Below are 144,179 nucleotides of genomic sequence, written 5' to 3'. Positions count from 1 at the left end.
CCAGTGTCAGTCTAGAGACTCATATTCTCCACATGTGGAATATATCTCATGTAAGGATGTCTAAAAAAGAACATCCTTGAAGTACAAGATGTACTTGTGTGTGGAGGTAACTGCAAGCACCTCTACGATGAGAGTGAGAGGGACCCTCATTAGCCTTGCTCCACACTGGCTAAACTGAACTCCTTGAGTCCCTACACCATGTTGTATCCCATGTGACAACATGTGCCAAATAAACCCTACAAGTGGGCTATAACTGCATAATGCAAAAACTTATTTTGGACACAACAGCCCAAATTTCTTGGCTCCTCATACATGAACTTGTCATTTCTCTTAAGAGAAAAAATGGAGGATAACATAGTATGTATATCCTGCCTAAATTTCCTGCCTGCAAAGGCTTAGGAACACTAATTGAAAATTAGTAAAATGCGAGTAGTATTGCACCTGTAACCTTGGGTGTTGCCGTTGCAATCCAGACCCCGTGGTTAAAATCAACATTGTCAAACCCCTTGGTTAAAGTTTACAGTAAAACTGATCAACTAGCAGTCGACCCTTGGCCTATGTCCGTGACCCTCCTTGGGTTTTCCCGTGGCATTACATTACCCCTTGGCAATCGGTGGACTTCTTTCCTTGAAGATGCAAGTGTGAAGTTTCCAAGAATTGACCATCCACTCTTAGTGATTTAGTAATCACGAGCCGGGTCTTACCCCAAAATTGTACTCATGCAGGCACTCTTAGTGCTAAAAGAAGCTCCATTGAAGTTGGAGTCATATCCATAATCTGGGGGTTTTGTGAATAGTCGTGTGGTCTGAAATGTTGGCTTCATCCATACACCATGGTAGAGATAAGCCCTTACAAGTTTAAAATGTTCAAGAACTCAACTTGACATGCACAATTAAAGTGTGGAGTGTTAAAATAATGCCCCAAAAATCACTAATGGCAAGACTCTTGCTTGTCCATTATAATTGATGGGTACGCAACTGGATAGAATTATTTGATCTTGAAATCAATCACTGATCAACTACAAACTAATGGCTCTTAGCCATGCCAACACTCTTAGCCATACCAAAAATAGGTGATAAGAGATGGCTCGTAGCCCTTCTGGTTGGCTCGTAGCCCTTCGTGTTACTGTGTATGGACATAGTAAGATTGCAGTAAAATCATGCCTAGTTTCACCTTTCCCGCATAGAAGTTGGGAAGAGAGAGAGAGAGAGAGAGAATGATAGGCTGAGGAAAACCCCTTATGCAAATGTGGTGTATGCCCATTGCATATGATCCAGTGCAGACCATGCATGTGTTTTAGCTTATCCTATAAGCATAAAACAGTGTACTAGTACCACGCCCTCGTAGGGAGAGGTACCATAAGTCACATGACCCACTTATCGTGTATATGAGTGCGTCCTTGATAGAGTAGCTAGTGCTATAAAGAAAGCGTATGCAATGATGGTTGTCGTACATCCATCATACTAGTATGTCCTGCATACATTGCAAAAGAAATGGAATGATAAGCCCTTGGCTTCAATGACAGTCTCAACCATGTGAGCCTCTGGTATATGTGCCTTGCACGATTACACTGGCATGGATACATCACAATGAAGTGTTGAATAAATTGTAAGCGTATGCAATGATGGTTGTCGTACATCCATCATACTAGTATGTCCTGCATACATTGCAAAAGAAATGGAATGATAAGCCCTTGGCTTCAATGACAGTCTCAACCATGTGAACCTCTGGTATGTGTGCCTTGCACGATTACACTGGCATGGATACATCACAATGAAGTGTTGCATAAACTGTGAACTTATATCCATATAGTGCAAAAGATGTGTGCCATTATCATTGATCTAAAGGCAATCGATAAGATCTTTGCACATAAGAGAATCCATACTGCATATGAAGTCAAGCAAAGCAGCACGTTGTTTTGTACAGCGGCCTCTTAGGGAGCCTGTCCAAGCACTTTGCGTGGCACAGCAGAGAAATATTTTCCAAAAGGAAACATAAAACATATACAAAACAAACACAATTTGACATTTACTAAGCTTGTCGCCCACTGATGGCCAGGTTGTTGGTAATTCGCTCGAATCGGGCTCATAACCGTAACTACTCATGCACTGTAATGGTTCTTATAGCGAACACATACTCTTGCCAATTTAGAATGACATAACAAGAGAACGTCATCCTTGGCGAGCATTCAAAAAGAATCGACCTTGTCGAGTTGTACATGTGTCATATATGCTTGCTTGGATTACTTAGATGGAGCTGCGCTCCAATTGTCTTGTAAAACTCATCAGATCATGCGGGCCAAGAATGGGTGGATCATATCCATGTCTCAGTGCATCATGGGAAAACAACTTGCCTAGAAGCCAAGCTCTACAATGTGCTTCATAGCATCTTGGTATTGCATATAAGGGTCAACCTTGTCAAATACTTGTGTCGTCGCCTCATTAGCAAGACCTGCAACAGGCTGTGCCAACCGTCATGAGATTTTCAAGCATTGTCATGCCCTAACCTTTGCCATGCAAGAAGCCTAGCTTGTAAATAAGAGCAGTACTCACTCAAGACTTTCTTGATTTGGGATTGCAAACTAAGCATTGTTCCTTGCCAATTATATATGCAACAAAATTTTAATGCATATGATAACTATCACAAGCCATGCTTGTGCTTGGAGTGTCTAAAGTGTACTATCCTCTCATGCATGCTAGAGTGATGGAATAGAGGGGTTACTTTCTCCATCTCAAGAATATGCTTCATAAGCAATGCACAACCCTACTGTCACAAAACCAAGTCGTACTTGCGTATGGAGAAATGAGGCAACAATTGCGTATCAATGGATGCAAACATTACCCATTGGAAAACATCGTAACAATTTTAGACACAAGCCATGCTTGATTTTGGTCGTCAAACCAATCATTGGTATTTGGATAGTCAAATTTTGCTAAACATAAACCTTGGCAAGATCCAATCGTGCTAGGTGTTTACGCCTTGAACAAGCCATGCATGCATGCGTGTCTATAATAACAACATTGATGGCACAAGCCTTGCGTGTGCCTTGATGCAACATGTTCCTGAGGAAAGTACCAAGCAAAATTGAAATCTATTGCTTACCTCCTTAATGCCCTTGAGCAACTTGCTGTGTTGACCACATGGCATGTGCTTTTGCACATACATTCATGGACCTCAATTATTAGAAATATGTCATCACACACCGAGATGTTTCAATTCTCCCTCCACGATGCCTTTACTCATGGAGAGTGTGCTTCTATAGATTTTCATGGTATGCCGTGGTGGTCTTGCATGCCCTTGCATGCATGTTGGTTCGTAGTCTGGTTAGAATCTACATGTCGAGATCACCATGATGCTGCAAACATTGGAAACAGCAACTCAATCAGCAAAAAAAACTACTATTGAGAGTAAAGATGTTCCGTGAAGCTTGCCATATCTCCTCCGGTGATTGGAGGATTTCCCACCGAGCCATGCAATGAAGTCCGCTAAAGGAAACACCTCCTGGTATAATTATTTGGCCAACCCCGAAAGTGTAATACCCTTAATGGACGCCAAGTTTGAACTTCTTGAGCTCTGAGCAATGGAAAAATGGCGAGCAACAGATATGGCAACCAATTTGCTCACGGTGTTCGGTGAAGGCCGTAATTAAGCTTGCTGCAAAAAACAAGATGTGCTCCTCACACTGGGGCACTCTGATTTGACCCCACCCGCACTGTTTTTGGTGCAGATCACCCTATGGTGCTTGTCCATGTAAGGGTCACTTTTTACAGCCATACGCTACCTATCAAGGGCTCTTGCCCATGGTTCTCGACCACGACCTTCCCGCTTGTCAAGGGTTCTTCCCCACATGTCTTTTCATGGCATGCAAAAGTACAAAGAGACCTTGCGGCCCTCTTTCTTTTCCAAAAACGTTCAGGCTCTGATACCAATGTAAAGTCCCCTTGTGGGACTGCCTAGGAATGAACCTCCCAACCTTCCATTAAATAGCCCCTTGGGCCTCATTCCCTATCCTCGCTTGCATCCGGCCCCTTGGGCCTAGTCCTTGACCACTGAGCATTGCCCTTGGCATGACACTTTGAGATGCTCCCACCCCACTTCAACTCCATAAAGAAGAACCAATGTCACCAATGTGTCAAAAAGGTACTTCCTGAGAACCCAACACTTGATGTTTCCCGCATTACACATGTTCTCAAATGCATAGTATGCTCTCTTTCTTGATTCCAAATGATGCATAGCACATTCATGCCAGTTGTGATTGACCGGAACCTCAAGGCCAAGGTACTTAAATCTCTCAACAAATTCAAGTGTCTCATTGTTGTACACAATGCATGGCTTATCCTTATGGTTGGTTTTCACAAGCATAACCTTTGTTTTGGATTCATTCACAATCAGCCCACTATGCAAGCAAAAATTCTCAAGGACAACCATAAGCTTTTGTGCATCTTCTAAAGTGTGTGCTAGAAGCACTACATCATCCGCATACAACAAAAGCATGATTATCTCATTGCAAAATAGTGACCTCTTCAATGCCTTCTTCTTGCATACAGTCAATTACCATTTGTTGCAATTGATCGATGCATAGACCAAAGAGTGTTGGTGACAATGGACATCTTTGTTTAACCCCAATAGTACTTGCAAAAATATCTAAAATTCCTCTTCCCATGCGTAATTGACAGATCACCTTCTCATAGATTCAAGAAACCACGAGCATAAACACACTTGGCACTTGGAGTTCTTCCATCCTTCTCCACAAATTGTCACGTGGAATCATATCAAAGGCTTTCTTAAACTCCACAAAAAAACAATATAATCACTTTTCTTTCAACCAACTTTCCTCCATGAGAACACAAAGAGAGACAAGGTGATCAATGGTGCTATGGTGTCGACAAAACCCGCTTGTCCTTTTGAAGGCTTGTCATGTTAGGAAATAAGACGTAGCTAAATAGATAATTGAGTAGATTACTTAATGGAGAGAGACAAATTTATATACACAAGATTATAGAGTATAGAGAGAGAGAGAGAGTACACACGATATACGTGGTTCACCCAATGTGGGCTACGTCCACGGGAAAGCAGCCACTCAATGGCATTAGTACTTCAAAACAAGAAGTAGTTTACAAAGGGATTATACCCTTAATGGAGCTCCCACCTTGCTTCACCCTCACCACCTCACACTCACCTTGTTGCATCAACTTCACACTATGAAATGTGTGTAGAAATGGCCTTCTTTTATAGGCCAAAAGGACTGCCCTCTCTTATGAGAGGCAGCCATGTGTAGCCGCCCTCGTGTGAATAAGTCCAAATCGGACCCTCCAATCCGCCCATGTGTGGCCGCCCTTGAGAAGACAAGTCCGCTTTTGAATTCGGCCACCGGCCACCGGCCATTGACTTCCGACCACCGGCCATTGACTACCGGCCACCGGCCAACCGACGGTTGTTTTTCGACCACTTTTCGGCCGCCGGCCGGCCATAATATTCCGGCGAAAAGGAATATTCCGACGAGGGAAAAAAAGTCTCGCGGGCGGAACCTAAAGTTGCCCTTGGTTTTTTTACTATGAAAATTTTGGTTTCCAGTGAGTGATTTATCTTTACGCACGATGGCTTCTCCTCATAATGGGGGCCTTACAAATATGCGCTTTTACCACAGAAAATTACAAGGGTAAATCAGGCTCCATACTTAACATGTCATTCTCTTCAGCCCAATCACTCAACTTTATCTCCGCTATGTACCCAAACAAATTTTCCATTAGAGACCCAATCATTATAGTCCGGTAGTTTTTTACATTCTGCACATCCCCTCCTTTATGCAAAGGCTTGACCCAATTAGTACTCCAATCCTAAGGCATACCATGTTGAAGTACAAGGTTGAACATATCACACATCCATTCATGTGTAAAATCTCCCGTCCATTTAGTCAACTCCGGCTTGATACCTTGAAGATCTTCCACTTTGCGAGTGACCAACTTTTCAAGCCCACCGCATACATCATCAATAGTAAAAAAAGAGGGCATACATGGGAGTGAATCATAAAATGGTATTTTTTCAGCATTAGGTTGCTCATATAGTTGCCTACAATGTGTGTACATATCCCCATTATGTTTTCTACATGTAAATCCATTGGTTCCACTCCACAAAGATACACCATTGGAAATAAGCATACCCATGCTATTACACATGTGTAAAAGTAGCTTTCCATAGTGATCCGGCTCTTTCTCATCCATTGAAGTAGGATCATACAGCTGAACTTCCTCTAACTCTCTTGAAATGTATGGCATATCAAATTATTGAGTATCATGTTGCAATGTTCTTATGTGAGCATTCATATCTCCAAAGAAAACAACATCACCTTTGCCTTTGAAATAAGCAATGTCCTCTTCTAAATCAAAAAATGGCTGATCTCTATGCATGCAAACATAAAAGGGAGAATCATGATGAGGAATGTAGCAATAGGCTACAAAAATGGGTTCTCTTTTTAGTGTCATGATTTTCAGCCATACATAACGTTTGTACTTGTCATCTTTCACAATTGATATAAAATCCTCCAATCCTTTCTTAACCATACATGCTAACCCTCCTTGCCCTCTTCGTTGCTTGAGATTCTTTAACCACATTAATGAATGTAAATTGTAATCCTCCAAGTCATTAATCCTTTATATATCATGCTCCCAAGTTTCAACAAGAAGTTCCACATCAGCTTTACTTGTTAGTTCATCAATGCCAACCCCCGCATTCCGTGGATATCCATTGTAATTCCAAAATCATATTTTCAATTATAACTTAGCCTCATAGGTCGTGCACTCCTATTTTCTCGGGGGACTTGCCTCCTCCTTGGGCACATTTTCTTCGTGAGAGATTTCCCTGTTTTTCTTATTCCTCTCCTCATATGCCTTGCGATGCATATTTTATTGCTTAATAGTGCGATCTTCACAAACAAAACATTTTGTATCCCTCAAATAGGTCCAACTATTATCAAGGATAATCTTTTGTTTGGTCTCATCCGGCATGGTGCATACAATTGGCCGTTCTCTCGAGCAAGGAGCTCCTTACTTACCCACTCTATGTGCTTCATAGACCATAACTCTAGACATGCCAAAGTGGGCTTTGAAGACATTATTGATAACAATGGCAAGAGAAGGAGGCATCTCTAACTCCTCTTAGAGAATTCCACGAATAACAATGTTCTTGGAACGTTGCTCCCTTTCCTTCAACTCCTTCACATCCACATTCTCAACATTCTTTGTTTGAACCATAGCTTGCATGAGGGAGGAATTAGGACCACATTGCTACCACATATATTAGACCAAGATTTGTTTGTACATACATTTTTCATTTTGCATACATCCCGGCTCATGGTGTCAAATTTCTCCTCTTTCAACTTGCAAAATTAGAGCAAGATGAAATGCCTAACTAGATCAGTGGTTCCAGACTAAACAAATGCCATCAACCTCTCATCACGGAGATGTTGGAAATGATCCATGAAGCAAAGAAAAGGAACTAGAAAGCTCAAGCAATTAAAGAACAAGCAAAAGAGGAATCTAGGTTGCGGATTTTAAAGCGCAAAGAATGAGAGAATCCAGCTCCATTATGGCAAGTAGAAGCACCTTCTTCTCCTATTGAAGTAGTCCAAATCAAGCAGGGTTGTTTTGGAGGTATGGATGTACAGATCAATTTCCAACTCTCTAATTGAACAACAGAAAGAGCACTTATAGATACTGGAGAGTTTCTTAATGCCATCGGATATACATGGTCATGCTCTACTTTTCTCATGCGCTCCTTCAAAGCATTCAAGTCCACAAGAGAGCGTTTACATTCCTTGACTTCCTATTCAAGTTGCATAAAACGTGTTGTTTGCATCTCAAGTGTCCTCTTGAGATTCTCATTCTCAAGCACAAGAACCCTTAGCGTGCCATTCTCCATTGCAAGTGCCTCGTAAGTCTTCACCTTGTTTGTTTACGGTCTATTGCAATGGTACCAAGTATGCCGTGATCATGGTTTTTGATGCGTTGGTTGAGTGGTTGTGTTGCTATCTCAAAATTTAGGAGATTTAGGATCATTTTCTACAATGGTTGTGGACCTTGTTGAAGAAGAAGAACCCTTGCGAGTGCCGAAAGACATTGTATGTAAAATAAGATATGAGCATCAACTTTCTTGGACATGTTCACTTCAGAAATGCTACTACAGAAATGCCTTTCATAACTTTGAAATTTTTATTCTTTACATCAATGTGTAGAGGGCGTCGTGCTCTTTGATTGAGTCTATACTCAAATGAGAGTTCGGATAAAGAAGTTATGATCAAAAGAGTGAGTTGTTCTCTACCATGTCAAAAACGGCTACACTGGGGGGGGGGGGGAGGAGGAGGGGAGAGAGAGAGAGAGAGAGAGAGAGAGAGAGAGAGAGAGAGAGAGAGAGAGAGCAGTCGATACCCGGTTTGAATCGACTATCGAGCTTTTTAAAAAAAAAAAACAGGCTCAGTTTTATCCCACACATCCTAGTTATCCACAAACCAATATACTCGGCTTAAGTCAAGTATCCAATAACTGGGGTACAGTATCCAGCAAGGAACTAAATAGTGTACGATATGCTGCATATTAACAACACATTTTTTTGATTAATTCATACTTCCAATTTTGATTCAAAGTCAGAAAGTGAGTCTATAAAAGCCAGAAGACTCTAATATATAAACCAATCAAAGGTAGCAGTAAGGAGTAACTGTACAAGGGTAATATACATATCCGCATGTTTGCATATCAGGAGTGCTAAAAAAATGGCCTACAATCAAGACCTGGTTTTTTCCATAGCAAAAGCACACCTTTATCAATCAGGTGACTCTACACGAAGAACAACATTACTCCGTTATGAACTATATCTATTCCCACACTTAGGAACCTCTATTTCCCAGACTAAATGGTGGTCATACAAAGATCGAGTGACTCGTGTAACACTTTGGGGTCGTGAGCATTTTAGGAACAATATCAGATTGGCTATGGTTACAGAAGCTCTGGGCCTAGGGCCACAGTATTATTACGTAGAACATTCAATGAAGCCAGGTTTTTCAGAGCGGTTATACCTGCTAGCCCAATTCCTTCCATCTCAAAAGATCTATTTGTATCGAAGTTATGGTCATCAACTAAGAGGTTATTTTAACAGTACTCCACGCACACGGGAGTATGGGTTGGTCTTGGCAACTCGTATTTTGCCCTTAACAGAGCGCCCAAACACCTGCTATTACTGCGATAGCTGTTTGTGTGATCACGTAATGGGTGGTTTAATAGAGATGTAGATGAGGAACCACAAAAATACTTATCGGCCCTGCTTCTTTTTGTCCCTTGTGAGTCAGAAGAAAGAACTCAAGCTATTTTTGTGTGTGTGTGTGTGTGTGTGTGTGTGTGTGTGTGTGTGTGTGTGTCCTAATCATGAGCATTGAATTGGCCTTGATCTGGATCATAATGGTAGCACCACTCTTCACAAAAAAATCACTTTCCAATCAAGAAAATACAAGTTGTTGGCTTTCTCCCTGCCAAACCTTTGCCTTTGGTCTCACGGGTCATTTTGGCCTTTTGGAGAACATCTAATTTCATGAGTCATGTCATCATCTCTTTCTTATGTTGTGTACATAGACATGTTTTGACAAAAAAAGAGTTTGCCACCTCAGCTAGGCATGCCACACCCCTATATGCAAGCATTGTATGATCAATGGTCATATCATAATGGAGCCCCCCCACCCCCCCGGCCCACTTCATCATGTTCCCTTGAATGTGGAGACATTCAAAAAGGGGGATGCAAGGAGAGTTCATATGAGCCTTCCAAAAAGTGATGTGGAGCATTTTGCTTTTGCCTACAACCTATTGCACCAAGTCATCATCACTACATGAGTTCCCAACTATCACCAGCGTTCACCATCGATCAGTTTCATGTGTGCAAACACACGATTAGTGTGAGGAGGTTTTGTAATGCCACCAGACACACCATGCTCTCTCTCTCTCTCTCTCTCTCTCTCTCTCTCTCTCTCTCTCTCTCTCTCTCTCTCTCTCTCTCTCTCTCTCTCTCTCTCTCTCTCTCTCTCTCTCTCTCTCTCTCTCTCTCTCTCTCTCTCTCTCTCTCTCTCTCTCTCTCTCTCTCTCTCTCTCACATTGACACACACACATCTGCTCAAACTCAGCTTGAGCTAGGCAATCCAAACAACATCGATAGCATGGAGATGAGAATTTCGACTAGTTATGCATGTATAATTGTGCAAGGATTCTCAATGTAGTTGCTTCAAGACTATGCTATATTGTATGTGTATTGTGTTACCGTTGGTGCAGCCAAAGTTGGTCCGAGCTAGGAGATGGTCTGTGACAGGCAAAGGCAGCATGTGAGTGCAGTGCAAAAGGCTAGGGCAGGTACCAAAGCCCTAGGCAGCCCAAGGATAGCGGAGGTGTATGCTCGAAATGGTTTTTCAGGCCAAAGGTGTGATGCAAAGGGCCAAGCAGGTTGGTGGCCTACTGTGCCCGAGATGTGGGTTTTATGTGCAAGGATGTAGTGTTCACTGTGCTTTCGAAGCCGGTCCAGATGCCTTGTCAAACGGAGCCCCGGTGTTCAAGATATTACAGTTCAAAGTTGAAGTGTGTAGCAGATCCCCGACGGATAGGGCAGTTGGGGACAAGTGGCCCGGGCTGATGTCAGTGGATGTGCGTGTAGTGCTTGAGTTATGGAGCATACCTATCTTCTCGGATTGCAAATCGGAGCTCTGGATAGCAAGTTATGATCAGTTGAAGATTTTCCGGGGGCCGGGTCTGAGCCCACTTGGCCGCATTGGAAGATGTGCCATCTGGCATTTTTTGAGCCTTGTCAAGGTTCTCAGTGGAAGTATGAGTCATGTGGAGCTAGTCGGAATCGACGGCACGTCAATCGGATGCTTGGTTGGCCAGATATAGGGAGATGAAGTTGGGAGCTGGTGGTAGTAGAAGGTGTGTAGATAACTTTTCAGGTTTTTGGCGGCCTCGGGTAGCGGGCTCAAAGAAGTCAAAAACCGGCGGAAATTGTGCAGAACGGAGCCAGGGATATGGGCTTGGGGCATGGCTTTACAACCCTGGAATGGGATCTATCATCACAGAAAGGAAGTGGGTCCAAGTTGGCACCCCAAGAGGGGATCTTTCTCTCACAAAAGAGTTTTTTTTTTAAAGCCTTGGAAGGCCTTGACACAAGTGAGCACCACGTGGCAAGGCAGTGGTCCCACATGCGCAGGGCGGACACAGAGTGGCATGGTATATGGGCAGGGCCGTGATGCCCCTTAGGTGTGTAACAAGAGAGTTTGGAGCTCTTTGAGCGCGGGCTATGGAGGGCCCAAAGGGCGCTGTGCAGGCAGAATTTCGGGCCTGTTTTGGCGGCAACGGCCGGCGAGGAGTGGCGACGCGGTGGCGCACGCCAGGCACGGCGGCGGAGTCCGGAAGTTTGAAATGGTGACGTGGCGCCCCAGTGGGGGGTGGTCCCTCGGCCAAGATTTTGAAGGAGAGGAAGGGGAGCAATAGCGACATCGCTATTGCCCCCCCCCCCCCCCCCCTCATGTAAAAGTAAAGTCCCACAGCAGCGGGCAAGAGAGAGAATGAGAGAGAGAGAGAGAGATAAAAAATCTTGCCAGGTGTCGGAAAGAGGCCAAACATGCTAAAATGGGTGCTCCCCCTCTATAAAGGAGTCATTTTTATCATTTTTGGGGGGCTTTTTGTCGCCTCGGGAGGCTTGGGAGCCACAAGGAAAAGAGCCAAGGGTGATTTTTGTCTACAGAGGGCCGAGAGGGCACCTCCCCCTATGTATTTTGTGAAGCCGAATGCGGCTATAGTGTTTTTTTGAGCAAGGAGTGAGTTCCCCCATTGAAAACGGCGTTTCTTGTCATGCTACCTCCTTTCCCCCCCCTTCTCCTGCTCTGTTCTGTTGCATGTGATGCCGGGTGTGTGATGGCGTGTGCGCCCCCCCGATGAGTGTGTGTGCAAAGAGAGAGAGAGAGAGAGAGAGAGAGAGAGAGAGAGAGAGAGAGAGAGAGAGAGAGAGAGAGAGAGAGTGTGGTATGTGTGCAAGGGTAGGCGATGATTGCAGCCGTTTTGTGGGTGCGGGTTGATGGTGGTCTATTTGAGTGCGTGTGCGCTGGGTGCGTCAAGTTGTGTTTGATCGTGTGTGCGATAGTGTGAATTCTGTGAGTCGAAGGTGCTCACTAAGTGTATTGGGGTGCTGTGTGTGCCCTGAGCTATAGAGAGGCCCTTTTGTTTGTGTCGGGCATGTCCCCCCATTCCCCCTCTCCACCGTTAGTGGTAGGAACTGAAGTTGTAGTAGGTGAGAGTGAACAGAGGTAACTGCTTATTAGTAAGTAGGTCATGTCGTGCTCTCTCTCTCTCTCTCTCTCTCTCTCTCTCTCTCTCACTCATACATATATAAAGGAGAGTTGGTATGCAAGGAACCTTGAAAACACATGTCAAAGTGTTGATGAGGTGGTCATGTGCCAGCTCTAAAGGAGAGGATGACGATTAATGAGGTTTAGGTGGTGCTCCGCCGGCCAATGTGCAACAACATTGAAATCTTGGATTATAGCAAGGGAATTTCTTGATGGTGGAAGTGGCATGTAGCCAAGTGACAACTAGAGAAACCCAACACATTGAGTAGGTGTTCCATGGATAGCCAAAAATAAGGCTCATAGTGATGTGGAGACATCAACGGATAAGGCACATGGCACAATGGAGCCATTGACCAAAGGACAAGGTCCACATAGCCCAAGTAGAAGATTAGCTTCCTTGAATGCCACCTCCTCCTATAGAATGTGAAGCAAGTTTTCCCTTACCAACTTGCATTTAAAGTGCCATTTTATGCCTATCTATTGACCTCAATGGTGGTTGCCACATCTACAATTGGGTCTAACTTTGTGTATTTCGATTAGAAGATATTCATGCGTACATAATCTTTTTGCTACCGTGGGCAGCCACTTCGCTAGAGGAAGAGGGAGTCTCACTCATTATACATTTTAGCACAACAGAATTAACATGTAGTTGTAGGCACTCATTAAGACCTACACCTGATAACTCTTATCCCCCCTTAAATTTAGTAGGACTTTGTGATGCTCACCTTGTTTAATACTAAGAATAGTACATACACAGAGAGTAAATACCAGTGCCCATGCCTAAAGAGTAGGTGAGATCCATATTTCATTTCTAAATAGGTGACTGGTCATATTCATGAAAGTAAAACTCATAACCTTTACATGTTTGGATTGCAATATGGCTCTATAGTCTATGCTATGAGTTTTATATTGTGAAATTTAGCTATGTTTGTTGATTATGTAAGTACATGCCATTGTGCAATGATCTCTCTCTCTCTCTCTCTCTCTCTCTCTCTCTCTCTCTCTCTCTCTCTCTCTCTCTCTCTCTCTCTCTCTCTCTCTCTCTCTCACACACACACACACACACACACACACACACACACACGCAGGCACGCACGCACAATGAGCACATGAAGGCATAACGATCATCTATCCATGTGTCTATTGGATCATGTGTTGATATGACATCACCTTTTTGTGGCAACAATGTGGTCGACTACTCATTACAATTCAATCCTTGCCCAAGCTTGCTGGTAAGGATGCATTGATTGGTGTAAGGATCTTTCTTTCTGCCTCCCCTATTTCACATATGCACCAATTTTTTGCTCTTGTTCATGGTTGTCCACCTCCATGTGCTTAAGACCCAAGGTATTCAACCTATCAGCATCAGTTACTCTTCTCTTTCCTAATTAGAAGTGAGGCCTTCATGTACTAAGGCTAAGACAAGGCATAGGGATGATGAGATACCCCACCGTTTCTCTGTTTTATGCCTCCTACAAGTTTGAGATTCTATCCATACCCTACTTGAGTGCTCAACTGACATATTGTTTGTCAAATTTTCACGTCGAACTTCTCTCTCTCTCTCTCTCTCTCTCTCTCTCTCTCTCTCTCTCTCTCTCTCTCTCTCTCTCTCTCTCTCTCTCTCTCTCACACACACACACACACACACACACACATATGATGTGTAGCTCTATTATATCACTCCTGCTTTTTCCATGGGAGCATTAAATAGAGTAGACCCTTTCACTAACCAATAAAAATGAAAAATTTTGTAGGCCTTTCTCCCTTCTCCTCTAAGCATGCTTTAGCATACCAAAACTAAATTCCTACAATACATAGAGAGAGAGAGAGAGAGAAAAGAAAAAAGGAAATGTTAATGGACACTAAAGGAAAGATATCTAAAAGGCTATCATTTGACACCTATGCCTTATGCTATTTCTTGTGATTCCTTGGGGGTGGTTGGTTAATAGTTGTATGTAGAAAGGAAGGCTAAAAGCTATCAATATTCGAGGCTCAGCAGATTAGATGTCTTTTGCAAATGATACTAATGCCTTGGTCAAACATGATGTTCAATCTGTAGAATGTTTCTGGGAATGTCTAAATATATAATGCCTAGCCGATGGTTCTATGATTAACCATGCAAAAATAGGGTACAGTGTTTCAAATGGTCAATCTCCTATTGTGGTTACTCAAGTTGGATGTCAATCGATTGTTGATGGGCAACTGTTTAGGGAAACTGTTCAAACTGCTTGGAATTCCCATGGGCTTTCAAGTTGCTTTCAACCAAAGATGGAAGTGGGTATTGGACAAGTTCAAAAAGAATCTTTTCACCTGGAAAAATTATTAACCTAATATATCTTTCGAGGGTTTTTGTGCTTAATTTCTATCTTTTGTCTTCCCTCATCTTTTTATTTTGTTGGATGCCTTCTCTCAGTACCAATTACCAATTGAATAGACTTTTTAGTGTGTCTATGGATTTGTTTCATCTGAAGGATTACAAAGCCTTGAAAGATTTATGCTCATCTGACATCCCTATTTCTCATGCTAATGTTGTGCCAAAAGGTTTTGATGTGGTTTGTAGGTATTGGAAAGCTTGGTTTTCCACAAAAAGATATTGGTCTCCACCTAGAAATTTGCTTCTTTCTATGAGCTTTTGTTTTTAGGACTCCATATGGTTTGGTTACCATCTTAAAGGCAACCAAGGTCTTCTCACAAGAAGCGCACGTAGCTATTTTAAGGATGGGATCAAGGATTAGATTGTAGAAAGATGTGTTTAAAGATGGTAGATGGCTGACAAAGCCTGAACTCCTCCATTAGTACTAGATCTCAGAAGGTTGTACTGATTTTTTTAATGCCAAAATAGATCTCATGAAACCAAACTTGCAAAGGTGCATCAAGGGAGAGTCATTCTGTTTGGCCAAGGTGTGTAGGGACATCTACATTTCGAGAGATGCTCAAGTCAGATTTGAACCTGCTTATCTATCAAAACTTTTTTTTTTTTTTTGCAAAGCTCACAATGGTGAGTGGATTATATTACCATATCCAAAAATTACAGATTCTTGTCATGCTCATGACGAGCCATGACCACTTCACTGGATTCTAGATACATCGGCTGATGGGGGAGCCCCCTTGACAATGGATGATCTCACACATTCTCAACATCCCTGAGGGTCTTACTCCACTCTTTGAGTTCTTTTGCTTCCCAATGGCGATGATTGTTACCCTGCTTTCTTGAACTATCTCCACAAACTTAGCTACCTCCTGAGAGTTCGCAAAAATTCGATTGTTCCTTGACTTCCAAATGTGTTTAAAGTATCAATCCCTCACTATTTGTGTAGCAATGAGTAGAGTATGACTCTTGAACATCTTTCCTCCCAAGAAGAGATCGTTCTTGAAGAATCCTATTTTCCAGGTTTTTTGGATCCATTTGCAAATCTTGCCTGCAAGTCCACAGATTGACGGACACTCCCTGAACAAGTGGGAAAGATCTTCAGAAGCCGTTCTACATTGCGAGAATCTATCTAGACCAATTCCCCTAGCAAGGACCTTCACTCCATTTGGTAAGGCTCCCCATAGCACCTTCAATAAAGACACCTTCATCCTATCCGGTCATTGAGGGCACCAAATGTTCTTGACGGTTGTTTCCCACCTTGACTCTGGCCAATTCCTTCCCCACTATTTATTGAGCAGCGAGAACCAATCCTGTGATTTCATTAGAGTTAGATATACACTCTTTGTTTGGGGTTTCAGGAAATGTCTTTTCCCCGGCCATTTCCAAGCTTTCCACTCGAGCTCGGACTCACAGTCTGGCAGATACAGCAAAGTGAGTTGTTCGAGAACTCTGCTGATCAGCAATCTTTCTATCCTACTGAGGGTAAACTCAAAAGCCATTTGATCAACTCCTTTACAACAACCTCTACTATAGTCCCACAGTTGGATTATACGCCTAATACCTTTGTTATTAACTTTTCTGGCCACTTCCCTCCAAAAAGGGGTCAAAAGGAAACCTCCGGCCTTGGAGAGCCAAGGGGACCAATGAGATATAGATTTGTGGAAGTACCTTGATAACTCTCCCCATTCCAAAGACCCTGTTACTCTGTTGCATTTGCGGGTAAGCTCACCTGTCGTTCCCCTGAGTTTTAGGAAGACCCATTGCGGAGCCAACAGCTTGTTGTGAACATCGACCTCTTTCCATTGACCGCCTTGCGAGAAAATTTTGGAGTTGTCCATCATATCTTTAGCCATAATAGCCCAAGTCTGGTGTTCCTTAGCGAGGGATACTACAAACTTGGCACATTGAGCCTCCGCGTGGTTGTTGGGGTTAATAATCCCAAGGCCACCTTGCTCCACAGGTCTTGCAACCGTCTCCCAGTTTGCCCATCGCCAGGGTACTGTGCTTTTAGTGTTGTTCTTCCAAAGAAATCTCTTTATTAGTTTCAAGAACTCTTTCCAGTTGCATTTAGCCAGCTTAAGCAGCAGACCATTGAAGGCTATATAGGGTAACATGAAAGAGTTGATAACCTTTATTCTGCTCTGGAAGGGGAGAAGCACGAACTCCCACCTGCGCATCCTAAACTTGAACTTCTCCAAAACCCATAAGAATCTCTGCTTGTGAGTAACTCCCACCCCTAGCGGGGCTCCAAGGTGACAAAAAATCTTCCCTTTTGACATTATCTCCCCGGTCCACATAGATGGATCAAACGAGTCATTCTCGGAGCGAGAGATCAATCTTGATTTTTCCACACTACACTTTGATCTTGAGGCTAAGGCAAACGTTTGCACAATTTCCAAAGCTTTTCTAAGAACTTGAGGGAAAGCTTTAAGAAAGAGAAGGGAATCATCCGCAAAAAGCTTTGCCAGCAACAGGTCGTTATTGGGAAGTGTCAATCCTTGAATCTCTCCTTTAGCAGCACTATTTTCTAGTAAAGTAACCAGAGGGTGGGAACCAATGGTGAACATAAGAGGGGTAAGTGGGCATCCTTGTTTTATGGACCTTCTAACCTCAAAAGATCCCACAATCCTCTCATTGAACAGGAGATCCGATTGGCTTTCAGCACCCAAGGTGCTGACTAGGCGAAACATCCGTGGCCCAAAGCCTAATGACTTCATGACATCTTCAATGAATGACCATGTTATTCTATCATAGGCTTTATCCAGATCCAACTGCAACAAGATACACTCTTGCTTTGAGAAAGCGGCATATTCAATGCCGACCATTGCAGCCAAAATGTTGTCATAGATTAACCTTCCCTTGATGAATCCATGCTGGTGGGGAGTGAGAACTTTGTCGAGGAGGGGGGATAGCCTGAGGGCTACAGTTTTGGAAATAATTTTATAGGCAACTGACATCATCTTTATGGGGCGCCAATGCTTAAGTTGGGAGCAGCAGACTTGTTTGGGGATAGGCTTAACAAGGCCTCTTTTAATGCTTAAGTCCATGACCCCATCCCCGAAGACTTGATTCACCATTCTCGTGATGGGGGACTTTAGATCTTCCCAAAATTCCATGAAGAACTCAGAAGTCAACCCATCCCAACCAGGGGATCTTTCTTTACCTAGAGCATGCAGCGCAAGGGAGCATTCATCTTCAGTGAACGCCTTCTCCAAGAGAATGGCTTCAGAGAGGGAAATCACTCTTTTTACGCTCCCAAGAAGAGTTTTTCTGGCGGCATCTATTTCAGGAGAGCGATCCTCGGACTGGCCTATGATCTGTTGCAAGTGGTTGAGCATTAATGCAACCATTTCATCAGGATTTTCAATAATAATTCCATCCGTATCTGTGAGAGAGTGGACCAGGCCCCGATTTCTTTTAAGTTTGAGGGCCATAAAGAAGTGGATACGTAGCCTCCTCCTGCTGGAGGAAAGTTTCTTTGGATAGGATTCTGGCCTTCCTCACCTCCTCAAGCTCAAGATCGATTGTTTTGCTTTCACTTCTAGCCATCTTCTGTGCTCTGTCTCTGAAGGGAACCCTTCCTATTTTTTGGTAGTAAGGATTTCAAAATTTTCAATGAGCTGATTGAGTTGTTCCTCTTGTTTTTTCTTTCTTTTAGGACCTGCAGTTTTGATGGCTTTTTGGATACTCTTGGCGAAAATGTCCCAGGCCCTAGGGCTTCCTGAGTCCACATCTTTCCTAAGCTTGCTTATAGCTTTGAGAGCAAGGCTTCTAAAGAGAGGGTCCTTGAGTAGGTGAGTCCCTGTTGAAAGTAGCTTTTTAGAACCTTGAGGGAAATGATCCGCCCCTTTGTTTTTTTTCAATTTTATACTTACCGGAAGGTGATCTGATAAGCTCTGTGATGTTATCACCTTCATTTCCAAGCTTGAAGGTAGCCAATCAGCCTGACGAGAACAGTAGCAATGGTCCAGTAGGGAAGCTGTATTGGCATATTGCAGGCTAGTGTATGTGAACCCCAGCGTGCTGCTCCATGGGCCTAACTCTCACATGTCCACCAATGCCCACTTCTCACATAGGCTTAGCCATTTGGATTGTTCAGATCCAGCTAGCTGTTAGGCACACATTGCCATAACAAACAACCCATGCAGTTAACATACAGTACATATCAAATAGGAAGCAGGAAACTGCATATGTCAAACACCATACTGCAAAGAAGACAGGTATGTAACATCAGAGATAAAGAGAAGATAGTGTGCCATTGATCATCATCATTCAGTAATACAGAGCATAAACAGCAGTACGAGATCAGGAGAGAGAGAACTACATCGACAGGAATGCCCATAACTGCTTCTCATCCTGAGAATTCACGAGACACACAATAGCTTCCCCAAAAATATAAAATACCCATGTTCACTTATCCCTAAGGTTCAAAGATAAAGGTCTTTAGTTATAGTTCAAAAAGTAACAGCCTGACTGCCCTGAAAGCCCTGATAAATCAGGCACTAACACCTGGCACACCTAGTGGGCAATGTTTCTCAAACATTGTGAGAACCCACAATATCCCTTGATCAAAAACTTCATCCACCAGCTGATCCTTGAATTCAGTTTGTTGTGAAACTGTTGTTGTAGTTGGAGTTTCCTTGTCAAATTCTTCAACCTCTGCATCCACTTGAACTGTAACTACCTCCTTAGTACTTTCAGTGTCCTGACAGAGTATCTCATCCACAATCATTTGCACTGGATCATCTAAGTTGTGAATTCCTCCTGCAGCTTCTATGTCCTCCTCTGCAACATCTTTAGCCTGTCCTACAACTGCACTTGTCCCTGCTGCTTCAATCATATGCTCTTGAACTCCTATTAGCACATCAGTTCCTGCAAACACTTCAGAATTTTTTTTTAACAAACACCTGCTCAAATTGTTGACCTCCTTGTTGCTGCAGTTGTATCTTCAGGTCCTCAAACTGCTCTTTTAGGTCAGTATACTGCTGCTTCAGTTCAGTATTCTGCTTCTCCATAAACAAGTTTTCCTCCTTCATCTCCTCCTCTGCAAACATCTGATATGGTTTACTCACCACATCATACACCATGACTTTCATTTTCTCCCAAACTCCCTTCATGTAGTCCATCATTTCAGTCTTCATTTTCTCCACAACTGTTAAATTGAGATACCTTCTACAAAGTAGAAAACTCTCCTCTTCTTCAAGTGATTTCAGGTCTTTAGGCCCATTTTCATATTCAAATACATATCCAAATTCAGTAGGAAGTTCATGTGCAAGTTTAGGTTCAGGGTCAGGTTTCCCTTCAAGAAGAATGAAGAAAGATTCAAGGTAGGATGTAAACTTTGCAACCATTAGACACTGTCTCTTGAACACATCCAATATCTCTGCATGTAGATGCAACACTCGAAGACCTGATTTAGACTCCGCATGCCAAATCAATTGATTTCCTTGAAAATCTTGATTCAAGAAAAACCAAAATTGATCTGCTTCTTCATCAAACTGATCTACTTCAAGGCTTAAAAATAACAGATTGAACTCTCCTTTACACATAAAAAACACCACCAAGATGGCTTCCTCACATTTCTGCTTGAAAATAGAAAGAAATCCACTTTGTAGCTGCAAAACTGTCCAATCAATGATATCTCCCTGAAATTGAAAACTTTTGACTTCTGCTCCTTGAAAAACTTCCCTTATTTTATCAAGCATGAAGATATAAAACAATGAGATATAAGAATATCAACAACATCACATAGAAATGTAGAACAATCTCCAAGAAAATCCACTTCACCATCATCAAGAACTTCCAAAATACTTGCATAATCATCAGTCCAAACCATCTCCTCACCATCAACAAAACCATTGAGACAGGTATGTAACATCAGAGATAAAGAGAAGATAGTGTGCCATTGATCATCATCATTCAGTAATGCAGAGCATAAACAGCAGTACGAGATCAGGAAAGAGAGAACTGCATCGACAGGAATGCCCATAACTGCTTCTCGTCCTGAGAATTCACGAGACACACAATAACTTCCCCAAAAATATAAAATACCCATGTTCACTTATCCCTAAGGTTCAAAGATAAAGGTCTTTAGTTATAGTTCAAAAAGTAATAGCCTGACTGCCCTGAAAGCCCTGATAAATCAGGCACTAACACTAGCATGCTCGATATGCCAGTTTTGTCCCTTCTTTACTCCACCATATTAGAAGCACCTACCAAGAGCCATTCTCCTTCAATATGGATATCTTTCAGGTGATCCCACAGTTTGGCCCTATCCTTCACTACACAAGGCCCATACACGTTGATTACAGTGACAATTTGATCAGCCCATTTGATTTTGATTCCCAGAGAGATGATTGAAGACTACCTTAGGCTCAAGATCCCTGTCCACAATAGAGAGGACCCCACTGTATCCATCGGCTCCCTCTCATTAGAAGGCCAATTTCTTACCAAATGTTTGCTTTCTTTTGCTAGTGACATCTAGGTTATGCTCCTGGACAGCCCAAAAGTTGATTCCCTTACCTCTTTTGACTTCCTCCCAAAATAGTGCGCTCTTCTTTCGGGTCTTAATCCCCTTCACGTTCCAAGAATTGCATATCAGCTCTTCCATTTATTGAGATACTCCTCAACTTCCAGGCATTCATCTTAGGTGCCCTCTTTCCTGCTTCTCTCTTCTGTCAGCTCAATCCCATGCTCCTCAGTGATTTTGAAATTTTCGGGGTTATTATCCCAAAGAATCTCAAATATGTTATCATATAGGAAGGGGGGTTTGGGAGTGTCCGGTGGGGCTTCTTTCAGCTGCCCGACTGCCCGTGCGTGGGATTGAAACGCTTGCAAGAAATGTTGGACACTTGGTGCCAGACTTCTTCTTGCTTTCTAAATGTGGGAGACAGAACAATCTTCTGTACCGGTGGGGATGACGATTTTCTCTGTGCAGTGGACGTGAACCGGTAATTGGGGGTGGCCTTACTGTTGCCAGATTGGGCCTTGGTGGGTATCTCTTCATTCCCTTGGGCCGCTAGGTTAGCAGTCAACTACTTATTTCCACGTGTCTTTACTATACCTTCCTCTGCAGTCTTTTCTTCAGTTTCCATATGTCTCATAGCAGAATCAACTTTATCACTCATCCCATGGCCTCGGATCATTGTTGACGCAGCTGGACACGCCCTAGCAAAATGTTCGAATTTGTTACACTTGAAACAAGCCCCAAAGAAGGTGCCAAAGTTTAACGGAATGACCTTCAGACCAGCCCCCACATTTACTACGAGATTCTTAGGCTGAGCCTTTCTGAGATCCCACCATATACATACCTTATTGGTTGCAGTGCCCACTGCTCTAATCAATGGTACAAAGAGAGGGGTACCTAGGGTTGATGCAAGGTCTTTTAAATTATTTCTTAGCCACATTGGGAGGTTTACAAACTCTACCCATACTGGGCACATATCTTGAAATGCATCCGGGGACTCAAAAGATGGATCCCAAGGAAGCACGCATACCGGTGATCGATTGAGAAATAACGGGCTCTTGGTTAAGACCTTCGCTACGGCCGCTTCGTCACTAAATTGCACAGAGAAAAAACCTTTTGCCAAGTATTGAGCATTAAGAACAGAACCTCCTTGATTTAAGACATAGGGACTGTGGAGACAATTGATAAGTTCAGCTCAGACAGGCACCCTGCCCATGAAACCAAAGACCAATGTGGATTTAGCCAGCTCGGCAAGTTGTTTCTTAATAAGAGCAAGAGGAACGGTGATTTTGAGTTCGTCTTCCACTTCCACACTTTGTGGGAATGCTTTCCTTAAGGCTTGATAAGCTTTTTCCCCCTTGGAGGCATCCTGTGATTCTGTAGGTGCCCCTGCTTCTTCCATCGTCCTTTTGTTCAGAGAGAGCGCACTCAAAATCTTGGCTAGTTCTTTTTCAATCTGGGACTTTCGCCCTTTAAGTTCCTCTTTACTCAACCCCGAGATCCCGTTCGTGCTGTCCCCCGTGAATTTTGGGCTACTATCCCCCCCACTCGGGCCGCCTTCCGCTGTATTCGAACCTTTAGTTTTACAAGCCTCTGAGGAGACCTTATCTCGGCTTCCCATTACTACGTCCGCATAGGAGTCTTTATCCATGTTTCTATTTTTTTTATTTTCTCTTTTTTAACAAACTCAAAGAGCGCGCAATGGATCGCGATCCGTTGCTCACGACCCAACGAGTCCACTAAGCTACAAGGGTTAGAGGGACACTTCACCAGTGCCGCTTGCAACCTTAGATCTTCAGCTTTATGTAACTCGGTCGCGATCTGAAGTGAGATGGATCGCGATTGGATCGCGATCCACCAAGTAGAGTCGACCTTCTGCAAGCACTGGGAGAACGGGGGCCAGCTTCCTGTCACCAGGCACTACAAGAGGTTCTTCATATTAGCGACGCTCACACAGCGACGCTTATAGCGACGCTCATAGCGACGCTTATAGCGACGCTCATAGCGACGCCAGCTGGGGTAAAAAAAATAACCGAGCGCGCCCAAAAACTCAGATCTCAGATCTGAGTTTTTCGGCGCCCTCAAGCAAAGAGCAGGTAACGCTCTCCCTCACTCTCTCTCTTTCTCTCTCTTTTTCTTCTCCACACACACACACACACACACACACACGAGGAGAGGAAGGAGAGCCAGGTATGCTCCTTCCCTCTCCTCATTCTCATGTTCCCTTCCCCTCTTTCTCTCTCCCTCTCTTTCTCTCTCACACACACACATACACACACACACACAGTGTTTTGTGAGAGAGAGAGAGAGAGAGAGAGAGAGAGAGAGTACAAACAAAAACAAAAACGCACACACACATACATAAACAAAGAATGCACACACATTGAGAGAGAAAAAGAGAGAGAGAGCATGCATAAACAAAAAACGCACGCATTGAGAGAGGAAAAGAGAGAGAGAACATGCATAAACAAAAAACGCACACATTGAGAGAGGAAAAGAGAGAGAAAACATGCATACGATCCAAAAAAACGCACACACATTGAAAGAGAAAGAGAGAGAAACTAATTTAACGTCGTAGGAAACTAATTAAAATTAAAAGACCTAAAGATCTAACCGACGAGGAGTTGAACTGAAGACCTATTATTCAAGAGGGAAATGGCATAATCAATCTATCATACTTGGCATGGGTGATAGAAAGGTTATACCGTTTATCTCTTTTTATTGGCACACACATCCACACACGCGTACACACACAAGAAGAAGAGAACTATAACGTCGTAGGAAACTATCTTAAAAGACGTTAAAGATTAGGTTATATGTAGACTTACATTAAATTAGATTTAGGTTTATTTTTAACTAGATTTACGTTTATTTAAGCTAGATTTAGATTTACGTTATATTAGATTAGATTTAGGTCTCCATAGACTGCGATGCCTGCATGAAGCGGGTGAAGAAAGCCCTCAATGGAATATAGGGTATTGCTGTCTTCACTCATGGTGGGCTCCGTCGATCCAAAAGTACTGGTGAAATGTCTTCAGAAGATAGGGAAGAAGGTGGATCTTCAGGGCGGCAAGAGTCACTACATCCCCGACACAATGACCATCTAGACAACCTCTAGTCATTAGACTTACGTTAAATTAGATTTAGCTTTATTTTTAGTTAGATTTACGTTTATTTAGATTTACGCTTATTTACGTTAGATCGAGTCCACGCAAGAATTACTTACGGTTTAGGGTTTAGAGTTAGACGAACAGTGAAAAGATCTACTGTGAAAAGATGTTAAGATGAAGTGAAGTGCTACAGCTAGAGAAGAGGCAAAGGGATTTTGTCCACTACATGCAGTATCATGTAGACGTGGGTGTGTAGATTTCTTGTACCCACAAATATAGGTATTGACCAATAAAGACGAGATTATAACCCGGTGGTTCTGATCTCCGTGCACCTCTAGACCGAGGTGTGCGGGGATTGGACATGACTAGAGAATGTGAGATAAAGAGAGAGAGAGAGAGAGAGAGAGAGAGAGAGAGAGAGAGATAAGACGAAGAATGCCAATAGAATATTAAATTTGTTGTCCAGGTTATAAGTTTTTTATCCTCATTATGAGTAGCGACGAGGATGTGGGACCGTCCAATCGAAACACCTATCTCTCAACGAGGGTCTTATGTCCTTGTAATCAATGCAAGCATGCTGTGCGACGGACAAGACGTGTTTCTTTGGAGCACGTTCGCGAATTTGGCGAGTTCGATCCATCTATTATAGATCGAGTTGTTGCCAATTATAACTCGTCGGACTCTGACGCTGGCCAACAAGCAGCAATCTTGCAACCCAATAGACGTGTTCGCAGGCGCTTTGGTCAAGCAGCATATGTGAGGCCACAAGATGTAGCCTCTGACAGCTCGGGGGATGATCATGCAGAGCACATTCCCAACGAGGCAATGTCTGAGCCCGAGATTGATGAAATGATCGAGACGATCATGGATTCAGAAAGGCTTATCTATGATGATATGAAAAGTGAAGCCGATACGTCATTGTATAATGGAGCACGTATGTCTAGATTGAAAGCACTCCTGGTTCTTCTCAACATGCAGGCAAAGTTTGGATGGAGTGACACTAGCGTCACAGCGCTTTTCAGGTGATCTATTACAATTAGTTTACTTTAATAGAACTCTAAATGTATAATGATCTGATAGATTTTTACACGACTGTATCATATTTTTATGTTGTGTAGATTGCTGAAAGAGCACATACTACCAGCTGACAATGTGATGCCAGATTCCCGAGATGACGCAAGAAAGATTTTGCGAAACTTGGGGATGGATTACAATTCTATCCACGCTTTTCCTAATGACTGCATTCTTTTCAGAGGGGAATACACAGACATGGAGAAGTGTCCGAAATGTGATTCCGAAAGATATCGAGTAGATCTCCACGGGACAAAAATTCCACAAAAGGTTTTGCGACATTTTCCTTTGCTTCCTCGCATCAAGCATTTCTTCGAATGTAAGTCCATGGCCGCCCTAGCATCATGGCATGAGGAGAATAAATCTTCGGATGGTGTGCTACGAATTCCTGCAGATTGCGCAGCCTGGAAACATATAGATGGAACATGGTCGGATTTTGCCAGGGAAGCTCGAAATTTGCGCTTAGGCCTGGCTATGGATGGCGTAAATCCATTTGGTCAAAGATCAACATCTTACAGTGTATGGCCCGTTGTCATCGTCAACTACAACATTCCCCCGTGGTTGACTACGAAGAAGGGGCACCTATGGCTAAGCTTTATTGTGCCAGGGCGATATAAAGTGGGGAATATGGATGTGTATCTTCATCCACTATTGGAAGAGCTACAACAATTGTGGATTGGCATAGAGGTGGTGGATATGAGCCGACACACAGGACGACGGAATGCTTTGATCAGAGGTATTCTAATGTGGACCATGCATGACTATCCGGGGCTAACAGAATGCTCAGGTGATCTATTGACACTCCTCACTCAGACACTGTAAATCTTGTTTTTTCCCATAGTAAATCTTGTTTTTTCCCATAGTTGATCTATTATCATGTGTATACATGCAGGGCTTCAAACAAGCGGATACAGAGCATGTGTCACATGTGGACCTAGACTGAATGCACGTAGGGCACCCTCACTGAAGAAGCAAATCTACGAAGGTCATCAAGCGTATCTTCCAGAGAATCATGTGTTACGCGACGGCTTTTTGGGAAGAGAGCCACCAAGGATGTCTGCACAAGCATGGTTAGAGTAGAAGGAGATGTGCGATGACGGATTGCCTCCAGGGATGAAGAGACTATCTCTATGGTATGAGTTACCATACTGGCCCCGACTCGTGATCAATCACTTGCTCGATCCAATGCACATATTCAAGAATGTGGGTAATCTACTATGGGACCATTTGACCGGCAAGAAAGATACTTTGGGAGCCAGAGTTGACCTTAGAAATGTGGATCGTATGGAGCAATATTGGCCGCAAACAGCGTCTGATGGATCGATAAAACTCCCTAAAGCACCATGGATTTTCACAGGAGCCCAAGAACGCAAAGTAAAAGAGGCCATTCGATCTTTGCGGACCCCCACTGGCGTAATGCACTCGCTCCGAACGTGTTTTACTAAAGAAGGAAAGCTTACCAGTTTGAAGTCACACAATTGGCATAAAATGTGTCAGGTACGTTCATAGTGGACTTTAATATCATTGCATAAAATGTGGACTTTAATATCATTGCTACACATACTTTACAGTTTATCTTACCGGTTGCCATTGAGGGATGTTTGTCTCTCGACATCCGTAACACAATCTACAAACTTGCAAAGCTGGTGCAATGGATCTCACAAAAGGAGATCGACGTAGACTCCATACCATTCACCAAACTAAATGCTGCGGAGCTTGTGTGCATGTTTGAGAAACATTTTCCTACTACAATGCTAACCATTCAGGTGCATCTTCTTGTTCACATAGTTGATGAGGTGGAAATAGCTGGCACAGCTTATTCCAGATGGATGTTCTTCTTAGAGCGTTTCATGAAAACGCTTAAGGGATATGTGCATCAAAAGGCACGTCCGGAGGGTAGCATGGCAGAAGGTTGGTTGGTATCAGAGTCCCTAGTGTACATTGGAGAGTGGCTAGACGGATTTGATAAATCCCGGGACACGCTATGGCGAACCATAGATGATGAGCGCATATCTGGGATTGTCATGTGCAATCTCGGTGTTGAGAAGAAGATGACGGAAGATCTAGAGGCTAAAATCAACCGATTTTGCATGCTTCACAATCCAGTGATGCAAAAGTGGATTTCACAATATGAGGATGCAAAGCAAGAGCGACAAAGGGCACGAATCGAGTGGAGACGGAAAAGACGACCACCGATGCACTATCCAGCGGTTCTGGAGAGCCTACCAACCTTCATGAGCTTAAGATGGTTGCACAACCAATTGAAAAGCGCACAACAATGCGGTGACGAAGTGACTGAAGAAGAGTGGGAGTACTCTCGGGGTTGCGCGACCAAGGTAAGTTTGCAATGTACGACTAGCAAATGACTTTATTTATAAACGTTTGAACGGCCACTCATAATCTTTGTTCGTTGTAGTATAAGTCATACACAGCAGCATGGTGTAAAGGTCGACATTTTAGGGTGGAACGAATCGACAAAAAGCGTTTTACTCAAGATTGTGGAATCATGGCAAAATTTGAACAGTTTAGTCGACGACGTTCCTCTGATGCAGATCCTGTGGTGGCGGAACTCACTTACTTCGGCACGCTGCAAGAGATTTTGAGGATCGATTACAGAGGATTTTTTGTCGACTTATTCGACGTGCAATGGTTCAAGATAATCATGGAGGGTCGCAACGCTACTGTGCGTAGAGGAGAGTCTGGTTTTCTTGAGGTGGATTCTACTAAGAAATGGACTGACCTAAGAGACACTTTCGTACTACCCGAGCATTGTGAACAAGTAAGTATATAAATAGTTAACATCCCCCTTTCACAAGTTATGTGCTTGAAAGCTCTCATGTAAGTTATGTGGCTCTGGCAGGTAGTATTTCATCCTACAAAGTCTACATCAAATTGGTGGTATGTCATAGAGGTAGCCCCTCGTAGTGCAAGGACGTATGAAGGCTACCATGTGCCAATCACAACGACATCAATGGAGGAGATTAGAGAAGATGCTCAATCAGAAGCCGCTGCGGTGGTGCCAGACGAGCATCAAGATGCTACTACTCTATATGGGGTGCATGCAGAGGAGCTACAAAATGAAACAGAGGATATGTGTTTAAACGGAGAGCTCTATATAGATATAGGAAGTTATGCTGAGTTATGCGAGGATGAGAGAGAGATCTCTTAAAGCCACAAATATTGTATTTGAACAATTTTGCTCCGTGCTGTAAAAGCTCTGGCTCTCTAAGTACCTTCCATGGTGTATAACGCTCTTTTAGACTCGCGCTCACATCTTTTGATTGAAAATTCTGAGTTTTCGACTTGCCTCTTCTATCACTCGATTCATTGCGTCATTGTATTTATATGCGTCATTACGTCATTGTATTTAATGGTCTTTGCGTCATTGTCTACTCTATTCATTCAATATTAAGTTTAAATATTCGTGTGTTTAATGCAGGTATGGATGATGAGGAGTTTCTTTCTTCTTTGTCACTGCAGCAGAGACAGTGGTACGTGGAGCGTCATCGCTCTGGCGCATCATCGCGCGTTCCTACACCATTCGCATCTCCCTCTCTTTCGGAGCATTCGGCGCGCTCCGAAGCTTCGGCGTCGACGAGACGAGCGTCACACTCGTCTAGACACCGGCGCTCTAGTGGTGGCGGTGGCGGTTGTTGTGGGGATTCCGCCACCGATGCCTCCACACCGCCTCGTGTTCGATGAGGCTCTTTACCCTCCCCTTCTTTGCCCGCCCCCACACCAGCCACAGCATCGCCGTCTACGCCAGGTTTTGCACGGCTGACTGTTCCTAGAAGCTACACACCTCTACCTACTCCGCCAGGAGCCACCCCACTCGACACTCCTCGCTTCGGGGCCCAGACGCCGGTGGAGACACCTGACGTCCGTACCCCCATCGACACGCCGCTAGAGACCCCTGCCGGGACACCCAGGTTCACGCATCACCGGCCAGAGGGCTTGCCTTACTCCGTCAACATCAGCGGCGGCATCATCATGGATGATGACGGCAAGAAGGTGATCTCGCGCATGCGTGGTCTTTGCTCTCAGCTGTTTAGACACTATATACTAAACAAATGGAGTGAAGTACCAAGTGATTTAAAAAACAGAGTCATCAGCATACTTCATGATGAGTTTCCCGTTCCAACATGGGATCAGCGCTTCAATGAAGACCTGATGAAGATTCGAATGCGCGAATACTGCAAACACAAGCGTTCCGAAGTGCAAAAAGCAATCAAGAATGGGTGGAACAGGCCAAATTGGCTGGCCAAAGAAGATTGGAAGAATGCGAAGAAAGCAGCGCGCGAGAATCCCGACAAGTGGAAGCAACAAAAGGATGCAGCCAGAGCGCGAGTAGAGGCAGGGAGCTCGCACCACTTGGGGAGCGGTGGATGGGCATCATTTGAGGCTGATTTTGTAAGTCTTTTCACATTGCTCTTTATGCATGTTCGATAGTTTAGGGTTTATGAGTTTTTTAGTTCTAACATAATGAAATCTTTGTATGTTTTGACAGTGGTCGATGACAGGACGTGATCCCACACCGTACGAGCGCGAGTACGCAGGCAGGAAGGGCTTAAACGCCCTGATGGACATTCTCAGTTCTCGCGGCGGCATGGTAAGTATTAGGGTTTACTCTTTTTTATTTTTTGTATTGTTTTATAAATGTCGTTATATGTTTATATTTACTGAAAACTGTCTTATTGTCTTTTTTTACAGAATCCGACAGATACGCCGCTTGGACGCGATGAGACGTCTGACTAGACGACGTCAGTTTAGCCGTAGCTAGATAGCATTAGTTTAGGGTTTCTCATAGCTTATGTATCATGAGACGGATTTTATACGTCTTTTTGAACCATGTATATTATTACATTTGTCACCGCAGTTCCTTTTGCCAATAAATTCTTTATGCCCATGATGTTGTACAATTGTCATTATTACATTTGCCAATCAATTCATTTTGCCTATGATGTGTACAATTGTCAATTTTGCAAACAATGCGTCTTGTGGGTGACTATTTTGGGTCTCTTATCTACCTTTGCACTTTTTTTAAAAAGTGAATCAAGTACAATATGGTTGATGGGTGGCAGGGCATTGAATGCCCTGCCACCAAAAAAATATTCTCTCGGGCGTCGCTATAAGCGTCGCTATTTATGGCTCTGTAGCGTCGCTATGAGCGTCGCTATAGTCTTCTGTGAGAGCGTCGCTATAGGCGTCGCTATATGCGTCGCTATATAGCGACGCTGATAGCGACGCATATAGCGACGCCTATAGCGACGCTCTCGTAGCGACGGTTTTAGCGACGCCGGGGGTTATAAAAAACCAATGTATTTCCGTCGCTAACAGCGTCACAAGAGCACACAACCTCTTGTAGTGAGGGGCGCGTGTTGCATGCAACAAAACACCACCACCAAAGAGTTGCAATGGATCGCGATCGGTCCTGCAAGTGGATCGCGATCAGTGCTTTATACCAAGTAGCTTGTTGTATCGACCAGTGCTAACACCCCGTGCTAACACCCCACAAGCTGCCTTGATCCCTGTAGATGCTCAGCAGACCAAGGTAGCTCTTGCGAGCGTGCACACCACCTCGATGCTACAGTGTTTGGAGTTGAAACCACAGTGATGGCAACAGAGGAGACGGCCTTGCTTGAGCATGAAAGTAACGAAGAAATCCCAAGCTGTGCAAACAGCTCCCACCAAAACGCAGCTCAGGAACCCTCTCTCTTCGCTTGCAGAAAATCCTACCTCACATGCATGTTCACGTACACCATCACTACATTTCTGAATGACAATACTTATCTATCAAAACTTAACTCATATCATGAAATGCCCAACAATGGGCTTACAAATTTGAATGTTTGAATGACTGAATTCCAACTCTCTTAATCCCTAGAAAATAATGGATATTAAGGGTACTACTAGCATTACAAAGCTAGAAGTTGTTCTTCTAATGCTCCTAAATGCAAAATATTCTTGTGTGACTGTTTTAAAAGAATTCTCTTAATTTCACACTAATACCACTACTCTGGAGCGAGATCTGCCTCTAAGAGAACCATCTTACTATATACTAAAGGACGTTGAACACCCTAAAAGTAGGGAGCTTTATATGTTTGACACATGGCAGAAGCTTTTCACTTCTAGAGCCTCACTAAACACAGTGCACACAACCACACACACACACACACACACACACACAGAGAGAGAGTGAGAGAGTGTTTCTGTGTTGTCAAAAAGATGTCTTCTGAGGCCCTTTTCCGTCCGTAGGATGGGTGTTTCACTCGTTTATATAATATGTGTAATGCAAAAGGGTTTTTGAGCATTGGGTGCCACATGTTGACTTCTCTCTCTCTCTCTCTCTCTCTCTCTCTCTCTCTCTCTCTCCACAACCTTTCATGTGTAATGGTTGCATGAGTAGAGAGAGATGAAGTAGCTTTGATTGACTAATGATGACCCTTGGTTGCGATCATTCATCAATAATATCAATAATCATTACATGATTGGTTGATTAATCAGTTGATCATGGGTAATTGCCATTGATTGGTTGAACTTTTAATCATACAGAACCATTGGCCATGAGGTTTTTATAGGGGTAATTGTATTATTGACCTATTGTGGAGCATAAGAATGAAGGTTGAATGATCATGCATCTCTACCGAAGGGAAAAAAGTTTATGTTTAATGTAAGCGAATATACTCTCTAACTACTCGTCCTACTGGGGAGGAAGGAAATAAAATTCATTAGTGACTAAGATTCCCTCTACCCCCCTTCGCATGCCCCTCCTCCCCCCTCCTCTCGACGGTGCGCCTCCTCCCCCCTTCCTTACGACCTACAATTTGCGATCTACTTTCGCCTTTGCCCCATCCCTCTCCTTGCTATTGCTCATGACCTCTGTCTTCTACCATGGTTGCGATCCCTCCTCTTGCATGTGCCCCATCCCTCCTGCCTGCGGCATCTCTCTCTTTTTCTCGCCTCGAGCACCTCTACTTATGCGCTCTCTCTGTCTCTCTCTCTCTCTCTCTCTCTCTCTCTCTCTCTCTCTCCGGACGTTTGGTATTACAGGCCTCTCTCTCTCTCATGTAGGTCTCGAGAAGCATTGCAGATCGGTGGTCCGAGGCTGGCACGGGAGGGGAGGAATTCTGAGAGGAGGGATGACAAAGATGTGAGCCTGAGAGAGAGAGAGAGAGAGAGAGAGAGAGAGAGAGGAAGATGAAAAGGGGAGGTGTTCTTTTCTATTTGTGACTAATGCCATGATTTTTTTATTTTCTATCAGGTGGTACCTACTACCCCCTACTCTCTACTCGCTCTACTCTTGTTTTATTCATTTCTTTACAAGATGCCTCGGAATCCCACCATTCTCCCCTTCCAAATGTACCTTGGCCATCCTTGCTACCATTCAAAAATGATGGCTTCAGATTCGACCTTGACACCTCCTGTTCAGACGCGGCTCTCATAACCACTCACGTAGGCGTAGTCCTTAGCATTAAAAAAAACAACCCTCGGACAACTCATCTCCAAGGCACACCCCTGCTACTCCATGTGCACAACCATGTTCAGCACCTGTAGCCCCACACGCAAGTAGGCCAACAGCTCGCCCCGCGCTGTTGGGCCTCATCCCACCCCTCCAATCCGCTCGGCGTTGGCATTGTTCCCGCTTTTCGCCTTCATTTTTTTTTTTTTCAAAATTCGTAGCGAGCATCTACCTGGATTCGCCTCTTCTTTTCTTTTTCGAAGATATGATCACCTACTTGCTCAACATGTATTGAAAACTTTTCTAACACGCAATATGGGGGTGTACATATAGATAAGTAGTACGGCCGGCCTCTCTCTCTCCCCCTCTCTCCCTCTTTATCGCGTGCAACTGGGCTTTTTTTCTTTTTGGATTTTAGCCTTCAGGTCACAGATTGCAACACATGTAAAGGGTAGCCCTTAGATTGCAACACATGTAAAGGGTAGCCCTTCCGCCATATTATGTTAGTAGATGAGCCAAAAAGCCAAGGGCTATATACAGTATGGTTGGGTGGTGGTGGTCGCTAGGTTCTCACATCGGTATCAAAGCTCAAGGGAGGACATGTGCATGGATGCTCTCTCTCTCTCTCTCTCTCTCTCTCTCTCTCTCACACACACACACACGCAGGGTATGGCAGTTCTGACAGGGCGTAGGAAACGGCTCTTGCAAGCAAGAAACCAGGGATGACCATTGCCAGAAAGAAGCGCCAAGGGCGACCTGCACCAAAACCCATGTGGGTTAGCTCCGTAGACCCGCGCTGCCAAGAGCAGAAGGTTTCAACACTGGCAGTCTGGCACGAATGCCATGGAGCTGCAGACTCCCCTTCTTCCTCGGGTTCATTGCACTGCCGACAGTAAGCCGCCATGTCTTTTCTTCGATTGGGTTCACATGACAATATCTTTGGGGGCCTTTTGGGGATGTTTTTTGTGGCCACCCTTTTAAGAGGGGGCCTTTTCCACTCGAAGGTGAAGGCATGCAAGGTGCTTAACCTTGGAAAGCACGGTGCAGCAAGCAGGAACGGCCATTCAAAGACCTTTATAGGCTCATAACTTCGGAAATCAAGGTGTAACAAGTTGGAACGGCCATGCAAAAGCCTTGGTAGGGGGCCATGGCTGCTGCATATGCGGACTTTGAGTCCAACAATTGAACTGTTGAAAGCTACACTCTTTCGACTACCACAAGCAAAGATCGTGTTGTTGCCATGCAAAAGGCAATGGCAAATTTCCAACATTGCAAGGCACGCCATTAAAGCTTAAAAACGGTTAAGTTTTATGCATGACTGTACAGTTTTCGGCGATCGTAATATCGGCATGCAAGGTGCAGCAAGGGAAGCAAAGCTATGGAACATGCAAGGCATTAAGCAAAGTACATCAATAGTGGAGTGGAAAATAAGCTTTGACCTTTCGTGATTTCATGGTTTTTTCTTACTCCCAGTGTGAGTTATGTTGCAAAAGATTATGAAGAGATTTTTGAAAGTCAATTTCCGATGCAAACATTACTCAAAAGCATAATAATGTCTTGACCTCAGACATGGTGCCTTGGTTTATGAGCACACACGGCCTTGGTTTATGAGCACACACGGCCTGAGCTTAAATGGATCACTGTCTTCCTCCGGTCAAACTATATGGAGAGTTTTTTCATTGCAATCAAGCATTCTCTTTTCTTGTCCTTTTAAAGAAACGTACAGGGACAAGGTTGGCAAAGGACTTAGTAACCTAGCTATATTGCATTTTCTGTGTTTTCTTTGCACTTCTAGGGTTTGTTGACAAAGATTATCGCATGCAAAGGTTTCCAAACCTTTGAAGATTGTGCTTGGGTTAGTACCAAAAGCAAGGCATGTTCACTACATTATGGTTATTAAGAGCTCTAAGTCTATGTTGATAGCGTATCTCAAACTTGGGAAGCCATTATGCTAGGTACATAAAACTAAATCCTTGCTTCACACAATGATAATTCACTTATGAACTTAGTAACAGTTCACTAATGAACCTGGATTGGAGTGTTGTGATACTGCTGCAGACACCCACATGCCATGCATGATAAAAATTGCAAGGGTTAAGCCATGACGAGTGTGTATGAATGGCCTTTCCCTGGTCATTGGCATGAACAAAGCCAAGGGGCTTATACCATACATCTGATCACTTTATCAAAATCCATGGCTATGAGTCGGATTCCAACAAGATTGCAAAATTACGCTTAAAATCCCTCTCAAACGAGCATTTCTTTTTGGACTTTGAGACACCTAGCCACAAATGGGCGAGAAAGTTAGACAATTATCAAGTTTTTCTTGTGTTTTTAATCCCTAATTTGGAAAGATCTCCTGTTTTGCAAAGCAAAGTGCTTTGAAGACCAGAACAAGTAAAAATCATTCTACCCCATGCCAACGTACTGCTTTGACTTAGATCAAGGGCAATGGCAAACACGTTTGGGGCATTGGTAATATTCGGATATAAGCTCACATTTTACGTATGGCAATGTCAAATTGTGATATATCCATGCTAGGATTTCCGTACAAGGCACTTACGATATTGGCTCAAACTATTGAATCGCTTCATAAGTGTTGATGTTGTTACCATACATATGTGGTAGTGATGTGTATGAACACATTCAGGACCGCCGAGGCATTTTTTTCCTCATTAGGAGGTTTTGTCTCCCGTGCATTGTATATACGCCCATCATTCTAGGGCTAACTTATATTTCCATTGTGCACTAAGCAATACTACTCTCTATTGTGTGCCTTGAGCTTCTTTGTCTTCTCCAAGATGCATGTGTTTCGCTGCAATCCTATTTCCTGAAGTGCGCGAGCGAGAGCGTGTGTGTGTGTGTGTGTGTGTGTGTGTGTGTGTGTGTGTGTGTGTGTGTGTGCAACGATGGAGAAGAGAGGAGAAGAGGAGACCTTGTGTTTGCAGGGGCTGAAACTCACTCTCTACATGTGAGCCCCTTTATTCTATTATGTACATAATGAATAAGTATAGTGGGCGGGCACCTGGCCTAACCGGTCACATGGGGATTTACCCCAACAACCTCACACGTAAAAGGCTATTTCAAATGCAAAACTTTGGCACGCACGTTTTGGGCATATGAATTTTTCCAATTTTCTACATTTGCAGAAATCTGATATGGTTGCTACTTTGCCGCCTCTTGAAGCACCTATTAAGCATGTTTGTGAAGGTTGTATTTTGGGTAAGATGCAGCGTTCAAAGTTTCCAAAGGATGGTTCAGTAAGAGCCACATGTAGGTTGCAGCTTGTGCATAGTGATGTTTGTGGGTCCATGCCAACTCCGTCCATGGGAAATTACCTTTACTTTGTAACTTTAATTGATGATTACTCCAGGCTTGCATGGGTATATCCGCTTAAAGCTAAGTCCAAAGTGTTTATGTGCTTCAAACAATATCTGGCTATGACTCAAAATGTCTCAAAATGTACTATGGACACCCTCCATTCAAATAAGGGGGGGGGGGCGGGGGTATATGTCTCATGAGTTTAATGCATTTCTCGTTAGTCGTGGGATAAAACACCAATGTACAATGTAGTATACACCTCAGCAAAATGGTGTTGTTGAAAGGAAAAATTGTTTGTCTATGGAGATGGCATGATGTATGGTCAAGAGTCAAGCTTTGCCACATTCAGTTTGGCTTGAGACCATCATATGTGCTACTTATGTAATTAATAGATGTGAAGGAGTACGAGCGGAAGTGCGACGCGAGAGAGAGTGCGAGAAGAAGAGCACGACGATATGGTGAACTCGCTCTACTGTAATGTGTAGAGCATAGTGAGTTCTTATTAGGTTTTAACAAAAGAATATGTGTACATACCTGGCGGCCCGCCCACTTACCTGGGCGACCACATTGGGCTTTATACCCCAACAACCTCCCACTTAAAGTCCAATGTGGTACTTTAAGTGTGAGAGAAGCTACTATACAAGCTAATATACAAGAGATGTAGAGAAGTGATGTACTACCCTACACCTAACTGCTTGCGAAAATGTGCAAAGCTCTCTGAGGGAAGTCCTTTTGTAAGTAGATCAGCAGGATTTTCTGTGGTGTGAACTTTGACAAGCTGAAGTTGCTTATCCTCGAGCATTTCCCTGATGAAATGATACTTCGCATCCACATGCTTTGTCTTTGAGTGATAAATTGGATTGCGAGCCAATTGTATAGCACTTTGACTATCACAATATAACACAGGCATCTCTTCTTTGATTCCCAAATCTGTTACTAGTCGATTAAGCCAAATTGATTCTTTGCATGCCTCTGATGCTGCAACATATTCAGCCTCTGTAGTGGACTGAGTAACACAATCTTGTAATCTAGAACGCCATGATATTGCTCCACCAGCCAATGTAAAGACATACCCTGACGTAGACCTTCGGTTGTCTAAGTCACCTGCATAATCTGAGTCTGTAAAACCCTTTACACTTAGCTCCTGACTCCCATAGCATATACGCATACTCTTTGTAGCTTTCAGGTATCTCAATATTCCTTTCACTGCCTCCCAATGTTTCTTGCCTGGGTTTGACATGTATCGACTTACTACTCCCACTGCAAATGCAATGTCTAAGCGAGTAGCAATCATTGCATACATCAAACTACCCACTGCAGACGCATATGGAATCTTATCCATTTCAGCCTGTTCTTCCTCAGACACAGGACAATCTTGTTTGCTAAGTTTCACATATGGTGGCAATGGAACACTCAATGCCTTTCCCTTCTCCATATTGAAACGTTGCAAAACCTTGTCAATATACTCTATTTGAGATAACCAAATCAACTTCTTTGATCTGTCTTTCTCAATGCGCATACCAAGTATATGACTTGCCTCACCCATGTCTTTCATGTCAAACGATTTTGCCATCTTTGACTTCAAAGCTGAAATTTCTTCCAAGTGCTTGCCAGCAATCAACATGTCATCCACATACAAAATAAGGATCAGCCAACTGCCATCCTTAGCCTTCTTTGTATATAGACAGTGATCGAACTCACTACGTTTGTAGCCTTGAGAAAGCATACACTTGTGGAATTTATAGTACCATGCCCTTGGTGATTGTTTTAAGCCATAAAGACTCTTTTACAATTGGCATACCCAATCTTCCTTGCCTTTCTCAACAAACCCTTCTGGCTGCTGCATGTAAATTTCCACATCTAAATCACCATGCAAGAACGTTGTCTTGACATCCATTTGGTGCAACACCAAATCTAATATGGCAACCAATGCAAGAAAGCATCTCAATGTAGTCATCTTGACCACCGGAGAGAAGACTTCATCAAAGTCAATGCCTTGTTCTTGCTTAAAGCCCTTGGCAACAAGCCTTGCTTTGTACTTTGGCTGACTATCATGAGCGGTGATCTTATACCTGTAAACCCATTTACAAGGTAGAGCCTTTTTGCCCTGTGGTAATTTAACTAGCTTCCATGTCTTGTTTTTATGCAGAGATGTCATCTCTGACTGCATGGCCAATTGCCAATTCCTGGAGTCCTTCATTTGCACTGCTTCCTTGTAACATGAAGGCTCATTGCAATCAGTCAACATGCAATAATTCATAGATGGAACAAACCTATCAGGAGGTCACGTGACACGTCCAGATCTACGCACAATAGGTGGCTCAGGCTCAGGCACAACCTGTGGTTCCACTCTATCCTGTCCTTGCTCCTCTTGAGCCCTGACATTTTGTCTTGCACGTGCAGGTCCATCTTCTTAGAAGACAACTCTTCTAATCTCCTCAACCCTCTCTGGTTTAGAATGATATTTGGATTCATTAAAGTGAACATCATTGCTACGGACAACCTTTCTGGATTCGGGATCCCAAAGTCTGTACCCCATCTCACCAGAATTACCATAGCCTAGAAAGATGCACTTTCTACTCTTTGGCTCAAGTTTGTTCCTAAATTCCTTTGGAACGTGAGTATATGCCTCACAGCCAAAGACTCTGAGATGCTTGTATGAGGGCATTTTGCCTGACCATACCATCTCTGGCACTGAATCCTTCTGCAAAACCTTGCTAGGAGATCTATTTACAAGATGAACAGTTGTTGATACAGCTTCAGCCCAAAACCCATTTGGCAGCTGTGCATTAGACAACATACTTCTGACCTTCTCTTGTATGGTCCTATTCATCCTCTCAGCAACACCATTTTGAGGAGGATTGTAAGGAGCAGTAAGTTCACGTTTTATACCTTTTGACACACAAAAGTCCTTAAAGGCCTTTGAAACATACTCTCCACCATTGTCAGTGCGTAAGCATTTAAGCTTCTTGCCACTCTGATTCTCCACAAGTGTCACAAACGTTTTGAATACACTAAACGCTTCATCCTTGTGCTTGAGAAAGTAAACCCATACTTTCCTCGAGTAATCATCTATAAATTTCATAAAGTAAGAAGCTCCCCCTAGAGATAGGTTAGGCATAGGTCCACACAAATCACTATGAACAAGTGCCAACTGTGTATCTCTTCTATTGCTTCTATGCTTATGTGGCTGCTGTGTTTGCTTACCATACAGACAATGTTCACAGAATTCAAAATCATTAAATGAAAAGCCAGGCGAATAACCAGAACGAGACAAGATTTCCATTCCCTTCTTGGACATATTTCCTAACCGGCTATGCCACAAAGAAACGTTCGGCTGCTCGGTTACATTGATTACATTTTTAGAGACATTTGATACATAAATCATGTAAAGTTGTTAACCCTCACGGCACACGGACACCCTATGATCTATAAACGTTGTATTGTTTAGAGTCAGGTACCGGGCTTGTCGGACCAATAGGAACAAGGTAAGGGTGATCGCCGATGACAGGCGCACTCTAACTAGAATATTCAAGGAGTTAGTTGGCTAAGTATGGGCGCCCAAGTGTGAATGGGGTGAGCTCATATAAAAGCCACTAAACCTAATTTTTACTCATTCTCTCATTGTGCAATAGAAGCCGCTCTTGCTCCATCTCCACCTTCTCCTTCACCATCTCCTTGTGTGTGTGTGTGTGTACGTGTGAGAGAGAGTGTGAGAGTGTGTGTGTGATCGAGCGTTTCGGCGGCACGACAACGAGGAGGCGGTTGAGCGCGGCGTAGCAGCGTCTCCCTCTTCTTTGCGGCGCGGGAATCCTTCATTCGCAACTATGCAGGAAGGTGAGTGACACACCAGTCTTCCTTGTGAGCTTGTCTGTTGTATGACTGTGTGCTAGGAGCCTTTGTGGCTCGCACACGGCGCGTAGCAAGTCCCTAGCTGTGACATTTTTGGCACCGCTGCCAGGGAGCTGCTAAGCGTGAAGCTCCAATGGCGACCTGTAAATTGTATTGAAGCTATTTTTTATGTAGGGAAAGGCGCGGCTTAAGTTTGATTATTGTTGTTATGCAAAAACAGTAGAGAAAGACACAATGTTGTTGACTGCATTCAAGTTTTCTGTGTTCTGTTAAGCTCTGTTTTGCTAGTTCTATTAAGCTCAGATTTCAGCTTACATAGTTAGCATTTCTTGCGTTTCTGCGTTTTCTGCATTTTCTGGTTTGCACTGCACAGTTCTGTCAAGTTTCAATTTTCTGCATTTTCTGGTTTGTGCACAGTTAGGCGCGCAGTTAGTTAATTAAGTAGGTTAGTAATTAGGTGAACCACTGATTAGCAGGTCAGTAGGTAGGCGGGACAATAAATAGTTAGGTGAGGTCAACGCGCACCAAAACGCGTACCCAAAAAAAAAAATATATATATATATATATATATATATATATATATATATATATAATAATAATAATAAAAAAATCGAAAAATAAAAACGTGAGCGAGGGGGAGGTTATAAAAACGGACGGGGAAAAATCAAAAATATTTAAGCGTGAGTGACTGGGGGGATCACTAAAATTTTGATCGGGATCATTTCCCCAAGCCCAAGCCCAGGCCCAAGCCCAGGCCCAGGCCCAGGCCCAGGCATCAGACCTCAGTCTTATGATATATACTAGACACACTCTTATATATATACCCTACCCCCTCAAGAGGGAATGAGAGCATGTGGGGCAAGTCCTCCACTCTCCTCCCTTCTCTTCTCACTTGCACCCTTAGACTTGCTATTTGGAGCCTAGTTCCCCAGCTAGGAAAAGACTGTTTCGGGCTTTTCTGGAGCAAAATAGAACCAAACGATGGGCTGTAAAGCACAGCGCGTCCCTCCTAGAGATACGCTCATTTCGAGCTATCAAATGGCCCATTCCACGACACGCTCTAAAAAATCTAGCAAAAAAACAAACAAAAAACATGCAAAAAACTAGTCACAAGGCCTCCTAGAGCTGCTTTTTGACACCTGAGGGTATCAAAAGCACATGCACTTACGCTCTAGGCGGGTGCTAGAACACGAGCATATTGAGGGTGCCTCTGTTCATACGGACACCCATTACCCATCCACGATAGGCTCTAGACCCTCAGCGGGGACACAAGGTAGCACCACCCAAGACCATAAAATAGCCGCTAGTGATTCCTCCTCCCACTCAGAAATCATGGAAGCATACCCTACCCAAAACACTGAGAGAGAAGGCCATGCACCTCCCGAAGCTCCACAGCCTAGTACTAGTATGTTTAGCCGTTTCATGGAAACATTAGGTAGAGCTACTCGCTCGGAACCTGATGCAAATGAAGCACACGAAGGGGGTGGGGAAGTGGACTCTCCTTTCACATCGCACGTGGACCCCACACCCCCAAAGAGTGTCCATGTGGATATCCTGCCAACTTCTTACCAAGAAGGCCCTGTTGAACTGCCTCCTTCAGAAGTTCCCTCTAGAGTACCGTTGGTGACAAGTAAAACCACGGGGAGCAACATTGCTTCTACCTCACAAGAAACCGTTAACACGTCGACTCTAGAAGGATTGTTCATTAATGATCATTAGACATACGACCTCCACACTGAGGTGTTGACGGATCTACACTCTGGCCACGCCTACCATGTAGGATGGATAGAGATTGTACAATCCACCTCTAGTGCCACGAGCATCGAAGATCAACAGAAAATGATCTGTAATGTTATCCATGGCATTATTCAATCAGAAAGGCAAAACCGAGGGGTAAATGTACTCTCAACTGGCCCCATGAGATTTCTGGATACGAGCAAGGCTCAACAGCCTACTCTATCACAAATGGAGACTTCTCTAATGAGTCCCATGGACCCATCTTACGTCATTTCACCTGGGGTCTCTATGCAATATGAGCCTCCGAGCGACAACTTTAGCTTCCCTAACTTGGCTCAACCCTCTATTAAGGAAAACACAGTGCTCACTCCAGGGATAGGCCTGACAGAGAATGTACCGATGACATCTACGGTTAGCGCAGTGCCACTACCTAGTGTCGTAGTACCTAATATGGGGCCTCGACCGTATGTGCCTCTAGCCCCTTATGCACACATGGCCCCCACACCTCCAATTGTACCACTTGTTTATGCTCCTCGACTGCCGCTCCCTAGCCCTTATCCGAGTGGACCTATGCCAGGTGGACGAGAAAACAATCTACCCTACCCTTCGAAGGTTGTTTCTAAAGGAGTACATACGAGAAGGTGTGCTTTGGGGTGTAGCATCTCAGCTACAGAAGGTCGAACGTAAGGAAGGAGAGTCAGTAAGGGACTTCATTAGTCGTCCAGAGCACTTAAACTCTCACTGCCCTGTAAATGAGCGCTTCAACAATAACCAACTGCTTGATCGATTCATTCGAGGGTTGAGGAATGAAGGAATCTATAATGGACTAGTGATTAGAGGTATCACAACCTGGGAAGATGTCACTGCCAATGCAATCCAATTAGAGGACAACTTGATGATAGCAAGCATGAGGGTATCTACTGACACGAGATCCACTAGCTCACAAGCCATTGAGTATGAACCCATGACTGCAAAGCCCATTGCCAATGAGCCAAAGGTATTTGAGACATTCTTGACAGACCTCACCAAGGCAATCCAAGAGTCTCTTAAGGATAATCGACCCACTCAAAATAGTCACATGTATCCAAGAAGGGAGCAACAATGGTGTTCCATTTGCTTAGGTCCACATAACACTAGTGAGTGCCCTACTTTAGAGTAAAATTTAATGGAACTTGCAACGCATGTGGTAGGTATGGTCACCAAGCTAAGGATTGTTTAATGATCAAACGTATGATGGCAAATAGACCACCTGTAGCCTGGACGGATGCACCTCGAGCTCCTGTATTGATGCCTGCTCACCTGTTGAGCAACTACCGCAACACATGGTCCCTAGATCTCAAAATGTTGTACAAGCTACACCGCTACCACCTCCTGTGCTAGGACCGCAGCCTCCACATCCAAGAGTCGCCCCTATGAACCAAGTGGGTTGCGAGCCATCTAATGCTTTTGTAGATGGCTGTGAGGAGGAAATAGACACTAGTATTGCCTACGGACTTGATACATTGGAAGAGTGTCCTATATACTACATGGAAGATTGTTGGGGGCAAGTCAAGCCGGTTTATCAAGCTGCTGCTCTCGCATCCAGAGGTCAAAATATCAACACCCAGGCTAGGAGGCCACCTCTTCAATGCTACGAGTGTGGTGGACCACATCGGGCAGCTGAGTGCCCTATTAGGCTGCAAAAGAATGCTGCACAGATGCAAATGAATCAAGGGAGCACGTCTGCAATGCCAATACTCACATGTAATCGTTGTGGCATAGATCACTTGATTGCCCAATGCCCCTATAACCCAAATGCGCCTAAAATCACACCCCTAAATTTGATCGAAATTGCTAGTGTGACATCGCCAATACCACCCGTGGCACCCGCTTATGCGATTACACGGTCCATGCTTCAAGGGCCAGGCCATATCCTCGAAGAGAGAGATACCGCGTCAGTTATCCAAGCAAAGAAAAAGAAGACACGAAGGAAGAGGTCGCAGAATACGGGAAATTCAAAGCCAAGTTCCAAAACAAACATAGGAACAAGAGATGACCCCGTGTATATGAATGACCTCGAGGATGATTCAGATTCAATCGAGACAATGGAGACTAGAACCAATACCACAAAGGGAAAGACCGACAAAGAAAACCGTAACATGGAACCAAATGAAAACCGAATAAGAGAAAACCATAAAGAGCCTCTGAAAACACCACAAGTGTTTCCAAATCCAATCCAAGACCCCCAAGATAAACCGCAGGGGCAAAAAGGGAAGAATCGTAAAAAGAAGATTGGGACGTACCCAAACCCAGTAGACGAGATTGAGCAGGTGAAACATCTAAGAGGTTTAGTGGAGGAGACTCAAAGGAAACTAGAACCAGAACCCATGCATGTCAAAATTCATGACACAATGTTTCCCACGCAAGTTCATCCACCCCACATGAACCATAGACCGTTAGCCATATCTAGTATCATCCAAGAAGGGAGTGAGGACGGGACATCAGAAAGTGAGCATACACCTTTCTTGTTGGAAAGGATGTTTAACGAAGGAATACCTGATCCCATTGAGGAATATGAGATTCCATCCTCACTAGTTCCTAGTCAAGGACCTACACCCTGCAAAATGCCAATGAATGTTGCCAAACTAGTGGACTTCATGTCTTCTGACGTCCGAACCACGATCATAGCAAAGCTGTATGGAGATCCTGAGTTATTCCTTGCACTTCGAGCATTCCTTAACGGAGAGCTACGAACGGGATTACAGCAGTTTGCACAACCAAATAGGCCTGACTCGATTATGATTGATGAGGAAAATCATGTGCAATCACTTGACTTAGATGGACACGAGTCTGTGATCGAGGTACCCATTAACGAATTAGGGCAGTATTTTGAAGGCGACGAGTCTAATGCGACCCTACCCATCACTACCAAGGGATTAACTATAAAGGGAATTCTTGATGGTGGTGCGGGAGTTAGCATCGTTACAAAAGATTGTTGGGAATCCATGGGAAAACCCCGCCTCAGTGTTACTAACATTGTGGTAAAGATGGCAAATGGTACCATAGCCAAACCTATGGGGATGCTCAAGGATCTTAAGATCAAAGTTCTAGGACACAAGGTACGACATACGTTCATTGTAATGGATTTCTCTAAACACCTTATGTCATATGAAATGATTTTAGGACGACCATTCATGAGGGAAGCACAAATGGTTCATGATTGGTCTAAAAATCATGTCTATTTGCAATTCCAAGACTCTGTCCTTAGAGTGGATTTGGTGACTGGTAAGGTACACCCCTTGGGGAGTAAAACCATTATTGATCATCGCTCTGTCACCACAGTTCACTCGGCCCCACTACAATATTGTTACACTTGTAAGAAGGATACAGACATTGGCCAAGATTCTCCTTACATGGATGTGTTACCGGGTATGACGGAATCAGACAACGTAGACTGGGTACACCTAGCTGCAACCATAGATACCTGGGGAAATAGAGGAACCACTTGGGTCACACCAGAGGGGGAAGAGGTACCACAAATTGCACCTCTGAACATGATAAGTGCCATACATGCATCTTCTAAGGGCAAGGCAATTGTAGACCAATCTGACAGTGACACCGATAGCTCAATAGAAGACTTTGACCAACACGACTCAGACACGGACTCCCAGAGTGAAACGGATTCTGAATCTCATGAATTAGAGAGTGGAGCAAGTTCAGAGTCAAAACATTCGGAAGGACCGAGCACATCAACCGATGATAGCTCCTCCGAGAGTGAAGAGGACACCAACGAGGACTCCTTTAGTGAGCCAGATCTAAATGCAAATCAAAAGCACGTCTCAAATAAGAAAAAGAAAAACTTTAAGAGGTGTCGATATCGAGCCAATGTACGTGCTAGGATAAAAAAGAAGAGATCCTCAGCAAAATGGCTCAGTTATATAGGAGCATGTGATGCTCATCGTAAATTGGTAGACGATTGGGGTGAATATCTCCAAAATGTTATGTGGTGTAGACCACGACCCCATGACATAGCCCAATTAGAGATCATAGACAAGCCAAAGTTGAGCCGCACTGCAAGGAGGCGTCAAAACCAAGAGTTAGCTCGACAACACAAGAAAGCAGAAATGGAAGCACATACCAAAGCACAACCAGAATCCACAGACTTGCATCCTGCACCAGAACATTTCAAATCTTACACCACAGGGGAAGCAAAGGTTGTCTACACAAAAGCCCAAAGAATACCTATCGATGGGGATAATGGAATCTATGATGGTCCGGCAATAGTTAAAGAAATAGAATTAGCAGACCCCGGTGAAGAATCAAAACCTGTTTTTATTGCCCAAGACCTCACAAAAGTTGAAGAGGCGGTCCTCAAAGAGCTTCTCAAGGAATTCAAGGACATATTCGCTTGGACATACCATGATATGAAAGGTGTTCCACCTTCTGTGGTCCAACATACAATCCCTATGATTAGCACTGCGAAGCCCGTACAACAAAGACCCTACACGATGAATCCTAAGTACGCAAAGATCATTCAAGAAGAACTAGAAAAGCTTATCAAATGTGGGTTCATATATCCTATTGAACACTCTGAATGGGTGTCTCCAATAGCTATCGTGCCAAAAAAGAATGGGAAACTCAGGGTGTGCGTGGACCTCAAAAAAGTTAATGCAGCTACTAGAAGAGACCATTACCCCCTACCATATTCCGAACATGTACTCGAAAGAGTTGCAGGCAGGGAAGCTTATAGCTTTCTAGATGGGTATTCAGGCTACAACCAAATCACGATAGCGCTAGAGGACCAAGCTAAAACTGCCTTCATCACAGAATTTGGCGTGTTTGCATTTCGTGTGATGGCTTTTGGCTTAACAAATGCCCCTGCTACATTCCAACGATTAATAAACACTGCTTTTAAAGAATATTTGAGAGAGTTTTGTGAAGCTTTCTTAGACGACCTTTGTGTTTACTCTTCTTGGAAAGAACATCTATCATGTTTGCGGAAGGTGTTTGAAAAGTGTAGGTTATATCGTATCTCATTGAACCCGTTCAAATGCCAATTTTGGGTCAAGCATGGAGTTATTTTAGGGCATATAGTATCTAAGAATGGTATCTCAACCGATGAGAGCAAAATTAAAGTGATTCTAGAGTTACCACCACCAACCAATTACAAGGGAGTTCAAAGGTTCATGGGACACGTGGGTTATTATCGACGGTTTATTTTATTTTTCGCTGAGATAGCACGTCCTTTGTACGAGCTTCTCATTGAATTTAAATGGACTGAAGAGTGTGACCAGGCCTATGAACAATTGAAGAAAACACTAGCAAGTGCTCCGATTTTAAGGACACCTAACTGGGATGTCATTTTCCATGTGCATATTGATGCATCAAACTTTGCTATTGGGTGTGTTCTCACTCAACCAGGAGAACATAAATTGGACTATCCCATTAGCTTTGCAAGCCGTCAATTGAACGATGTTGAAAGGAACTACACCAATACAGAGCGAGAAGGTTTAGCAATGGTTTATGCAATAAAGAAACTTCGCTACTACCTTCTGGCAAACAAGTTTGTATTTTATGTGGATCATCAAGCGTTGATGTATCTGGTAACAAGCCATGCTCCACAGGAAGAATCACACGATGGTTGTTAATTCTTCTGGAGTTTGATTTCACGATTGTAGTGAGACCCGGTAAAAGGCACGTCATGGCTGATCATTTGTCTCGCATACCCAATGGTGAAGCCCCTACAGGAGTTGATGATGAATTACCCGATACTTCCCTATTCATAGTTGAGACTATGCCTGAATGGAGTGAGAACATTGTTAACTTTTTAGTTAATGGTTTTCCACCCAAGGAACTTCGTAAGGATATCGCTCGAAGGCTAGTAAAAGAATGTGAACCCTATTGTTTGATTGCTGGAACTCTGTATAGATTAGGCAAGGACGATATTCTTAGGCGTTGTGCCCGCAAGGATGAATATTTGTATATCTTGCAAGAAGCACATATGGGCATAGCAGGAGGACATTTTTCAGGAGACCTGACTGCTAGAAAGGTGCTGCAATCAGGCTATTGGTGGCCAACTTTATTTAAGGATGCATCACTTTTTACAAAAGGGTGTGATGAGTGCCAACGTTACAAGACCACACAGCGCAAAGACAGAATGCCCTTACATCCTATTAAAGTAACCCAACCATTTGAAAAATGGGGCTTAGACTTTGTAGGTCCAATTAGTCCCGCAGCTCGCAACACTCAATCTCGATATATTCTAGTTGCTACGGACTATGTAACAAAGTGGGCTGAAGCTAAGGCTTCACAAAAAGATGACGCGAGGACAACAGCTAAGTTTCTTTTTGAGAACATTATTGTTAAGTATGGAGCCTGATTTACCCTTGTAATTTTCTGTGGTAAAAGCGCACATTTGTAAGGCCCCCATTATGAGGAGAAGCCATCGTGCGTGAAGGAAAATCACTCACCGGAAACCAAAATTTTCACGGACAAGAATCAAGGGCAACTTTAAAGGCCTCGGGGGCGGAGGCCCCCGAGACTTTTTTTCGCCAGAATATTATGGCCGGACGGCGGTCGGAAATCAATGGCCGGTGGCTGGTGGTCGGAAGTCAATGGCCGGTGGCCGAATTCAAAAGCGGATTTGTCTTCTCAAGGGCGGCCACACATGGGCGGATTGGAGGGTCCGATTTGGACTTATTCGCACAAGGGCCGCTACACATGGCTGTCTCTCATGAGAGAGGGCAGCCCTTTTGGCCTATAAAAGGAGGCCATTTCTACACACATTTCATAGTGTGAAGTTGATGCAACAAGGTGAGTGTGAGGTGGTGAGAGTGAAGCAAGGCGGGAGCTCCATTAAGGGTATAATCCCTTTGTAAACTACTTCTTGTTTTGAAGTACTAAAGCCATTGAGTGGCTGCTTTCCCGTGGACGTAGCCCACATTGGGTGAACCACGTATATTGTGTGTACTCTCTCTCTCTCTCTCTCTCTCTCTCTCTCTCTCTCTCTCTCTCTCTCTCTCTCTCTCTCTCTACTCTATAATCTCGTGTATATAAATCTGTCTCTCTCCATTAAGTAATCTACTCAATTATCTATTTAGCTACGTCTTATTTCCTAACAATTATCACAAGATTTGGTTGCCCTTTTGAAATTGTTAGTGATAATGGTACCCATTTTTATAAATGAGGTAATAAGAGAGCTTACCACGACCTTTATGATATCCCACCATAAGTCTACACCTTATTACCCGCAAGCTAATGGACAATCCGAGAGCACCAACAAGACTCTAATCTCTATTTTAACCAAGACGGTAGAAGCTCATCGCACTGATTGGGATTTGAAGTTGACATCTGCTCTATGGGCTTATCGTACTGCTTATAAAGTGGCTATTAATTGTACGCCATTCAAAATGATATACGGCCAAGAAGCGGTTATGCCTTGGGAGTTTGTCATTCCTAGTCTTAGGGTAGCTTCGCAAGAAGGATGGAATGGTAACCCCTTAATCGAGCGTTTGTATATCTTAGAAAAACTAGACGAAGAGAGACAGTTGGCTGTGCAAAATGCTCTTGTGGAAAAGGATAGGAGAAAGAAGTGATTTGATCGCCATGTGAAGGACAAGGACATCAAAGTTGGTGATAAAGTCCTTATGTATGGAGTACGTAAAGAGAAGAAAAAGTTGAAATATGCTGGTAAAGGACCATATAGAGTAGGTGAAATTACCCTACAAGGTACCCTTCGTGTGGAAACTCTTGATGGAGTTGAAACCATTGGATTCCTCAATGGGAGTAAATTCAAAAGATATTATGATCCTTTAAGCCAAGAAGAACTACGGGCCATTCATCAAAAGAAGGCCGCCAAAGCACAAACCGAGTTAAACAAGATACAAGCTCAAGCTGAGGCTAAGGAGCGACAACAACGTATAAGACAAAAACGAGAGGCTAACCTTGGAGTCACAAATGCATTCCACGTGGAAATCGAAGAGGATTGGTTGGACTCTGACACACCTCTACGATACCCTATTGAGTTAAATAGTGCCTATGGAAAAGTGCTATATAACGCCTTATTGGACACGGGTGCTAAATATAATCTGCTATCCTATGGGGTGTGGTGTCAGTTAGGGAAGCCACCTCTATCTGAGAGTATTATCCAAGTCAATGGTGTCAACAAGAAAAAAACTACGGTTTTTGGAATCTGGCACACTTCTGTCAGTTATGACAATGGAATTATAGCTCAAGACTTTTTGGTCATGCCTACTGGAACTATGGAGGGTAATATAAACCTAGGACGCACGTGGATGATATCCACCAAATGCACTATTGATTGGGGGACTGGGGGTGTCACAACGCAAAAACCAACTCTTATCCCTAACACTCAAGCCATAGTCCCTGAGATATTGCCTAAGGAAATAAAACCCAAGACATTGCATGTCCAGGAAGTTGAACCATACGTCCCCATAGCCCAACTCTCTAGATCTTCAACTGATGTAGTTGAAAGAAAGCTTGAGACACACAAGAACCATCCTAATATAACAAAGAAAGCATACAAGTGGGTCCCTAAAGCTTCTTTAGTAACCATGGCTGATGCTAAAAAACGGAAGCCTCGTAAGAAACGTCCCACTCGCTCCAAGAAATGTAAGAAAACGTGGCGCTGGATTCCTAAACGACTATTAAAAGCCCAAGGATACTATGATGGAAATGAGAAAATTTGGGTACCTAAACGTAAAATGTGTCCTTCCCTATCGACAACAAACCCATATGAGTCAAACAGTGTAACGCTAAAGCCAATGGCAGACCGTGGGAAGGGAAAGATCACAGAATGCTACACACCTAGTCCAGAGCTAGTTTGGGCTCCAAGGCAAACCCAATTTATTCCACCTAGCTCAGGAAGGGGGGAGTTCCATGAAGCTTCTAGCTCCTCATGTAATACATCCATAGAGGTAAAAGCTTCTACACATCCTCCATCTATAGTAATGGACCTCAATGAAGCTACAAAAGAATCCACACCTCCCAGTGTTCAAGAATCACCTGATAAACCACTTCAAGTTTGATCCTGGGAGAGTACCTTACCACCCTTGCAACTTGACGAGGCACCTAGGGTAATAGAAAACTACTGGCAAAAATCCTCACCTATTACCAACTGGAACAATTGGTTTCAAAGGGTGACAAGCTCATTTCAAACGGTATGATCTACCCAAGGAAGGGGGGAGTGTTTGTGGACATCCATCATTCACTTGCTTCCCTCTCAACCTTTCTCCCTGACCTCTTAATCTCCGATCTTAGGGAATGTATATATAAAGCCTTATACTCACAAAAACAAGATAAAAAAGTAAAAGAGCAAGAGCCATCACACAAATCATAAAAACAAATTATACACAAGAACACGACCCTTGTAATATTTACACTCTAACCATCATCTATTTGCGTGTACAGATATGGCTAGTACGCTAGAGTCATCCACTCCTGCCTTGGGTGAGAGGTACCCTCGTTACTTTTCACAAATATTTCACATGGTATTTCCAGTGCTTGCATGTGAATGGGATTTGATAGGTACGCTAGCATGTGAGAGGAATTTTGAGGAGTTAGAATGGTTGATACGTCTCTTGACCACGTCTGATCCATACTTAGTAGAGAGCGTTTCTCCCATTGCACAAGCCTACCCTTTTGACCAAGATGACTATAGGCGTCTAGTGACCTTCTTAGTAAACATGGGCACCTATGATGAAGAAGAAAATTTACATGACTACACGGATGGCACATATGGTCTCATGGATGATGACTTTGTTTATCTCGACGACGAGGATAGGGGTTTAGCCTTAGGGTTTCCCCCCAACCTCTACAATATCCTATTCCCTTGACTCTTTAGGGGGAGTGCAAATAATTAGGTTAGGGTTCCTTATGTTTTTTGTTGTGTTCAATAAGTGTTGGTACCTTTTCCCACTAATGTGCCTCCTGGAGGTATTCCTTTTGTTCCCTAGTGTGTACAGGAGTGTGTTGATGTTGATAGGATTTGGACCTTCATGGAACCTTTCTCTCGTTCACACTTCAAATCAAGCGTGACCATCAACACAAACAGGTGTTTTATGTCTATTAACATTGCCCTTATCTTTTTGCATCCATGTTTGTCTGCTTTGATTGTGATTGGTAGCATAATATTCAACGCATTTGCTTAGTATCAAACATTTAATTCAATGTAATGTTTTGTCATAATCACTTGTCTAGGTTTAAAAATCAAGCAGTCTGACTAAGCTAGTTTGACCAAGCTAGGTATTAGAAATCTTCTCTTAATACCATGGGGAATGCCTTCCTAATACGCAATGGTTACTTAGGTTCTTAATCCGATTTAGGCAGCATTGTGTGAAATGTACTAGGGCTTTCTAGTGGGATTAACCCTATTAACCTTTAGCTTAAGTATTATAAAGGGAGTTTACTAATGTGATGAGCCTGGGGAGGGTAACAGTGTTATATGACCCCCCAAAGTTACAAAATTAAAATGTTGAGAATGAACAAACAAAAAATCAAAGTGCCACAATGTAAAATTTTAAGCTGGAAGAGAAATCCCTGCTTAAATTGATACTTCACTCACATGTATCGCCTATGGTACTAGAGCCCTAGAGGTTCCCAGTGTGGGCGCTTTTCCTTGAAAAGCAAAAAACCCAAGGCATACAAAATAAGCACACACATCAAAATTGAATCAATGTGAAAAGACTTTGGGGGGTCAAAGAAAAGGTAATCAGTCAGGCGATGATTTCATGAGGAATTCCTTTTATCGTAGCTTAACTACAAGGTCTTCTAGGTATAGCCTCTAGTCAGCCCTCGAACATCAAATACTTGGCTCTCGCGATTAAACAACTTAATTGACCAGAAAAAATTGAGAAGTTACCCATGGTATTAATAGTCGAGCTCTAGTGCCTTTTGACCGTTAAATTAGTGACCCCGGACTTGTTTAATTTTTTACCTTTACATCTGTTTATGCATTTGATTATATTGCAATTTAATGTTTATTGCTGACAAATTGTCTAAAATTCTGTTACCAATCAATTTGTCTGTCTAAAATTGCATATGATTTTTAATTGTATATGAGAATGCAATTACTGTGGCACTATTGTTTGATTTTGCAGTGATTGAAGAAGGCTATGCACATCCATGTCGACTACTCTCCCATCTCGACGAACGAGCTTCAACTGGATAGCTTCCGAGGACGGAATCTACATCAGGAAGGGAGGCATGTTAACCCTCACGGCACACGGACACCCTATGATCTATAAACGTTGTATTGTTTAGAGTCAGGTACCGGGCTTGTCTGACCAATAGGAACAGGGTAAGGGTGATCACCGATGACAGGCGCACTCTAACTGGAATATTCAAGGAGTTAGTTGGCTAAGTATGGGCGCCCAAGTGTAAATGGGGTGAGCTCATATAAAAGCCACTAAACCTAATTTTTACTCATTCTCTCATTGTGCAATAGAAGCCGCTCTTGCTCCATCTCCACCTTCTCCTTCACCATCTCCTTGTGTGTGTGTGTGTACGTGTGAGAGAGAGTGTGAGAGTGTGTGTGTGATCGAGCGTTGCGGCGGCACGACGGAGGCGAGGCGGTTGAGCGGGGCGTAGCGGCGTCTCCCTCTTCTTCGCGACGCGGGAATCTTTCATTCGCAACTACGCAAGAAGGTGAGTGACACACCATTCTTCCTTGTGAGCTTGTCTGTTGTATGACTGTGTGCTAGGAGCCTTTGTCGCTCGCACACAGCGCGTAGCAAGTCCCTAGCCGTGACAAAAGTCCTCCAGACTTTACTCCATGTGCTACTGTCATAGAACCCTTGGATATCTTCCACATGTTCTGTCCAAAAGTAGTGATGTAGCCAGCATCATCAAGTAAACTTGTGCTGGTCAAGCTCTTTGTAATTGCGGGAACATGTCTCACATTCTTCAGCGTGAAAGAAGAGACATTTTGAAACTTCAATTGAACATCTCCAACACCTAAGATCTCACATTTTTGCCCATTGCCTAGCCGAACATGATCTTTAGTAGTCACATAAGAGGTAAACCACTCCTTGTTTGGACACACATGAAGTGATGCCCCTGAGTCTATAATCTAGTCACTCATTGCATTTCCATCAGATGTTGTAAGACGAGCTGAGTCCATTGTATTCTTCAAGAAGTAGATGTCTCCTGACACTAGACTGTCATCCTCTGCAACAGTGTTTGTCACATTTATTTCTTGAATCTTCACTGAGGACTTGTTCTTCTCACCATATTCTTCAGCTTTCTCTTTGCCTTTTTCTGCTTTCCATTCTCTGCAGTCTCTTTTCATGTGACCCTTCTTGCCACAATGGTAGCGTTCTATGTCACTCTTGCCTTTAGCACTGCGGGACTTGCTACGAGACTGATTCCTCTTTCCACCTTTGTACATTTCTTTGGTCCTTCCCCTGACAACTAAGGTTGTTCCTTTGCCTTTGTCCATTGTCTTTCTATTGGTTTCTTCAGTAAGCAGACTTCCTTCTACACCTGCTATGTTCAAATCTGTTACCATATACATGTGGTAGTGATGTGTGTGAACACACTAGGACCGCCGGGGCATTTTTTCCCTCTTTAGGAGGTTTTTTCCCCCGTGCATTGTATATACGCCCATCACTCTAGGGCTAACTATCTTTCCATTGCACACTAAGTAACACACTCTCTATTGTGTGCCTTGAGCTTCCTTCGTCTTCTCCAAGCTGTGTGTGTTTCTCTGCAACCCTAATTCCAACAATTGGTATCAGAGCAGGTCACGTCCTCCCGGGCTTAGTCGTCAGCTGCTCCAGCACACGCCTGCTCACTTTCTCCGATTTCAGTGAGCTTTGGCGAGCGTTCGCAGGTCGACAAATATTTCGGGAGAGCTCGAAGAGCGTGGTCTGCTCAGAATTTTGATTTGGGCTCATTTCGGCCTCCGTTTCCACTGCAGGCAGTACTGCACAGGCTATTTCGTCATTTTGTGCAGATTTTCTGTCAGTGCCGTTTTCTACATAACAGGTGCCTTATAGTCTTCTACGGTTTGTGCTATATAGCACAAGTTGTTCCCGCTCCATTTCTCCTATTTTCGGGCAGTCTTCACATCAGGTGCAGCATTTACCATGGCTGACAACAACAACACAGATGTGTTCAAGATGTTTGCTGCTGAGGACAGGTTGGATGGGGACAACTACCCTATGTGGGCTTATATGATCCAACATGTTCTTGTGTCAAAAGGTGTCTGGAACATTGTGCAGGGCATTGATGTACGTCCTAGTTATGAAGATGTAGGCGATATTGAGGATGTTGCAGGTCTTGCTGCAAGGATTGCAGCTGTTAGAGTTGTTTTGCCTACGGCAGAACAAGCTCGTTGGGATGTTAAGGATGCGCACGCTCATGCATTGATTGCGTTGTCTGTGAAGCGCACCATTATTCCTCACATCCGTTCAGCAAAATCTACAAAACAGGCTTGGGATATTCTAGCAGGTCTTTATGCAAGCCGCAATGAGGCTAAAATTGCTTTGCTGCGTAAAGAGCTAGAGTCGAAGATTATGCATGAGGAAGATGATATGGACACTTTCCTTGCTAGTGTCAAGGATATCAATGAGCATAACTCATTTCTGCAGGTGAAGTCATTTCGGACAGTTCCCTTGTGCAGACTGTTCTTGATGCCTTACCAGATTCCTACCAGACTTTTGCTAGTACTTGGAGACTGATGACCCAAGGAAATCCTGAAGTTGTCAAGTTTGATGCATTATGCACATTGCTGTTGCAAGAGTCTCTTTCTAGAAAAAACAGGACTAGGCAGCGTGCAGTTGAACAGGCTTTTATTGCTTCTCAAAGAAAGGGTGGTAACAGTAATGCAGCCACTTCTTATGGTTCTGTTGTGAGTGGCAAAAATTCTGTTCCTAATGCTTCTGGTGGCAGCACTTCGTCTGGCAATTCTGGTGATAAGGGCAAAAAGAAGATGCGTTGCCATTATTGTAAAGCCAATGATCACTTGATCAAGTCGTGTCCTAAGTTGAAGGCCAAAGAGGCTAAGAAGAAAGAGGGTGGTTCCACTGCAAATGCTGGTTCCACTACAAATGCAGCCATTGTTGAGTCTTCTGTGAAAGGAGATTGTGATGCTGATGTTGATGCAGAATGGGCTTTTAGCGCAGAGTGCACTTACAATCCTGCTGTCCATGATGCATGCTTGTCAGTTGCTGCAGATTCACATGTGTGGTATTTCGATAGTGGTGCTACAAAGCACATTACCTCACATCGTGAATTGTTTACCTCTCTCGAGTCTGTCCCTCATGGGAATTCAGTCACTTGTGCCAACAACGCCTCTTATCCAGTTCAGGGAGTTGGAAAGATTGTGCTCACTGTTGCTAATGGCAGTTCCTTCACACTTGTTGATGCACTTTATGTACCTGGGATCAAGAAGAATCTCTTGTCTGTATCCGCACTTGCTAGACTTGGACTTGTGGTCAAATTTGTGGATGACAGATGTATAGTTCATGATCTCAGTTTTGGTGATGAAATTGTTGCATCTGGGCTTTTGTGCCGTGGGCTGTATAAGCTCACTTTGCATGACAAGTGTGGTTAAAATTTTGCAAACGCTGTTGTAGATTCAAGGGCTATTTCAGATGCAAAACTTTGGCATGCACGTTTTGGTCATCTGAATTTTGCCAGTTTGCTGCGTTTGCAGAAATCTGATATGGTTGCTGCTTTGCCGCCTCTTGAAGCACCTGTCAAACATGTTTGTGAAGGATGTATTCTGGGTAAAATGCAGCGTTCTAAGTTTCGAAAGGATGGTTCAGTTAGGGCCACATGCAGGTTGCAGCTTCTGCATAGTGATGTTTGTGGGCCCATGCAAACTCCGTCCTTGGGCAATTACCTGTACTTCGTGACTTTCATTGATGATTACTCCAGGCATGCATGGGTATTTCCGCTTAAAGCGAAGTCCAAAGTTTTTATGTGCTTCAAACAATTTTTGGCTATGGCTGAAAATGTCTCAAAATGTACTATGGGCACCCTCCATTCCGATCGAGGGGGGGAAGTATATGTCTTATGAACTTAATGCATTTCTGGCTAGTCGTGGGATAAAACACCAATGTACAGTGCCTTATACACCTCAGCAAAATGGTGTTGCTGAGAGGAAAAACAGGTCACTAACGGAAATGGCACGATGTATGGTCAAAAGTCAAGCTTTGCCGCATTCTTTTTGGCTTGAGGCCATCATGTGTGCCACTTATGTACTTAACAGGTATCCTACGAAAGCTTTGCAATCTATTACTCCTAATGAAGCATGGCATGATAGAAAACCTTCTATTGAGCACATGCGTGTTTTTGGCTGTTTGGCATATGCTTTGGTGCCACAAGTGCAGCGCAGAAAATTGGATGATAAGGCTGTCAAATGTATTTTTGTTGGTTATAGTGCTGAAAGCAAAGGTTACAGGTTGTATCATCCGCAAACAAAACGTATTCTGGTTTCACGGGATGTAGTGTTTGTGGAAGACTCTGTTCAGCCCTTGCTGTCATGTACTAGAGACAGTAATGTAAGCTCACAGGACATTTATGACACTTTGTTGCCTCTTTTCAGTGGTGGAAATACGAATGTAAGTTCCAATGAGGCAAATGTACAGCCTATGGGGGTTTCTGAAAATGTTTTAGAACAGCCTATTACTGATGCAGATGTACATGATGTACTTGATGAGGAAAGGGCTGAAAATGAGCAAGCTAGAGGTATGCCAAAATGGCTGGTGCACACTTTGCGTGACAGTAAATTGGATGCACCTTTATCTAGTCGTACTCGTTCAGGCTTTAGCCATGCATCTTATGCATCAGATTGTTATGCTTTGGCTGTGTCTAGTTTACATGATGTTGAGGAGCCTCTGTCTTTTGATGAAGCACATGATGTTGAGGAGCCTCTGTCTTTTGATGAAGCACAGAGGTATGCCAAAATGGCTGGTGCACACTTTGCGTGACAGTAAATTGGATGCACCTTTATCTAGACGTACTTGTTCAGGCTCTCGCCATGCATCTTATGCATCAGATTGTTATGCTTTGGCTGTGTCTAGTTTACATGATGTTGAGGAGCCTCTGTCTTTTGATCAAGCCGGATGGTGAGATCAATCGCCACAAGGCTCGACTTGTTGCAAAGGGTTATGCACAAAGAAAAGGCATAGATTATGAAGAGACTTTTGCTCCCACTTGTCGTATGACTACTATGCGTTTTCTATGTGCATTGGCAGCTCATTTTGGTTGGGATGTACATCAATCAGACATTGTTACTGCTTTCTTGAATGGTGACATATTTGAGGAAGTTTATGTAACGCAACCTCGCGGTTTTGTCATAAAAGGACAAGAGGACAAAGTGTGCAAATGTAAGAAGGCTTTGTATGGGTTGAAGCAATCTCCTCGTGCTTGGTATGAGAAAGCTGACACTCATTTGGTTAAACAAGGCTTTCGTAACAATCCAACAGAAAGCACATTGTATGTAAAGCGTGAGGATGATGTATTTCTCATTGTGGTTCTTTATGTTGATGATTTGCTGATCACTGGACCAAATGAGAGACATATTGCTGAATTTAAGGCTGATTTGAATGCTACTTTCAAGATGAAAGATTTGGCGCTGTTGCATCATTACTTGGGTATACAGTTTAAGCAGTGTGATGGTGGTATTGCCTTGTGTCAGAAAAGTTACATAGAGACCTTGCTATGTAAGTTTGGACTTGAGGATTGCAAACCTATTGCCACTCCCATGGAAACAGGTTTGAAGTTGAGTCTACATGATGCTGGCGATCCTGCTGATGTCACTCTTTACCAAACTGCTGTTGGCTGCCTCATTTATGTAGGCAACACGAGGCCAGATATTCATTTTGCAGTCTCGCAGGTCAGCAGATTTATGCATAGCCCAGGGTATAAGCATTGGCAGGCTGTCAAGAGGATTTTCTGCTACCTTAGTGGCACTTTACATCTTGGCTTGTTTTATCCCAAGGGGGGATCATTGCCGCCAGACTTACATGCTTTTTCGGACTCAGATTGGGCTGGTTGTTTTGACACGCGAGTGTCCACAAGTGGTTTTTGTTTCATGCTTGGCAGTTCATGTATATCATGGTTGAGCAAGAAGCAACCTACTGTGGCCACTTCGAGTTGTGAGACTGAGTACAGGGCAGTCTTCACAGCTACGGTTGAGTGTGTATGGCTCAGACGCCTTATGGCTGACTTGGGTGTTGGACAGGACACTGCCAACACTATCTACACTGACAGTCAGAGCGCATTGGCAGTTGCGAGGAACCCAGTTTTTCATGCTCGCACAAAGCACATTGAGGTGCATTACCACTATGTCAGGGAGAGGCTCTCAGCAGGAGAGATCAGCTTGGCTTATGTGCCAACACAGGACAACCTTGCAGATCTTTTCACAAAGGCATTGTCTCGTGAGAAGCTTGAAGCTTTCCGCAAAGCTTTGGGCTTACTCCCCTTTGTGGACTGATCCTGTCCTCAGGGCATGGCACTTCCCTTTACTCATGTGCCAGCTCTCGTTCACCGCATCACTCCAGGGGGGATTTGTTACCATATACATGTGGTAGTGATGTGTGTGAACACACTAGGACCGCCGGGGCAATTTTTTCCCTCTTTAGGAGGTTTTTTCCCCCGTGCATTGTATATACGCCCATCACTCTAGGGCTAACTATCTTTCCATTGCACACTAAGTAACACACTCTCTATTGTGTGCCTTGAGCTTCCTTCGTCTTCTCCAAGCTGTGTGTGTTTCTCTGCAACCCTAATTCCAACAAAATCATCTGGAGGTGGAGAATTACTCAAAGCTGTACGAAAAGTGTCCCAACTTTCTGGCAATGTGATCAACAGGAACATAGCTCTAACAGGTTCATCAAACTTGACACCTTGAGCTGACAAGTGACTATAGATTGTGTTGAATTCATTCAGATGATTGGACATAGGTGTCCCTTCTTTCATCTTCAAGTCAACAAGCTTCTTAAGCCAGTATACCTGTGAAGCTGCACTCTGCTTCTCATAAAGATCACTCAGCTTTAACCATGCTTGATAAGCCGACATCTCGTCTGATATAGTGAAGTAAACGCTTTCTGCCAAAGTCAGCATAATGGTGGAAAGTGCCAATTCATCGATTTTGCTCCATTCATCTTCGTCCATATCTTCTGGTTTTATCCCCTTGAGCTTTATAGGTTTTATCTGCTTCTTTTGTACCAACACGTGCCAAATCTTCTTCTTCCACAATGGGAAATTGGTTCCATCCAGCTTCTTGATATTGTAAAGAGCAGTGTCCTGTGATCCAGCCATAGCTACGCTTCACAGTAGTTTACTTTTCTGGGAAAAATTCGGTAGAGTTTCCCCTGTAAACTGACCTCTGAACCAACATCAACCTGTCAAATGAACCAAGAAAGCTTCAGATTCTGCATAAATTTTGGCAGAGTCTCCTTTGTAAAATGGCTCTGGTGTACTCAAAAAACAGACCAAAAAACAGCTCAAAAAACACTGTCTCTCTGACACTGTAAGCTGCGGGTAAACCTGTCCTGCACCTGTACTGTCTCTCACTGTCCTGTCACTGTCCTGTAAGCATAGACTGTGACAATGCCTTAACGGCAGTAAAGCAAAGATGCAATCCCAACTGTCTAACTCACAGTCAATACATCCTAGCTGCCTATCTAAGGGTGCTCGAGGGATCGCTCCAAGACCTGTATCACCGAAAGGATCTCAACATTCGAGAACCCCCCAGCTCAATAAAACCTCACTCGGCCCTCAACAAAGGCTGCAGTAAATCTGATAGTACATAGACTTCCCACAAAGTCATACATCCACAAATTTCCCACTGTATGTTGTAACCGCTGCGGCAGTTGTTTACTGCGTGACTCACAGCCAGCAAACCCTCAACAGACATACATCATCTCTGACAATACATCCCATGTGGAAGTACCTGCAATGTCAGGATGAAATCTGGAATATCAAGCAGCAAACACAAGCTACCTGATGAAATAGTGGATGTCGCCTACAGTCTGTGTGTAGATGCGCCCGTGTCGTACGTGACACGCCTCCAAGAACTGTGAGCCGTCCTTCGATGTGTAGACAGCCACAAATCAACACTCTGGGAGTGTCGATATCCTCACCACCTGCAGTCGTAGGCCGAAAATCCCAAATTTGCAGAGTCGGATCTGCACCCACCGAGACCACGTAGTCGAAAATGGCCTGCGCAGACCTTTGTCGAAGCCGAACGGTGGCCGAGATGACCTCAGAATGAAATTCTAAGAACACCAAGACAGGATTTGGGGCCGTGTCTTCGTCTGTCGAATTTCACTCCAATCTGAGCTGGTGACTATAGCCTCCTGCAGTGCTGCCCCGAGCCTCGATCTGAGCTCTGATACCAGTTGAAGGAGTACGAGCGGAAGTGCGACACGAGAGAGAGTGCAAGAAGAAGAGCACGACGATATGGTGAACTCGCTCTACTGTAATGTGTAGAGCATAGTGAGTTCTTATTAGGTTTTAACAAAAGAATATGTGTACATACCTGGCGGCCCGCCCACTTCCTTGGGCGACCACATTGGGCTTTATACCCCAACAAGATGTCCTACGAAAGCTTTGCAGTCTATGACTCCTTATGAAGCATGGCATGATAAGAAGCAGTCTATTGATCACATGCGCATTTTTCGGTTGTTTGGCTTATGCTTTGGTGCCACAAATGCAGTGCAGAATCCTTGGGTGTCTTTCCTTTATGAGATAGATCCTTAAGCTTTTCTCTTCAACCTTTTATGATAGTTTGTTACCTCTTTTCAACGGTGGAAACTTGAATGTAAATTCCAATGAGGCAAACGTATAGCCTATGGGGGATTTTTAAATTACTATGGATCAGTCCATTGCTAATGCAGATGTACATGATGTACTTGATGTGGAAAGGGCTGAGAATGATTAGGCTAGAGGTATGCCAAAATGGATGGTGTATACTTTGTGTGACATTAAATTGGATGAACCTATGTCTAGGCATACTTGTTAAGGTCCTCGCCATGCATCTTATGCATCATATTGTTACACTTTGGTTGTTTCTAGCGTATGTGATGTAGAGGAACCTCTGTCTTTTGATGAACCACAGAATTTTAAAAATTGGATGGTTGCCATGCAATTAGAATATGATGCACTTATAGAAAATGTTACATGGACTTTATGTGATTTGCCTCTTGGCAAAAAGGCCATTGTTACGAAGTGGGTTTACAAGTTGAAATGCAAGATTGATCACTATAAGGCTCGACTTGTTGCAAAAGGCTATGCACAGCGGAAGGCATAGATTATGAAGAGACTTTTGCTCCCACTTATCGTATGACTATTGTGCATTTTCTATGTGAATTGGGAACTCATTTTGGATGGGATGTACATCAATTTGACATTGTTGCTGCTTTTTTTAATGGTGATATATATGAGAAAGTTTATGTAACGCAGCCTTGCGATTTTGTCAAGAAAGGACAAGAGGATAAAGTGTGTAAATGTAAGAAAGCTTTGTATGGCTTGAAGCAATCTCCTTGTGCTTGGTATAAGAAAGCTGACACTCATTCGGTTAAACGAGACTTTTGTAACAATCCAAAAAAAAATACTTCGTATGTACTTCTCATTGTTGTTCTATATGTGGATGATTTGCTAATCACTGTCCGAATGAGACACATATTGTTGAGTGAAGGATGATTTGAATGCTACTTTCAAGATGAAAGATTTGGGGATGTTGCATCATTACTTGAGCATACACTTTAATCAGTGTGATGGTGGTATTGCCTTGTCTCAAACAGGCTACATGGATACATTGCTATGTAAGTTTGGACTTGAGGACAGTAAACCTATTGCCACTCCCATGGGAACAGGTTTGACATTAAGTCTTCATGATGCTAGTGATCCTGTTGATGTCACTATTTACCAAACTGCTACTGGATGCTTTATTTATGTATGCAATACAAGGCCAAATATTTAGTTTGTAGTCTCATGCCCAGGGTCTAAGCATTGGCAGGCTGTCAAGAAGATTTTTTGCTACTTAAGTGGCAGTTTGCATCTTGGGTCGTTTTATCCCAAGGGGGATCATTGCCGCCAGATTTGCATGCTTTTTTGGAATCAGATTGGGTTCGTTCTTTTGACACGTGAGTGTCCACAAGTGGTTTTTGTTTCATTCTCAGCAATTCATGCATATCATGGCTAAGCAAGAAACAACCCTTGAGTTGTGAGGCTGAGTATAGGGCAATCTTCACAGCTATGATTGTGTGTGTATGGCTCAGACACGTTATGGCTAATTTGGGCATTGGACATGACATTGCCAACATCATCTACATTGACAATCAGAGCGCACTGGCAGTTGCGAGGAATCCAATTTTCCTTGCTTGCACAAAGCACATTGAGGTGCATTACCACTATGTTAAACTCTCAACAAGAGAGATTGCCTTGCTTATGTGCCAACACAGGACAACCTTGCAAATCTTTTCGCAAAGGCATTGTTTTGTGAGAAGTTCAAAGCTTTCGGCAAATCTTTGGGCTTACTCCTCTTTGTGGATTGATCATGTCCTCGTGGCATGGCACCTCCCTATACTCTATGTGCCAACTCTTGTTCACCGCATCACTCCCAGGGGGGATTTATTACCATACATATGTGGTAGTGATGTGTGTGAACACACTTAGGACCGCCATTGCGGTTTTTCCCTTAGTATGAGGTTTTTTTCCCCCGTGCATTGTATATACGCCCATTATTCTAGGGCTAACTTATCTTTCCATTGTGCACTAAGCAATACTACTCTCTGTTGTGTGCCTTGAGCTTCTTCATCTTCTCCAAGATGTGTGTGCTTCCTTGCAACATTATTTCCAACAGATGGTCACCGATTGGCCTCTTCGCACTTGTACTCTCATGGAAAAAAGTTCTCAATTGCCAAGGGGTAGTAGCTAAGTCCACTTTACCCAGTTGATTTTAATCACAAATGGTAGCATGATAGCCTATGCTAATCTCAACGAACTGATAGTTTAAGAATTTTCTTTGCAAAATCTAACCAAGGGGTTCAAATTGCCAAGGCTTTTAACACATGCGGTTATCGATTAAATATCTGTTTATCTTCACTAAACTCTACTTTTAATGTTTAACGGGTCAAAGGAATATTGGGCCTTTTGAGACTGGAATTTTGGTAATGTACCTTTAAGGGTTTTAAATTTTCCTTGACCTTCGGGTAAGTATACGCCTTTACATAAACACCAATTATATTGCATGTTAAGCAAATCTTCATCGTAATGCCACATACTATTACAAGAGGCATTGTGTCGAACCTTATTTCCCAAAGGGCCACTATCAAGTGGCTAGCATTATTTCCCTTTTACTTAGTGATCTTCATGTTTAAAAAAGAATGATATTGATAAGCCTTGTAAAAAATGATGAACCAGCAAGCTAAGTGTAAGTAACCAAAAATTCAACTGGAATAAAATAGGAGTCAAGTACTAAAACAAACAGAAGAGGGAATGTAGGAAGAGAATATGAGAACCAGCAAAAGAGGAAAAAAATCAAAGAGACAATAAAGGTCAGAGTAGATAGTTTTTAGTAAGTAATAATGATGATGTTCAAAAAGAACTTTCTACCTTTTTTGACATCATTGGCTTAGACTAGCATGGTATTACAAAGTATTGATGAGGTAAGCATGAATATTTTCAAAACGAGAAATCTTCCACTAAATTTTATTGATCTCAAACCTTAGGGACAACAAGTTTACCATTCCCAAATGTGAATCTAGTATTACTAGCTTGTAAATGTGCAGAACGTTATAGATGAGCACCATCTCAAGCAAATTCCAATAAAAACTCATTACTCTTCAACCATCCAATGAGACAAACAATGAGAAAAGTAATCTAGATTAGCATCCAAATTATATTGTAGTGTTTCTTGCCCACCTAGATTTACCATCCCGATGGGCATAAGTGCATCAAGTTGAAGATCAAGAACATGTGTGTCAAGCACGCATACTAAATTTATTTTTATCAAAAGTTTGAAATCACTCACGTAAAGCAAGGCAACCTTTGAAAGGAAAAAGCACAATCTATATTTTCCATATGAAGTATATTATAAACATTCTTCTGAGCCATAAATGAAGTATCAAACGGATTCTCATTAATTTAGATTCAACACGTTGGACCAACCAAAGTTAATGACCTACAATATCGAGACGTCAACTTTTACATACACTTTAGTGTCTTTCGGTCCCCCCCCCCCCCGCCCCAAGTGCCATTCCACCTTGTACCTACCAAAGCCCTCAACATCCAGCTCCTCCCTAGCTTGTTGAGCTTTGATTATTGCAGGGATACTAGTGTGGTGGAATACCAAATTCAACACATTGAAATCTTCACTATCAACCTCAAAAGCACCCAACCACCAAATGTTCTTTTCTAACTGCAAAGTAAAATTTTTATGGTTTTTTTTCCTTTGTGGTGTGAAGAGCTCTATTCATGAGGGTTATTGATACTCTCTCAAGCTTTCTACCCTTCACAATTTCACTCTCATCTAATTTGATGACAAAAATGACTTGCCCATTCACCTCACTATGTTGAAAATCATAGAATTTTATCATTGCCCTCTACAAAGCTCTCGAGTCAAAGAACAGAATGTTGAAAGAGTTAAACTTGAGGTCTTTCTTCTTACCTGGATATATGTCATTGATGTGGAAAGGCTCTCCAAGCATCTCCATGACCTTGGAATTAATTCTGAGCTTGGATTGTTGAATAACAGATTGCTTTAGAAGCAAGGACCCCTTCACTCTTGATTGCTTCAGGTTTCTATTGATGAGCTTGGATAGCTTTCGGTCTTCTGATTCCAACTTTGTTCAAAGTGCCTTGGAACTTCATCTGTGTCCAAAGTAGAACTTTGCATAAATCCATTCATGCATTTATGCCTAGCAACCCTAAATCTTCTTTCATTCGATAGGTTGCCAACTGTTGGGTATGCAAGCCCGAGTTCAGTGGTGTCTAAGCATGGAAAGTATTCTTCTATATATGTAGCCTTGTAATCAATAAAAGAATATAGCGTGTCAACTTCTCTCTTTCTCTTGCTCTGCAAATTCTTCTCTGCACTCGCCATGTTTGTAAGCCATCACCCATCCTAGCTCCGGCCCCTATCATCTGGTATCAGAGCACGTACCCGGCCTCGGCTTGAGTTGAGATGGCGTGAGAACAGTCGCTTGCAGAAGAGGAAGCAACCATGTTGATATGCGAACACCGAGCACAGACACTAGCAACACAAACGTCCCGGTCTGAGAGCAGTTTTTCGACACTGGAAGCTTTGCTAATTTTGCCTCTACATCCCGCTCAGAGCAAAACGTTGCAAGCTCTGTCGTTCTACGCCATTTCAACAGTACTGAGAGCTCGTTATTTTTTGTTTTCATACTGCCTATTTAAATATTGACCACTTGTTTAACCCTTCAAGTGCCTATTCCCACAAAAGGCTTCAGACCACATGAGAGCATCTCAAAAGGGCTCCGCTATTCCAACCTCTCAAAACACTACAAGGCAAAGCATCAACGCCCGTTTTTTATTCTTTGGGGACATATTACTTGCTTCGGAACTGCCAAAATTGACTGGCTTTGAATTCTGCTACAAGCCGAATTGCCAAACCTTTCAGCTTCTAAAGACTTCAACATGGCATCAAAAATCAATAAATTTAATGGATCGGGCTTCCACACCTGGCAAATCAAAGTGAAGGGATATTTGATGCAAAAAATATGTGGAACGTTGTCAAGCCTTATCAACTGACGAAGCTAGCACATCGACTGCAATTGTCGCGAGAACGACAAAGTGCAATTGTGGCAATACATGTTTATTGAGTACTCCTCACTCCTTAAATGTATGTAGTGATGGCATGATCCAAGTTGTCCACCCCTTCTATTAGACTTATGTATTTGCAGTCCCACCATTGATAGCCCTCAAATGTTCTTTACAAAATTAATGTGAACCAAACTACAAATCAAGGCTACAAACTTTCAAGCTAGGTGAGTGCGGTTGCTTACAAAAGAGAAACTCAAACTATATTGTTCTATTATTTGACTTACGAATGCTCTTTTTTGGTCGATAAACATAAGCCAACAACTAATTGGCTTGCATAAGTGCTCACACCATGCAAGGGTTAGCACTTTTTGCAAACAAATTATTTTTCTAGTGGTCAAATACCCAAGCTCTTACACTTTCTTTAGGCCAACCATGTCAACTACATTGATACTTTCAAACTCATATTAATGTCCATAAAGACAACACCCTTGATAAAGACTTAACACTATACTTGGAATGAGCCACAAAAATAACTCAAACCACGATAATATTAAATGAGACATAGCTTCTATATATGACATCAAAACCTCATGAAACTTCTTACATATGGACTTAGGATATGAAACAAATTTTCAAAAACATACTTTACATGTAAACCTCAATAAACTAAAAATTTACTTTTCTAGAATTAATAAAGTATATGTAAAACTATACAACATAGAGGAGTAAAAATATCGGCCGTCTTTGAATCTAAGTTTAAAAAGTTTGGTACATCTTCCACAAACCTATTGAGGGATTTCCAAAAAAGTTTGAGCTTGCTTGACGATGATTTGATTTACTTTCAAAAGAGAATAGAAAAAAATTGTATGTCTACACAAATTAGTTGTTGAAGATGACCATCAAAAGACACTTTTAGACCTTCATTTAGCTTCATACTAATTGTTATCAACTCATAGAGTGTTGGGTATAATTCTCTGATGGCTATTTTTCACAAGACTAGTGTTAAGTCCAACAAGGTAGGAGGTCTATAGGATGGGCCCTTCGTAGTAAAGTTTCAGAATAAAATACCCTTGGTTACTCCTATTATGAAGAGCTGCATGGGACAAACTCAGCTTGGGTTCACTTTCCTATTGATTGGAATGTTGTTTTGATAACTCTAGGGTAAATGTCCCAAGTTGAGGACCGCGCCATGGAATGGAAATCCCTCCAGTGGTGTTGGAGGATTCATCTGTTCGTTGAGGACAAGCACTCTGGTAAATGTAGGCATTTTTGCATTTGGTTCGCAATATTTGAACCACATCCGGCCAATCAAGCATTGCCAATTCATGTAGGCCATCCCACCAATCAACACGTTGTCCTTTCAAGGGGGCATAATGTCTCTTATCTATGTCCATAAACAAAGATTTCTCCTTTTTTCTGGACATTTCCCTACCATCAATCCACCACTAAGAATTCGAATTGAAACGATGCGGACTAGGAGTACAAATCAAACCCCTCTCCCATGGGGTAGGACCGTACGCTGCCAATTGAAACAAATCAAAAATGTTACAGGTGCTTTTCTGAAAAGTTCGAACTACACTGAAAAACGACAATTTCCAGAGTACTTTTATTTCACAGCTAAAAACCAGCAACTGTCTACAGGCGGGCCCTCTGGCCAACTGAGGTTCAATCACCACTCTTCAAAACCCAAATAAACTCATAAACCTCTCAAGAAATCAGAATACAGAAGAGTTTCAACGCTTGTATCCCACCCACCAAAAAACACGACAAAAAACAAAAAAAAGGAAAACAAATGCTAATTTCATAAAAGAGCCCAAAGAACATTACAAAATTACCGTGTAGCATATATTGCTGGTGCTGGTGGTTTTGTGGATGACTACCATGAGTATGTAGAATTTTGCAAATCTCTCATAGGTGTGTTTGGGCTTTTCTTGGATAGGCATAATTGAGATTGTTAGCTCAAAGAGTACTCTGGCAAGTTTTCATTTTAAGAGACAACAATGTTTTATCACCTTGTCCTACAAAATCAATCTCTAAAGCGTTGGGACAGATGGCTGAACCTTTCCGCGATACTGACAAAATATCTGCCACAAAACAGTTGCTTAACATCATTATACTGAGAATTTGCATCACTTTCATCAGTAGTTGCAACTTTGCTCTGCTTCTCATTCAAGAGTGTGATCACATAATTTGGTTGCTCCGGCAGGTTATAGAGACAAAAATGTTGCACAACAAAAATGCCATCGTATACAAGAACAACCTGGACCACAACAGAAACAGGCCCTATGTAAGCTGATAATCAATGGCTACCCAAAACAAAAACTTTCCACGAAATGGTCATTTTACCGCACAGAACAGTAATTTCCCCATGTTCCCGATAAAGTTGACATAAGAACCTGGCAGTCACATTCAACAATAATCCTTATAAAATCTCTCTCTCTCTCTCTCTCTCTCTCTCTCTCTCTCTCTCTCTCTCTCTTCCTTCCCCACACCTCCTCGTGGTTGTCGAGGCAGAAATTTTGGGTGACATTTTCAGAAACTTCAGAAACTCAAAAATTCAGCTGCAAAAATCATGGGAAATTTCAGAAATTCAGGATTTTCTGCAAGCGGCAGAAAATTTCGGAAACGGTTCTCAGAAGTGTAGAGAATGTAGATAGGTGTGGAATGCACATGTATGCATGATGTGGAGATTGTAAACAAATGTGGAATGAGCATGTATGCATAATGTGGAAAGACCTATTCACATATTGTGGATTTCTCTCTCTCAAGAACTTTCTCCCTCTCCCTCTCCTATTGCGGTTCTCAAAGATGAAGAAGCGAAATGGTAAGGACGACCCACTAGAGGAGGCCATTCAAAAATGCAAAGAAGAAATGTGTGAGATCATTAACAAGATTAATCGCAACCTCCTAGTGTTGCTAAATGGACTATTTCTTATTTTTTTGAGTAATTTCTGTTTAATGAAATTAGGATATTTAAATGTGTGCACTTGACCATAAGGTTAGGAACTGTAGATCCACTCGAATTATTAAAAGCCATCAGGAATGGAATGGACAACACTGATGTGTCATATGATGGGTGACATTAAGCATCGTGAAGGGGTTGTAACGCTAGTTCAGTAGGAGAGACCAGGAAAAGGATATTCCAAATGCGTCACGTGATGGGTAACGGGAGCATCGGAAAGGAAATATTCCTTTGATCTGGCAGGGAACCCGAACTGGAAAAAGAAATAGGGGTAAAGACGCAAGCACAAAATAAAGAGTGATTCTGAGAAGCTTTTCCTAAAAAGCGGAATATTTTTAAGTGTTCTTTGGGAAAAATAGATGCTTTCCCGCGAGGAATCTGTGTTTGCATTGCATCTGTGCCTAAGAACTACATCCGGGGACACCTAGAATGTGACTATATAGCATCGATTTTCAGCTCACTCAATTTTATTGAGTTTTGTCCAAGTTCACATTGTTTTTTAAAAGTGACCGGCTGTCCACTTAAAAGAAAATAAACCATGCTTAAATAAAAAACCAACAATGGTTGTCTTGGCTCAAATTAAGGCAGCAATCTTCCCCTCTCTGCACTCGCTAATTCACCCGCCAGCCCTTGTCACGTGACACATCCCAACCCTATGTGTCCGTGGACAAGCTACACCACAACAGGGTTCAGTCGGTCCAGTCAGTTTAGATTAGCAGTGATCTAGCACTTTTGTGAGTCTATTCGTAGACCGTGCATACCCAGTCACTTAGCATAGATGCATATCCTCCCGTTGCACACAGCATGATCATCGGAATTCCCATCAGAATCCATTAGCATCGGTTAGGGGAATTCTCCAGTGCATTTAGCCTATTTTCCTATTTATTGGTTATTTTCACTTATTATTTTTAAGTGACTTTCCAACAAAAGTAGACTAAGTTAATAATATATAAGCAAACCCAAGTTAGCACTTTCTGGCGGAAGAGGCAACAAGAGCTTCCCGCTCAACAGGCAACTTCTCAGCAGTACCCCCCCCCCCCCCCCCCCCCCCCCCCCTTCATTTTTGGGATCGCCTAGCTCTTCCAGACCCTGGCGTTTCCATCTACATCAGCCCTCGCCATCACACAACAGTTCCTAGCATTTCCCCCGCGACAACCACCCTCAGCTTGTAGCATTTTTGGGATCGCTAGCCTTTGCAAAGCATCAGCAGAATCAGCGTTTTGACATCAGCAATTTCAGCCAAGAGCAGCCATTTACTAACGCTAGCAGAAGCTTGTCCTTCAGCGTTTTTCAGCAGGGAAACCTCTGCCACAATCAGTGTTTTTTCAGCCTTCAGCAATAGCAGAAAACGCAGCCAAACAAGTACAGATCTTCAGCGTTTTTATCCTCAGCATGACCCCGAATAAACCAGTCATTTTCAGCCATGAAAACAGCAAGAAAACAGTCATTTTCAGCCACCAAGACAACCCCGAATTCAGCGATCAGAAGATCACAGATTTCAGCCATCAAGTCGTCGTCGTCATCGGCATAGTCCCATTGCATCAGTCCATTGCATACGCATTGTACACTTTTGTGCAATCAAGTTAGACCACTCTCGCCGACGAGAGTGGGGCCTTCGGAGGAGGGTTTTACAACCTCTCGGGTGTCGTATCTCTTCTCTCTCCTTCTCTCAGTCTCATTCACTTGCACGCACAATATCCACTCACTTTGTTCGTGATCATAGCACTCTCCATAAGTCGGAAGGCTCTCTCCTTCCCTAAGAACTAAAAGGAACCTTGAGCAATAAAGATCACTAATCTTGAGAAAATACAACATTCATTCCGTTGCACCTTACATTGGTATCAAAGCTTTGGAAGTGTTCTGCATTACTCAAGGAAAGAACCACAAGAACCACAAGAATGTTTTTGCTCGTTGCGGTCGCACGAACCCAAGTTTACTTGGGCGTGGCGATTCCAAATCGTGTTTTGTTGAAGAGTGACAAGAATCCCAAGAAAGAAGGGCTTGTCCAGCCTCCCCTTGTGTTTCTTTTCACTCATTGAGAGCGGACCGTGCACTTAGCGGCCGGCCAATCAACGTGAGGTGGGAAAAAGCAACCTTGATGTGAGCGCAAGGCCGCCAAGGGGTGCGCTCGAAGAAAGGAGTAAAACTCGGGTGAAGAGAAGATCCTTCTCGAACACGATTTGCAAGCGAAAGAAAACCTCAAGAACCCAAGAACCTCAAGAACCCAAGATTCTCACGAATCAAGGACCTCAAGAACCTCAAGACCCTCAAGAACCCAAGTTCCTCGCGAGCTTAAGACCCCAAGATTATAGTGCATGGTCGTCACCCGAAGCGGAATGGATACTTCACATACAGGTGATGAGCATGAGAGAGGCGACGAAGACTCGTCCCCACCCGGAGATGATTTCTTCAACCCTCCCCCTTCGCCATCTACGCCATCAAGTACACCAAACCCTCTAGAGGCAATGGTCGAGCAGATGATGGCCATGATGGATAGACAAGAAGCAAATCGCCTTGCTCAAGACCGTGAGCGCCTTGCTCAGGAACGTGAGCGCCTTGCTCTTGCCGCAAAACAAGAAGAAAATCGACTTGCTTTCGAATGCGAGCGCGATGAACGTGAAGCTCAAAGAGAGATTCGCAATCAAGAATTTATTTCCCACATGCTAGCCTCGAAGACCGAACCACCCAAAGATCGTGGGAGTTCCTCTAGTGGTGCAAGCCATGATGCGGATTCCAACAACCCAGTCACCGAAAAGTTGACTTTCAATAAGTATGATGGTAAGATGGATGCTACGGTGATTCATTCTTGGTTACATCAATTTAATGCTTATTTTGCGACAACTAAGAAAACAGGAAATAGCAAAGTTTTGACGGCAGGTATGTACCTTGCCCGTGATGCCATCAATTGGTACCATGCATGGCAAGAGGCACAGCTAGCCGCGCACCTAGAGGCAGCCGACGATTTCACACCCCTCTCTTTTAGTTGGACTGATTTCCAAGACAAGCTCAAGGCGCGGTTTATGCCACCTCAGTACCTCGCACGATTGAAAGAGAATTGGCGTAATATCAAACAACATGGTATACCAGTTATGTCTTTTTCTAATCGTGTTTAATGCTTGGTTACATCAATTTAATGCTTATTTTGCGACAACTAAGAAAACAGGAAATAGCAAAGTTTTGACAGCAGCTATGTACCTTGCCGGTGATGCCATCAATTGGTACCATGCATGGCAAGAGGCACAGCTAGCCGCGCACCTAGAGGCAGCCGACGATTTCACGCCCCTCTCTTTTAGTTGGACTGATTTCCAAGACAAGCTCAAGACGCGGTTTATGCCACCTCAGTACCTTGCACGATTGAAAGAGAATTGACGTAATATCAAACATGGTATGCCAGTTAAGTCTTTTTCTAATCATGTTTTGCAGCTAGGCACTCAATTACGAAAATCAGATGATGAGCGCAAAGAGGCTTTTCTCTTTGGATTGGAGGAGTATATCAAGTACGATGTCGAGGTACTCGATCCAATCGATCTCAACAAGGCGGTAGCGATTGCTCTCGCACAAGAGATGAAGCACAACAAGGGAAAGCCTAAGGAGAACAAGACTTCCACAAGTACCTCGCAGACGTCTCAGAACCCGCAGTATGGTAAGAACAGTAAGAATGGTAAGAATGATAACTCTTCTAACCAATCTTCCAACAATCTCTCATCAAAGAATTCTTTCAATGAATCTAAGGGTAAGGCTAACACAACTGCTAAACCTAAGCTTACTCCAGATGAAAAGGTAGCACAAGGAATTGTAGGAGGATACGTCACTTCGGAAGAATAAAGCACTTATTCTAAGGAAGGTCGTTGTTTTCATTGTCACATTAAGGGTCACATAAAAAGAACATGTCCTAAGCTTGAATCGAATGAATCTAAAGAACCCACAGCACCCACTACATCTGTCAATGCAATGAATAATAACACGATTGTGCCGAAAGTTTCTCGGGACCCTTCCATTGATGATTCGCTCATTAAATATTATGGTCGTACGTCGGGGCACCGTTTTGTCATATTGTTTCACCCAGGTAGTATGCATGATGTGATCAATTCCTCTCTTGTTGAGAGAGCCCGCCTTGAAGTTAGTCCGAGATCTCCTATCGAGGTCTCTGGCTTTCCTCTTGGCATGGACGCTCTCATCACGGAGGAGTGCCTTGATGTGTTGTTTGCAATTCAACAGACTGCCTTCACTAGAAGATTTGTTGTTTCTCCTCTCTCAGGATGTGATATGATTTTGGGCATTCGATGGTTTCGTGAGAGTAACGCTCTCATTGATTTTGAGGCTAACACTTTAACTCTCAATGCCAAAAGATGAAGTGGACATTGCTCCTTCTCCATCTCTCATTGCTAATATGCAAGACAAGGTTGAAAGGATTCGGGATAAGGAGATTCTCTCCATGTCTTTTTCTCCACAGCATGATACACAAGATTTGCATGATTATGAGAAGCACAATGATTTGAAGGATAATGATTTGCATTATGATTTGGATGATAAAGACAAGCATGATGAATTGCATGACGATAATGTGATAGTTCACAAGGATAATGTGTTAGTGGATGGCTTTTCTAGCACAACTAACCTCGTTGCAAATTCGATCAATCACGAAGAACCGATCTTGGCTTTCGAGTCGAGGTCCAAAGAACCCCCACAGGACAATTCGATCATTCACAACGAATCAATCTTGGCTCTCGAGCCTTGGTCCAAAGAACCCTCACAAGAAGTATTATGTGTTCGCATGATTGATACGTACGCATTGTTCGAGTGTTTCATTCGTGACGGTTTCCTGTATTTTAGTCAACATCGTTATGTGATCCCTTTTCCTAGGCATGACATATTGTATGTTGAGCACGTTTCTCTCATGGATGTGCACGAATGTATGCGGGATTTTCATGAAAAGCTGAAAAGTATGCAATCACGAAAGTCACATTCTCTGTCTCTTCCTTGGCATGACACAGTTGTAGAAAGAGCACATGATAGTATGAGCACCAAGCATGTGCATTTCCATTGTGATTTGCCACAGTTGATTGATTTCGATCAAACAAAAAAGATTCGATCTCATTGTTTCCATGTGTTTGATGAACAGGGTTGTCACTCCGTCTCTATGTTCATCTACATTGCATACGGAGTCTTTAGAGAAGACGATTTTTTCCTTCACTTTACATAGAATGGGTATGTTCATGGTTTTGTGTTGGAGATGGTTTCAGGAATTTTCAGCCATGGAGATTCTTGAAGACGAAAGAAGCAAGACTCTAAACGAAGTTGAACCATCGAAGGAGCCACAGAAGACTTTGTGTCGCTTTCGGCGCGGCCCAAAGAAGCAAGCGTTGCAAACCTTTATGAAGTTCAAGTACCGCACGACCCACACATCAGAGTGGGCCGACGAAGAGTCCCTTCCAGGATTCCGGATGCTGCGATCTCCCTCGACGCCATACAGTTCGGTACCAGTACCTCACTTTGAAAAGGAGGGGATGTCACGTGACACATCCCAACCCTATGTACTCTTCCTCTACCTTTGCCTTTCATGAAAATGTTGTTTCAAGTTCACTATCAAAATCATAATCTTTTCCATGAATCATTGGTTCACTCAGCGAATGCAGACTCTTTTGTAGACTCGGCTACCTGGCCGCGGAGCTTAGCTTCGAGTGCTTGGACAAAACCCTATTGGTACAGCTGTAGATTTTGTTTCGCATTGGGTCGGGGAAGACCCAACCTCTCAGGAATTAAAGAAGACAGTGTTTATTTATTTCATCCCTATAGGGATGTTTCAGATAATTATGGTGAGATTCAGAAAATACCACAACATTGTCCGTGGACAAGCTAACTGCAGCATGGTTGAGCCAGTCCAGCCAGTTTAGATTAGCAGTGATCTGGCACTTTTGTGAGTCTATTCGTAGACCGTGCATGCCAAGTCACTTAGCATAGATGCATATCCTCCCGTTGCACACAGCATGATCATCGGAATTCCCATCAAAATCCATTAGCATCAGTTATGGAAATTTTCCAGTGCATTTAGCCTATTTTCCTATTTATTGGTTATTTTCACTTATTATTTTTAAGTGACTTTACAACAAAAGTAGGTAGGGCAATTTTGCTAAGTTAATATATAAGCAAACCAAAGTTAGCACTTTCTGGCGGAAGAGGCAACAAGAGCTTCCCGCTCAACAGGCAACTTCTCAGCAGTACCCCCCCCCCCCCCCCCCCCCCCCCCCCCCCTTCATTTTTGGGATCGCCTAGCTCTTCCAGACCCTGGCGTTTCCATCTACATCAGCCCTCGCCATCACACAACAGTTCCTAGCATTTCCCCCGCGACAACCACCCTCAGCTTGTAGCATTTTTGGGATCGCTAGCCTTTGCAAAGCATCAGCAGAATCAGCGTTTTGACATCAGCAATTTCAGCCAAGAGCAGCCATTTACTAACGCTAGCAGAAGCTTGTCCTTCAGCGTTTTTCAGCAGGGAAACCTCTGCCACAATCAGTGTTTTTTCAGCCTTCAGCAATAGCAGAAAACGCAGCCAAACAAGTACAGATCTTCAGCGTTTTTATCCTCAGCATGACCCCGAATAAACCAGTCATTTTCAGCCATGAAAACAGCAAGAAAACAGTCATTTTCAGCCACCAAGACAACCCCGAATTCAGCGATCAGAAGATCACAGATTTCAGCCATCAAGTCGTCATCGTCATCGGCATCGTCCCATTGCATCAGTCCATTGCATACGCATTGTACACTTTTGTGCAATCAAGTTAGACCACTCTCGCCGACGAGAGTGGGGCCTTCGGAGGAGGGTTTTACAACCTCTCGGGTGTCGTATCTCTTCTCTCTCCTTCTCTCAGTCTCATTCACTTGCACGCACAATATCCACTCACTTTGTTCGTGATCATAGCACTCTCCATAAGTCGGAAGGCTCTCTCCTTCCCTAAGAACTAAAAGGAACCTTGAGCAATAAAGATCACTAATCTTGAGAAAATACAACATTCATTCCGTTGCACCTTACATTGGTATCAAAGCTTTGGAAGTGTTCTGCATTACTCAAGGAAAGAACCACAAGAACCACAAGAATTTTTTTGCTTGTTGCGGTCGCACGAACCCAAGTTTACTTGGGCGTGGCGATTCCAAATCGTGTTTTGTTGAAGAGTGACAAGAATCCCAAGAAAGAAGGGCTTGTCCAGCCTCCCATTGTGTTTCTTTTCACTCATTGAGAGCGGACCGTGCACTTAGCGGCCGGCTAATCGACGTGAGGTGGGAAAAAGCAACCTTGGTGTGAGCGCAAGGCCCCAAAGGGGTGCGCCCGCAGAAAGGAGTAAAACTCGGGTGAAGAGAAGATCCTTCTCGAACGCGATTTGCAAGCGAAAGAAAACCTCAAGAACCCCAAGAACCCAAGACCCTCAAGACTCAAGAACCTCAAGAACCCAAGATTCTCACGAATCAAGGACCTCAAGAACATCAAGACCTTCAAGAACCCAAGTTCCTCGCGAGCTTAAGACCCCAAGATTATGGTGCATAGTCGTCACCAGAAGCGGAATGGATACTTCGCATACAGGTGATGAGCATGAGAGAGGCTTCGGAGATGCTAAAACTAGAACTTAAGTTGGTTATGTAGGCTTCGGAGATGAATTGCTTCATTATTTTTAGACATAATTTTCTTTTTTGAGGTAATTTGTGACAAATTACATGCTAAGCACTCAAAAACGGATCCCAATTGTCAAAAAGGAATGAGGATTAGAAAATCTTAAAGAATCCAACCAAAATAGAGAACATTCGGATAGTCTAAAAACCAGGTCACCACCTAAATTATCTCCTGGATATTGTGGGACATGGATATATGGCTTACAAACTCTCTTTACCTCCACACTCTAGTACTCATCTGGGTTTTCATGTAAGTCGTTTAAGTTAACGCTTGCATAGGGATGACAATGTCATTGACCATTGAATTTCGGTCCATTTCATTGAACCTCCAACCTGTCGCACGAACACGAGCTTATTTTATAGACTATCATGATTTACGTACTCGTCAACATGTGCGTTGTGGAGTGTCAGTGGCAAGACTAACGTGCCAAAGTTGCCTCTTCGAAAAACATTAGTATTCTTATGAAGAATAACCCACTTTTGTTTTCCAGGACGAAAACACTTCTCCAAGGGCAAGTAATATGAGACCAAGCGCCAATGTAAAGCGGCTCGAGGGTTGCCTATAAAGGCATATGGCTGGGTGAAGAGCCAAGCTTCACTACCCTAGCCCTCAAAACTTCCATAGGCTATGGCCTATAGCATATCTATCATCCATGTACTTTGTGCATCCTAAGAGGAAGGGATCCTTTAGCCTGGTCCTCATCATCAACTTCTACGTGTGTGATCCAACAAATGGTCTACTTCGACTTCTCTGTCCTCATCATTGTTCAAGAACTCGTCTTGACATTGACGTCTTCTTCATACTAACTTCAACCACAACCTCCACTTCCTCATACTCCACTTTTTGCTCATTGTGATTGATCTCTCCAAGATTCTTCATTGTTGGTAAAAGAAATTGTCCAATCTCGATTGGACTACCTATAGAAGAGCAATTAAATGTGCTATGATACCACTCTAACCGATTAATATACTGGCCAGGCCGTAATGGACAGCAAAAACAAAATTTCCAGCTTACTAAAAGTGGACGAATCTAATAGAGATTTAGCATATAGTAGCATACAGAATGATAGAGAATGAGAGAGAGAGAGAGAGAGAGGGATATTGAAACAAACACGCATGGAGGATCTCCCACCTACACGAACCTCCTACACACGTCAGACGAACCACCCGAACATAGCCACCATCAGGTAGCACCCCGGTGGTAAGGCCAACCTAGCCTCACGAGTTAACCACTGGCACTCTACCAATGGGGGTCGATAACTATAAATGAGGCCTTGGCCTCCCTTTTATAACAAGTTTTTTACTTTTTACTTTTTTGGGCTAGAGCCGGCAAGCCAGCAAGGAACTGCCTTTGCTTCGCGTGCACGCAAACGAGTCAAAGACAAATTACCTTGCGGACTTGCCGACAAAGGGAAAAGCGCTTCCATGCTGTATCGTGGCATGTCAACGGGGAATGGAAGCAAGTTTCCCCCTCGGGGGAGTAAAAAGTCTTTTCATGCCATGTTAGTCAGTCCATGTTCCCTTGTTAGTCACGCCACCCGAGGGTAACGTCGGGAAATCACCAAACGAATTCAGTGATGCATTTAAGGACCAAGGCTGAGAGAGAGGGACAAACCCTTGTAACTCACAAACCGTACTGAATCTTGCCCAGGTACTCCAGGATTTTCGCCTGGTAGAAAAAGGCCCCCGTCCAGCGGATGTCCGATAGGACTGCCATACCCAAGGTGGGCGTCGGCTCAAAGGAGGCATCCCGATCCGGCCAACCATGGTCACCAAGGCCCGCTCGGAAAGCCCCAGGACCATGTTAGGCGGGACCGCACCGTACGCAATAACTACAAGCCCTACGAGCTTTCGACACCCTCACGGGCCAGAGCATTGTAGTATCGCGGTACGGCCCCGCAGAGGAATGCTGCAACGTTATCCGCATAGGCACTCCTCAGCTGCGGTCCACGACGACCATTATGGGCCCCACGGGGGACAACCCATCCTGGCAATCGCTTTCCGCTAATCTCCCCTCCCAGGAGTAACACTTCGGTATCTTCACCGCTCGGATTGTTTAACAGCCGTCTAGCATGTTCCAAACAGGGTCGTATTGAGCTTCTGAGATTGTCCAGTTCAGGGCACTGTACCAACAAGTGCGTAAGTGACCTTGAACCTTCTTCCATTCCGAATAACGGGCAAGTCCTCGACTGTGCCCGTTCAATCTTATCCTTAAGCCTTAAGCCATCCACTCTTGCTAGTAACAAGACTTTCTCCTCCATCCCACCGGGGTTCTTCCCAATGCTCTGCCTATAGAGGTATCCACGCGTGTCCTCATACTTCCTCTCGATATAAGGATCAAGGGAGACACATTGATGTGAGTGTTCCCAGAGCTTCCAGCTCTCCTGTCTTGCGGTTTCAACAGAAGCGCCGTTGATATACCTCTGCCCCCAAAACTTTGTCCTTTTACACCAGGTCCACTTCTTGAATTGGTTCCATTCTCGTATATTATTAACCAAATCTGCAATCCAAGTCTTTAGACCTGCGTACTTGGTAAAAGCTCGTACCCTCTGTCCTGCACAGTAAGCTGGTACGAGGGGGAGCCCTAACTCCCGGTGAAGAGTTGCTGCTGCCACAGAACTCGACTTCGCGGCCTTACCGACTACCCACCTCATTCCAGTTGCTATAAGCGTCTCTAATGGGTTCTACTTCCTCATGTCATGTGAGCCCATAATCTCCGCTCCATAAGTCGCCACTGGGAAGACGCACGCCTTGAGAAAGGCCAACCTTGACCACATCGGAATTTTCTTAGAGCATAGAAGATGTTTATGGGCATATAAAGACTTACGTGCGCTCTCAATCCTATCCTTAAGGATAGTATCGATCGAGACTTCGCTGTCTATTAAGATACCCAAGTATCTATATTCCGAAGCTACCTGAATCTCCTCAGGTCCGATGTGGGGTTTGAAGGCAATAAGTTCCTCAAGGTCCCCGTTGAACACGGTCGCCTGGCATTTCTTTATGCCGAACTTCATCCCCCACTTCTCCGCCCAACTATGCAATCTATCTAAACTAGCCTGCAACTCCTCCTTAGACTCCGCAAATAAAACTAAATCATCTGCAAAAAGCAGGCCCTGGATCTTCAGGAGTAGGCCTGGAATAGCCACCCCAAGGTCAGTCGCACTCTCATCCAAGATGTCATTAATGAATATATTAAAGAGAGTAGGCGACGCGGGACACCCTTGACGCACGCCACGGGCGATTTGGACCTCCTCACTCAACTTCGCTCCCACCCGCACTCTGACCTTGGAAGATTGGTACAAGGCTCGAAAGAAATTCAAGCAGCGACCTCCAATCCCTATGGCTTCCATCTTTAAAAAGAGTGCCTCGTGTGGAACCGTATCGTACGCCTTTTCAAAGTCAATGTATGCCGCAAACGTCGGTTTCTTAACAACCTTTCGTCTGAGCACAATCTCTTTCAAGGCAATCACTTGTGCCACACACTCTTCCTGAGTCCGAAATCCGGCTTGACCACGCAAGAAGAAGTTTCTTTCCTCAAGTTTCACTGAGATCCTATTGATCACGAGTGAGGTCAAGAGCTTCAGAGAGATTGGAATCAGAGAAATCCCTCTGTAGTTGTCCGGATTAGAAAGATCACCCTTCTTCGGGATATACACCACTACCGAGGTAGATGATGCCTCCGGCAACTTCCCTGAATCAAACCAAGTACATAGCAGTTTGAAGACTGCTCTTCCCATGTTTGTATTTGGTTTAAATCGATCCGATCTAGTTCCCTTGTCTTGCATAAGGATCTTGAAAAATTCAGGGGGAATGCCATCTATCCCAGCTGCTTTATGTCGCTTGATCTTGCGGCATACCTCTCGAACTTCAGTCCATTTAATAGAGTCATTGATGTCCTCTATTCTAGGCCAAAGTCGCACAGCATGGTTTTGCCAGTGTTCTGGGTCCTTGCTGTGTCCGGAGGGATCGGCGAAGACGCGAGAAGCATGATCCTTCCAAATGTCTCGGATCTTCTCTTCGTCCGCCTGCAGCTCGCCGTTCTGGTCTCTTAGGGGTTGAGCGGGCCCTCCTTTTCTGCTCCCCCCTAGAACGGCTTTCATATGCTTCCACCAAGCATACCATTCCTTGCGTCTTGCCAATTCGACGCTCTTGAGCATGAATCGTTTGAGAGCCTCTCTCTCGCTTCTCTTCGTTTCAGCTCGTGCCTCTTTTCGGCATTCAACAAACTTCCTCCACGCCCTATCTTCACTAGAGGAATCACTCTCTGCATCCCGCAGAGACTTCCACGCTTCCCGTCTTCGGTTGATGGATCTCCGGGCTCTCGGGTCTAGCCTAAAGCCTCTATTAGGCCTCTTGGGGGGCCTTACGGAGAACGCACCAACATCTCGAGAGACTCTTTCAGCTGCCTCCTCAAAGCTCTTCGACTGACAGTTCACCGCCGCCTGCGTGATTTCCCCCTCCTCCGTTGCTTCTGGTAGGGAATCCCAGAAGTTGTGGTGTAAAAAGAGTTGAGCCGCAGGCTCAATTCTAGTCGCATCAATGGGGGGGGGGGGGGGTGGGGGAGGCTCCGCACACACCGCATCACACACCAACTTCACCTTAACAGGCCAGTGGTCCGAAACATCCACCGATCTCTGGACACTGGCATGGCCGAGGAATTGAAGGGCCAGATCATTGGCCAAAAAGAAGTCAATGTCTGATCGTCCTTTACCACGGGAAGAGTGATACGAGAGTCCAGAGCCTCTCGTTTGGACAATCTTAAAATCAAGGTCTTCATTCCCCAGCCATCTCTTCATCGGGCGCCGTCTAAGATTCCAATCCCCTCCGATCAGGAGAGGAAGGCCCTTTCTGCCCAACCTACGAAGCTTCGAAGCTAACGCACTTAAGACGTCTGCTCGCTCATCCACTAACTGCCTCTGCGGGACATAAACATTTCCATAAATCCAACCATCCTTCATATTTAAAGGGAAGAGTTGAACAAACAAGGAGTTTACGTCCGACATTCCCAACTCAAAGGATCTGAGCTCCTGGGAGACCAAGGTCACAAGTCCCCTGGCCCCTGGTTTATCAGACCCTGGCACTTGGAATGTCGAATACCCCGCCATTCTAAGGGGCCATGCACCCTGAAATAGTCGAGTCTCTTGGAGACCCACCACATTCCAAGTCTTTCGTAACATTATGTACTCCAACTCCCCCCGCTTCGACCGGAGTCCATTAATGTTAAGCGTGGCAAAGATCGGCGATTTCAACACTTCCATCGCCGGCCTCAAACGGTTCCTATCTCTCCTAGCGAAAGGAAGCGAGATCTTAGCAAACCACCTAAGCCTACTCTCCGATTGGATGACCTGGAGGACATCTAGGGCTGCTTGTTTACTAGAAGTGAAAACATCAAAGCGGGTGCTCCCCGTCCGATTGTTAAGGAATCGATCCAAAAGCTCAATACTTGCAAACAGGGAGGTTGATCTCAGTGCGCGCCTCAAGGCCTTGCTGAATGACACTTCGGTGTGTTCATTAGCGCCCCAAATGCACAGCTTGCCAACCGTCCCTTCTGAAACACCCCTCCCAAGCCTGCCTCTCATCATTACCCGTTCCTCTCTAGCCGGCCTGCTTGGGGCGGTGACCGGGTCAATCTCGGGTACCGACAAGGATCTTAGCCTGTTGGTTTGAAGTTGATCGGCATTCATGACCTCAATGTACCGTACTTCCCTTGTTGAGTTCGTTCCATCTTGGTCTATGCCCCCGCCCCTCAGCTCCTCGGATGGTTGCCCTTCCGAGTTAACTGTGAGGCGTCCAGTCTCAGCCATAGCTAGTGAGTTTTGCTGCCCCGCTACGCACTGGTTCATCCCGTCCTTCCCGGTTTCTGTGAGTTCGGGTTCACCGTAGCAGCGACCAGCGGGGCCCCGCTCCCCACTTTCTGGGGTGCTGTCGATCGCAGTACTCGGGGAAGCTCCCAACGCCCGCCTCCCCGAGGGTACCTGGTAGCAGCCCTCTTCCACGTCAGCCCAGGTACCCTTAACTGGTGCTCTTGGATCGTTTATATAATATGGTTGTGAATTCATAGAAAATGCACGACTATACTTAATGAACAGGTTGTTCACCTTAAATTTGGAGGGGTCCGGGTTAGGTACCCACATTCCGGACTATGGTTATCCTGCATGTAAGATTTCATGGTCACAACTGCCAACGTGTTGACGAATCAACTCCATCCTCTAAATTCGTGGATTCACATGAGGTATCGGTACAATCCGCACAACGTTTTGCTTCTCAATCGGTGGGCGAGACCGAGGGACAAGCGGGTCCTTGATCTGGGTGTGGTCCATAACGGTCCCGTGTTTAGCAAGACTTTAGAATCCACACCCTACTGTAACTCATCACGTAGTTGGTACACTTGCGGGTGGATCACCAAGCCCGAGGGTCCATGATTTTGGCTCGAAGTAGAGGGTGTTCCATGAAATGGGATGGGTCAGGGGAACTCGGCGCCTCACCTCACCCGTCTCCCGTTTCATGGTGCACCCACCCTTCCGCAAGCGTTGACTGTTCCGTGGAGGGTGACATTGGCACCGCCCCGAGGGAGGGTGGATCGTGAAATGGAGTGGGTCAGGGGAACTCGTCGCCTCACCTCACCCGTCCCCCGTTTCACAACCCACCAGTCCGTCTCAGGACGTCACCGCCACCCCTTTAGTTTGGAGTTTACTCTCTCCGTGAGTCAAGGGAGGGACCAGCGGAAAGGTTACACAAGGAGCGCTTTCAACCCACCAACCTCAGCTGTATGAAACACCCATCCGCTGGTGGGTCGTGAAATGAAGTGGGTCAGGGGAACTCGTCGCCTCACCTCACCCGTCCCTCGTTTCACAGTCCACCAGTCTAGGTTCTGGTCTCAGGCCGTCACCGTCCCCCCTTCCACTGGGTAAGTGTTTCACACTACTGGTGCGGCATTACGGCCAAAAGCCTCTCCCCCCAAGCGGTCCTCCAGGGATTGTGTCCCTCTTGGCTGCCACCGGTTGTGTCATGAGGTACATTCCTTCTCCCCTTGCATTCAAATATGAGAAGCCGAGCCTTTACACCTAGGGGGGTTGGTTGTAAACCGACGGAAAGTATCTGGGCGTTCAGGGTGTTCCCCCCTCGAGTCCGCTCGACATCCTTGTATGATTTTTACAGAACTTTCCCTGAATGGATCTGTTCGACATTCTCGGATGATTTTTACAGGGCTTTCCCTAGGTCCGACCATCCTTCTTGCCTTCCATATTCTCCCAGTCTCAACCCCACCCCGATCTAGCTTTGCAGCTCATACTCGTCTTTAAGGCATTATGATCACTAATGTACTCCCCCCTCCCCTTTGGGATTTTACTCCTACACACGAAGAGGGTTTTTCAACCGTACGTGGTCCCCCCATTGAGGTTTTGGGAAGCACTTAGTCGACGTCCAGTCCCGCCACGTGTTATAACAAGGCCGACCACACTGGCCAAGTTCACACTACGTCCACTCGGACATAGGACGCCCATCCTGATGGCATCTAGGCTAGATCCCCTCTCCTGTAAGCGAGATATAACATACGAACCATTGAAGTCCTCATCAATGAAGTGGGGATACTGAGCTTTCAAAGCTCTAACTGATTCCCAAGTAGCGAACCTTTCAGATTGACCTTTCCATTTAATTAATTACTCGTCATAAGTTTTTTGGCGCGAATGATGGTACGATTATCTGAAACGGTCTCTGGTTCTTGAGAAATATATCTATTTTGCATATACATTTTCCTCAATAGGCACAACAATGTCGGCTTCGCCTAATTTTTCTTTAAGGCGGGTGACATGAAATACTCGATGTACCACTAACATCCGAAGCAAGAGCCAGTTTATAGGAAACTTGGCCAATTTCCTTTGTGATCAAGAATAGACCACAATATCTAGCTGAGAGCTCATAATTCTTTCGAGTTCGCATAGTCTTGCAATCCTTGGGTATCTTCAGATAGACCCATTGTCCACCTTTAGAATCCTTGGAGATCTCTTTTGATTAGCATAAGTGGTAACTCGGTCATGAACTATCCTTATACTACCTTAGCCAATTCGAGCATTTCCTACATATCATACAAGAAATCTCGAACCTGGCGATCCTTGACTTTCTCTAAGCCAACAACAATAGGGGATTTAGGCTGAAATCCATACATCAGCATGAATGGACTAAACCCAGTAGCAGAATGCTTGCTACTATTATAGACAAACTCTAATTGTGGTAGATACCTTTCCCAATCAAGCTGTCTGTGAGAGACGTAAGCCCTCAACATTTCCTCTAATGTCTGATTCATCTTCTCAGTTTGTCGATCGCACTCGTGATGATTAGAAGACGACATACTCAACTTCGTCCGAAGGTGAGCAAACACATCTTGCCAAAATCACCCAAGAACTTAGTATCTCGATCACTGACAATATCCTCTGATAGACCGTACAGCTTGTAAAGTTGATCGACAAACAAACCGCCAACTCGTGGCTTTTTACTGTCCACTTCCTTGATATAAACTTCGCCATTTTTGTGAGTCTATCGACTACAACCCAAATGGCGTCATTGCCCCCAACTAATATTTGGCAAACCAACGATGAACGTAAGGATTCTAGGTACTAATCCTTGATTAAGTACTTGAACTCACGATTAAGACTTAAGAAACTTGAATTGAACTCAGAAACTTAAGGATTTAAGTACTTAAATCCATGATTAAGTACATAAACTCATGATTAAGACTTAAGAAACTTGAACTGAACTCAAAAACAAGACTCAGAAGACTCTGTGTATGATTGATTGAATGGTTGCTTGAAACTAAGTATAATAGGCTCCTTATATAGGAGACAAAGAGACACGAATGAAAAAAGACGTCTCCTGGTGAAGAGACGTGACTTTAGACGTAACGACACATCCTTTCGACGAAGAGTTGCAACCATTGGGCGAAGAGTCGCACCCGTAGAGCGAAGGGGTGTGACCAGTCGTCGAAGGAGTGTGGCTTTTGGCAAAGAGACATGTCTTTTGGGCAAGAGGTGTGACCATCCAAGCGTAGGGGTCCTCCTTGGCATGGCACTTCGCGTATCTGCAACTAGGAGTGTATGTAATACTGCAACATAGTCACAATCGTGACATTCCCTCCCTCTTTGAATTAAAACCAAGGTAGTTTTAGAAACTCCGGGAGAAGGAAATGTATTGTTGTTGTGCTTCTGCATCTAAAAAGCTCTTTCTGTTAAGTCCCATGTCATGGCACTGTTATTGACCATAACTATTTTTCCAAACTGAAAACTGATCATGTCTGCAACTTGTCTCATCTTTGTCAAAAGTTGAGTATCACATCTACAACTTGATAAGTTTCTTTGTCAAAGTCATTTGTAACTTCGAGCTTTGTCCAATAAAAGATTGAACCTGTATTTATTTCGAGTGAAATTACTGGTAAACTGACTTGAGTTTTCTGTTGAGTGATGACCACTGGTTGGAAATCTGTAAAGTATTCCATGGGTTTGTCTGGAACAGTAAAATCCTCCTGAAGGGATATTGTAGATTGAGACAGAGTAGTGTTTGAAGGTAGATCCATCTGTAAAGGTTTATCACTCGAACAAGTTGTGTCCAAAGTTTCAATTGCAACGTTTGAAGTCATGCTGCAACAGTCTGCATCTGACTTATCCTTTGCACCGCTGAAGGTAAGGACTGGAGTCTTCAAGTTTGAAAAATTATCACACCACTGCATTTGGTGTCTGTTTAGAGACAAAGACTGTATTCTGCAAGGGCGGTGATGAGGTGACTTTTTCTACCTGGATCACGGCCATACAAGGGGTCCTGTGCTTATCCGTTGTCACACAAGAATCTTCTGAATCTTCAGCTATTTCAGCAAGTATTAAAGCTTCCAATTGAGAAGGGGGAGGTCGAGGGAGTTATTGTCTCTTAAACCTCTGAATGATCCTCTTGCAAAAGGAAAGGATCAATGAAGTACAAAGATCCAAACTTGGCAATATGTGACCTCAACTTCACTGCTTGTCCAAACAGGAAGAATAAGATTATCACCTTTATCATGCATAGCTTGGACAATAGCTATGACATCCCTACGCATGTCGTCAGGGCCAAGAGTAGGTGCAGGTTTGTATAGAGGTCGTTCATGCTTTGAACGTATTCTACAAAAACAACGAGCTGAGTTTTTATCACCCTCCGGAGGTGATGGGCATACTCAGCCATGATAAAGGCTAGCATTTGTCAAGCTAGAGTAAAAATACTAGAAGCAATAGAGATCAAAACAACAAAATAGTGTGTTACTAAGTCAAACAATAAGTGGGCTTTTAAAGTCCTCGCTTTTATTGAATTTATTGTTGATTATCTTTAACATTCCAAAGGAAGAAACATTAAAAATAAACTTACTAAGATGCAAATATGAACGAACATTTTTCATGATTCTTTTGAATGAGTTTTTTTTTTCAACGAGTAAAGAAATAAGATGACACGATTGAACAACAAAAGCAGATTTACTAGAACAAAGACGAGAAAATCTAAATAGTTGAGAGCAAAAGACACCGTACTTAGCTAAAAGAGAAATGTTCAAGAAAATATGAGACATATCTATTTATTTAGCAATAGAAAAATTGATACATTTCAAGTTCTAGGCAAAAAAAAAGAATATATATTGTGTATTGTCCATTGGGTAGCTCAAGAGCTAGCATGGAGTCTCAAATCTATTGAGGTTTGTGCAAAACTACAAGGCCTAAAGACCACAAAACAGAATAAATGTGATTGAATGAAGCTATACTAAATTTAACAATCTACCAATCACGTTTAATACTATTTTGGTAGATGGAAATAGATTTAGTAATCCTAGGATTGATAACTTTGTTTATCCACCATCAACAAAATTTAAATTCTTTTCTAGAATTTTAGTGAAGCCAAAAAGCCAAGGCAAACACTGGCCATGTCCTTATGGTAGGCCGAGAAAGTGAAAAGGACTAGTATGAAGCTCTTAAATGAAAGGACCCGGTTACAAACTGAAATACTAAAGAAAATTTCAATCATTCGATGCCTCACATGCAAGAGTCAAATGTATGCCTAACTCTCTTCTTCACTAAGCCTTGTTTTAGAAAGCCATAATGGAAAAGATATGTTTACAAAGTTCTATTCTTCAAAAGGGAGGGTGAGGATTTTAATAGTATACCTAGCTTTTACCTTGACCAGCTCTTGCCTAATGTTTGGCTTACTTATTAGAGAGTTATTGAAGTAGAATTCCTTTTGTGCTGATTTATCTGATACTCTTTCCCTCATTTCTGTATGCTAGCCATCTCATAGCCTTGTCACACACGACAAGTAGAGGAGGGCACAATGGGAGAGGGGGGAAGCTCGGAGTCTCAACCCAACCACACAAGGTTTACACCCTGCTTTATTTTTCTGGCCACTTAACCCGCACACACTGTTTTTCTAACAAGCGAACGATAGCTCATGTCAAACCAAGAGACATTCATATTGCAATATGGGACACAACTTCGTGTTGCAGAAAAATAAATTTGCGCAAATATACAAATAGACAGCCACTGTAAAACATTGAGAGAGACCATCGTCATGTAAGCATGACGATGGTGATAAACTAGAGAAAGCTCCGCCAAAACAATCAGAAACGGCCATACCTTGATCAAATGACTGCACTCCCATTTGCACGAGATTGGTAGAGCTTCCAAACAAGTCAAGGATGATATTTTCAATGCTGTACCCATCTGTACTCTTCCTTTTATGATTCATCCATGCCTACATGACTTGCCACAGAAACAGAGTTAAAAGCACCTTTCCCTTTTGCATCCTCATTCACAATTTACCTCAGTCCTGCATTTTTTTGGGTCTCATTGTTTACATGCGGCTCCATAGTAGTATTTTGGAGTAGAACCACTAACCTGTGGGATGTATTTGATAAAGGTGATAGCCGACTGAATGGTACTGTACACAAAGATAAGAGTTCATTTAGCTCAAATCACCAAGTTCCAAAGGAATCCAAACTAAAGGTAAATCATGTGATATGCACCCTTCATCTGAGATGAAGCAAAAAAAAAAAAGGTAAACATCACAAACTGTATTCCATCTTAGCGTAAATTTAGACCGATATCATACAGCTAGCTGCTGCTACTACCCCCCCCCTCTCCCCGGACACCTGCACCAATGGCCCCTCCCAGCTCACTATTCAACCCAAGTCATCTGCCCCCTCTTCCTCACCCGTTGCTTTCTCTCCCTGCCCCCCCACCCCTTAAAAAACCCCTCGAGGCCCTCTCACTCGTTCTTGCCCACCCGCTTGCTTTACTTTGCTTCCGTTTATAACACTTCTCGCTGACCATGCAGCAGTAGATACGGATGGTGTAACGGGCACCACATGCCAACAGAAATGAGCAAACTTTAAACACTTCAAAGCAACTGAAAAGAGAGAGAGAGAGAGAGAGAGAGAGAGAGAGAGAGAGAGAGAGAGAGTGGTGGAGTTCCACTCCCAAACTACACTTGCCCCAAAACCTTGGCGCCCATTTCGGTATTTCTTTGAATTGCTTCAACTGGTTACAGAATCTAGGGCGCTGCTCTGCTTCTCCGCAAGGTAGAATGCTAGAGAGAAACCCCTTGTGCACATATTTAAAGGCCCTAGGCCCCCAAAAGCATCTGCTATGAAAAGCAGTCGCATCCAAAGGCTCAAAAGCCAAAAATGTGGCGCCTAAATTGGCTAGCGCAAACCACGGAATTCCATACAACAGTCAGCGCAAAAAGCCGGCCTGTCCATACAGCAGCTTTGACACATCAGAAGTTTACGTAAATTTGGGGTCTTCATCTCTTTTAGGGTTTAGGCCCCTCGGCTAAGTTCTGCGAGTTGGTCAGGGTTAAGAATCGGTAACCCAGCTCAGTCAGAATCCTAGGTAACCCCAGTTGTCAATCCATTTGTGCATACTTTCTTTATGCATATTGTTTTCAATAGCCACACAAGTCTTAGGGGCACAGACTAATATGAAGCAAGGCTTCATACTTTATGCCTCTAGCATCGTCGCTTCCAAATATTGTGATATGCTGTCAGCATACACACTTGGGGGGCAAGTATTTATGACCGGTTATCCCAGAAGTATTGATAGGTACCCGGCCAAGAAACTTATATTGATACATAGACCGGGCTCTAGGTACATCATAATCCACGACTATCAGCCAATTTACAAGTAAAATCTTGTGGTGAATATTATTTACAAAAACATAGTCACTTGTTGACTATTCAAACCAATCCTGTCAGCTTTGGCGAGCGGTCGGAAGTACACAGGGAGTCTTCGCTATAAAGACAAGGATTCCCATCTACACATTAGTATAAGTAATATGTCATATTTACTACCCTGTACTTTCTTATTTAGTTTACAGGTTGCGAAAAGGGGAGGATCGATAGAAGCAAGGCTTACGGGTAATGCACCTTTACCTTCTTTGTTCCCACAAGCCCTTCCATCGAGGTTAGCAGTTTTTATTGCTTCATTTAAGCTGTCTCAATGGGATGCATATTTTTCAATGCTTTCATTCCCTTAGCTCGTTATATCCATGACCAAGTCATGTTTCTCTCATTTGCCAACACAATTTTGAGTATCTTGAATTCTATCGACTCGGATACATTTTTGTCACCTAACACCCTAGGCGTACAGACCCTAGTGTTTGCCAAAGGCTTGTCCGAGGTCACAGGGTCATTCATTGGCACAGATTGTGTACAAAATAGATGAAGGGGTTCGGGTTGCCAAGGCAATACCAAGGGTTCTGGACCAAAGAAAACCAGGAGGCTTTTGTAGTTGTGTAACACTTGTCCAAATGGTTTTGATGCAAGTGACATGGTCAGGCATCGCTACATGGTAGCAGTTATGGGAAAGGTTAGAGGTTAGCGTACTTGTTACTTTTCTTTATCATGGAAATGAGGGTCCACTCTAGGTATTTTACACTCTTTCGTGGTCACCTCTTTTACGACGGTCATAGGCCTACAAGGTGCGATCGTTTGTTGGCACATGTTGTCAGTCACAAGGTGTACAACGTGGTCTAAGAACTCATGGACTTCGGTTTTAGCCAGTGTGGAGCAAGGGTTATGAGGGTCCCTCTCACTCCCGTCCTTGAGTGTTTCCAGTTATCTCCACACGTAGGTACTTCTTGTACTAACTATCGTGAGAAGTGTTTAGATCTTTCCAAAAATCTATTTACACATCTATTCTAACATTTTTCATGTGTGCTATGAGCATAACCTTTGCTATAAGCATTGGCAAGTACAAGTCATTCAAATGGTAGAAAGGCATGATTGTATAAGTCGTTGCTAATGCATGCGCACTAGGTGTTATGGGCCCTAGTGTTTAGCAATGGCATATCTGTAGCAGCATGCCAATTCATGAAGATGATAGCTTGAGAAGCTTTTGCACCACAAGTGTAGTACCTATACGGGAATTATTGTGGCTCGATATGGGTGCTTGTAGATAAGTTGTCTAAACTTTGTAAGGTTTATTCACTCCACTATACAATCTTTAAAGTTAACCAAGTTGGTTGTTGCCAATCTGGATAGATTATCTAGCTGGCCCACCAATATTGTGAGTCACTATGGACCCACGTCTCATAGTCATTTCTAGAGGACTATCAGTAAACAGTTGGAACACAACTCAATATCAATAATGAGCAGCTCGTAAGTGTTAACCACGTGCTAGAGGATATGCTAAGAGCCTAGGTTAGCAAGAAGCAATCCAATTGGGAAGATTACTTCTCCAATTTGAGTTTGATTATCATGATGCAAGGCATGTTACGACTAAGTTTAGTCTCTTCATGCTTATGAATGGTTTTTCAAACCCTATCACCAGTTCTGGTGGAGTCGGCTAATGATGAGGCATGTCACTAAGTCAAGGACTCCGTCCATGCTCATATAGATATGTTGACCGTTACTTGTCGAGAAGATAAAATACAAAGACTACGCTGATGAAAAACATTGGCAAGTAACCTTCATGGAAGGAGACGATGTTTTTTTTTAAAGAAAAATTACTAAAATGCCCCTCTAATTTGTAGAAATTCCCAAAATACCCCTCAAATTTCAAAAATTCCCAAAGTATCCCCAACATTTTGTCATAAATTACCAAAACCCCTTCAAAATCTTCCAAAATTCCCAGAATACCTCTGGTTGTGAGAGTAAATTTCTCCAAAAATAAAAAATTATGTAGCATTTCATAAGAAGATGATTGTCTATCATACAAGATGCTAAAACTAGAACTTAAGTTGGTTATGTAGGCTTCGGAGATGAATTGCTTCATTATTATTAGACATAATTTCCTTTTTTGCGAGGTAATTTGTGACAGCATGTACAAATTACATGCTAAGCACTCAAAAACAGATCTCAATTGTCAAAAAGGAATGAGGATTAGAAAATCTTAAAGAATCCAACCAAAATAGAGAACATTCGGATAGTCTAAAAACCAGGTCACCACCTAAATTATCTCCTGGATATTGTCGGACATGAATATATGGCTTACAAACTCTCTTTACCTCCACACTCTAGTACTCATATGGGTTTTCATGTAAGTCGTTGAAGTTAATGCTTACATAGGGATGACAATGTCATTGACCATTGAATTTCGGTCCATTTCATTGAACTTCCAACCTATCGCACGAACCCGAGCTTATTTTATAGACTATCATGATTTACGTACCGGTCATCATGTGCGTCGTGGAGTATCAGTGGCAAGATTAACGTGCCAAAGTTGCCTCTTCGAAAAACATTAGTATTCTTATCAAGAAATAACCCACTTTTGTTTTTCAAGACGAAAACACTTCTCCAAGGGCAAGTAATGTGACGCAAAGCGCCAATGTAAAGCGGCTTGAGGGTTGCCTATAAAAGCATATGGCTGGGTGAAGAGCCACGCTTCACTACCCTTGCCCTCAAAACTTCCATAGGCTATGGCCTATAGCATATCTATCATCCATGTACTTTGTGGATCCTAAGAGGAAGGGATCCTTTAGCCTGGTCTTCATCATCTACCTCTACGTGTGTGATCCAACAAATGGTCTACTTCGACTTCTCTCTCCTCATCGTTGTTCAAGAACTCGTCTTGACATTGACGTCTTCTTCATACTAACTTCAACCACAACCTCCAATTCCTTATACTCCGCTTTTTGCTCATTGTGATTGATCTCTCCAAGATTCTCCATTGTTGGTAAAAGAAATTGTCCAACCTCGATTGGACTACCTATAGAAGAGCAATTAAATGTGCTATGATACCACTCTAACCGATTAATATACTGGCCAAGCCGTAATGGACAGCAAAAACAAAATTTCCAGCTTACTAAAAGTGGACGAATCTAATAGAGATTTAGCATATAGTAGCATACAGAATGATAGAGAATGAGAGAGAGAGAGAGAGGGATGTTGAAACGAACACATGGAGGATCTCCCACCTACACGAACCTCCTACACACGTCAGACGAACCACCCGACCATAGCCACCATCCGATAGCACCCCCGTGCTAGGGCCAACCTAGCCTCACGAGCTAACCACTGGCACTCTGCCAGTGGGGGTCGATAACTATAAATGAGGCCTTGGCCTCCCTTTTATAACAATGGCCGACCACACTAGCCGGGTTCACACTACGTCCACTCGGACATAGGACGCCCATCCCGATGGCATCTAGGCTAGATCCCATCTCCTCTAAGCGAGATATAACATACGAACCATTGACGTCCTCATCAATGAAATGGGGATACTGAGCTTTCAAAGCTCTAACTGATTCCCAAGTAGTGAACCTTTCAGATTGACCTTTCTATTTAATTAATTAATCGTTATAAGCTTTTTTGGCGCGAATGATGGTACGATTATCTAAAACAATCTCTGGTTCTTGAGGAATACATCTATTTTGCATATCTTGCCATACATTTTACTCAATAGGCACCACAATGTCCGCTTCGCCTAATTTTTCTTTAAGGCGGGTGACATGAAATACTCAATGTACCACTAACATCCGAAGCAAGAGCCAGTTTATAGGAAACTTGGCCAATTTCCTTTGTGATCAAGAATAGACCACAATATCTAGCTGAGAGCTCATAATTCTTTCGAGTTCGCATAGTCTTGGAATCCTTGGGTATCTTCAGATAGACCCATTGTCCACCTTTAGAATCCTTGGAGATCTCTTTTGATTAGCATAAGTGGTAACTCGGTCACGAGCTATCCTTATACTACCTTAGCCAATTCGAGCATTTCCTACATATCATACAAGAAATCTCGAGCCTGGCGATCCTTGACTTTCTCTAAGCCAACAACAATAGGGGATTTAGGCTGAAATCCATACATCAGCATGAATGGACTAAACCCAGTAGCAGAATGCTTGCTACTATTATAGACAAACTCTAATTGTGGTAGATACCTTTCCCAATCAAGCTGTCTGTGAGAGACGTAAGCCCTCAACATTTCCTCTAATGTCTGATTCATCTTCTCAGTTTGTCGATCGCACTCATGATGATCAGAAGACGACATACTCAACTTCGTCCGAAGGTGAGCAAACACATCTTGCCAAAATCACCCAAGAACTTAGTATCTCGATCACTGACAATATCCTCTGATAGACCGTACAGCTTGTAAAGTTGATCGACAAACAAACCGCCAACTCGTGGCTTTTTACTGTCCACTTCCTTGATATAAACTTCGCCATTTTTGTGAGTCTATCGACTACAACCCCAATGGCGTTATTGCCCCCAACTAATATTTGGCAAACCAACGATGAACGTAAGGATTCTAGGTACTAATCCTTAATTAAGTACTTAAACTCAGATTAAGACTTAAGAAACTTGAACTGAACTCAGAAACAAGACTCAGAAGACTCTGTGTATGATTGATTGAATGGTTGCTTGAAACTAAGTATAATAGGCTCCTTATATAGGAGACAAAGAGACACGAATGAAAAGAGACGTCTCCTGGTGAAGAGACGTGACTTTAGACGTAACGACACATCGTTTCGACGAAGAGTTGCAACCATTGGGCGAAGAGTCGCACCCGTAGAGCGAAGGGGTGTGACCAGTCGTCGAAGGAGTGTGGCTTTTGGCAAAGAGACATGTCTTTTGGGCAAGGGGTGTGACCATCCAAGCGTAGGGGTCCTCCTTGGCATGGCACTTCGCGTATCTGCAACTAGGAGTGTATGTAATACTGCAACATAGTCACAATCGTGACATTCCCTCCCTCTTTGAATCAAAACCAAGGTAGTTTTAGAAACTCCGGAAGAAGGAAATGTATTGTTGTTGTGCTTCTGCATCTAAAAAGCTCTTTCTGTTAAGTCCCATGTCATGACACTGTTATTGACCATAACTATTTTTCCAAACTGAAAACTGATCATGTCTGCAACTTGTCTCATCTTTGTCAAAAGTTGAGTATCACATCTACAACTTGATAAGTTTCTTTGTCAAAGTCATTTGTAACTTCGAGCTTTGTCCAATAAAAGATTGAACCTGTATTTATTTCGAGTGAAATTATTGGTAAACTGACTTGAGTTTTCTGTTGAGTGATGACCACTGGTTGGAAATCTGTAAAGTATTCCATGGGTTTGTCTGGAACAGTAAAATCCTCCTGAAGGGATATTGTAGATTGAGACAGAGTAGTGTTTGAAGGTAGATCCATCTGTAAAGGTTTATCACTCGAACAAGTTGTGTCCAAAGTTTCAATTGCAACGTTTGAAGTCATGCTGCAACAGTCTGCATCTGACTTATCCTTTGCACCGCTGAAGGTAAGGACTGGAGTCTTCAAGTTTGAAAAATTATCACACCACTGCATTTGGTGTCTGTTTAGAGACAAAGACTGTATTCTGCAAGGGCGGTGATGAGGTGACTTTTTCTACCTGGATCACGGCCATACAAGGGGTCCTGTGCTTATCCGTTGTCACACAAGAATCTTCTGAATCTTCAGCTGTTTCAGCAGGTATTAAAGCTTCCAATTGAGAAGGGGGAGGTCGAGGGAGTTATTGCCTCTTAAACCTCTGAATGATCCTCTTGCAAAAGGAAAGGATCAATAAATCTTCAACTTTACCACCATCAGATAAGAAAGACTTAAATGTAGGGCATGGCTCGCAAGGGAGAACCTGTCCAACGTCGCGTCGTTCACAACCGAGTACTCGACTATGGTCGGATATATGTGCCACTAAGTAAGCCCATCTTGATATCACTGGTGATCCTTTGGAAGCTTCATATTGCTGCTTTTGTTGCTGATGATTCGAATAAGAAGTTGGTTGCTTAGAACTGTAGCATTTCCAAGAAGATTCATACTGAGACTTTTGTTGCTCGCACGAAGGTACTTTGTGTCTAGTTGTCTCTGAGAAACCATGCTTTGGGTTAGAAAATTTGAGTTTCGAAGGCTTTTGTTTGAGTGGTTCTTCATGGTCGACCACTGAAGCGTCGGAAGATGATGCCTGTATTGTCCGAGAAGCTGTTGGGTGACTCCAAGAAGAGGTTTGCGTATGCATCTGATCCAAGCGAGTATGAAACGATACGAGGCTTGTTGAAATTGCTACCATTTGCTTTTTGAAAATTGCTATCGGGTCCTTGAGTGGAATAGAGTCGTTGCGATCTTGTGATTCAGTCATACTTACTGCTGAAAGAAAGTAATTGATAACTTGGAATAAGCTCACGAACTGATACTTCGACAGCGAGAACTATTTTTGGAGCGGCATGACGATGGGTTATATCGACCAAGTAATCCTGGAAGCTGGGAACTGGAACCTGTGTGGGAGTAGGTGTTGCTGCAGGAACAGGTTCTGGAACGGATCTCCAAGAAGAGGAACGCTATCTCGAACGGGTTCCGGCTCCGGGGTATCGGGAATAATCTCGAGTGCCGAGAGAGGATATGCCGGCAATTCTATGTCGGGAACCTCGTCTATGTACGAGACGAAGGGGAAAGTTGCCCACCGGTTCACGTCGGCCATAGCAAGGGAGTGCACTGCGCGAGGAAACTGAGAAGCAAGAGGCCATGACTGCCAGCGCTTGCTGTGTGTGAGAGAGGGACAAGCAGAATTTTCCAACGCTGGAGAAAAGGCATCGTTACGTATCGCTTGTTGGTTTATTTAAGGGGTGCTTTCATATGGGCCCTTTAGTTATTGGGTTGGCCAGCCACGTTGGGCATCCACATGGAGTTTAAAAAAAATCGTGCGCTGCTGATTTGGGCTGAAATACACCAGCGAAGCGCTAAGTTAATCGAAAGGGCAGCCAGCGTTTCATGAATGGGCACGCGAAGCGGCGAGTCCGCGAACGTCAAGAGGTACCACCATGCGAGGGCCATGTCCTTTCATAGGAAAGGATGAGAGCACACAAGCACGAAGAGGTGTAATCTGACGAAGGGGTGCAAGCTTTTCGGGTACGCCGCGCACACACACACAGCTCTTTTGTCTTTTATTTTATGTAATTGGAACATATAAATTCATGTTACCTCATACCATCAACGAAGAAGTTGAATTCCATCTTTCTTCTGCTTCCATGCAACTCCGAGAAGGGGGGAAGGGGGAGCGGCGAGGGTGAGGTTCACAACCTTCGGGTCCCCGGAAAAAAATTTACTCTGATACCACTGTAAGGATTCTAGGTACTAATCCTTAATTAAGTACTTAAACTCATGATTAAGACTTAAGAAACTTGAACTGAACTCAGAAACAAGACTCAAAAGACTCTGTGTTTGATTGATTGAATGATTGCTTGAAATTGAGTACAATAGGCTCCTTATATAGGAGACGAAGAGACACGAATGAAAAGACACGTCTCATGGTGATGAGACATGACTTTAGACGTAAAGACACATCCTTTCGGCGAAGAGTCGCACCCGTAGAGCGAAGGGGTGTGACCAGTCGTCGGAGGAGTGTGGCTTTTGGCGAAGAGACGTCTTTTGGACGAAGGGCTGTGACCATCCAAGTGTAGGGGTCCTCCTTGGTATGGCACTTCGCGTATCTGCAACTAGGAGTGTATGTAATACTGCAACATAGTCACAATCGTGACAATGAAGTCCATGGAAATACTCTGTCAGTTGGCATCTAGGATTTCCAATGGATGTAGCAGGCCAGCTTTCCTTAAGCACTCTGCTTTACTGACCTGACACTGAGTGCAACTCTTCACATAGAATCCTTGGCCAATAGAAATATCGCTTGACCAATGCCAATTTTCTCTGGATGCTTGGGTGCCCAGCACTAGGAACATCGTGGCATTCGAACGAAATCCTTTGTCGAACCTCATTGATTTCGGCACGCCGACTTTACAATTTCTAAACAATAGTCCACCTCTAATGGAATATTGTCGATGTCTCGTCTCTTTAGCACGACTCACTTGGGTCTCCATACCACCCAAGCATGTACACGAGTCATGCCCCGCTTTGACCTCGTTCCATGTCTTGCCAAAATAGCTATTGGAATTTGGAGCAACATAGCCCTCAGAGAGAGATAGAAATCCGTCGAGATTTCAACCATAGACAAGGCATTAACTTCTAGAATCCGACTGAGTCCGTTGGCAACTCGATTGTTGGATCCTTTTCTGTAACGGATCTCAAGGTCAAATTCTTGCATAAGTTCAACCCATCTAGCCTTCTAGCCTCTGAGATCAACTTGACCACAGACATAGTGCAAAGAATGATGGTCTGTCCATGCAACAAACGTAGAGCCATACAAGTAGTGCCGCCACTTTTTCAAGGCATGGACTACGGTGTGAAACTCTTTTTCATATGTTGCATAACACATCTCAACGTCAGAAAGTTTCTTACTTTCAAACGCAACAGGACGTCCATCCTGATACAACGCCGCACCAATCATAATCAATAGCATCCGTTTCAACTACAAAAGGCTTGCTAGGGTCCACAATATGCAACATTGGCACAGTAGTCACCAAGTGTTTGCTTTAATGTCCAAAAGCTCTTGTCGAGAATCTCATTCCCGACAATAGGGGGATTACCTTTACGATGAGGACCCGAAGTCATCCGCCCTTTCACCCCTCCTTTTACAAGTTGCGTAAGTGGAGCACCAACTTTAGAATTATCCTTGATAAATTTGCGAAAGAATCCTGTAAAGCCTAAAAAGGACTTTACTTAGCGCACATTCTTCAAAACGAGCCCATTTCACACTTTATCTAATTTTTCACGATCGACGCGAATTCCATTCGCGATTAATGATGTGACCCAAATACAGAAGCTCTTTCTTAAAGAATTCGCACTTAGAAGCCTTGGCGTAAAGCTTCTCGGTTCTCAATACCTCGAGAATAGCACATATATACACAAATGCTCAAACAAACTTTGGTTGTAAATCAAGATGTCATCTAGAAATACAACAATGAAGTTGCCTAGAAACGGCTTCACCCAATATTCATCGTCTGCTGAAATGTAGTTGAAGCGCTAGTCAAACCAAAAAATAAGACCAAAAATTCATAATGACCATAACATATATGGAAACCTGTTTAAGGAACATCTTCCAATTTTATTTGTATCTGATGATAGCCTAGTCGTAGGTATATCTTCGTAAAATACAACGCTCCATGGAGTCGATCTATCAAATCGTCCATACGCAGGAGCGTGTACTTATTCTTGACATGAGCTTATTCAACCCCTTGTGATCCACGCAAAAGTGCATAGGGTTATCCTTCTTTCGAGAAAGTAGCACACGTGCTCCCCACAAGGATTTACTTGGCCAAACAAAACCCCTGTCGAGATAATCTTTCAACTATCGTTGATTCTCATCCTCCTCAGTTTTACTAAACCGATAGGGTTGTTTTGAGAAAGGCTGACCACCAACCACCAACTCAATGACATGATCTACTCCTCTCGAAAAGACGGCAAGCCAAGAGGTAGATCATCAAGGAAAACATCCTTGAAATCAATCATAATTTCTTGGATAAGGGTGGATTCATCCGAATCCCAAAGTTCAACAAAAGAGCATGAGACATTATTACGAAATTCAGTGACACAACCAAGCAGATGGTACACATTGATAAAAGTCGACATCACAAGACTTTGTATCCTTAACACTAATTTGGTACCAAAACAGCACACTTAAGTGTCCTTTTTTTACAAATTTAAATTAAATGCTACTTACATTAGATAGTGTATTTAAGAAAATCCTCTTGACATGCTTAAATATGTTAGCTAGATGGTCTTTTAAAAAATACAACCTTGCATTTTAGAAGCTCCCATGTTGAAGAACTATACTCATCAAGTTGACCCTCACAAGACTACGATTAATGCTTTGAAGAAATCAACTTTATAAGCTCAAGGAAAAAATGAAGCGACCTTGTAGAAAATTATACATGACTTTTCCATAGTTGTGTTATAGATAATTAGAAGTTTCATGTGCAAAAAAATTCGCTTGAGGATGTATAAAATAATGGAAAGTTCTACATGTTTGATATGGCCATTTTAAGCATATCATTGTATACATAGAAAAATATGTTTTTGATGTATTTGTGAGTTTTAAAAAATGATACATTACTTACCCTTTCCATTGAGGACTCAAGGTGGCAAGTAGAAAGGCTTTGGTGTGCAAAAATTATTGGATCGTTTCAAATATTGAAAACTGTTCAAAAGAAAAGTTTGATATTTTAATTCTTGAGACATAAGCATTCAAAACCTCAAGTAATATCAAACTTTCCACATAGATAAACTAAATGTATCGAAGTATATGGTAGGGACACAATTGAGGCACCTAAAACCTTGGTTTCAAAGTTATTATGGAAGACTCAAGGTTTTCAAGAGTTTTTGCACAATAAAAAATTCAAGATCGAGTTCAAGCAACAAGATTTAACCTAGTTAGGGAGCCGAAAAAATATATAGTTTCTTGGTTTCAACATCTAAAGTCATTTGTAGTTGTTAAACTACACTAGAATAGCCCTAATACCATAAGGGAACCTTTGGAAGACCAAAATTATGCTCTTATTCAACACGTGCTCGAGTTTGAAATTATGTGTATAACTTACATGTGACTTGGACACTAGTCTTTGAAGAGTATTCCATTGTTTTGTAACATTAAGTACTAACACTTTGTTTTTACAAACATAAAAAAGGCCATCTCTACAAAAAGATATGAGAATTGTTACCATATACATGTGGTAGTGATGTGTGTGAACACACTAGGACCGCCGGGGCATTTTTTCCCTCTTTAGGAGGTTTTTTCCCCCGTGCATTGTATATACGCCCATCACTCTAGGGCTATCTATCTTTCCATTGCACACTAAGTAACACACTCTCTAGTGTGTGCCTTGAGCTTCCTTCGTCTTCTCCAAGCTATGTGTGTTTCTCTGCAACCCTAATTCCAACAATTGGTATCAGAGCAAGTCACGTTCTCTCGGGCTTAGTCGCCAACTGCTCCAGCACACGCCTACTCACTTTCTCCGATTTCAGTGAGCTTTGGCAAGCGTTCGCAGGTCGACAAATATTTTGGGTAAGCTCTAAGAGCTTGGTTTGCTCAGAATTTTGATTTGGGCCCATTTCGGCCTCCGTTTCCACTACAGACAGTACTGCACATACTATTTCGTCATTTTGTGCAGAATTTCTGTCAGTGCCGTTTTCTGCATAACAGGTGCCTTATAGTCTTCTACGGTTTGTGCTATATAGCACAAGTTGTTCCCGCTCCGTTTCTCCTATTTTCGGGCAATTTTCACATTAGGTGCAGCATTTACCATGGCTGACAACAACAACACAGATGTGTTCAAGATGTTTGCTGCTGAGGACAGGTTGGATGGGGACAACTACCCTATGTGGGCTTATATGATGCAACATGTTCTTGTGTCAAAGGGTGTCTGGAACATTGTGCAGGACATTGATGTACGTCTTGGTTCTGAGGATGTAGGCGATGTTGAGGATGTTGCAGGTCTTGCTGCAAGGATTGCAGCTGTTAGAGTTGTTTTGCCTACGGCAAAACAAGCTCGTTGGGATGTTAAGGATGCGCAAGCTCATGCATTGATTGCGTTCTCTGTGAAGCGCACCATTGTTCCTCACATCCGTTCAGCAAAATCTGCAAAACAGGCTTGGGATATTTTAGCAGGTCTTTATGCAAGCCACAATGAGGCTAAAATTGCTATGCTGCGTAAAGAGCTGGAGTCGAAGATTATGCATGAGGAAGATGATATGGACACTTTCCTTGCTAGTGTCAAGGATATCAATGAGCAGCTTATTTCTGCAGGTGAAGTCATTTCAGACAGTTCCCTTGTGCAGACTGTTCTTGATGCCTTACCAGATTCCTACCAGACTTTTGCTAGTACTTGAAGACTGATGACCCAAGGAAATCCTGAAGTTGTCAAGTTTGATGCATTATGCACATTGCTGTTGCAAGAGTCACTTTCTAGAAAAAACGGGACTAGGCAGCGTACAGTTGAACAGGCTTTTATTGCTTCTCAAAGAAAGGGTGGTAACAATAATGCAGCCACTTCTTATGGTTCTGCTGTGAGTGGCAAAAATTCTGTTCCTAATGCTTCTGCTGGCAGCACTTCGTATGGCAATTCTGGTGATAAGGGCAAAAAGAAGATGCGTTGCCAATATTGTAAAGCTAATGATCACTTGATCAAGTCGTCTCCTAAGTTGAAGGCCAAAGAGGCTAAGAAGAAAGAGGGTGGTTCAACTGCAAATGCTGGTTCCACTACAAATGCAACCATTGTTGAGTCTTCTGTGAAAGGAAACTGTGTTGCTGATGTTGATGCAGAATGGGCTTTTAGCGCAGAGTGCACTTACAATCCTGTTGTCCATGAGGCATGCTTGTCAATTGCTGCAGATTCACATGTGTGGTATTTCGACAGTGGTGCTACAAAGCACATTACCTCACATCGTGAATTGTTTCCCTCTCTCGAGTCAGTCCCTCATGGAAATTCAGTCACTTGTGACAACAACGCCTCTTATCCAGTTCAGGGAGTTGGAAAGATTATGCTCACTGCTGCTAATAGCAGTTCCTTCACACTTGTTGATGCACTTTATGTACCTGGGATCAAGAAGAATCTCTTGTCTGTATCCGCACTTATTAGACTTGGACTTGTAGTCAAATTTGTGGATGACAGATGTACAGTTCATGATCTCAGTTTCGGTGATGAAATTGTTGCATCTGGGCTTTTGTGCCGTGGGCTGTATAAGCTCACTTTGCATGACAAGTGTGGACAAAATTTTGCAAATGCTGTTGTAGATTCAAGGGCTATTTCAGATGCAAAACTTTGGCATGCACGTTTTGGTCATCTGAATTTTGCCAGTTTGCTGTGTTGCAGAAATCTGATATGGTTGCTTCTTTGTTGCCTCTTGAAGCACCTGTCAAACATGTTTGTGAAGGCTGTATTTTGGGTAAGATGCAGCGTTCTAAATTTCCAAAGGATGGTTCAGTACGGGCCACATGCAGGTTGCAGCTTGTGCATAGTGATGTTTGTGGACCCATGCAAACCCCGTCCTTGGACAATTACCTGTACTTCGTGACTTTCATTGATGATTACTCCAGCCATGCATGGGTATTTCCGCTTAAAGCGAAGTCCGAAGTTTTTATGTGCTTCAAACAATTTCTGGCTATGGCTGAAAATGTCTCGAAATGTACTATGGGCACCCTCTGTTCCGATCGAGGGCGGGAGTATATGTCTCATGAATTTAATGCATTTCTGGCTAGTCGTGGGATAAAACACCAATGTACAGTGCCTTATACAGCTCAACAAAACGGTGTTGCTGAGAGGAAAAACAGGTCACTGACGGAAATGACACGATGTATGGTCAAAAGTCAAGCTTTGCCGCATTATTTTTGGCTTGAGGCCATTATGTGTGCCACTTATGTACTTAACAGGTGTCCTACGAAAGCTTTGCAGTCTATTACTCCATATGAAGCATGGCATGATAGAAAACCTTCTATTGAGCACATGCGTGTTTTTGGCTGTTTGGCATATGCTTTGGTGCCACAAGTGCAGCGCAGAAAATTGGATGATAAGGCTGTCAAATGTATTTTTGTTGGTTATAGTGTTGAAAGCAAAGATTACAGGTTGTATCATCCGCAAACAAAACATATTCTAGTTTCTCGGGATGTAGTGTTTGTGGAAGATTCTGTTCAGCCCTTGCTGTCATGTACTAGAGACAGTAATGTAAGCTCACAAGACATTTATGACAGTTTGTTGCCTCTTTTCAGTGGTGGAAATACAAATGTAAGTTCCAATGAGGCAAATGTACAGCCTATGGGGGTTTCTGAAAATGTTTTAGATCAGCCTATTACTGATGCAGATGTACATGATGTACTTGATGAGGAAAGGGCTGAAAATGAGCAGGCTAGAGGTATGCCAAAATGGCTAGTGCACACTTTGCGTGACAGTAAATTGGATGCACCTTTGCCTAGTCGTACTCGTTCAGGCTCTCGCCATGCATCTTATGCTTCAGATTGTTATGCTTTGGCTGTGTCTAGCTTACATGATGTTGAGGAGCCTCTGACTTTTGATGAAGCACAAAATTCTGAAAATTGGATGGCTGCCATGCAATCAGAATATGATGCACTTATAGAAAATGACACATGGACTTTATGTGATTTGCCTCCTGGCAAAAAGGCCATTGGTACGAAGTGGGTTTACAAGTTGAAACGCAAGCCGGATGGTGAGATCGATCGCCACAAGGCTCGACTTGTTGCAAAGGGTTATACACAGCAAAAAGGCATAGATTATGAAGAGACTTTTGCTCCCACTTGTCGTATGACTACTGTGCGTTTTCTATGTGCATTGGCAGCTCATTTTGGTTGGGATGTACATCAATCAGACATTGTTACTGCTTTCTTGAATGGTGACATATTTGAGGAAGTTTATGTAACGCAGCCTCGCGGTTTTGTCATAAAAGGACAAGAGGACAAAGTGTGCAAATGTAAGAAGGCTTTGTATGGGTTGAAGCAATCTCCTCGTGCTTGGTATGAGAAAGCTGACACTCATTTGGTTAAACGAGGCTTTCGTAACAGTCCAACAGAAAGCACATTGTATGTCAAGCGTGAGGATGATGTATTTCTCATTGTGGTTCTTTATGTTGATGATTTGCTGATCACTGGACCAAATGAGAGACATATTGTTGAATTTAAGACTGATTTGAATGCTACTTTCAAGATGAAAGATTTGGGGTTGTTGCATCATTATTTGGGTATACAGTTTAAGCAGTGTGATGGTGGTATTGCCTTGTGTCAGAAAAGTTACATAGAGACATTGCTATGTAAGTTTGGACTTAAGGATTGCAAACCTATTGCCACTCCCATGGAAACAAGTTTGAATTTGAGTCTACATGATGCTGGTGATCCTGCTAATGTCACTCTTTACCAAACTGCTGTTGGCTGCCTCATTTATGTATGCAACACGAGGCCGGATATTCAGTTTTCAGTCTCACAGGTCAGCAGATTTATGCATAGCCCAGGGTCTAACATCTTGGCTTGTTTTATCCCAAGGGGGGATCATTGCCGCCAGACTTACATGCTTTTTCGGACTCAGATTGGGCTGGTTGTTTTGACACGAGAGTGTCCACAAGTGGTTTTTGTTTCATGCTTGGCAGTTCATGTATATCATGGTTGAGCAAGAAGCAACCTACTGTGGCCACTTCGAGTTGTGAGGCTAAGTACGGGGCAGTCTTCACAGCTACGGTTGAGTGTGTATGGCTTAGACGCCTTATGGCTGATTTGGGTGTTGGACAGGACACTGCCAACACTATCTACACTGACAGTCAGAGCGCATTGGCAGTTGCGAGGAAAACAGTTTTTCATGCTCGCACAAAGCACATTGAGGTGCATTACCACTATGTCAGGGAGAGGCTCTCAACAGGAGAGATCAGCTTGGCTTATGTGCCAACACAGGACAACCTTGCAGATCTTTTCACAAAGGCATTGTCTCGTGAGAAGCTTGAAGCTTTCCGCAAAGCTTTGGGCTTACTCCCCTTTGTGGACTGATCCTGTCCTCAAGGCATGGCACTTCCCTTTACTCATGTGCCAGCTCTCGTTCACCGCATCACTCCAGGGGGGATTTGTTACCATATACATGTGGTAGTGATGTGTGTGAACACACTAGGACCGCTGGGGCATTTTTTCCCTCTTTAGGAGGTTTTTTCCCCGTGCATTGTATATACGCCCATCACTCTAGGGCTATCTATCTTTCCATTGCACACTAAGTAACACACTCTAGTGTGTGCCTTGAGCTTCCTTCGTCTTCTCCAAGCTGTGTGTGTTTCTCTGCAACCCTAATTGTTGGTGGTAGTGATGTGTGTGAACACACTAGGACCGCCGGGGCATTTTTTTCCTCTTTAGGAGGTTTTTTTCCCCCGTGCATTGTATATACGCCCATCGCTCTAGGGCTATCTATCTTTCCATTGCACACTAAGTAACACACTCTCTAGTGTGTGCCTTGAGCTTCCTTCGTCTTCTCCAAGCTGTGTGTTTCTCTGCAACCCTAATTCCAACAAGAATTTTATGATTTTTTGGGCAAATCAGCTTGAAATTTTACTAAAATGTATGACTTGGAACTTACCATAATTCTCTCCATAGGGCTTGTATTTTGACAGGGAGAAAAATCTAGTGCTTTCTTTCCCTCATAATCAACCTATGGTAGAAGCAAGGTGTAAAAAACTTCTTTCTAGCTACACAAATAAATTGCCAAAACTTGGTAGGAGATCAGGACATTTAAGTGTCCAATTTATTAGATTAGTGTTAAACATTTCCAAAGCGGTAACAAATGGTATTGCAAAACCATTATTTACAAAAATCTGATTACGAAGCGAAACAAATACATGAGCCATGCCTGTTTAACAAAAACAAGAAAGTGATGTACATAGTCTATATACAATGTCTTGTTTATCATAAAACCAAAGAATTCCTAAAATAACATTTGCTCTATCCAGGCGCATGATGTAGAAATCCAGGTTCTCTTTGTAATCAGCTAGCTCGAGCGACAAATCAAGAACCATCTGATTCGATACATTCATATCCTCACCACGAGCCATCTTCATACGATACTCACGGTCACTGTCCCGCGTCTACAGGCGCAGTTTTTGCACCAATTTTGCATCCACAAAATTGTGTGAGCTTCCATAATCAAGGAGTAAGGTGACGTCGTGACCATTGATCTTCTCAAGGTGTCACAACTCAATGACGTGGCTGCCCAGTACACACACACACCCTCTGGCAAGGACCCCCCTTGCAGAAATGATGACGTGGTAGGCTGTCCTAAAATGCTAACGTGTCAAATTGTACGGCAATCCTCGGAAATTACAGCGTTGAACTGACACATGGCAGGTTGTACAGACGTCTACGTTTTGCGGCGGGATTTACGACAACAAAAAAAGCAAGGCAGATTTGCGTGGGCTTTTGCTTTATCTGGCTACGCAATTAGAGAGAGAGAGAGAGAGAGAGAGTGAGAGAGAGAGAGAGAGAGAGAGAGAGAGAGAGAGAGAATTAAAAGCTCTGCTTTATTACTACTCAAAGGAGGAGAGAGAGAGAGAGAGAGAGAGAGAGAGAGAGAGAGAGAGAGAGAGAGCTTGTGAGAAACAGAGTTTTTGCTTTATCTGGCAAGGCTTTTGATTTTCAGCTTTTGGGGCTCTGCTTTTGCATCCCTTGTAAACTCTTTAAATAAGTGGACAGGCCTCCCACTCTGCAGAGCATCTGGACGCAGAGTCTGAGAGTGAGAGTCTCCCACTCGCTTGTACTATGCAACAGATTAATACAAAAAGAAATACCAAAAGGGACGCCAATCTTGTTAGGAAATAAGATGTAGCTAAATAGATAATTGAGTAGATTACTTAATGGAGAGAGACAGATTTATATACACGAGATTATAGAGTAGCGAGAGAGAGAGAGAGTACACACAATATACGTGGTTCACCCAATGTGGGCTACGTCCACGGAAAAGCAGCCACTCAATGGCTTTAGTACTTCAAAACAAGAAGTAGTTTACAAAGGGATTATACCCTTAATGGAGCTCCCGCCTTGCTTCACTCTCACCACCTCACACTCACCTTGTTGCATCAACTTCACACTATGAAATGTGTAGAAATGGCCTCCTTTTATAGGCCAAAAGGACTGCCCTCTCTTATGAGAGACAGCCATGTGTAGCCGCCCTTGTGCGAATAAGTCCAAATCGGACCTTCCAATCCGCCCATGTGTGGCCGCCCTTGAGAAGACAAGTCCGCTTTTGAATTCGGCCACCGGCCATTGACTTCCGACCACCGGCCATCGGCCATTGACTACCGGCCACCGGCCAACCGACCGGTTGTTTTCCGACCACTTTCCGGCCGCCGTCCGGCCATGATATTCCGACGAAAAAGAATATTCCGGCGAAAAAAAGTCTCAGGGGCCTCCGCCTCCAAGGCCTTTAAAGTTGCCCCTGATTCTTGTCTGTGAAAATTTTGGTTTCCGGTGAGTGATTTTCCTTCACACACGATGGCTTCTCCTCATAATGGGGGCCTTACAAATGTGCGCTTTTACCACAGAAAATTACAAAGGGTAAATCAGGCTCCATACTTAACAATCTCCCACTTGGAGACTGATCTCCAAACCAAACCTGTGACTGCTTTCCATTCTGGCTTCTTATCCTTGAATGCCGATTGAAGATGAGCAAAAGCTCAACTTCTCCTTGTTGACCACCTTTGTAAACATGTCTGTAGGATTTTCACTTGTATGCACCTTTCCTAGCTTTAGTTGTCCCTCTTCCAAAAGAGTGCGTATGAAGTGATACTCACCTCAATGTGCTTTGTCCTTGAATGAAAGGCTGAGTTCTTCGCAAGATGGATAGCGCTTTGGCTATCACTGTACAAGACACAATTGTCTTGTTTGAATCCAAGCTCTTCTAAGAATCTGTGAAGCCACAGAATTTCTTTGCTTGCCTCCGTCATTGCTACATACTTTGCTTCCGTGGTAGAAAGTGAAACCACTTTCTGCAGCTTTGAAGCCCAGCTTATTGCTGTGCCTCCAACCGTGAACACATAGCCAGTAGTGCTCCTTCGAGTATCTTTGTCACCTGCCATATCTGCATCAGCATACCCTTCTAGAAAAATATCAGTTCCTCCAAAATACAAAGCATTTGTTGTTGTCCCTTTTAGATACCTAAGTATCCACTTCACAGCTTGCCAATGCTCTTTACCTTGGTTGTCCATGAACCTACTCACAACTCCCACTGCATGTGCAATGTCTGGCCTTGTCCAGACCATAGCATACATTAGAGAACCTACCGCTCCAGCATATGGAACTTTAGACATATAGGCTATCTCCTCTTGTGTCTTTGGATACATATCCTTCGTTAGTTTAAAATGACTAGCCAAAGGTGTAGAAACTGGTTTTGCATTTTGCATTGCAAACCTTTCTAGTACCTTCTTGATGTAATCTTCTTGAGATAGCTTTATTGTCTTCTTCGTCCTGTCCCTTGATATTTTCATACCAAGTATCCTCTTTGCAGCACCTAAATCGTTCATTGAAAAAGATTTGGACAGCTTCTCTTTTAGGTCTTTGATGTCCTGCGTGTTAGCACTTGCAATCAACATGTCATCAACATACAACATTAGGATGATGAATTTCCCATCTCCCAAATTCTCCGTATAGACGCAATGATCCGAGTTGCATCTTGTGAATCCATGATCCAACATCCATCGATCAAACTTCAAGTACCATTGTCTTGATGCTTGCTTTAAACCATACAAGCTCTTCTTTAATCTGCAAACCATTTTCTCCTTACCTTTTACTTCATACCCCTTTGGTTGAAGCATGTAGATTTCCTCCTCTAAGTCACCGTGAGGGAATGCCGTATTTACATCCATTTGCTCGAGATTTAGATCATGAGCAGCCACAAGGCTTAAGACAAGCCTAATTGAGTTCATTTTTACAACAAGAGAAAATATTTCATTGAAGTCAATACCTTTCTTTTGAGAAAAACCTTTTACCACAAGCCTAGACTTGTACCTTTTCTTCCCACCTTCTTCTTCCTTTAGCTTGTACACCCATTTGTTTTGAAGTGCCCGCTTACCTTTAGGCAACTCAACCAACTCCCATGTTTGGTTGCGATGTAGTGAGTCCATCTCCACTTGCATGCTCTTCGTCCATTCTTCTTTGGATTCATGTTGCATAGCTTCTTCATATGATTCCGGCTCTCCAGAATCTGAGATCAAGAGATGGTTGAAGGAAGGAACAAACCTTTCTGGAGGTCTACTTGCTCTTGTAGATCTTCGGGGAATAGGTTGAGGCTCCTCATTTGGTTGACGTTGTTGCACATTGTCACCGTTTGCAGTCCTTGAGTCTTCACCGTCCTCAAGCTCCATGTACTCATCACCTGTTTCTTTTGTTTGTTTTATTTCCAAGTAATCTTTGTACATATTTTGTTCGTTAAAAATTACATCCCTACTCCTTAAGATTTTACCATCTTCAAGATTCCATAGGCGATACCCAAAGTCTCCTTCTCCATAGCCAATGAAGAAACACTTTTTGGACTTTGCATCTAACTTTGATCTTAGGCTTCTATCTATGTGCATGAAAGCCTCACACCCAAACACTTTGAGAAATGCATAATTCACCGGTTTAGCTGTCCATGCCTCTTCTGGAACTCCCCCATCCAATGTCGTTGAGGGTGACCAATTGATTAAGTACACAGACGTACTTACAGCTTCCGCCCAAAGCTCAAGCGGTAGGCCTACATGTAGCCGCATGCTTCGTGCTCGTTCCATGATTGTCCTGTTCATCCTTTCCGAAATCCCATTTTGTTGAGGTGTCCTTGGGGTTGTCCTTTGCCTCCGAATGCCATTGCTAGCACAAAAGCTTTCAAAAGCTTGGCTGCAATATTCGCCTCCATTGTCGGATCTGAGGCATTTAACCTTGGTACCTGTTTCATTCTCCACAAAGGCTTTCCACCTTTGAAATATGGAAAATACATCGGATTTATTCTTCATGACATAAACCCATGTTTTTCTAGTCGCATCGTCTATGAATGTTACGTAGTACAATGAGCCACCAAGTGATGGTGTACTTGCAAGACCCCAAACATCAGAATGAACCAACTAAAGTTTTTTATTTTTTCTTTCATTTCCTGATTTTTGAAATTTTACCCTCTTTTGTTTACCATAAACACAATCTTCACAGAACTCTAAGTCCACTTCTTTCAAACCTGGTAGAAGCTTCTTTGTTTGAAGGATTTGCATTCCTTTGGCACTCATATGCCCAAGTCAGTAGTGCCACACCGCACTGTCAACTTCTGTAGTTGCTGCACAAGCTGAAGGTTGCATGCTAACAGTACACAAGTAAAGTGTACCGACTTTTTCACCCTTGGCAACCACCAAAGATCCCTTTGAGATCTTCCACCGTTTGTTTCCGAATGCAATGTTGTGACCTTCATCGTCCAATTGTCCTGTAGAGATCAAATTTTTGCGAAGAGAAGGAACATGCCTAACATCTTTAAGCTTCCATTCATTTCCGTTAGCAGTTTTGACAGAAACTGTACCTTTGCCGACAATCTCACAAGCTTCATCATCTCCCAAGTATACATACCCAAAATTACCTTTGGTGTAGTCTTGGAAATGTTGCTTGTGTGGTGTCGCATGGAATGAAGCCCCGGAATCTACTATCCAGGAATTAGACACATTGTCTAATGAGAGAATTAGAGCATCTTGCTCTACTTTACCTGCCACATTGGCCTCCGATGTTAGCTTGTTGTCTTGAGACTCTGTCTCCTTCTTCTTCTTGGACCAGCAATCCTTCTTGGCGTGGCCCTTCTTGCCGCAGTTCCAACATTCAAGAACTGACTTTGTGCGTGACTTGCTCCACCTTGAGCGATCACGACCCTTTTGGTATTTGAACCTCTCCTTAAGCCTTCCTCTTGTTTCCACTGATAGTGCAGCACTTGATGATTCTCCTGTGCTTCTCCTTCACATTTCCTCGCTTAGGAGAACACCCACAACATCATCAAACTTAAGAGTATTTATGCCAGAGATAGAATTACTTACAGCCATCACAAGGCTGTTCCAACTATCCGGTAGAGATGATAGTATAAGGAGAGCTCGCACTTCGTCATCGAAATTGATTTTCACTGATCGAAGTTGACTTATGTTTGTGTTAAAGTCATTTAGGTGTTCTGCAACTGAACCATTCTCTGTCATCTTTAGATTGAACAAGCGCTTCATAAGAAATACCTTATTGGATACCGATGGTTTCTCGTAGAAGTCGATAAGTGACTTCATCAAGTCCTCCGTAGTCTTCATCTCCGAAACATTGAAGGCCCGTTGACGCCAAGCTTAACCGGATTGTTCCCAGTGCCTTTCGATCAAGGACAATCCATGCTTCATCTTCCATTGTTGCGAGCTTCTTCGCAAGACCGCCTAGTGGCAAATAGAGGTCCTTCTGGTAGAGATAGTCTTCAATCTGCATCTTCCAATGTTGGTAGTTTTTACCGTTGAACTTCTCAATCTTGAGCTTCCCTTCCTCCGCCATAACTCCCACTCAATTCAAGGAATCCTTTCCTTGAGATAATTTAGCTACGAGCAAACCTTGCTCTGATACCAGTTGTTAGGAAATAAGACGTAGCTAAATAGATAATTGAGTAGATTACTTAATGGAGAGAGACAGATTTATATACACGAGATTATAGAGTAGCGAGAGAGAGAGAGAGAGAGTACACACAATATACGTGGTTCACCCAATGTGGGCTACGTCCACGGGAAAGCAGCCACTCAATGGCTTTAGTACTTCAAAACAAGAAGTAGTTTACAAAGGGATTATACCCTTAATGGAGCTCCCGCCTTGCTTCACTCTCACCACCTCACACTCACCTTGTTGCATCAACTTCACACTATGAAATGTGTGTAGAAATGGCCTCCTTTTATAGGCCAAAAGGGCTGCCCTCTCTTATGAGAGACAGCCATGTGTAGCCGCCCTTGTGCGAGTAAGTCCAAATCGGACCCTCCAATCCGCCCATGTGTGGCCGCCCTTGAGAAGACAAGTCCGCTTTTGAATTCGGCCACCGGCCATTGACTTCCGACCACCGGCCATCAGCCATTGACTACCGGCCACCGGCCACCGGCCAACCGACCGGTTGTTTTCCGACCACTTTCCGACCGCCGTCCGGCCATGATATTCTGGCGAAAAAGAATATTCCGACGAAAAAAAAGTCTCGAGGGCGGAGAATATTCTGACGAAAAAAAAGTCTCGAGGGCCTCCGCCCCCGAGGCCTTTAAAGTTGCCCTTGATTCTTGTCCGTGAAAATTTTGGTTTCCGGTGAGTGATTTTCCTTCACGCACGATGGTTTCTCCTCATAATGGGGGCCTTACGAATGTGCGCTTTTACCACAGAAAATTACAAAGGGTAAATCAGGCTCCATATTTAACAAGTCTTTGGGGCCAACATCTCTAGGCACGGAACTCCGTCGGGCCAGTGTCGAATAAATTGTGAGCTGTGGACTGTTTAAAGTGATTTATTGTGGTGTCGCGGTAGATCCTTTTTACGCGGTACTTATGGCTTCAGACAGAGATTAGTCGACTTCCTCTGCATCCGGAGATGCAGGAAGAGATCACAACGAAGATTCACGCAAAGAGTACGGCCTGTCTCGGCCTACTCAGGTGGAGATCGAAGAGATGGAGCGTCAACGTTTGATCGGCGATGCAACAAAGATGATGCTAAATTTTAGCGGAAGACCCAAAATTTGCAAAATTTATAAGCCAAACCTCCTTCAACGAGGTGCATTCACAGTGGCGATAGACCACAGAGCCACCCCTCAAACCGGCTCTCAAGAAACCTCCTACTCCCGAGTTGTACACAGAGCAAGAATTAGAAGAGGTTTAGAGTCTGTTCAAGTGATTTTCCCCATCGCACGTGGTGCCGGCCGGTTACAACGTGCATGTGTGAATAATAACCTGTCTATTCCCTATTGTGGCAGATTGCCCCATTTTCCTGAGTTCAAGAGTCATCAAATAAAATTGTAAGGTCTCTTTAATTTGTTCCAACATCGTGACCCGTCCTCCCCTCTCAACTCCCAAGGATACAACCACCCATCCATTCATCCAAGATATTCATTTGTCCTTTTACTTCCATTTCCTTGGCTACTGCAAGACTAAGAGTTGTTTCCTATCTCAACATCTAAGGATACAAGTCCACCCAATCCATTTATCCATGATTTCAATTTGTCCTTTTCCTTTCATTTCCTTGGCTACCACAAGACTAAGAGTTGTTATATTGGTTTGTCTTATAGGAAGAACTCAATCTCTAATTCACATTACTAAAGCTCTCTCTCTCTCTCTCTCTCTCTCTCTCTCTCTCTCTCTCTCTCTCTCTCTCTCTCAACACAAGACTAAAAATTCAAGGAGTATCGTACATCCTTTGTTAAAAAAAGTTAACAAACAAAGTAGGAGAGGTGCCATTAAGGCAACAAACATGAGATGGTACTAAGAGGAAGTACTAACTTGAATCTTGAAACAAGCCAAATCCATTGGCCTTTAGGCCATGCTATGACCGTACAAAGCCCAGCTGCAAACCAAGCGCCACATGATATTCCAACAGTGATCATCGACACTTTTTGAGAACCCTTCTGCAAATACGATTTTCCTCGTGAGGAACATTCTATAAGAGGAAAAGAAAACATTGAAAACTAGCTAGAAGCAATCAAATCACTCTATAAAAAAGACCTAAACTATGCAAGTGTCACAAGACCACTCTCATCCCACACTCAGCAAGTTGAAGATTCATAGAGAGCTTCTCAAGTAACATATTCCCATGCAAGACACTAACAAAAACCCCAAGAACCAAGAAAACAAATGTATAAAAGCTCTTCAACTTAGCATGTCAATATATACCTCGCAAGTATAGTGAGAGATTATCAGAAGATCTTTAAATTATGGCCAACAATACTAGCCACAATAAAGATTCACCAATAAGAGCTTTTGTAAGATGAAGCGAAATTGAGAGATTAGACACAATCAAGCAATCACACAATAATGATTCTTTTTTGTTAACCTAGCGGTAGTGGCTAAGCTTTGCGCTATTGATGGCTCCTTTGTGTAAAGAATAGGAAAAAACCAACGAAGTGATAGATCTGTAAATGTAGATATGCAGTTCTATGCAGAGAGATGATTTACCATAGAGAATGACAGATTTGATAGAGAGTTAGAGAGGTAATGGGGGGGGGAGAGAGAGAGACACGCGCGCGCACGCACACACACACCCCAATGGGGTCAACCATTTCAAGGGCCCCCCACCTTGTTCCTAGAATTGTGCTTGCAATGGATGGCCTTACTGGACTCTAGGGAGATTCCTGCCACAGCAACTCTTCAAGAGACACCTCTGGCCCTGATTTGATGCATAAATCTATAACGACTCAAAGCGGGCTGCTATAGCCACCATAGTGGCCATCTGGGGCTGATTTGCATGCTCAGTGTGAGAGGATAAAGCTAGCTGCAAAAATGCAGCAGAGAGGGTGATGGTGAAAAACCGTCAGATCTAGAGCACAAGGGAGGAGGGCTATCTTTGCGAAAAACACCAAGGCTGCAGATGGCTGGATGCCTCCCATACTGCATGCCACAGCAACTCTTCAAGAGACACCTCTGGCCCTGATTTGATGCATTAATCTATACCGACTCAAAGTGGGCTGCTATGGCCACCATAGTGGCCATCTGGGGCTGATTTGCACGCCCAGTGTGAGAGGATAAAGCTAGCTGCAAAAATGCAGCAGAGAGGGTGATGGTGAAAACCGTCAGATCTAGAGCACAAGGGAGGAGGGCGATCTTTGCAAAAAACACCAAGGCTGCAGATGGCTGGATGCCTCCCACACTGCATGCAGAGCGTGAGGGGTTAGGGCTGAGTTCATAGGGGTAAAATGACCTCTATAGTGCTGACTTTTGCCCTAAATGTGCAGATGTGCGCACGCACAGTTTTTCAGCAATGTGAGTTCAATATCTCCCAACCTAGTGATCCATTTCACGCCAGACCTAGACCACAGCCCTGTCCTATCCTAAGGCTGAAATTCATGCTGGTGTCGTCAAATCTGGATTGCCCAGTAAAGTGTAACAACACGCATCAAACACATGCACATATGTCATACCATCTACGTAAAGAGGGTTGTGAATAACAAAAATTGAATCTAATGAACTTCTCAAGAAGGCGAGTCTTGCGAACATGCTCACATGTCACAAAATTATCCCTTAGACCCAATAGACAAACCTTGGCCTCTTGGCAAGCTCTACCCGGCAATCTTGATAGATACAAGTCTCCTTTCGCTCTCCCACACGATGCCACAAGGGGAAGGGGAACCGGTTTTTTTGAGAAGGGGGCGGGGGGTGCGGGGGGTGCGGGGGCTCCCCTCTTTAGGGGTACGCCACAGCTGCCCGACCCCCTCATATACCCGACCCAATAATCTGAAAAATGAAGGGTCACAACCAAATATTGAACGCCCTCTATAAATGGCCTTATAACAGCTAGGCGGCACAAGTTACAACACATGGGCACTGCCCAAGACCAGTGATGAGCACGAACTAAAAACCTCACAAGGCCATGCACAGCCACAAAGAAGCCCTCTCCCCCTACACAAAAAGACCCTCCAAATTCTAACACAGAGGACGAGAAGCCAAGACACAACTGCCATACTCAATTCTTTCTGGCAACATTTTGCAATACGTTTAACTGAGAGAGGTTCTCTTGGTGAAGACTTCAATGCCTGCGCTCACAACTCTCAATGTGAGATGTATGAATTCGATGATTTGATCTTAATGTGTGCCTTAGATGCGAAGGGAATGAGCTTGGGGAGATCATCAGCACATTCAGGACACTGGATACTTGCTCACTTAGAATGGTATGCATGGGGGTCCAAGTCAAGCGGTCTAACTTTCTTTACAAAGGGAGGCAAGAGCACAAATGGATTATCTTATGCAAATTCAAGGGCCTAGGAATTCCTCGAATCCTTCAATCTTCCACCATGCCTCATAGGCACAATCACACATATCTCAATATCTCTAATAGCTAGGACAAATAGGACTACGTCAAGCATAAGTGCATATCCAGCCATATAGCATTGGATTTGAGCCTTGATTCATAAGCTCCTCCCTCCCTTCCCTTGGAGGCAAAGAATAAACCTTACATTCAATTTAGAGCCTAGCCTTCAAAAGCCCTCATATGACTCTTCAAACTGTTGTATGTACCATTTCCAAAAAACACTTCAATTTATAAGCTTATTTTGTCTCAAAAGCCACTTTCGTACTTAGTTACCACTGACGCTGCTTTCATTTTTCACACCCAATAATAGCTAGAAATTCAAGATTTACCATAGTTAGCCCGAATGTCAATCAATGTAAGAGCGAACCTCATAAACCAAGGCTTGGTACGCAGTGATGCTCGTAAAAAGAACTCCATGGATAGAGTAAGCCACGTCACTTGGCCCTACAGGAATCAGCTGCACACAAGCAAAGACATGGAAGATGCATTCTCAGTAACTAAGCTAGTAACTACCGGCATTTCCCAATAAAATCACCAAAATTGTTCAATTCAAAATCTTTCTTGGCACAACTTTAATAACATGAAGTCAAAAACATTTCCAGGTGAAACCAAGTATCGCAAGGCTTCCCACCCTCCTTATTGTAAAACAAGACCATTTGGCAATGCTTGGGACTTAGGTCGCCTAAAACTCAAAACTTGAGGTGAAAATTTTTGCACTTGTAGTAAAAAATCTACAAATATTTAGGCACCACTTAAATAAAGCTCCTCACTCACCTCAGAATACCCATATCTTTCATGGTACTGACGTTGTACAGCCGGGATGAAGTACATGCAAATGTTATACGTGAAATACGAGATTTGCTTTGTCAAGTTGAGCAATAGGTAGTCAAAATTCAATCCAACCACACTGTTTCAAAAAAAACAAACAGATTATTGTAGGAGCTTAAAAAAAACAATTGGTATAGCTAGACTGGAAAATGATGTGCAGAGCAGATCTCATTATCATCATGAGCTTCCGTGTATGGCCTACACAGAGCCAGAGTATACTGAAGAAACCTCAGAGACGAGTAAGAGTTTTTGCCTCTTTCTTTTGAAGTTGAGGATGACCTGGGGATGAAAGCTAAAAGACCACGCAGCAAAGGCTAACCAGCCCAGGGCTTCATAGAGCACGTGCAGATATGTGGAGTGCCACTCTACAGGAGCCTCATCCATGAACACGCCACAGGCATGCGTATCACTCTCTCTATGTGTGTGTGTGTGTGTGTTGTGTGTGTGTGTGTGTGTGTGTGTGTGTGTGAGAGAGAGAGAGAGAGAGAGAGAGAGAGTGAGAGAACCTGGTGAAGAAGCAACCAATGTTTCTGATGAGAAGGAAAAGGAGGTCTGTTGAGGTGGGGAGGCAGCAGAGTACTTGGATCATGGATGCTGTTTTCCTCTGTGTCACAATCAGTCGTCCCGACAAGAGTACCGCCTGTCTGCTCTCTCGACGCCATTACTTTCATGAAAGCTCCAGTCCAGCTTTTACCATTTGAAACCATGCATAGCACAGTGTAGAATTTTTGGCCGAGAAGGCATAGGGAAGTGGTAGAGAAAAACGTGCAATTCTTTCACCATCAAATGGTCACCCTCACATCAAATGCAATTCCCTCCCCACAACACCCCGTCGGGATGTTCTCCCCCTCTTTGCGCGCTACCTCACCGCCCTCCTCTTGCACCTAGTACGCTTTGACGCCCTGCTCTGCACCCTCCCCACTATAGCCATGCGTCCTCCCTCATGCTACGCAACAAGGCAACCCCTGCAGAGGTCGCGTGTGCGAGAGATGCAAACAAGCTTTGCAGAGAGAGAGAGAGAGAGAGAGAGAGAGAGACGCGAACGACCTCTCTGATAGCAAGTCGAGAGGAGAGAGAGAGACGTGAACAACCTCTCCGATAGCAACCCTTGCGTCGGGAGAGAGAGAGAGAGAGATCCCAGGCAGACAACCAGTTGAGAGAGAGAGAGAGAGAGAGAGAGAGAGAGATTGCTTTCATGCAGACTGGTTAAAATCTTCAACGTTGTTCAAGGAGATCTACCAAGATTCTCCTCCTCATTTCCTTTCCAAAATGTGTATCACCTACTGGTTCGTTTCTTATTTTATCGGTTAGGTTCTTTGAAGATTCCATTTCATGTATGAATGCAGGCAAGCCAGGCAACGTCTCCAAAACCGTTAGCTTGCGCGTCAAGAGATCGATCTCAAAACTTGCGATAGCAATGACTGGTCGTTGGGCTAAACCAACCCACCACAAAGAGGGCGTGATGAGAGTCTGACGAGCAATTTTCATTATAAAAAAGAAGTTGTCCAACTTGATTTGTGTCCACGCCTACATCGCACGCCAAATTAGCTTCAGGCCGCCCAGGCTGGCTCCGCCCCTCCCTACCTTTGCTCGTTGCTTTCTGTTGCTCCTGTCATCGTGCGGCTTTACTTTCGTAGCATCTTCAAAAGATTTCGTTGCTGCATCTTTTTTCTAAATCGAGGACACATACTATATTCACTAGTAAAACGACACCACCTCCGGCGGCGGCATGGCCGACCCCCTTCGACAGTCTCTCTCTCTCTCTCTCTCTCTCTCTCTCTCTCTCTCTCTCTCTCTCTCTCTCTCTCTCTCTCTCTCTCTCTCTCTCTCTCTCTCTCTGCGCGTGTTATCCGCCTGTGTCATCGGCTTGCAGGGAACACGACTAGATCAAGCTGCTCGTGACACCCCTTCTCCATGCCATTTGCTTGCCTTCAAGATGCAAGCGAATGTGATTGCATCTGGAGAGACACCCTCGCTTCATATCTGTCGAAAATAGCACAAAGCTTCTTGGCCCTGCCCAGTTGGACATATCTCCCAATTAGTGCATTCCAAGAGACGACATCCCAGTTAGGAAGCTCCTCGCGCACTTTTTGTGCTTTATGTGGTGCACCACACTTATTGATACATGTGGACCAAGACGATGCTAAGCATGACTTTTTCTTTGAACAACCCAAGTCTAACAATATCATCGTGAATTCATGTGTAATGCCACATGCCTTCCAAGGTGCAAGTGTACGTGATTGTGCCCTCTCTCTACATCTGCTCGAAAATAGCTCGGAGCTTCGCGACCCTAACCCTTGTCTTTCCTTCCCCCATTGTAGAACCCGAGCTTCAGACGTCTCGTCGTAGACCCCCGCCCTTCACCTTGTCATGTTTTCCTTTAAGATTCAAGAGAATGTGATTGCATCTGCCAAAAATATCACAGAGCCATGACATATCCTGTAATTAGTGCTCTATGAAGTACACTACATCTGGGATACATGTCAACCAAGGCAGTGCTAAGCACGATGTTTTCTTTCAGAAACCTCACTCTAACAATACCATCGTGAATTCTTTTACCCATATTAGCATCGGCCACATACCTTCAAGGTGCAAGTGTCTCTGATTGCGTTTAGAGAGATGTGCTCTCTATGCATCTATTGAAAATAGCTCAGAGCTTCGCGACCTGGACCCTTGCCTTTCCTTCCCCCACTGTAAGAGCCCAAGCTACAGACGTCTCCTCGTAGATCTCCCCCTTCTCCATGCCATGTTTGCCTTCAAGATGCAAGCGAATGTGATTGCATCTGGAGAGACACCCTCACTTCACATCTGTGCCGAAAATAGCACAGAGCTTCTTGGCCCTGCCCCAGTTGGACATATCCCACAATTAGTGCATTCCAAGAGACGACATTCCGGTTAGGAGGCTCCTCACGCACTTTTTGTGCTCTGTGAAGTGCACCACATTTATTGATACATGTCGATCAAGTCGGTGCTAAGCACGACGTTTTCTCTCAACAACCTCGGTCTAAGAGCCCCGTCCCACCACGTGGTAATGGGGGTTCAATGTCCTCCGTGCATTGAAGGAGCTTCTTGGCCCTGCCCCAGTTGGACATATCCCGCAATTAGTGTGCGCATTCCAAGAGACGACATCTCGATTAGGAGGCTCCTCACGCACTTATTGTGCTTTATGAAATGCACCACATTTATTGACACATGTCGACCAAGACGGTGCTACGCACTATGTTTTCTCTCAACAACCTCGGTCTAAGAGCCCCGTCCCACCACGTGGTTACGGGGATTTAATGTCCTCCTTGCACTGAACAGTCTGTGTCCCACAGAGTGGCTTCGCGGTCAAAAGGCTCCTCACGCCGTTTCTGTGCTTTGTGAAATGCACCACATTTATTGATACATGTTGACCAAGGCGGTGCTCAGCACGACGCTCTCTCTCAAGAACCTCGATCGAAGAGCCCCGTCCCACCACATCCACCATGTGGTTACGGGGGTTCAATGTCCTCCTTGCACTGAACAATCGACCTCTATCCCGCAATTAGTGCGTGCATTCCAAGAGACGACATGTCCCACAGAGTGGCTTCTCGGTCAAAAGGCTCCTCACACACTTTTTGTGCTTTATGAAATGCACCACATTTATTGATACATGTTGACCAAGGCGGTGCTCAGCACGACGTTCTCTCAAGAACCTTGATCGAAGAGCCCCGTCCCACCACGTGGTTACGGGGGTTCAATGTCCTCCTTGCACTAAACAATCGACGTCTATCCCGCAATTAGTGCGCGCATTCCAAGAGACGACATCTTGATCATGAGCCTCCTCACACACTTTTTGTGCTTTATGAAATGCACCACATTTATTGATACATGTCCACCAAGGCGGTGCTACGCACTACGTTTTCTCTCAACAACCTCGGTCTAAGAGCCCCGTCCCACCATGTGGTTACGGGGGTTCAATGTCCTCCTTGCACTGAACAGTCGACGTCCCACAAAGTAGTTGCAGCGCTTAGCGAGTTTTGTCTGGCACTTACACTGCATTCCTTGACAATGCCCTACAACCCCTCTAACAGCCGTGGGGGACGCAGCTCTAACAATATCATGGTGAATTCTATGAGCATTGAATAGATTTCTAAGAAGATGTTGGATCAAAGGTGGAGCCAAGTCCCAGAAGCACACACGGTAGCAACAGTGCTTGAAAAATCATTTTTCCAACCATACAAAATTCCTTTCCTTGAATAAAGTTTTTTTTTGGATTTTTACACTATTTTTCTCTCTTTTGGGGCGGAATATCTCCTTTTCCCCTCACCCTCAAACAGGATTTTTGACATTGAAAACGGCACGATATTAAGCTAAGACACATTTTTCCCGAACACAGAATCCCACCTACAAAATTTCTCCTAGGTATGTTTGCCAAGTTATTAGAAAAAGGTTTTTTTTGAGTAGTGCTGTGTTTGGGAAATATGTGTCTCACCATAATATCGTACCGTTTTCAATTTAAAAATGCCGGTTGAGGGCAAGGGAAAAAGGAGAAATTCTGCCCCTTGGAGAAATGATTTTTCTCGAACACTGACTTGGTGGCACACCTCTCTCTCTCTCTCTCTCTCTCTCTCTCTCTCTCTCTCTCTCTCTCTCTCTCTCTCTCTCTAACACAAACGCAGCACGTCGGATTGAAATTGAAAACGACACATTTTTTCCGAACACTGAATCTCATAGGCAGGTTTGCCAAGTTATTAGAAAAAAGTTTTTTTCAAGCACTGGATCTACATGCTGACACAGATACATAATATCGTGTCGTTTTCAATTTAAAAATGCCGGTTGAGGGCAAGGGAAAAAGGAGAAATTCCGCCCCTTGAGAAATGATTTTTCTTGAACATTGACTTGGTGGCACACCTCTCTCTCTCAATCTCTCTCTCTCTCTCTCTCTCTCTCTCTCTCTCTCTCTCTCTCTCTCTCTCTCTCTCGCATGTGCTAACACAAACGCAGCACGTCGGATTGAAATTGAAAACGACACATTTTTTCCGAACATTGAATCTCATAGGCAGTTTTTTTCAAGCACTGGATCTACATGCTGACATAGACACAACACGTCGGATTGAAGCCGGAGCCAGGCAATGCTCGAAAAAAACCTAGGTTTAGTGTAATCCCACCTCTAAATTTTATATTTGAAGGTGAGAAAACCTTCAAATTTTGTCGATTTACCTATGCTCTTTCACATATGTAGGTTTGCCAAGTTTTTGGGAAAATGTTTTTTTCGAGCGCTGACTATTTCACATATGTAGGTTTGCTAAGTTTTTGGGAAAAAAAAATCGAGCACTGACACAGCCGCCGGCGTGCGCTCTCTCTCTCTCTCTCTCTCTCTCTCTCTCTCTCTCTCTCTCTCTCTCTCTCTCTCTCTCTCTCTCTCTCTCTCTCTCTCTCTCTCTCTCTCGCGGAGGGGCCGCCTCCGACTGTGGGTGCAGGGTTGCAGCAGCAGGCGTACTCTCTCCCTCTCTCTCTCTCTCGTGCAAGGCTCCCCGTACACGCAGGGCTGCACATGGGACGTGCCAGACACATCGACCTCGGTCCTCAAGGCTGGCGGCTGTCACTCACTCTCTCTCTCTCTCTCTCTCTCTCTCTCTCTCTCTCTCTGTTTCGCTCAGAGCCTCAGATTACACTACCTGAGCGCGTCGGAATGAGGAGCTTACGACATGTGTCAGGGGGGGGAGCCGGAATCCCCTCCCCCATTATCTATTAGTATAGATTTGAATATTTTCATTATGAAAATGAGCATGTGTATACACGTGCATCTCTCTCTCTCTAATATCTCTCCATTAAAGTGTTCAAGAAATATCATTTTTTCAGACATATAAAACTCCTTTTTTTTAATTTGCTAAGAGGAATTTTTTTAAAAATAGATTTATTTTTCAAGTTTTTATATTATTTTTCTCTATATTGGGGCAAAATTTTTCCTTTTCCCCTTACTCTCAATTGACAATTTTGAAATTGAAAACGGCACAATATTAAGTTGAGACACATTTTTCATGAACACAAGGTCCATTAACATGTCAAATGTGTTCTAATAATCATTTATTAGAGGAAAAAAATGATGCCTTCTTGAGGCCATCGTGAAGTCTTCACCTTGTTTCTAATTCATTCAAGACTCATCTCTTTGGGATTGTTCCTATGACATTAAGCATTTTCTTCTCTTGTTTTTTTTTCTTGTTGGCCTGCTAAAGAAAGGACCTAGTATTGGGTCAGGTTAGGCGTCCTTTAACGCATGCCATCCACGTGGACGTTGTTTGTAAAGTCCTTCGCTACAAGTGCTTGCGACATGAGTTGTGTAGTACTGCCTTCAACACGTCTATGTCGTTGAGAGAGAGAGAGAGAGAGAGAGAGAGAGAGAGAAAGAGAGAGAGAGAGAGAGAGAACATCACGTATGTTGTAGTTGCAGCTGTCTAGTCTTGCGTGTGCAGTTGCAGGGCGTGAGTTGTCGACCTGCATTCAATACAGTGTACGCTCCATCAGGTCTCATCACGAGGGCACAGCCACTGTGGCAAAGAGAGAGAGAGAGAGAGAGAGAGAGAGAGAGAGAGAGAGAGCGAGGACGTCACGCAAGCTTCAAGGCACGAAAGTTGCCTTCAACAATTTCACCTTTCGATGTAAGGGAATCCATCCTGGAGGAAACCGACGAGTCAGAACAATTGCTACCCTCATCGTCGATGTGCCGCAGCCCCCTTCCGCACAATCATGAACCTTGCAATTCTTGCAGTTTTGTATTGAATGACGGTGAGGTGTACTCGACTTGAGAGCTTAACCCATTTGGATCTCCTATTGCATGCAATGACAAAGGTTGCAGACCCCTTACAGAGCTGGAGTGTAAGCAACTAGGATTTCTTGACATGGCGAGTGGGATTGGGTATGATAATTTCAAATGGAGTGGCATTGATGATGGCATGAAGTTCAATTTTTCGAACTCCAGGAACACGTACTTTTAGAGCCTGTTGCAATCGGATCCGGAGAATCCATTGCTTCTACAGAATTATGCGCAGCACCTCTTCAAGGTGGGTTTTCTTTTGTATTTACTTATATCCTCTTTACCCAGCGTTGGTACTCTCAATGCCATGATCTCAGTTGCATTCATTGTTGATGAGAAAAGAGCATGGAACATGCGTTTATGAGTGTTGTCGGTATAGACACAGAGATCTTAATCGACTATAGATGCACTTTGAGTATGAAACACAATTACTCTTGCAAACTTGATGAGCAAGGGTTGAAACACTTGGGATGTACTTTGTATGTTAGAGCTTTAATGGCATATCTTTTGCAGAAAGGTGAGGTGAAGAAGGCTGAAGAGTACTATGAACAGGCAATTTTGGCGGATCCAAGTGACGGTAAGGTTCTTTCAAAGTATGCAAAGCTGCAGTGGGATGTAAATAGAGATCAAGAGCGGGCTGAAGCTTACTATGGTCAAGCTATGCAGGCGGCACCAAACGACTGGTTACTTTCTTAGTCCAACTAAATGCGACATATTTTTACAGTCTCATCTATATGCATAATGTGATCATGAGCAGGGGCCGACTGCAAATTTGCAATGTTGCATGCAAGCAACTCTGCAACGATGCATGTGTGCCATGTATGGTGTTCTTGTGTGTGTGTGTGTGTGTGTGTGTGTGTGTGTGTAGAAAATAAAAGGAAATCTATTCTTTACTGTTTTTGCTTGCAGGCATACATGTGTACAATTATGAGTTTTCTTTATGTGCAGTTATGTCATGGCATCCTATGCTTCCTTTCTCTGGGATGTGGAAGACAATGAGGAGACAACCCATGTGGCTCCTCCGCCACCTACCTATGGCCCGACGCCACTAGCTTCATCACCTTTACTGGCTTCTGCATAATGTGTCGGGCGAGGCGATCTGGAGTTTCTCTTTCCTTTGTGACGGGTTGATGTAGAGTGATGGACGTTTGTTCTCAAATTTTCACAGTGGGGTATTTGTTCCGTGTATAGGTGTTCTCTTGATCGGGTTTCCTTGAATGTGGGACTCTCTTTGGTAGCTCATGAGGGTCAAGTAGAGTAGGACGGAGCCCTCATTATGAACAACCTCTGCTGCTGGGTTTTCAGATCTTTGCTGCAGAGAGTGGCAAGGTCCCATGTGGTCCAAGCGAAGCATTTAAATCCAATTGTGGCCTTGTTTCGATGCGTAAGTTACATAACCGCTTATTAGCAGAGTAACCAATTTTGTGTTTTTCTAATGCTGTCGATACAAATAATCATTTGTAAGAGCAGACTCAGGAAGATTAGTAGTGTAATCAATATTTCATTGTAGCCAAGTGATGACTATACAAATTTAGCTTTATTTTGGATTTGGAGGGCTGTGTGTAAAATAGCTCTCTCTCTCTCTCTCTCTCTCTCTCTCTCTCTCTCTCTCTCTCTCTCTCTCTCTCTCTCTCTCTCTCTCTCTCTCTCTCTCTCTCTCTCTAACATACATCTATGCTCGTGCATTGCACCTTGGCGATGGATGTATAAGTCTGTGAGTCGTCCGATATCCATGATGACCAGACTAAGTTTCTATGTTATGGTCGTGCATCTAGACCAGTTATTGTGGTGTAGATTGATGGGATTGGTTGTGTGCGCAATATGTGTTTAACACTATGGACATTTTGTGCACCTGAATCATATGGCTTCCGTTTAGATAAATTTAGCCTTTTGTGGCGTGTTAAAGTTTTTCTTTCTACAAGCTGGATTGGAATTTGATGCAAGTAATTTGTACTGGGTTAAGCTGCAACGCAAGGGACCTTGTTATGGAAAATTGTGATGCTAGGGGAGTGGAAGATGGAAGAGTTTGTGTTGAAGAAAACAGCAGTAAAGTGATGTATTAAGAGAGAACAAAAAACTACAACCATATCTGCCCAGAGGCAAGGTGGTGAGTACATATACATGTGATATTCCTATTTCCTGACAACACCTTCACAAATCCTTCCATTGGCAGGCCCTCGTGATTCCTCACCTTGTTTAAATAGCAAATCCGTGGAAGTTTGTATTAGAGAAAAAAAACAAGAAAGTTACAAGGAAGCCTATGCAAAGACATTTGCCATGGTAGCAAAGGTACAACCATTTTCTGACTTTACACGCTTTTACAGGGAGCCTTCAACCCTAAAACAACAAAACCGACCATAGGTAGAGAATCTACATCTTTTTGTTCCTTTTTTTAATCAGACTAAAGCTTGTGGACTATTTAAGAGTAGGAGGTCGAGACTAACTGTTGGAGTGGCTTCAGCGATGACTTCACGCATCTGAGTCTTGACGCTCGACTGCTCCTCATGTGAGGAGGACTCGTCCAGTGTCAATTGCTCCTCTGAGGGACAAAAGAGGACGGATAGTTGCTTTGGTGGAATAAGCCCTTTGTCCATTAGCTCTTGATATTTGCTTTCCGACATGTCTTGAGGTGCCAGCTCACAAACAGTGTTCTTCTCCTCCTGAATTTCCGCGAAAATCGGGTGAGTATCCTCGTTTGTTCCAACTCGGCCAGCATCGTGTCACTTACTAGCTCTGTAGTCATGTTTGTACTCCTTAAGGTCTCTTGTAGCTCGCATCCACGTAGATTTCACCACTGGCTTGTTGATAATCCCAACCATCGGGCAGTTTCGAGCATAGTGCCCAATTCGACTGCATTTTGTAGCACGTTGTGGGAAATGACACAAACGACGGTTCTTGACAAAAGGCTTTAAAACTTCCCCTGTTCAAATCTATAAATTTTGGAATGGGCATGTCCATGCTCCAGAGGATGCATACCTTGATGTTCAAACCTGATATCATCCGCTACCACTTGGGCATAAACAAGCAGTCAGGCCAACTTAGTGATAATGGATTGGATGTGATTATGCAGCCAGATCAAGGAGACTTTTGAAGGTGACGCACACTGGACAAGAGCGCATAATCTCTTCATTACGACTGAAATTTGAGGTCCACAACATGACATACACAAAAGATGATGCACCCAAGACTCCTCCTCTTATGACTAGATCTTGTACCTCCTACTCTGAGGCACGCCCAGCAACATAGAACCCCTTGCCTACTGCTATAAAGTGTTGCACTTCATCCCTATTATGGAACAATGCAATTGCCCAATCCCAAAGGCATTGGGTGGTCTATTTGAATATACCACAAGGTCAAGCATATCAAGTAGACCACACAAATCAAATTTGGTGAAATTTGGATCACAAAAGTGAGACTTAAGCAAGATTCTTGAAAACTGAGCATGGGGACACGAAACAGTTGATAACTTGGACAAATTTTGCTCACACTCAGTGAAACTTGTCCAGAGACCTTAACAAGTTGAATACTTGGCAAAGCAAGCCAAAATGTGTAAAAGTTTGACAAAAGTAAATAATCGTGATTATTTACTTCTGATACACAGAGACACTATTTTGGACTTTTGAACTTGTACAGTGTTAGACCAACATAATACAAGGCCACTGGTCAATTTTGGGTTCAATCAGATCCAATAATACATATTCACTCAGTTTCCAGGTTACAGATTAGTCCTTGGGCTTTTTGCAAAAGTAGAAATGAAAGTCTCAATTGCTGACTCACTTAGCTCAAATTGACGTGATACACATAGACCAGTCACAATAGTTAGCAAAAATTGTAAAGTCTTTGTGAAAGAATAGCTAACTTGATTAAACTGATACAGAAATCAGGTTGCAGACAAGGAATTGAAAGCTTGATAGGAGTTGCAATCAAGTCAAGTGGAAGAAACTAATAACAAATCATTCCGACGATAAGTACTCTATCCATGGCTTCACAAGTCTATATGAACCTTAGATCTGGTTGTATACTAGCTAATCAAGGAATATTTGGAGAGACTGCTAGTAGAGTATCCACAGAAGAGAGTGTGATCACTTGGACACTATCTCTGAAGAAGTCTCAGACACTTTTTCAGAATCAACATCTGAAATGTCTTCCTATTGGACTCATTTAGGAACTGGAATGACATTACGGTATAAGCACATACTCACCTTTTATAAAACTAATGGCCATGGAGCTCAGGTTTACTTGGATCCTAATGAAGAGTATGCTATTCGCATTGATGACCATGACATAGAGTTTCAAGAGGAAAGCAGGGCAAACAAACAAGGAAAAATGTATGTGGATAAAAACGGAACTCAGTATTTACAAGTTGAAAACCCTGATGTGATAAACAAATGGGGGTTAGAAGTAAATACCATAATTCCAGATATGGCAGCAAAAGAAGGACCACCAAATTTACAATTCGAGGGATACTATCAAGTAGATTTGAAGCCTTTGAAACGGCTTAGTACGGATAATCCTAGGATCGGAGTCTATTGTTGGGAGAATAGAAATTCTAAAGATCTTCTATGGACTTCACATGTCAAATCAAGACAACACCCATGAAGATCATCTATATCTTCAAAATCAAAGACAAGGGTTCATCAGATCTACCAATCTACCTATTTAGGGATTGTTATAACAACAACTTGTTATGATTAGTCCTGAGGGGGTGGAACAAATCAAATACCAAGGGTACTCCCCATAAGGGATTGATATTGAGCCAAGGACCATAAACTATTCCAAGAGAGGAACTCTACGAGAGATCTTTTGAGAGCAATGTTAAAAAACCCAAAATTACCTCATCATGAAGAAAACCGGGTGACACTAAAGCTAGTCCAAGGCTACACGAGTCACTATTTCCAATACACTGGTTTGAAGGACTCGGAACATGATCAACTGCCAGGAGACCTAGAGTTGAAACAAATAGACGTGTCAGACCAGTTGATTTTTACAAAGATGGGTCAGAAAATACATTGGATTTGGGGATCCATATGACCACTTAGCAAGCTTTAAACAAGTGCTAAAAGCAGAACGCATATTTGATTTCCATACTCAGTTCGAGGGATTTGGAATGACATTAGAAGGAAAAGCACTGACATGGTTCCAAAACATTCCACCAAGGTCAATCATGGACTTAAATACATTGGCTCAAGGATTTGTAGCTGCACGTTCCAAAAAGAGGATCAAACATAATACTGTAGCTCAAATCTATAGCTTGAAACAGAAACAAAGTGAGTTTGTTAGGGATTGTGCAACTAGAATGAAACACTACATTGCAAGATGCCCAGAACTAGAAATACCTGCAGAAGAAAGGTTAGTATCATTATTTCTAGAGGTATTGCTAAACAAAGAACTTCATGCTATATTGTATAGCAAGAAACATATGACCCTAGAAGAGTGTGTGTCAGATGCTATCGACTTAGGAGACAATTGCGATATTTTCAATGAAGAAGATGTCCCTAAGGATAATCTAAGTGAGAAAACAACATCTACCAAACCAGCACAAGTGAGAACTACTATTGCAACACCGCTTACAGCCATAGAGAAAGGATGAATGAAATGATGAATAACATGCAAAAAGCACCTATGAGGGTACCAGGGCTAGGGAAACCTCAACAGGGACAACCAATTAGGTCGCAAAAATGGTGTGCAATCGAGGGTAAATGGACCAACTACGAGACCAATGAGTGCTATTACCGACCAAAGTATGATGGGAATGTTTAGTACGTGCCTATGAGGTCACAAGGACAACCCATGTACAGATATCAACCTAATATGGCCCCAGCTCAAAGACCACCGATGGGTATGGAAAAGACCTCAACCCGTGTTGGGTCAGCAACCTTTATATCCGAGACTTAATGCATTGCCTGTAAAGTACATGCATTCAGAGGGAGTCATAGGTGAACAAGCACTAGTGCTGCATGTTAAGCCTACTTCATCTACAGTAATGACAGAAGGAGAGTGGTATAATTCAAATACTACCAATGAAAGAAATTACGACTTATACTACACCAGAGCTTGCACCGATGTACTATGTAGCTAATCAAGGTGTTAGACCTCTGATGGTAAGACCCATGATTCAGCCAAGAACTGGGAACTGTTATAACTGTGGTGCAGATGATCACTGGAAACATGAACGCCTAAAGCCTGACAAGAACATTGAGCCAGTTGAAGCTTTTTGTATACAATGTTGAACACTTCCCTAAAGATTGTCCAAAAAATCCTTTAAACAAGGGTAAAACAACAGTGAACGTAGTCCAAGTGATACCTAGTAGCTCATCGGAGAGTGAACCTATTGTTCCAATCAAGGTAATCACCAAAGCCCAAGCTAAGAAAAAGAAACATAACTCCTCTATGATTCGGAGAATACTAAAATTTTCTCTCAAAAGACCAAGAGAAGCAGAAGCAAAAGGTATGAGATGAGAAAACAAAAACAAAGGGCTCAAATTGAGAAGAAAGCCAAGAAACTATCCCAGGAAAAAGTGAAAGAAACTGGAAGTGAAATCAAGGAAACCACAGTGAAATCCAGAGGATCAATTTTGGTAGACAAAATTTTTGAGCCAATCAATGCAGCCTTGGAAGCTTACCAAGCGGGACTTAAAGCAAGCCAAAACATGGAAAACAAATGGAAAACTATCCTTCTCCAGGTATGGAAGCACCTAAGCTTGAAGCTTATCAAAATCTGGTAAGAATTACTCAAAAGATGCTGGAAGAACAAAAACCCAAGCTCGAGAGTATAGCAAAACTTGAGGTGCTGGTGGTAGGAACGAGTAAAGAGAAATCCGAAGTGGTGGTAGAACCCCACCTTGAGACTAAAGAGCCAGAACTCATAGTGCCCGACAGTGAAGATGCCTTAGATGGAATTATGTTCGTAGAAGAAGATTGACCAAGACACTTATGGGAAAAAGTAAGAGAGATTAATGATGGGAGCCTAACTTTGAAGCCGGCTCCTATAGAGGAAGTTGGTTAGACAATCTACCTCATGATATGGACATGGATGTACAATCCTTGTACGGGGATTGTGGCTCTGAAGCTTCAGGAATGTCTAAACCAATGACTCTGAAAACACTACCCTCTTACTTGGGAGATAACGAAGATGAATTCATAGTGTGTAAAACCACTCAGATAAAAAGAGCAGAACACACCCTGGAGGTAGACAACCTCCATTCAATCATGTCTACACACATTCTTACTTCAGGAGAATTGTTAAAAATCAGATCATATTTATGGAATGATCTACAAAAAACTCTAGAGAAGGTGAGGATAACAAGGCTAATCGCAAAAAAATTAGGAAACTTGAAACACAAAATGGATAACAAAGAGATTAGATCCGTCCCAATGAACAAAGTCGGAGAATACAGTGAAAGGGAAGAAGGAACCCTACCAGTGAGATACAATGATATATAAACCATGGCAATACTAGATAGTGGGGCATGCATAGCCATAGCCACGAAAGCAGTATGGAAATCATGGAAAAAACCAGCCATTAGTCAAACTCAAATGAAATTGCAATTGGCTGATGGACACATCAAAAAACCCTTAGGACTGCTTGAAAAAGTGATAATTAGTTCTTGTGGAATTGATTATCAACATACTTTTGCAATAGTGGACTTTGGGAAGAAAATTATGAAATCATCTTGGGAAGACCTTTCATGCGACAAGTACAACTCATTCAGGATTGGAAAAACAATTATATGTACTTGAAGCAAGTGGGATCAATAACAAGAGATAATCTAAAAGATCACACTTATAGAGATGTCATGAAAACACCCATATAAGATTTTGACTCAGTCTCTTTGGTTGAAACTAAGCTTCCATCTTGGTTGAACAAAGACACACCTATTTGGATGTGCGAAGCCTCAGAAAACGGTAGTTTAAAACGAGAAGAATGTATTTTAGAAAGGGATTGCACAGATGAAACCTATGTACCTGAGCCCTTTCCGAAGCATTTGTTTGAGCCATTTGAGTGGACTCAAATTTTGGCAACAATGGATGTGTTGTAAATACGTCTATGCCTACTCAATATTGCAATGAGGACGACTATGACATAATTTTCATACGAATGATCTCAACCCTTCACATTGAAGACAAAATTCAGAATCCAAGGACTTAATGAAAGCTCAACAAGTCTTTTCAGACCTCTACTATGATGCAACAGATGAGTTAGAAGAACATTCAACTACCTCAGATGATTCAGGTTCAGAAAAAGAACATGTGAGAGCTAAACTACTCATAAAAGGAGGGGAGAAAAAGTTTTTTGACTTTCCAAACCAAAAACTGAGAAGACAGAAATGGTATAAGCAAAAAAGTAACACGAGAAACTTCAAATCTAGATTTATGTCATCAGTCTCCAGTAGAACACAGTTTCTACAGATAGATGCACATGATTGTGTCAAAGACAAAATCACTGGTAGATATCCTTTAAACAAAAATCAGGAAATATAAAAAACATTGAGAAAAACGAGAAAGGAAACTCCAGCAAAACTTAACCAGGACAAGGATTCAACCATGACACGAGTTGAACGAAGAAAGAAGTATCAAGAGTTGAAGAAAGCTCTAAAGGAGATATATACCACTAAAATGGAAACCACCGAGGAGGAAGGTAAAAGATGTAATGAGTGTTCCATCCCATTACAAGAAACATACTCTCCAAGACCAAATAATCATAGTCGAACAACCTGTCAAGGAACTACAAAAACAGGGTGAGTCCTACAAAGGACCTGAAAATGCAAAAAAGATAGATCTAGCCAAACCTGGAGAAGAGCCTAGACCTGTCTACATTGCAAACAACCTGACAGAAGAAGAAGAGGAGCTTTTGTTGAGTTTACTGAAAGAATACCGATATATTTTTGCTTGGTCTTATAAGGATCTCAAGGATGTTGATCCAAAAATCTATCAACATACCATACCTATGACAGATGATGCAAAATAAGTAGACAAAGGCCATACATTTATAATGAGACATTTGCCACGAAGATCAAAGAAGAGATAGAAAAGCTAAAGGAGGCCGAATGCATTTATGAAATTGAACACACAGATTGGGTGTCTCCAATTGTGGTAGGACCCAAGAAAAATGGAAAAAGGGTGTGTGTCAATCTCAAGAAAGTGAATGCAGCTACCATTAGAGACAACAGTTTTCCTCTTCCAATCACTGAGCATGTTTTGGAACGAGTTGCAGAAAAAGAAGCTTACAGCTTTTTAGATGGCTTTTCGGGATACAATCAACTTTTGGTTGACCCCAAGGATCGGCATGAAACTGCCTTTGCAACTGAATGGGGTATTTTTGCCTATCAGGTTATGCTTTTTGGGGTAACTAATGCTCATGCCACCTTTCAACGATTAATGAGCCATGCTTTTAAAGAGTATCTTCGGAATTTCTTGGAAGTATATATGGATGATTTATGTGTACATTCATCAATCCAGGCTGATCATTTTGAACACCTCAAAAAGGTATTTAAAAAATGTAGACTTTATAGGATTTGCTTAATCCAGAAAAGTGCACATTCATGGGGAAACAAGCTAAAGCAACCCAAAAGAATGATGCCAGAACCACACCTGCCTTTTTGTATGAGAATGTGTTCACAAGATATGGACTGCCAATAGAAATTGTCAGTGATAGGGGAACTCATTTCTTCAATGAGATAATTGAGTATCTGCTTAATGAATTCTCTTTCTTGCTATCTCCAGTGAGTGAAGGTGTGTGTGTGACACACATCTTCACTCACTTTCACACTCTTCTCTTTCTTGTTATCTCCAATGTTGCTTCTGAGAGAAAATGCTACTTGTTTTCAACTTCAATGCCTTTCAACGGCTTCCCTTTGCTTGAGTAGCACCCTTCAACAACCTTCAATTCTCTACAGATCTCTTTTTCAATATGTGTGTGTATGCATGTGTACACAACCACACGAGCGTGTGTATGCTCATGTGTACACAACCACACAATATGCCCTTTTGTGCTGCTCTGATTTGGGGTGAAGCCTTGAGCTCCCCCTCCCCCTTCTACTGTGTAGGGGTACCTACCCTTCTCTTTCAAACTTTAGAAAAGGCTACTCCCTGAATTTTCTAGTTGTGTTCGATTTTGTTGCATTGCCCAAGCTTGCTCGATTTGCTTCTCTTTGCTCCATTTAGTAGCTTTGACAAGCTTGTTGCATGATTGTCTCCAAGCTTGCCCGATTTTCTTACACTCCAATTTGTATTTCAAGGCTTGCCCTTGCAATGGTTCAATGGCGTCCCTTGCTTGCTCGATTTCATGGCTCCAAACCTTCCAATTCTTGTGTAGTGCCCAATTGTCCTGCTCTAAAACTTTCAATTTTTGCTACTCGATTAACTTGCACGTCGAAAGCCGAGCTCAAACTTGAGCCTTAGTCCCTTTATGGGGAGCTACACACACGGGGTGGGGAGGGGATCGATGTTGGGGTGTAGGCCGGGTGGCCGTGGCAAACCACCCCTGTTTATACTTTCACCTAAATGAATATAGGGAGAGAAATGTTAAGTATGGAGCCTGATTTACCCTTGTAATTTTCTGTGGTAAAAGCGCACATTTGTAAGGCCCCTATTATGAGGAGAAGCCATCGTGCGTGAAGGAAAATCACTCACCGGAAACCAAAATTTTCACAGACAAGAATCAGGGGCAACTTTAAAGGCCTCGGGGGCGGAGGCCCCCGAGACTTTTTTTTCGCCGGAATATTATGGCCGGACGACGGCCGGAAAGTGGTCGGAAAACAACCGGTCGGTTGGCCGGTGGCCGGTAGTCAATGACCGATGGCCGGTGGTCGGAAGTCAATGGCCGGTGGCCGGTGGCCGAATTCAAAAGCGGACTTGCCTTCTCAAGGGCGGCCACACATGGGCGGATTGGAGGGTCCGATTTGGACTTATTCGCACAAGGGCGGCTACACATGGCTGTCTCTCATAAGAGAGGGCAGCCCTTTTGGCCTATAAAAGGAGGCCATTTCTACACACATTTCATAGTGTGAAGTTGATGCAACAAGATGAGTGTGAGGTGGTGAGAGTGAAGCAAGGCGGGAGCTCCATTAAGGGTATAATCCCTTTGTAAACTACTTCTTGTTTTGAAGTACTAAAGCCATTGAGTGGCTGCTTTTCCGTGGACGTAGCCCACATTGGGTGAACCACGTATATCGTGTGTACTCTCTCTCTCTTTCTCTACTCTATAATCTCGTGTATATAAATTTGTCTCTCTCCATTAAGTAATCTACTCAATTATCTATTTAGCTACGTCTTATTTCCTAACAAGAAAGGGAGAGAGTTGACCACTCTCTCACTTTCCTCTCCACTAACCCAAACTCCTTGCTGTGTACTGTGCTTCATCTCCTTTCCCATTCTCTTCTTCCCCTCTCTTGCACACACACAGTACACGCGCTACACGTGCACAAAAATTGGTATCAGAGCTCATGGCACCCGACCCCAAGCCCCGTCTAACCACGCACGTAGTGACCCCATGAGAGCTTAGGGAAGCTTTGCATCTTTCTGCAGTAGATCGGGCTGCATCGAGATGTACGGAGCTTGAAAGCAAAGAAGCAGGGGATTGGAGTTTGTAATCGGGGCAGCCAACCAATTTGAGGAAAAGGATGTTGTTGGGGTGTAGGCCAGGTTGTTGGGGTGTAGGCTAGGTGGTCGTGGGAAACCACCCTTGTATACTTGATTTCACCTAATCAATATAGGGAGAAAAAGAGAGAGGGTTGACTGTTCTCTTTCTTCTCCACTAACCCAAACACAGGCTGTCTGTGTATCATCCCCTTCCCCATTCTCTTCTTCCCCTCTCTTGAACACACTCCGTACATGCGATGAACGCGCATAACTTGTAACCTACGTGTTGGTGTCGCTATGTGCCGATTTCTGCCGCCGAGCAAAAATATGTTAGTCGAATAGCCGCCAAAGGTGTCGTATCCGTAAACCCGCGCATGTCGCAAGCATGGTCCTCGATCACGGGAACGTGCTCGTCTGGGGAAACGCCCTTTGTCTGGGTCGGATGTCGGAGATTCGCCTCAATGAGCAGTGTCGAGCCGGTGCGCATGAGCGGTGTCGATGTCGATGTCGCCTTCCGTCACCGGCGGAAGTGGCTAGCCGAGTAGCTGTAAATTGCCAATGCTCGAAGCCGGTATCGAATGGTCAAGGCCGAGTCGGATCGGTATCGATCGCAGATCTCGCTTGATCTGTCAAGATCGCTCTCAAGCTTGTCGGACTCGGTGTGTGGACGTCGAAGTTGGATGACGATGTCAAAGAAGTCGATGACGAAGTCGGAGAATCACTGATGTCAATGATGAGATTTTGGTATCTTCCAATCTCTCTCTCACGCTTGTTTTTGGGGCATGTGTGTGAGTCGGTCAAGGAGTCGGGGGTCGGAGCATCAAAATGGGCTTTGTCGAGGGCTCTGTGTATGAATGAACCCTTGCACACAAACTATGAAGCTTGAAATAAAAAAAAATTCGATTTTACGTCTCTCTGCGTGCAGATTTAGAGTCGACGACTCTGTGTGTGTGTGTGTGTGTGTGTTTACTGCTCGGCAATGGATGCTGCCTATCCACTTGTTGCCCGGATGATCCAAGCAATGCTTGGGTTTGCCTGCTTACACACACACACACACACACACACACACACACTGTGTGTGTTTGCTTGCTTCAAGCCAGCTTGGTGTAGCGCTGTCTGATTACACAAGCAAGGGAGTATGTGTGCACTGTGTGTGTGTTTCTTGCAAGCTCACGGCCTTGGTGCCTCAATTCGATTGCAGATTCTCTATGGGCAGATGCGTTGACATATGTATTTCATTGTGAGCACACATAGTGCTAATGAGCTCTTTTGAGAGTAGATATCCCTGCAGGGATCACTTTCATTGCATGCAGCCGTCCTTGGCGCCTGTTTGAGCGCGGTTTTACTCATGTACGTTAAGTTGCGGACACTGCCCACTGTACTACGTGTGGAGCCATTTTTGGCTATTTTGGGAGTTTTTCTCAACCGTTTCTGAGACTCGAACTGGAAGAGCCCTTTCTGAGACTATGGCTAGTCCTTTTGTGTCTGCATTAGCCTTTGGAGGGTTGATAGCGTGAGGTTTTCTTTGAGCTAGGGTGTGCTCGAATGTTGAGACACCTTCGGTGATCCAGGTAGCTAGAGTTCTCCTTTACGGTACCCTCGCCATAGGATATGTATCTGGACGGTTATTTATGCTTTTGACGCCGAGTTGGCAGTCACATAGCAATGGTTTTGTGCAGCAGATGCCCAGTTAGTGCAGTTAGCACATTTATGTGCATTTTGAGTTGAGTTTTGACTCCTCATACAAAGGAGACTCTGCCGGATTTACTTCCCGCTAGTCGTGACTTTCATTGTTGGCACTTTTGAGTCTATTTCGGTTGAGATTTTACTCCCGATACAAAGGTTACTCTACCCAAATTTCCACAGCTTCTCGCCATAGTTTGGCACCTCTCAAACCCTCTTGTCAGCGATGGCTTCTTCTTCAGAAAAGGAGGATTATTTCATTCGGAAGTTCGATGGCAGCACCTTCACCACGTGGAAAGAGCGCATGAAAGATGTTTTGATAAACAAAGGCCTCTCGGAACCGTTGAAAGAGCGCGCAGAGGAATGATGATTATACACAAGCTCAATGGGAGCTTTTGGATGCAAAAGCCATGGCTATGATACGTCTACATCTAGCCGAGTCAGTCTTCTTCACTATCATAGGGAAGAAAACAACCAAGGAACTTTGGGATAACTTACGTTCAGCATGGGAGAGCAAAAGTGCATCCAACAAAGTTTTTCTCATGAAAAAGCTTATGAAGCTCAACATGAAAGAAGGTAGCACAGTTCCGGTCACTTAAATGAGTTCAACTCCTTGTTCAGTCAGCTGACATCTAAGGGCTTTAAGGAGTTTGACGATGAACTCAAGTCTATATTCTTGTTATTCTCTCTACCCAGTTCATGGGATATCTTTTGCACAACCATTAGCAATTCGGCTCCGAATGGCAAGTTAGAGTTCAATGCTGTCACAGATGCATTGCTCACTGAAGAGATTCGTCGTAAATCTCTTGATGGTGCTAGTCATGGAGATGCATATATGGCTGGCAGTTCAACAAAGGCAAGAGGCCGTGACAGGAACAAATACAAAAGCAAAAGTAGAGAGCGAAATCCTCATAGTCCTAGCAGACACAGGAACCAAAGTAGAGACCGCAATGCCAGAAATGTCGAATGTTACTATTGCCACAAGAAGGGTCATTACAAAAAGGATTGTCGCAATTTCCTAAGAGATCAAAAAAACATGCAAAAGGATAATTCTGGCAAAGGCAAAAGTACAGTAAAGATTGAGGAGCTCAATATTGTTGAGTCTCCCATACCTACCACTGCAGTAGAGGATGCTCGTCGAGTGATGCTCATTATGCCGACAGAGATTCATGCCGAGGTGACAGCAAATGCCTCAGATGTTCTCATTTTCACTTCCAGATGCTTTGGTGGCACAGGATGAGGGTTATGCACAGAATTAGATCCTTGATTCTGGTGCAAGTTTTCATGTCACACCGCATAGAGAGTGGTTTTCCTTGTATGCATCCATGCATGGAATAGTCAAGCTTGGTGATTCCTATGAGCTTGACATTATTGGCATTGGTGATGTGAAACTTCAGATGCATAATGGCACTACTTTTGTGCTGCAGAATGTCAGACATGTGCCCAAGCTTACGAAAAGCTTGCTTTCTATAGGGCAATTGGATGATCTTGGCTACACTACAATTTTTGGTAATCGTTCTTGGATGATCCGCAAGAACAACCTTATCATGATAAAAGGTAATAAAAAAGGATCCCTGTACTCTTTGTTTGTTTCGAGTGTCGAGGAACACTCCATCTATGTTGTCGAGCTGCCGTCTCCTGAGTTGTGGCATAGCGGGCTAGGGCATATTAGCCAAAAGGGAATGAAAACACTTCAACGTTTTGGCTACTTACCTGTGTTAGATTACACAGACTTTCCATTGTGTGAGCATTGTCTATATGGCAAACATACTAGATTGACATCTTCGCCATTGAATAAGAAACTAGGCGAACCTCTAGACTTGGTGCACAGTGATTTGTGTGGTCCAATACCACATAAAACTCTAGGGGGGGTGAACTACTTTCTCACGTTCATAGATGATTCTACCACAAAGGTGTGGGTGTATCTCCTTAAGCGTAAGGAAGAAGTCTTTTCGACATTCCAAAAATTCCTTGCCATGGTTGAGAACCAATCAGGAAAAAATCTCAAAGCTTTTCGCACGGACAATGGTGAAGAATACGTCTCCATAGAGTTCAAGGATTTTTGCAATAGAAGAGGCATTCGGAGGCAGTTTACTACTCCATACACACCTGCACAAAATGGGATAGCTGAAAGAATGAATCGTGCGATTCAAGAGCGAGTTGTCTCTATGATATCTATGGCGAAGCTTACTCCAGAGTTTTGGGGGAAATCTGTTCTGACAGCAATGCACATCATCAACAGGTCACCTAGTTCTCCTTTGAATTTTAAAATTCCGGAGGAATTATGGACTGGCAAAAGGCCAAGCTATGAGCATTTATGTGTATTTGGATGTGAGGCATATGCACATGTGCCCAAAGAACTTCGTCGAAAGTTAGATCCCAGATCACACAAATGCATTTTTATTGGCTATGGTGCAAACGGAGAGATGGGATATCGTCTCTGGCACCCAGAATCAAACAAAGTCATTCGTAGCTCACATGTGATTTTCAATGAATAAAAAATGCACAAGAAGCCCATCAAAGATGTTGAGTACAGACGTGTTCGTTTTGAGGATGTAGCCTCCGAACCAACTCAGTTCAGTAGTGTTGCACCTACTCCTCAAATGCAACATACTACTATTGCTCCGGAGAGAGCAGAGTCCAGCAGTCAGGCACTGAGACGCTCTGAGAGAGTATCATGTGCACCCGAGCGGTTTGAGCCGGGTATACACCACATTTTGGTCACTGACAGTGGAGAGCCAACCTGCTACAAAGAAGCTATACAAATGGATGATAGCGTTATGTGGGAGCAGGCTATGTAACTAGAATACAATTCGATTGTGGCTAATGAGACATGGGATTTGGTTGAATTACCAAAAGGCAAAAAAACTTTACCTTGCAAGTGGGTATACAAGAAGAAGTATACAACGGAAGATCTCGAGCCTAGATACAAGGCTCGTCTAGTTGCCAAGGGTTTCAAGCAGCAAAAAGGTGTGGATTTTGATGAGATTTTCTCTCCAGTAGTCAAGATGACTACACTTCGCACCATGCTTGGCTTGGTTGCTATCCAGGACATGGAACTTGTCCAAATGGATGTGAACACAACATTTCTTCACGGGGATCTAGATGAAGATGTCTACATGAAACAACCAGAGGGATTCGTATGTGAAACCCAAAAACCAACGAGGACAAAATTGGTTTGTAGACTTAAAAAGGCACTCTATGGCCTCAAGCAAGGTTCAAGGCAATGGTATCAAAAATTCGACAAATTCATGTAGTCTCAGGGTTACATAAGAAGTCAAGAGGATCACTTCTTATACACAAAAAGATTGAACGATGGTTCTTTAATCATCTTGATATTGTATGTAGATGATATGCTTATCGCAGGCAAATCAATTGATGAGATTAATCAGTTGAAAAAGATGCTAAGCACTCAGTTTTCCATGAAGGATTTGGGAGATGCCAATCACTTTCTTGGTATGCACATCAAGAGAGACAAACAACGTGGAATTCTTGAATTATCTCAAGAAAAGTACATTCACAAAGTCTTGCAACGTTTTAGTATACAGGGGGGGAAGTCATTGAGTACCCCAATGCAAGCATATTCCAAACTTAGCAAGGAAGACTCTCCCAAGACAGTGGGCTAAGAAAGAGGAAATGGCGAAAGTACCATATTCTTCAGTAGTTGGCAGTTTGATGTACGCTATGGTAGCCACAAGACCATACATTGCACATGCAGTGGGAGTGGTTAGTAGGTACATGGCAAACCCTGGCAAGAAGCATTGGGAAGCAGTGAAGAAAATCCTCAGATATTTGAAAGGTACAGCTAGCAAGTGTTTACGCTTCGAAAACAGTGATGCATCTATTGTAGGTTACACGGATGCAGATTATGCGGGTTGTGTGGATCGTAGAAGATCCACATCTGGCTATGTGTTCATGTTTGTTGGAGCAGCTATCTCTTGGAGATCGTGTCTCCAAGATTGCACGTCTCATCTACCACTGAGGCAGAATATGTTGCTGTGTCTGACGCCAGCAAGGAATCCATATGGTTGGCTCGTCTAGTGGGAGATTTGGGCATTCACGAGGTTCCAGTACTACATTGTGATAGTCAGAGTGCCATTGCTTTGGCAAAGAATCCGGTGTTTCACTCAAAGTCGAAACACATAGAGATAAGATACCATGTCATACGAGATGCATTGGCTGGCAAGCGTATCGAGCTTGTCAAGGTTCACACTGACGACAACCCCGCAGATGCTCTCACAAAGAGCCTAGCCTCGGAGCAATTTACACATTGTATAGAACTTATGGGTGTAGGATGAAGCCTCGGCAATGCTTCGTCAACTTTGTATAGACTAACTATACTAATGCCACTATTGGCCACCGCGACCTTCAAGTGGGAGGTTGTTGGGGTGTAGGCCAGGTGGCCGTGGGAAACCACCCCTGTTTATACTTTCACCTAAATGAATATAGGGAGAGAAAGGGAGAGAGTTGACCACTCTCTCACTTTCCTCTCCACTAACCCAAACTCCTTGCTGTGTACTGTGCTTCATCCCCTTCCCCATTCTCTTCTTCCCCTCTCTTGCACACACACCGTACACGCGCTAGACGCGCACAACAATCGAGAGGCCGGGCTCCACGTTGGGGAGCTGGCTCTAATACCAATTGTGGAGCACTCGATGCTCGTGCTCATGTGTGTGTGGAAAGAAGGAAGAAGGGGAAGAGCAAGAGTTGGGGGAAAACCACACAAATGGGGATTTGTGTGTGTTCCCTTTTATTAAGTATGCACACAAAAGGATTTAGTGAGTGAGTCATGTAGGGTGTTAGCCACGCAGGCGACCAACTAGCCTTTACCCCAACAACGAATGATAAAATTTCCAGTAATAGGCACAGTGTTTGACAATTGAGGTGTAGATGTAGAAAGTGAATGACCATAAATAGCTTGAAATGGATACTTATCCATTGTAGAGTGAGTAGAGTTATTGTATGCAAATTGCAAGATATGCAAATAGTCATCTCACTTTCTAGGCTAGGGATGTACACATGCCGTAAGCACATCCTAATAGTGCAAGTAGTGACTTTAGTTTGACCATTAGAGTCGTGATGTGAAGTAAAGTGTAGTGCCCAGATTTTCAAAGATAGTGGTCCAAAATGCCTACAAACATCGAATCTTGGTCAAAATTCATTACCTTAATCGGTAAGCAATGATGCTTTAAAAAAAACTTCGAGTAAAAAAGTGTAGCTTGCTGTGCAATGAGTGTTTTATTACAAGGAATAAAGTATGATTGCTTTCTAAAGTGATCCATTATAGTCCAAGTAATATCACTTTTATGAGAAATAAGAAGAAAACCAGTGATAAACTCTATTGAAACATGTTTCCAAGGTCTCTCAAGAATAGGAAGATGTAAGATTCTCAATCTTACGTGTATCAAAAAAACAAATGATCTCACATTAATTTTTAGTTGGGTTTTAGAGTTTGAGATCTTTTAGTTGATTTGTATGCTTTAGTGCTTTTTAATGAACAACTATCATATTACATTTAAATAGTTCTAAATATTTCCCAATGTTAGTCGTATTTAGTTGTGTGAAGTATTTGGGCGCTAGCCTCTACAATACCTCAAACCACCACAACAAAAAGAGGATGAAGATAATAGTTTACTCAAAAGGATATGGGCTAATCATATTGATGTGCACTTGTAATAAATCAAAGGGTAGCTAGGGACCGACCTGACAAGATTGCTCTCAATATGACTTCAGAGAGTGGTCACCCAAATTGTAAGCTTTGTGGAGTGCATTGCAACTTTGGTAATCACATCCATGGTCATTGGCATTGATCCTGCTCCAATCGTGTCTCATGCCTCCACAAGTGCTGCAGGTGGGATGGATAAGCCCCTAAGTGAATTTTTTGGTCTCATGGTGTGTAGCTACATTTTAGCAGGGCAAATTGATACACATCGTGCCATACAAGAATGCCAACTTATAGGAAACCCTACCATATACACCAACGACAACCATGTGGCCAAGCTGATAATCTCTATTGCTGTGCGCTCCTTGCCGCACTGTCGAAGCAAGGGACTTGCCAATACACCGTATGCGAGCCACAGACGGCTCCAAGCACACAACAAGCCTAAACTAGCAAGCTCAAGAAAACAAAGGGTGTGTCACTCACCGCTCTACGCTCGCCTTCGTGGTGGATTCCTCGTCGCGATGAAGAAGAAGCTGCAGTCGTGCCGCGCTCAACCGCTTCGCCGCCGTCGTGCCTTCGTAATGCTCGATCGCACACACACTCTCCCTCTCTCTCTCTCTCTCACACACACACACACACAAGGAGGTGAAGAAGAAGAAGATGGAGATGGAGCAAGA

At 43.4% G+C, this 144,179-nt stretch overlaps 1 protein-coding gene and 1 pseudogene across 6 annotated transcripts; one reads left to right on the top strand and one right to left on the bottom strand.

The window, feature by feature from the left end:
• Positions 1-67,378: 67,378 nt before the first annotated feature.
• LOC147439317 (cystinosin homolog) lies at positions 67,379-118,501 on the bottom strand. Of its 5 annotated transcripts, XR_015184572.1 has the most exons (10): positions 118,053-118,299; positions 117,746-117,878; positions 117,339-117,428; positions 114,451-114,575; positions 89,008-89,050; positions 88,747-88,864; positions 68,839-68,888; positions 68,505-68,752; positions 68,328-68,417; positions 67,379-68,011 (listed from the first exon to the last, which is right to left on the bottom strand). XR_015184572.1 is itself a non-coding variant. In XM_086485184.1 (9 exons), exons 1-9 carry the CDS (start codon positions 118,386-118,388, stop codon positions 67,966-67,968), a joined length of 888 nt encoding a protein of 295 aa, XP_086341310.1. In that variant the 5' UTR covers positions 118,389-118,501; the 3' UTR covers positions 67,379-67,965. The 5 variants fall into 5 exon arrangements, 3 of the variants coding, with proteins under 3 accessions (XP_086341310.1, XP_086341308.1, XP_086341309.1); XR_015184571.1 differs by having other exon boundaries at positions 68,328-68,752; XM_086485184.1 differs by lacking the exons at positions 68,328-68,417; positions 118,053-118,299 and adding an exon at positions 118,306-118,501 and having other exon boundaries at positions 68,553-68,752.
• A 6,070-nt stretch (positions 118,502-124,571) lies between these two features.
• Positions 124,572-125,658, top strand: LOC147439316 (uncharacterized; annotated as a pseudogene). Its single transcript, XR_015184466.1, has 3 exons — positions 124,572-124,824; positions 125,091-125,260; positions 125,526-125,658. The product of XR_015184466.1 is annotated as an uncharacterized LOC147439316 (transcript).
• Positions 125,659-144,179: the final 18,521 nt, after the last annotated feature.

The sequence above is a fragment of the Adiantum capillus-veneris genome, chromosome 16 (assembly GCF_014529385.1).
Source record: "Adiantum capillus-veneris isolate H3 chromosome 16, ASM1452938v2, whole genome shotgun sequence".
NCBI classification, from domain to species: domain Eukaryota; kingdom Viridiplantae; phylum Streptophyta; class Polypodiopsida; order Polypodiales; family Pteridaceae; genus Adiantum; species Adiantum capillus-veneris.
This window is presented reverse-complemented; position numbering and strand designations above follow the sequence as displayed.

Coding starts and splice junctions, on each gene's coding strand:
- LOC147439317 (XM_086485182.1), bottom strand. CDS start 118,183: ATGGATGAGGCTCCTGTAGAGTGGCACTCCACATATCTGCACGTGCTC. Junction 114,576..117,338: donor ACCAAGCCTTGGTTTATGAG/GTTCGCTCTTAC, acceptor TCGTATTTGCAG/AAGGGTTCTCAAAAAGTGTC. Junction 68,889..88,746: donor AGTGCAGTCATTTGATCAAG/GTATGGCCGTTT, acceptor TGTGACTGCCAG/GTTCTTATGTCAACTTTATC.